This window comes from Perognathus longimembris, chromosome 8 (assembly GCF_023159225.1).
Source record: "Perognathus longimembris pacificus isolate PPM17 chromosome 8, ASM2315922v1, whole genome shotgun sequence".
In the NCBI taxonomy this organism is placed as follows: domain Eukaryota; kingdom Metazoa; phylum Chordata; class Mammalia; order Rodentia; family Heteromyidae; genus Perognathus; species Perognathus longimembris.
Window position 1 is genome coordinate 28,189,778 of NC_063168.1, and position 139,813 is coordinate 28,329,590.

At 42.4% G+C, this 139,813-nt stretch overlaps 3 protein-coding genes across 3 annotated transcripts; 2 read left to right on the plus strand and 1 right to left on the minus strand.

The window, feature by feature from the left end:
* The first annotated feature begins 597 nt into the window (after window positions 1–597).
* On the plus strand, window positions 598–16,313 carry Mthfd2 (methylenetetrahydrofolate dehydrogenase (NADP+ dependent) 2, methenyltetrahydrofolate cyclohydrolase). The gene is made up of 8 exons (XM_048352772.1): window positions 598–737; window positions 9,888–10,072; window positions 11,290–11,412; window positions 11,786–11,938; window positions 12,528–12,635; window positions 13,738–13,830; window positions 14,347–14,472; window positions 15,380–16,313. The coding sequence occupies exons 1-8, from the start codon at window positions 637–639 to the stop codon at window positions 15,541–15,543; spliced, it is 1,053 nt and encodes a 350-aa protein (XP_048208729.1). The 5' UTR covers window positions 598–636; the 3' UTR covers window positions 15,544–16,313.
* A 2,078-nt stretch (window positions 16,314–18,391) lies between these two features.
* On the minus strand, window positions 18,392–99,128 carry Slc4a5 (solute carrier family 4 member 5). Its single transcript, XM_048352771.1, has 26 exons — window positions 99,055–99,128; window positions 87,784–87,975; window positions 76,411–76,540; window positions 59,345–59,505; window positions 58,171–58,326; window positions 56,332–56,427; window positions 55,739–55,794; window positions 54,038–54,195; window positions 53,582–53,669; window positions 52,376–52,530; window positions 51,911–52,099; window positions 49,943–50,117; window positions 47,487–47,620; window positions 46,548–46,819; window positions 43,781–43,839; window positions 40,626–40,826; window positions 35,738–35,851; window positions 34,362–34,523; window positions 33,435–33,613; window positions 32,223–32,295; window positions 28,077–28,145; window positions 27,257–27,430; window positions 24,305–24,457; window positions 22,964–23,048; window positions 21,671–21,738; window positions 18,392–19,570 (listed from the first exon to the last, which is right to left on the minus strand). Exons 2-25 carry the CDS (start codon window positions 87,803–87,805, stop codon window positions 21,704–21,706), a joined length of 3,096 nt encoding a protein of 1,031 aa, XP_048208728.1. The 5' UTR covers window positions 87,806–87,975; window positions 99,055–99,128; the 3' UTR covers window positions 18,392–19,570; window positions 21,671–21,703.
* LOC125356364 (small ubiquitin-related modifier 1-like) lies at window positions 84,481–84,900 on the plus strand. Its single transcript, XM_048352773.1, has one exon. The coding sequence runs from the start codon at window positions 84,568–84,570 to the stop codon at window positions 84,871–84,873; it is 306 nt and encodes a 101-aa protein (XP_048208730.1). The 5' UTR covers window positions 84,481–84,567; the 3' UTR covers window positions 84,874–84,900.
* Window positions 99,129–139,813: the final 40,685 nt, after the last annotated feature.

A 139,813-nucleotide genomic window follows, 5' to 3' on the forward strand; every position in this document is an offset into this window, starting at 1 on the left:
ACTCGGTCTGGGCACTGTCCCTGACCTTTTTCACTCAAGGCTAGTGCTTCTACCACTTTGAACCACAGTTGTCATTTCCAGCTTTCTGGTGGTTAATTAGAAATAGGAGTCTCATTCACTTTATTGCCCAGGCTGGCTTCAAACCGCGATCCTCAGATCTTATGAGGCCTCCTTAGTAGCTAGGATTACAGGAGCTAGCCTGTAACTATTATATTGTATGATCAGATGCACATAGGCATTGTGCCTTCCTGTTCCTCTAGAAGCATTCTCCCTTGGTCTCACAGCGTGTGAATGCCTAGAGTCCTGTATCATAGAATGAACTTGTACTATCTTCCTTCTACCAGGCTTGGATGACAACAGCTGCATCAGACAGGGGCTTGACTTCTTCAGCCAACCAGGACATGCGACAGAGACTTCAGCGCCTTCTACAGCTGGGTGGCCGTCTCCTCGTACTCCAATTGTAAGCAGGGCTCTACTGGATTTAGCTTACGTTTCATGAAGACAGCTGATTGGCTTCCATGGCTCTAGGAGGACCAATGGGAGTCTGCGGGAGGCGGAGCCTAGCCCGGCGGTGGTATAACCGCGCGGGCAGCCCGCGCGCGCGGTTCTCTCCCGGCACGGGTACCGGCGTGTGCCATGGCTACAGCTTCTCTCTTGTCCGCATTGGCTGCCCGGCTGCTCCGACCTGCGCACAACTGCCTCCTCCGCCATCACCCCTTCCATCTTGCCGCAGTTCGGTAAGTGAGTCGGGGAGCGGGTCAGCGCGGAAAGCCGGTGAAGACGGTGAACGAGGGCCACCTGGGCTCTCCGGGGGCGTCGCGGGGCCGCCTTGTTAGCATCCCGCGGGCCGGGGCAGTCGGGGAGAGAGGGGTGTGGCGGAGCGACGTGGCACACAGCGTGGCCGCAGCCGGCAGTGCGGGGCAGAGGCTTGGGGCGGGGGGTGGGTGGGCGGGAGACCTCGGGGCGGGGTACCTGGGAATCTATGAGGAAGGACTACTGCCGGCATCCCCAGACTTACACGGGGAGTTTTCCCGGGAGACCGTCTGCGAGTGCCGGAGGGGTTCTAAAGAGCAGCCCGCGCTCGCGGTACCCTGCCCAGTCCCTAGCGGCGGACTGGGTTGGTGCAGTCTGATGAAATCCCAGAGCCGACTTGCTTGAGGGGTGTCCTCACTTCCCTCCTCCACCACCTCTTCCTCCTCCTCCGGGGATGGGCGTGGTGGTGGGGGACAGACACTTCGAGCTGCCCCTTTGCTGCGGCGGAAGAATGTACTGTGGTCCCCTAGAGTTTGACGCAGCCCGCCCGAAGCTGGTCAGTGCCAGTCTGGGTAACTTGAGGTGAGATCTCCGGAGGTTGCCAGTGGCTGCCAGGGAGAAGGCGGGTAGTGGGGAATGACTGTTTCATGGAGAGTGCAGTTTTACAGCATCAGTTCTGGAAGAGGCTTGTGGGATGATTGTTTTGAATGAAATCAAGACCACTTCAGCCATACACTCAAAAGTGGTCAGGATGGTAAATTTCATGTTATATGTATATTGCCACTCAAAAATAGTTGGTGAGAAAAAGAACACTTGGGAGATGGGCAGGGAAAACTGCTTTGCCTCAAGGAGGTAGGTAATTGGTCTTTTTTTCTGATCATCTCTAGATTTCAAACTTAAAACTCTTACTTAGGTAAGGGGCCTGAGGCTGTGATTTCTGTCTTTGTAACCTCTTTTCTGTTAGTCTTCAGAACGCTTGGATTATTAAAGACTTTTCCAAGGCTCTGCTTGTTGGAGCTCAGGATGCAGAGTACAGAATATGTGTTGATGCCTTTTTTTTGGTAGTACTTCGGAGGGAACATGCAAGACTTTTCCCGGGTCTGACCACGATCAGCCTTTACAGCTCCATCTTATTTTTAGCCGCTGGCTACATGTGCCTGTGGTTGAGAGCTTTCATAGACTTCCGTTTGAAAAGGTATTTAGGAAAATAATCTTATTCATTATCTAAAGGCATAGACCAGTTTGCTTACACTCTAATAACAAAGGCTTTCCTTTTGCTTGTCTTTCTGATAGATGTGTGCTCCACAGCCCTGAATGCAATCCAGGTTATCTGTGCTGCATTGCTGTTTCAGAACATACAGTGCTGCTTCAGGAACATGAACCTCATAGTTAGAAAGTTAGTACCGTAGTCTTGGAGACAGTGGGGCAAATGGACATTGGAAGCAGAAGTTTGTATTTGAATTTTATTTCTAAAGTCCTCTGTTTCGTCTTCTGTCTAGCAAACTGATTATTATAATACTTCCAAGATAACAGAATCTTAAGTTTCATAGATATTAGTTCTGTTTTCCTTTGTGTCTTCTTACTGGTCCTATAAGGGCTAACCTGAGAACCTGAGAGACTAAATATAAGTTTAGTGTTAAAATTATAACAGCTTGTAAATCCTGGTAATGACTCCATGCTACAGGGCTGCACCCCCACCCATGAGACTAGTTTCTTGTAGTTTGATGTTTAAAAATATAGGGAGCCCTTGTTCCCCTCTGTACCTAGGTAGCAATCATGGTAACGGACAGTAAAAAATGATCATGGTCATAGACTATAGAAATAACCATAATAGTAGTAGAAATGCCATGGTAACTGTTGGATTGGTTTACTTATGATTATGATTGAGTACTGGATTGTTTTAGCAAGCCCAAGCTTGCTTAGTGGTAATGGGAAAACATGGTAGCAATTGTTAAAGTAAAGTTGGTACTAGGTCAGCCTTACCGCAGAATTCTGCTTCTGTAAATGGCTTGCTTAACCCATTTGTGACTTGCTCTACGGCTTGCATTAACCCCCTGCATCAGTGCTACATGAGCACCTGCTGTCAGTTCCTGATACCAAGGCCAGTTCCCATTATCAAAGCCAAAATAGGTAACTGAAAGGGTAGATAGCCAATAGAAAGAAGGCAAGACTTGCTTGCTAAATGCCATCCAATTAATTATCTGCCAAGTTGGAAATACCCTGCCCTGTTGTAATCACAATAAAAACTCTGCCTATCTGAGGGTCAGGGCTCTCAATCCAGATCTGCTGCATCGGTGATGGTTGAGAGTCCTGGCTCTAGCTTGCAATAGATTTCTCATGCGTTTGTGTCAGAATCAGCTCCTTGGTGGTCTTTGGGGACCCATCAGCTCCTTGGTGGTCTTTGGGGACCCAAAATCTGGGCATAACAGCTCCATTAATTAATAGAAGCTATATAAATATACATATATATATATATATGATTTTTTGTTTTTGATTTTGTTGCCAGTCTTGGGGCTTGGACTGGGCCTGAGCACTGTCCCTGGCTTCCTTTTTGCTCAAGGCTAGCACTCTACCTCTTGAGCCACAGCACCACTTCCAGCTTTTTCTGTTTATGTGATGCTGTGGAGTTGAACCCAGGGTTTCATGCATGCTAGGCAAGCACTCTACCGATAAGCCACATTCCCAGCCCTATATATGATTTTTCAAACAGAGTTTTGAGAAGCAGAGGAGGCTAAAATGCAGTTATATTTGAAAGTTCTTTGTTACATTGTAGCTTTTTTCTTAGTTGTGTTACCTTTTTTTTTTTTTTTAAGCAAATTGGCATAACATCCAGAACCTGTCTTTGGAAGCAAAGATTGGGACTTGGAACATCCGCTTTTCTCAGAACCCTGTGTCCTGAGCTTTAGCATATTGTTTTTAGTCCAAGTGGGCTGCTACTAGTACTTTCTCTAAGTTTACTGCTGTCAAAAGAACCTTTTTATGAAGTTCCAGCTGTGTTCTTCTCACAAATATGTATGTTATACACATACATGTGTATATGTGTTATATGTGTTATACACACATACATGTATGTAATTTCTTAACGTGTGTGTAAATAAATCCATGACATAAAGGGATACACATACACACACACACACACACACACAGGCACACAGGAGATGATAGTAAGAAATTGTTTTCATTGAACATACATACAAGCCTGACACTTTATATGTTACTTTATTCAGTATGAATGACTATCCTAAACTCTTTTTTAAGTAGCCTTAGGCTGTAGCGTTCCAGAATTGAGAATATATTTCTGGCCAATGGTAGATATTCAACTTACTGATATAGATGAGGGATATTGCCAGGAATATTTGTATCAGCAAAGCTCTAAATCTCTTCATTCTAATTCTGAAATAGGTTTGTAATTATTAACATGTTTTCAGTTTTTTAATATACCATGGCTATAAATTAAGTGTGATCACGTAGTTACATTAATATATTACATAAAATCTGAGTTAAATACTTGTTTGTTAAAAATTATGATAGTAGAGGGGGGTATGAGGGACAAGGTAACAAACAGTACAAGAAATGTATCCAATGCCGAACGTATGAAACTGTAACCTCTCTGTACATCAGTTTGATAATAAAAACTTAAAAAAAAAAAAAAGAAGTAACCTGGCAGACAGAAGTTTCAAAACAAAGAGACAAAATAACTGACAGCATAAGCCTTTGAAGTTAGGCAGTTATTTAAATTCTAACCCAACTGTGTTTTGGACAAGCTAATTTCTGAGTCTTTTTATATCTAAAACAAGATAAAAATATTTATATCCTAGGCTTCTATTCGAGTAAAACAAGATGATATATGTATATTTATGTGCAAATATAATAATTGGCATTTTACCTCATACTCTTATTTAATAAATAAAATATATTCTTTCCAATAAAAAATATGATAGTATTAATGTCTTATAAGACATAGTGCAGGCTAATATAAATTTTAGATATAAACTTGTATTAAAAATTAAAAGTAGGTACTGAGTTTAAAGTATGTATTTGGTCATAAGGCAAATAAGAAGCAGTACTGAAGACTTAAAGGTGTAGAGCTTTAAAATTCTATTTTTAGTAGTGGGGTTGAGAATTAATCTTGACAATATGAGGTATCTAGTGCCTGATGTAACATCTGCTGTAAGGGGGACAGATGTTTCATTGGTCATGAGGTTGGAGCAGTCGTCCTGTGACAGGGCAGGAGCTTAAAGGGGAAGAATTATTTTCATGGGATCTTTTTGCTGAAAGAAGAGATGCTTTTCTTCAACTAATGACAGTTATTAACATTTGGTCTTCATGGAGCCCATGAAGAGCTGCATAACCCACTTTTTGGGAAGAAAGCATTGCAGAGATTCAAGCATGGTCTGAGGAACTGTAGGTTCCTCTAGATATCTGAGCTTTCTCATTGTCCTGCTGCCAGCACCACTCTCTGGTCCCCTTGCCCTAATTGTTCCCCTGATGCAATTGATATTCTCTGATCTCGCCTTCTTTGTCTATCTTTCTTCTGCTCTTATCAGCAGGTTCTCTGTTTGAAGTGCCTCAGGGAGGACCTCTGCCCGGTCTAGCTAATTAGTACTACTCCTGTTGGAAGCTTTTGCACCCACTGAACTGCTGGCTAGCCTGAAAATTATGGCCCTTGGCATCACATGCTCACTGCTGGTCAGCTGTGGATGGGCTACAGGGTTCTGGGGTAGAGCTCACTAGCATCTTAAGGAAGAGCCTCCCACTTTTACCAGTTTTCCCCACAAGGGGCTGGGCGTGGCTCACACCTGTAATCCTAGCTACTCAGGAGGCTGAGATCTGAGGATCTCAGTTCAAAGCCAGCCAGGGCAGAAAAGTCTCCCGTTAACAACAAGAAAACTAGAAGTGGCTCTGTTGCTCAAGTGGTAGGAGCTCTAGCCTTGAGCTGAAGAGCTCAGGAACTGCCCAGGCCCAGAGTTCAAGCCCCACAACTGGAAAAAAAAAAAAAAAAAAAAGTTTTCCCCACTGGGGCTGTGAACTGCCCTAGGAGGCATTTTGAGGTTGTGTAGAGGTTATTGGTCTGACTACATGACAGTTTTTTTTTGTTGTTGTTGTTTTGTTTTTGGCCAGTCCTGGGCCTTGAACTCAGGGCCTGAGCACTGTCCCTGGCTTCCTTTTGCTCAAGGCTAGCACTCTGCCACTTGAGCCACAGCGCCACTTCTGGCCGTTTTCTGTATATGTGGTGCTGGGGAATCGAACCCAGGGCCTCATGTATAGGAGGCAAGCACTCTTGCCACTAGGCCATATCTCCAGCCCAGCGTGACAGTTTTTGTATAGGCAATCTCTGTCTCTGGAGTCAATCAGCTGTGGATGGGAAATATGTATGTGTGTGGGTGGGGGGAATTTCATCCAGCTAAATATGTACAGACTTTCTATTTATAGTCATTAAACATCACAGTAAAATAACTATTGATGTAACTTTGTGTTGCCTTAGATTATTCAAGGTGGGTGCCGGTGGCTCAGGCCTATAATTCTGGCTACTCAGGAGTCAGAGATCTGAGAATCAGCAGCTCAAAGCCAGCCCAGGCAGGAAAGTCCATGAAACTCATCTCTAATTAACCACCTAAAACACACACACACACACACACACACACACACACACACACACACACACACACACACAAAAAAAAAACAGAAGCGGAGCTGCAGCTCAAAATGGTAGACTGCTAGCCTTGAGCAAAAAAGCTTAAGGACAGCCCCATGGGGGGTGGGAGGGACATTTAAAGTATGGGGAGGGGCTGGGAATGTGGCTTAGCGGTAAGAGTGCTTGCCTAACATGCTTGAAACCCTGGGTTCAATTCCTCAGTACTACATACACAGGAAAAGCTGGAAGTGACACTGTGGCTCAAGTGGTAGAGTGCTAGCCTTGAGAAAAAGAAGCTCAGGGCAGTGCCCAGGCCCTGAATTCAAGCCACAGGACTGGCAAAAAAAAAAAAAGTATTGGGAGGATATACATAGGTGATATGCAAATCTTTTTTTTTTTTTTTTCCAGTCCTGGAGCTTGGGTCTCAGGGCCTGAGCACTGTCCCTGGCTTATTTTTGCTCAAGGCTAGCACTCTACCTTTTGAGCTATAGTGCCCCTTCTGGCTTTTTCTATTTATGTGGTGCTGAGGAATCGAACCCAGGGCTTCATGCATGCTAGGCAAGCACTCTACTGCTAAGCCACATTCCCAGCCCTGCAAGTATCATTTTATGTAAGGGGACTTGATCATCTGTGGGTGAGAAAATGAAAACTTCTGACAAAACATGAACTATAAATGCCATCTGTGCATTTAGATGAAACTGTTGAGTCTGTAGGGAAAACCTCATATTGTGAGGTGTAAGAACTAAAAATGTAGGCTGAAAGAAAAATCTGGTAGGTCTTGGTCAGGAGGCGGTAAGGTGGAACATTAGGAGTGTAAACTGATTGCCACTCCACTGGCCAAGTACTGTCTGTTTTTTTTTTTCAGGCAGAAGAGAGAAGTTTATTACCGAATTCCTGGCCTGTGGCATGGCGGGAGAGAAGGGAGACCCCTTCTTGCTTTATCTAGGGCGGGGGTGGGGTGTGTGGCTTAGGTAGATTGGGATGTGACTTCAGGGAAAGGGGAGGTAACTGCTTCCAGGTCTGCTGGTTACCCAGGTAACTGGGTGGAGACTTAATGAGGTGGGGACATCTGCTTGGAGCCCTCCCGGGAGGGACCTTACTTACATGCCAGCGTTTTAATAGTTATGATAAGTGACGTAGATTCTCTCTGGCTGCTTCCTGCTGGCAAGGGGTGACATTAGGGGTAAAAGGCAGAAATGTGGCCCCTCCGGGAGAAGGCAAGCAGCAGAGTCCCTTGATGGTAGATGCCAGTCCTTGAATGAAGCCTGGAAGAGGTCTCATGAGGCAGGGGCTGGACAAAAAAAATATTAAGGCAAAAGGAAGGGTTTAGGGCACAAAATTAAAAATTGGATGATTTGGCTAGTTCTATCAGGTATGGACATTAGATGGACAGGCTACTTACTATCTCTTGATCCCGGCTCTGATTAATTTTGAAAGGGTGAGATAAAGTGACTCCATTTAGGATGTGACACCATTCTCCTCTTACTCCTCTCCATGATCCTTGTTCCCTAACTAGCTGAATCCCAGGGGTCTAGGTACTTGTTGCTGGGATGGCTTGCCCCAGTTGGCATTCACAAGGGTTTGAACTCAGGGCCTGGGCTCTGTCCCTGAGCAATTCTGCTCGAGGCTAGTGCTCTACCCCTTGACCCATAATGCCACTTCCAGCATTTGGCTGGTTATAGATAAGTCTCTTGAACCATGCTTCCAGCCTGACTCTTCACTGGTTAGTTGGGAGATGGAGTTTTAGAGAGATTTTTTTGCCCTGGCTGGCTTCCAACTGCAATACAAGGAGTCTTTGCCACAAAAAGCCCTTTTGTATTCCCAATTAAAGCAACAAGAGACCAAGAGGACTAGAACTTACCTGACCTTGTCAAGAATTGACCAACAAATACTTGCCAGAATTCTGCAATGACAAACCTCAGTAGATGTAATGAGAGTTTTAGCACAGATATATAGCTAGATGGACATATAAAAAATGGCATACTGGTTTTATATTAGTGTTTAAGTCATAGCCAACAATTGTACACCAATTTAACAAGCTTTGTCTTGTATGAATTTAAGACATACCCATACCATCTTCTTCCTACTGTTTCTTCAATTCCCTTTTCTGAGACTTCACTAACAAATGACGTTTACACAGACATACATACACACATGAACACACATACACACTGTGCACATAGGTTTTACAGCGTGCAAAAATGAATTTCAGCTATAGACTCTTGGAATTCCAATAGTAAATGACATTTTTTTGCCCAATATTTTAGAGCCACATGGCCAGTTAGGATAACAATTTTGCTAGCAAACAAAAAATTTCAGATTATAAAATGGAGAAACCATATTTTGATAAAATCCAGTGGGATGCCTTGTTGAGGGGGGAGTGGCAGGAGGACACAAACACACTAACAGAGAACACGTGGCATGGCATAATGGCGCCTGAGCTGGTGCCTGTTAAACCCAATATCCACCACGTGGTCAATGCTAGAGAAAATAACTTTTAGATATCTTTGCTGACAAAGCACATTGGTGGTCAAGCCTCAGTTTCGAAGGCCTGTGAAAAGAGGCAGCTTTGTGAGCAAGGCACATTATCAGGATGGTATGACTTGGAGCTTTATAATGTAAGCAAGCAAGCAGGCAGATGAGAGAGAGAGGAAAAGAGAAAGAGAGAGAGCCTGAATATAAGTGACTTCTGATCATTTACCATTGCAGCAGCAAAAACTATCTGTGCAAGTATTTCGAGCAGGCCTCATTGCACTGTCGAGGCGTGCTAGTAGTTTCCAGACTTGGGTATGACTGTGATGCAAAAACACAAAAAACACGGGAGGGAGGAAGGCGGCCTGGTGAGTGAATGAGACCTTACTGGACAGAAGCACCATACAGAGTGGCTGAGAACCTGAGCAGCAGCAGTTTCACTCACCAGAGTAGAGAAGTGGTGTGGACGTGGATATGGAGGTCAGCAATGGTACTGGTGAAAAGTCCCGTGTGGCATCTCGCAGCAGTTTGGTCGCGGAAAAGGGCTGTCAGGACTGGGGATACTCCCAGAAAAAGGAGAAAAATAAAGGGGAATTCTGCCTGTCCTGACTCTTAAGCCCTATCTGAGTCACAGCACTATATATGTTAGGTTTTTAAAGTAGGTAGCTGGTAAAGAAGAACGCCATGCAGTATTCAGGCAGGAGAGAGAAGTTCATTATGGAACTGCTGGCCTGTGGCCAAGATGATGCATGGCCGGAGAGAAGGGAGAGACCTGTTTGTCTCTTAAACTTCCTGAACTTAGATGAACTAGTTCAGTCATGTTTATCTCCAAGTTTGTAGCTGGACACAAGGGTACCACTATAATTTGTCAGATTTCAGTTGTCTTTTGGATTTGGCATTTAAATCTTCAATCAAAGGTTTTCAGTTTTTGGTGTCAATAACATTATGCAGTTTGAGCTTTACATTTTACAGAAATTTAAACTCTGTTTTTGTTTTGTTTTGTTTAACTCTGTGGCTTCTGTTGCAGAAATGAAGCTGTTGTCATTTCTGGAAGGAAACTGGCCCAGCAGATCAAGCAGGAGGTACAGCAGGAGGTGGAAGAATGGGTGGCATCTGGCAACAAGAGGCCACACCTGAGTGTGATTTTGGTTGGTGAGAATCCTGCCAGTCACTCCTATGTCCTCAATAAAACCAAGGCAGCTGCAGATGTAGGTATGTGTCGGGCCCCCACCCTCTGTTCACTTGAAGTCTATATGAGGCAAAGGCCATTGGAATTTATAGTATCTCTTTCTAATTAGAAAACCTCGGCAGAGGTAGCTAATGGGATTGAAATATATCCAAAACGTTGTCATAAAGAACTTAGACCCTCTATTTGCCTTTTTACTGGGACAGGAGGAACCTGGTCGGCACTCTGTCTTCTGGAATACAGTCTGAACTCTGTTCTTAACCTTACCATTTTCACAGAAGAAAAGATTTACATCTCTTTTCCTTAAACAAAAACGAGAGTCTCTTGACTTGGATATTTGAAATTTAAAGCCATAGGGAATTAGGAAAGATTAAGCAATGGGGAGTTAGGAGATATCAGTGATATGGTTGAAAAGTCACAGATTGAAAGGAAATGACTCAGTTCTGGAAAATACCTTTTAATTTCTTAACTGATTTGTTCCATGATTGTTTCACATGCTGTGAAAGTGGTTCAGACTTGAGTAATGGGAGGTTGCTGTGATATTGTGTGTCTTATGTTACAACAGATTACCATATGTCTGTAGATAAAAGGCTTAAAATTCAGATAGGTCTCTGCTTACTCATCTGTGGATTGTTGGTCTGAATACCATGTACCTACCCTTCCTTCTGGTGAGACTAGACAGTCACTGCTCCATGAACCACAGGTCTATTCTGTTCTTCACAACTGCTCTTTTCAGTTGAAAAGTTCTAGAAAATAGCAAGCGATGACCTTCTAAGATACTGGGAGGGAGCCACGTGCCTATGATTTTAGCTATGCAGGAGCATGAAATCTGAATATCTTGGTTCAAAGCCAGCCCAGGTGCCAGCCTTGAGCAAAAACCAGTGTCCAGGCTCAGAATTCAAGCCCCAATATTAGTGTGGAGGAGAAAGGCAACACTGCGAAGTAGCATGGTACAGATGAAAGAACATTAGAACAAGAAATGTGGCCCATGTGATTAGCTGGCTTTTAATCGGAGACTCAGTTTCTCGTCTGTAAGCCAGTTGATGAGGATTACATAGATCAGTGCATGGAAAGTGCTGAACAGGTATTCTCTTGTGCATGTTTGTAAGGTTAGCTTTTGATATTGCTGTTCAGGTTCAGCTACCAGGGTGGTGCAATGGTAACAGCGGTAGCAAGGCACGGCAGGCAATAATACCATAGTGCTCATTAAGTACTTTCATAACCTTGACATTTCTTGTAATAGGAATCAACAGTGAGACTATTGTGAAACCAGCTTCAATCTCAGAAGAAGAGCTGTTGAATTTAATCAATAAACTAAATAATGATGAAAATGTAGATGGCCTCCTTGTTCAGCTGCCACTCCCAGGTGAGTTTTGGTCTCTACCAGTGGAAAGGTTTGGCCGCTTATACACCCTGCACTTCGTGTAGATTTGAAAAGGGGAAGTGAACTCAGGAGATGGAATATTTCATTATGTTATTATTAGAAATATCAATATTTAGTTATATGTAATTAATTTAATATTAACTAATTTAATAATTTAGTAGTGGAATCTTGATACAAAAGGCAGTGAAGGGAAGCAGTGAGAAAAAGGGTATTTAATGCCTGTCATATTTGGCATTTTACATTTTGTTTCATGTGAGCTCGTTCTGTTCAAGTGACTAGCAAACCAGATTAACTTGAGTCAAACAGTGCTAACTATGAACAGTGATTTAAAGCCACTGCCCAATTTCTTTTTCAGAACATATTGATGAGAGAAGAATCTGCAATGCTGTTTCTCCAGACAAGGATGTTGATGGCTTTCATGTGATCAATGTAGGGAGAATGTGTTTGGACCAGTATTCCATGTTACCAGCTACCCCCTGGGGTGTGTGGGAAATTATTAAGAGAACTGGTAAGGATATCCCAGAATTGTATGTTGGTCCCTAACCCAAAAGTCGGAACTCAAATGCTCTGAAATCCAAAACTTTTTGAGAATTATTGGCTTTTGGATTAAGGATATGAATCTGGTAAAGTATGGGCAGATATTACCAAATCTGGAACATTTGGGGATTTAAAACACTTCCACACAGTTTTTCAACTGAGGAACTTATACTTGTAAATGACGAAAATGTCTACAATGCCAAAGTGTAGACTTCCTTAGCATGCATCCTCTTTCCCCATTTGCAGAGCTAATCTCTTAACAGCTGCCTATAAAATGGTTCTTGTTCTTTAATCCAGAGACTTTGGGGAAGTGACATTTAGGATTTTCTAGTGATTAAAGGGTACATTTATATGACATTTTATGGTTAAGAGTTTTCTCCTGTGTTCTTCTCTTCAACCCTTTCTTTGTGTGACAAGTGATATCTCTTTGGTTGATGAGCTAATAGACTTAGTGATGCCATTATTAATATTAGATCCACATCCTAGACCATCTGACTTCTTTTGGTGTTCATTCTAAGACAGACTGACTATACTTTTAATGCAATTTTTTTCCCCCATAGGTATTCCAACCCTAGGGAAGAATGTAGTTGTGGCTGGAAGGTCAAAAAATGTTGGAATGCCCATTGCAATGTTACTACACACAGATGGGGCGCATGAACGTCCTGGAGGTACAGAATTGCTTTTGTGAGAACCATCACAGGCCATTCTGAGGATATCTGGGAGTGATCATTTTGTTGTATTTTGAATTTGCTGTAATTTTGTTAACTTGGAGGAACCTTTGTGTAGAAGCTGTACTCAGTATTATGGAGCTAGTCTGAAATGTGAGTTTTAAATAAAGTATGGCTCTGGCAATTAGAAATGTTCAGCTACTGGGCTTGGAACATGGCTCAAGTGGCACAGTACCTGCCTAGCAAGCATGAGGCCCTGAGTTCAACCCCCAGCACCACCAAAACAGAGAGAAATGTTCAGTTATATATAGTTTTGACAGTCGGAAGTAAGAAACAGTTCTTATTTGAAGTTAGTATCCATGATCTGTCCTTTGGGGTGGGGCCGGGAGCAGGGTCAGGGAGGAATCCTAGACCATTGCGATGGGCTAAATGGAGGCAAGCACTTTTACCCCACTAGGCCATATTCCCAGCCCAAATTTCCATCATATATATATATATATATATATATATATATATATATATATATATATTTTTTTTTTTTTTTTTTTTTTTTTTGCCAGTTCTGGGCTTGAACTCAAGGCCTGAGCACCATCCCTGGCTTCTTTTTTTTTTTTTTTTGGCCAGTCCTGGGCCTTGGACTCAGGTCCTGAGCACTCTCCCTGGCTTCTTCCTGCTCAAGGCTAGCACTCTGCCACCTGAGCCACAGCGCCCCTTCTGGCCGTTTTCCATATATGTGGTGCTGGGGAATCGAACTGAGAGCTTCATGTGTAGGAGGCAAGAACTCTTGCCACTAGGCCATATTCCCAGCCCCAGCCTGGCTTCTTTTTTGCTCAAGGCTAGCACTCTACCACTTGAGCCACAGTGCCACTTCTGGCTTTTTTCTATATATGTGGTGCTGAGGAATTGAACCCAGAGCTTCATATATGCGAAGCAAGCACTGTACTAGCCCATATTCCCAGTTGATAGGACTGAAGTGTATCATGTCATACTCTATTGTGTATGGAAAAGCCTCATAAATCAGTCATTAAAGGTAACTACTTGACTTGGCTGAGACTTAACCTAATTTGATTTAGACTCAGCAGGTATTTTTTTTTCTTCATAGGTGATGCCACTGTTACAATATCTCATCGACACACTCCCAAAGAACAACTGAAGAAACACACGATTCTTGCAGATATTGTAATATCTGCTGCAGGTAAAATTCAAGAGATGGGACAGAAGGACTTCTTTATGAAGAGTGAGATTCTACATCTTAGAATTTGCCTGCCTAACTGCCTTTCCATTCATTTTTCCCCTTTAACAACAAAGATGTGGGTGGAGCTGTGGGTTAAAGATTGGTTTCCGTTGTAGGCTGGGTAGGTGAAGCTTCCTGATGGCCTCAGCATATTTATTATTTCTTTGTTTTGTTTTTTTGCCAGTCCTGGGGCTTGGACTCAGGACTTGGGCACTGTCCCTGGCTTCTTTTTGCTCAAGGCTAGCACTCTGCCACTTGAGCCACTTCCAGCCTTTTCTGTTTATGTGATGCTGAGGAATTGAACCCAGGGCTTCTTGCATGCTAGGCAAGCACTCTACCACTAAGCCACATTCCCAGCCCCTCTGCCAGGTTTTTATGAAACATGTTATTGAGTTCTCTCAGAGGTCTGGAAAGGGAAAGACAAGAATTCTGGCAGTTGGAATCTTTTTCAGTACTAAGTTCCATCTCCACTGCCAGGAATTCCTAATCTGATCACAGCAGACATGATCAAGGAAGGAGCTGCAGTCATTGATGTGGGGATCAACAGAGTTCAGGACCCCGTAACTGCAAAACCGAAGTTGGTTGGCGATGTGGATTTTGAAGGTAAATGAGATCATTTTTTAAAATCATAAAACCAATAAATGCTTCCTTTAATAGACATTTAGGATTAATCATTTACTTTATATTTAACGTTTAAATTTAAGTTATTCTGGAAATACTCTCTCTATATATTTATTTATTTATTTATTTATTTTTGGTGGTACTGGGTTTGAATGCAAGGTTTCCTGTTTGCTGATAATCTTATTTCTAGCTTTCTGTTTCAGACTCAAGTTTATTGTGGGGCTTGAACTCCAGACCTGGATGCTGTCCCTGAGCTCTTTTGCTCATGGCTAGCACTCTACCACTTTTAGCCACAGCACCACTTCTGGTTTTCTGTTAGTTAATTGGAGAGAAGAGTCTCATGGACTTTCCTGGGAGGGCTTTGAATTGTGATCCTCAAATTTCAGCCTCTTGAGTAGCTAGGATTACAGGTGTGAGTCACCGGCACCTGACTCTTAAGTATTTTCTTATTAAGAAAATTTTGTAGAGGTTCAGAGGTGTGACTGAAATGGTAAAATCCTTGCTTGCCTAGCATGTGAGAAGCCCTGAGTTCAATCCCAACTACTGAAACAAAAAGTTAATTTTTTTTTTTACTTTTTGCTTTTCACTTACTGGAAAATTACTTGTTTGGTTGTTTGGGCAATCTGTACTTAAATTTTTGAGGTAATATATTCCTTTTTAAAATGTATTTGATATAGTGGAAAAGTTAGCTAGTAAGCTATATCACTTATACACACTCATTAACCACTAAGTACACGTTATTTTCAAAACATTACCCTTGATTAATGTAGATGTAATTATTTGCAAGTGCACATTTGTTTACTGTTTTTTCTTTGCATACTTCTTTCATAATATGTTAAAGTATGATATGTTTTGCCTAATGGAAGTTGCTTGTCTTGTATCTATGCAGAAGTCAAGAAGAAAGCCGGTTACATCACCCCAGTCCCTGGGGGTGTTGGTCCCATGACAGTGGCAATGCTCATGAAGAATACCATTATTGCTGCAAAAAAAGTGCTAAGGCCAGAAGAGCTAGAAATGCTAAAGTCTAAGGAGCGTGGAGTCGCTACCAATTAACTTTGTCGCTTATGCTGTGAACAGCACTTCCAAGCCAAGAAATGCAATATTTTTTAATTTATTCTACTGAAATGATGCTTTTTATTTATTGAAAGCTTAAATGGTGTGTGCACGCATGTTTGACTCTGCAGTACGTTACCAGGAGGCCCTCGGGTGTCATACTGGATCACCTGATCTAGCCAAGAGAAGCTGTTTGTCTGAAGATGACATTGGAGATTCACACTGAGAGCGGCTGCCTAACCTCCGTCACATACTTCAGTTAAAAATCTGCCTTTTCCAGGAGTGCATTTCCCAAGTGCTATTCCAATAAGAGTTGATACTCATTTTAGGTTCCAACCCTTTTGAGTTCAGCTGGTCAAACCAAAGGAAAAATGTTGCTAGTGAAAATTAGGGTGAAGGTAAAAAGGATTTAGTGGAGAAAGTGATTTATTGGAGAAAAAAAATGACCTTGATTTCTATATAATACTGAGCATAACCAATGTATCTAAAGGACTGAATTGGCTAAGGAAAACTACATGTGAATTAGTTGGTTTTTTTTTGTGGCTTAGTCATTAGGGAAATGTTGTCCTTGTGCATATGTTACCTTTTAGGGAGCTTTCCCATTTCAGTTTTCCAGGACTGAAAGGCTTATTTGATAATTTATGTGTGTTTACTGTCATATTTGGCTTTTGCCATATCCTTAAATTTTGTTGCTCAAGTTTTGTATTGTTAGGAGGAACCTGTATGGTTTCTCTGTTATATCTTGAAACTTATTATTTTTTTTTTTTGGCCAGTCCTGGGGCTTGGACTCAGGGCCTGAGCACTGTCCCTGGCTTGTTTTTGCTCAAGGCTAGCACTCTGCCACTTGAGCCACAGCGCCACCTCTGGCCGTTTTCTGTATATGTGGTGCTGGGGAATTGAACCCAGGGCCTAAGGTATTCGAGGCAAGCACTCTTGCCACTAGGCCATATCCCCAGCCCCTTGAAACTTATTTTTTAAAACACTTGGACTTGATAATCACTAGGGCAGCTTGTATAAGTGTGCAACTTTCTTTTCACCAAAGATGCAGCGGCAGCTGCCTGCTTTTCTTTACATACCCTGTTGGTTTTCCTGAAAGATATTTAAGATCTTCAGTTAATGTCAAATTTAATCAGACTTTCTGGTTAAAGGGTTGATTTTTTTAATAAAACACATCTGTCTGGTGTGGAATGAGTTTCTGGAATACTTTTTTTCTTACTATCTTAGTTATGATCTAAGCAGAGTAACTTTTATCACTGGATACATCCGTCTGATTATTTCAGTATTTGGTAATACCTAATCTATAACCTTAAACACAGTTGTTGAACTAGGGAGAAACCAGTCTTGTCCTTTCATATACTAATAAGTAATGCAGCAAGTCAGAAACTTAATATCTAAGATTCATTTTAAGAGGTTCTAAGTGCTTTCTAAGTCATGCATTCAATTTATATATTACAACAAAGGATTTTCTTGTTGCTGAGTTCTCAACGTATACACAATGGAAAAAAGATAAGATATATCCTGTGAGCATTATTAGTTTGCTGTGTGAGACTGGAAGATGCTTGCTGGGCAAATTTTGAGATAGGGATAGGTTCTTCTATGCTATCAAAAAGAGTTGTTTGGGGCTGGGAATATGGCCTAGTGGCAAGAGTGCTTGCCTCATATATATGAAGCCCTGTGTTTGATTCCTCAGCACCACAAATATAGAAAACGGCCAGAAGTGGCGCCATGGCTCAAGTGGCAGAGTGCTAGCCTGAGCAAAAGGAAGCCAGGGACAGTGCTCAGGCCCTGAGTTCAAGCTCCAGGACTGGCCTCCCCCCCAAAAAAAGTTTGGAGTTTGTTCATTCAGGAAAAGGAGCTCCTGTCCTAGTCAGCTTGACCTACTCCTTCCTTGTACCTCTGCCAGTGTTAGGAGTTTGCTGGGGAGGTTTCTTTTTTAAGAGTTATGGCCCATCTATGCCATGCCTGTTGATTTACCTAAATTATTAAACATGGAGTAAGATGAGCAGACAGGATTAAGTTTTATTGAAGCATGCTTACATTAAAAGGGGGGGGGGAGAAAGTACTGACAACATGAAGAAGCACAACATGTCAATGTGTTGAAAGCTATTGAAATTAAACTGTTCATAATATGTACAAAATATAAAGTATAAGGTAAAAATTGCATGGATCAATTTACGACAACAAAGTAGCTAACATTGCAGTTTTCCGGCTTGTTTTATTAATCAAGCATATTGACTCCTGAATCCCTAACATTTCTACAGTTTGATGTGGAAAAGTGCTACTGCAGAGCAGCCAGGCTTTCAGGTTGAAATATTAAGGATGCATTGGTACAAAGAATTTAAAATGGAAAAGAACTTAAGTTCAGTATGGTTATGGACTAGTGAATAGCTTATGTTGCTATCAGGAGTGGTAGTGATATAGAGCGTTACCTCTTGGCAGTATCCTTTTGAAGGGAGTTAAGATTATTTTTGGGGGGGCTGGGAATATGGCCTAGCGGCAAGAGTGCTTGCCTCCTACACATGAAGCTCTTGGTTTGATTCCCCAGTGCCACATATGGAAAATGGCCAGAAGGGGCGCTGTGGCTCAGGTGGCAGAGTGCTAGCCTTGAGCAGGAAGAAGCCAGGGAGAGTGCTCAGGACCTGAGTCCAAGGCCCAGGACTGGCCAAAAAAAAGATTATTTTTTTTTAGGGGGGGGGACTGGTCCTGGGGCATGGACTCAGGGCCTGAGCACTGTCCCTGGCTACTTTTTGCTCAAGGCTAGCACTCTACCACTTGAGCCATAGCACCACTTCCAGCTTTTTATGTTTATGTGGTGCTGAGGAATCGAACCCAGGGCTTCATACATGATAGGCAAGCACTTTGCCACTAAGCCACATTCCCAGCCCAAGATTAACATTAATGAACACTTAATAAGAACTTTATATGGGCCAATACAGTATGCTGGGCTCTGAAGTGATAGTGATCTAGTCTCATTTGTCTTTAAAAACAAAATGAATGAATGAAAAAGTACCTGGATTTGTCATCACTTGAACTAACCAAGGTGATTTACTCAATTTAAATCTATAGTTGTTTTTGGTAAAGAAACTGTCAGGTTCTTTGTAGCTGTAGAATTAATATAGACATTGTTGATGTTCATTTAATGTAAAATTGAAAATGTCCAATTTTAATTTTCCTGGGAAAAAGTTTTTTTTTAAATAACTAGTTTAATATAATCTACCCAAATAATTTCCAATCATTACTTTAAACTACTGGTTTGATTAACATTACAAAGTTATAATCTCCCCAAATGTTGTCTAACATAAAATGTTCATGTGAATGGAAGTTTGATTTTGGGAATCAGCCATGGAAAACTGCAGGCAGGACCTACCCAAATCACACTTTGATTCCAAGTGTGAAAACCCAGTGATATAAAGGGTCATTTTGTTGATCTGACATGGTTGAGATTTCACTTTAGTGAGCACTGTTTAGTCAGATGTACTAGTTCTGCATTAATTCATTAACTGACAAAAGTTCTTCCAAACCATCTAGATATAAATATAACCTTTAAAAATGTAATTGGTGTTTTAGATATAAACGAACTATTGCCCATTTATCTTAGTATTTGGGGAGACATTCATTTCAAAAGAAATACAATTTATCTGGACTACATTATAGAGGAATATTCTATATTAGGTATTTAAGTAACTGCAGAAGGAAGGGAAGAGCTAAGCATTTAAGTAGAACTCTTCATTGAAAGATCTCCAGTTTTCTATCAGGCTGGAGGCCCCATAAGGAAACAGGCACCAAGAAGTTTGATCCAGACTCCCACAATGAAGACTAACACCTCTCACCCTATCCCCAGCCGGGAGACGCTGCATTGTCCTATAGGGTGGTTTCACCATTGGCCTCTCTTCCATACTCCTCTATGTCCGAGAAGTCATAATCAGATTCCATTTCTATCTTCACCTGTGGCACCATGAAGACGGGGTTCCGTGGGTAGCTGAAAGCAGGTGAAGCTGGACAAGAGATTTTGAAGTGCAAGGTGATGCTGAGTGAGGAAAAGTAGGAAGAAAGAATGATTATGTAGTTGGGGGTGTTTAAAACACTATCTTCCTATCTTCCAACTCCAAACAACTTTAATGCAAATGGTCCTTTTGCTAATGAACTTTTTTAAAAAAGAAATATCCTACATTAAATATATAAATCCCTGGGGACAAAGTGCTCTATATCCTGAGCTTTCAGCCACAGTCATTAAACTGGTCTCACCCTCAGTCTGTGCTTCATAAATTTGGCTCCCCATTGTTGAAAGAAATCACATGTACAAATTCCATAGCATGGAGGACAGAGGTCTCTGGACCTGAACTCCTGCCTGTGTTCCTACTTTGCTCACACATCCTGTATTTGCTCTTTGCCCTGTGTGTATATTTTCAAATAGTGCTCCAAGCACATTCTCATTGCTTAAAAACACTCCTCTTAGGCTCTGCCCTGATCTGTACATTGGGCAGGGAACTATTGATTGGTCCTAGAGTCTCCTGACAATCTGTCCCTTAGAACCAGCTTTTCTCTCCTGTATACCAGTACTGCACACTGTGATTCATGTCTACCTGTCGCTCGCTCTATATCCTCAGGAATCAAGCATCATCTCTGGCAGATACCAGGCGCTTAACATTTGTGAAACTATATCGTGTTGCTAAGCCTTTGCTTTGGCAAGACATAATCCTGCTATTTGGTGGTTTTTGCTTCCTTCTGTTTTGACTTAGTTTTATTTTGATACTGATGCAGTTGGGAAGCAACATCTGTAGTTACCAAATTTTCTGCACTTCTAGTTCCATGACTGGTTTAACAGGTTTGGGGAATTGCTCTATTGGGGTCTAAATTCTTTTGACTGTATGGAATTGGGACAATTCGAGATAGAATCTAAACAAACTGCTTTTCTTCTAACAGGGATTTGCAAGATCAGTGGCATTCAGAGCAAAGGAGCTTGTATTAGGCATGTGGGACTAAAGAACATGTAATTTGGCATGTGATACTCCTAGGTTAGAATGTCCTTGGGCCTGCAGCCCAAGGTTAAACTGTGGTCACTCCTGATGCTGGCAATATGGTAACAGTTCACCTCATAATTCAGGAGACCCTATGTGCTTCCACCTCTTGGGTGGATGGTAAGTCTGGAGATTTATCTGCCTCTAGATGAGGTATCCTGTGATCTTACATATTACTAATGTTGGATCTAGCACCAAGTAACATCTGTCCATTCTAGGGCACATGGCAGGAGGGGGACTGCTCCCACCAGCTTCTCTAGTAATAAACTGTAGCCCAGATTCTTTTTCATTTCTCAACATCCTGTGTAATGATAAAGTAGTCCCCCTTTTTCATGTTTAATTTTTTTTTTTTTTTGTCGGTCGTGGGGCTCGTGGGGCTTGAGCTCTGGGCCTAGGCGCTCGCGTCCCTGAGCTCTTCAGCTCAAGGCTAGTGTTCTACCACGTTGAGCCACAGCACCACTTCCAGTTTTCTGGTGATTAATTGGAGGTAAGAGTTTTATGGATTTTCCTGCCCAGGCTGGCTTTGAACTGAGAGCCTCCGATCTCAGCCTCCTGAGTAGCTAGGTTTACAGGCATGAGCCACCAGCACCTGGCTCATGTTTAAATTTTGATCATTTATACCAAGTAATCACATTGTTGGTTGGGAGCTTCTAGCATCTGGATCTTAAATCCTTTCTTGACTGTTCCTAGCTCCACTTAATCTTTATTTCTTGTTAGATTTATGTTTCTGATCTTTGATAAGACATTGTTTTTTTATTCCATGCAGTATTCGAGAACCTGGTCTTTTGATCCTTAACATACATTCATTCTGCCTTTCAGTAATAGGTACTTAAACTATGTCCAATTTTACTATGTCTAGTTTTATTTTTTCCAATGTTTACTTTCAATACTCCATGTAATATTTGTAGTAAGTCTCTTTACTAAAGTTGAATGCCTTTGTGTGTTTTAACCACATTGTGGATGTCATAAGAAGACTCATTTGTTTCTTATAAGGTTGATTGATCATCCCCAAAATCCATAGTGTGAAATCCTAGTCCCGCGACCTTCTAGATATTGCTTAGTCTCTTATCTAACACCCAGGAGTCTCTGATCCCATTCTGAGCCTTTACCTTCGATCAAGTTCTGAGCCACTGAAGGAAGAATCAGAGTGAGTAACTCCAACTGGAAGATCTTTTTCCTGGCAGGAAATTTTAGTATCAGATGTGAAATAAGTTTAAGTGAAATAAAAGAGAACATCCTATTTCTCTAACCCCACCTCCACCATTTATTTTTTTAATTCTCTAACCCTAAGTACAACACTATTTAAAAGGAATGCTAAGACTTTTAGAAATGGGTGGCTTCTGGCTCAATCCTTCACCAGGAGGTTCTTAGCTGGTTAGAAGGGAGTGAGGCATGGGGAGGACTAGAGTAGAAAGATGGAAGAAGTAAACAGATGGGAGCTTGGAAGGAGTGTGAGGGCCTTGGAAAGATCTTACAGTTTTATGATGGAGAATGGTACTAGGAAATCCTCAAAGGAACTGAGGGTGGTGGTAGGATCCCAGGTAGTCCAGCCATAACCTCTGTCTTTGAGAGAGCCAAGGAGCTCAGGGTCAAGACAGAGGCTGGAGCTTTCCAAAGGCTCCCAGGACGGGCTGTGTGGTCTTCATGACACAACTGTCCACCAGTTAGGAAGGGTTAGAATGGCAAACTTTCACACAGGCTATAAGCAACCCATCCTTCCCCAGCAGTCACCCCTTCAGCACATGCAGGTACTTGTGACTCATACTGGGACCTTTGGTTCTTTCTGACTTACCATCCAGATATCTACCTGTTTCCCTAAAGGCAGAAAAATGATTTGAGTTCTCAATCATTTCAACACCACCCCCCCCCCGAAAATATGAACAGCTCAGGTCATATTAGGGCTCATGTGTTCTTTTTGTTGTTGTTGTTGCCAGTCCTGGGCCTTGGACTCAGGATCTGAGCACTGTCCCTGGCTTCTTTTTGCTCAAGGCTAGCACTCTGCCACTTGAGCCACAGTGCCACTTCTGGCCATTTTCGATATATGTGATACTGGGGAATCGAACCCAGGGTTTCATGTATACCAGGCAAGCACTCTTGCCACTAGGCCATATTCCCAGCCCCAGGGCTCGTGTGTTCTGAAACAATTCACAGGAGGACAAGTGGGGTCAGTGGTACCAAAGGAAAGGCAAGGATGAGGGTTTGGCTTCAAGTGAAATTGGTTGTAGGAGTGAGTCTTCAGAGTGTGCTTTGAGATTCCATTTGATCCAGGTTTCTGTCTAGAAACAGCCCTCTAGCAGCGAAAATATCGGACTTCCAAGTAGCAGGTTTTAGAAGCTCCTTAGGGGAATAGATGGAGGATTAGTAGTGAATAGGAAAGGAGAAATACCAGGTGTTTTACTTACTGGCAATGCAGTGGATACCATTTTGGGGATCTGATTGGACACTTTCCATAGGAATCTTTATAACTGAGGGAGGAAGGAACTGGGGCTGGAGAAAAACAGTGGGAAAAGCTGATAAACACCACCAACATAACCATTTTGGCTTTCTTGCCATGATGGAACATGCATATATCTACAATGTTTAGACTGCCATCCTCTTCACATCCAGACTAAGTAGTCAGGGTGCTGCTAGCACCTAGAGACCCAAAGGGCAGTGAGCACTGTCAGTCCACTTTCTAGACACCCAGGGAACAAGAAGGAACTTGTCCTGGGATGTCACTCCAAACATGTTTCATCTGTTGTATAGCCAGTCATTGGGAATGAACTTTGCAATGCTCCCAGTGTTGCTATAAAGATGTGTGCAAGATGAACCTAGGTAACTTGAATTCATTCTTTTACCGAATATAGCAGATAATGCAGAGATGCTTTCCCCATGCCTCCAACCCTGGTGTAGTTCCTGTCATGTGAAAGCTATGCAAATATTTATTGGATGAACTAATGAAAGAATTAGTATTTATTTTTAAAGAACTTGACCTCTTTGCTTTCAAAGTCTACCTTTTTCCAAATTATCTCTGTCCTGAAAAAGAATAGTAATTAAGGGCCTGGGGGGTTTTGGCTAGTCACCACCATCAGAGTATGACTAGGCTCCACCAACTAGTCAGGAGGATTTGCCTGTGAGCAGTTTTCATTTGCAAAAGGTGAGATCACTAGAGCAAGGTGGATGAGTTCAGGTCAGATTGAGCCAGGCATGACATTAAGAGATGACATGTGGGCAGAAACCAAGTGTCAAAACCAGGCATGATTTTATTTCCCTCTTAGACAGTCAGCTATTTGCTCATGTGTAAGTTACTTCCCTTTGGGGTACTGTGTCATCATTTGTAATGAAATTTGAACCAGATAATCTTTTTGCCTAATGTTTTGAGATTTACGATAACTTCAGGACTCGCTTCAGAACACTCACAGAGTGTTTTAGGGGTGGGATGTAGGAAAAGCAGGTAGAGAATAGGGGTAGATGGAACAAGCAAGTAGGAAATGTCACTCTCCTTTCAGTGAAGATACATGCTTCTTGCCTCGCTTCATCTTAATACCTGGGGCATATTAGATGCCCTATTTGTTTGAAGAAATTCCTAGGAACAGATGGACTCTCAGCACCCCAGACCAAGGCAGGAAGAAGCCTGAGCTCAGCTTTGATTGAGTCCAAGCATTACTGCAGGCCACCTGAGAAGCTACCCCTTCCTGGTAGAGGTTGAAGTGAAGGGAAGGTCTCTAGACCTCCCCTTTGCCCAAGCATCACATCTTTCCCACCTCGTCATCACTGTCCTCATGGGCTCCTTTCCTTTTCTTCTTCTTGTCTGTCTCCTTTTTCTCCTTCTCGGGGAGGATGTTGTCAATCCAGGCCAGATCATGCTGGGAGAAGATGAAGTCCAGAAGCCTTCGAACAATAATAAGGCCTAGGATCTGTGGTGGGTGCACAGAGAGACTGAAGTTTTGAGGAAGCTCAGAGAAAACCATTGTCTATGCCATGCTTGGCTCCCAGTCTCCCAATGTGACCTGAACTCATCCACCTTGTTCTGGTGATCTCACCTTTTACAAATGAAAGCTACCAGTTAGTAAAGATTAATCCATGGAATAGTGTTTTCTCTTGTCTGGGTACCTTTTCTATAAGCCACCATTCATCCCCACCTAAGTCTCTCTCAATATAGTCTTTCCTCAAGTTACCAGATACTGAGAGGGACAGAACCTGTGACAGTTGAAGTGGGGAGCCAGGATAAAGACCATGGGTTGGAGAACCACAGTTTTTCTTTAAATCCGTAGTTATCAGACATGAGTGTTGCTCCAGAGTCACTTGGATGGCTGGTTAAGACACAGATTGCTGATGCCACTGCGAATCTCTAGTTCAGTAGGACTGGGGTGGGGTTGAGAATGTGAACTCTAATACATTTCCCAGGTGGCTCAGGGATCAAACTCTGAGATCCATTGTCCCTCTGACTCCATTTCTGTGCTACCAATCTCTTAACAAAACTGAATATAGTAGGACTAATTGTTTTTCCGTTTTTGAGATACTGGGGTTTGAACTAAGGGCTTTGCATTTGCCAGGCAGGTATTCTTCTATTTGTCATACCCCAGAAGGATAACTGGAATATTTAAAGGGAAGTTTAGAAATTTCTAGTTAAGACAAACAATTTAAAGAGAGTACTCTGTAGAGAAGATTAAAAACTAGGGGTGTGTGTGTGTGTGTGTGTGTGTGTGTGTGCGCCATTACTAGAGCTTGAACTCAAGCTTCTGTGCTCTCAGCTCACGGCTGGCATGCTACTACTCCAGTGACACTTCCACTTCTAGCTTTTTGCTAGTTATTTGGAGATAAGAGTCTCTCAGATTTGCCTGCCAGATCTCAGCCTCCTGAGTCACTAGGCTATATTTAAGTTAAAAAGTTTTTTTAAAAATCCATAGGAGAGGGGCTGGGGATATAGCCTAGGGGCAAGAGTGCCTGCCTCGGTATACCCGAGGCCCTAGGTTCGATTCCCCAGCACCACATATACAGAAAACGGCCAGAAGCGGCGCTGTGGCTCAAGTGGCAGAGTGCTAGCCTTGAGCAGGAAGAAGCCAGGGACAGTGCTTAGGCCCAGGACTGGCCAAAAAAAAAAAAAAAAAAAAAAAAAAAATCCATAGGAGAGGTGAGGCTCTTGCTCTTCCCTGTCCTGGTTGTGTGGTCTGGGTCACTTCCTCATGCTGAGTCTCAATTATATCATCATCATTAAAGCAGGATTACTGGATGTACTTCATGGGTTGGTTTGTACTACAGGGAACAACACTCTGTAAATGCTTGTCCTTACTGTTATTATCCCACCTTTTCTCATCTCTGAAGCCCATGAGCTGTTGAGGAGGAAGCATTTCCCTTTCCTTGGGGGGTCATTCTCAACCCAGGCTACAACCTGTTGACTTCCTAAAAATACTAAGGCTTGAGCTACCTAGAAGATTCTAGCTGAATTGATCTGTGGTGATCTAACTCAAATTTTCCAGGATCAATAATCACTTAATAAAGTATGTGTACTCCAAGAATCACACATTTAAAGTTCTATTTATTGTATTTTATTTTTCTTCTTCGGTGTTGGAGCTTGAACCCAGGACCTAAGAGTCAATTTCTCTACCACTGGCCTACAGGCCCAGCTCCTTAAAGTTATCCATCTGTCCTTACTTTGGCCTCTGGTCCAGATCTGTATGTGTTCTACCAGTATTAGTCCCCACACTGTGGTCCCCAGATGAGACGGGGCCGCTTCCCACACAAAGAATTATCTGGAGAACCAGATGCAACATAATTCGTTTTCTTTCACTTTCACTTTTCTTTTTTTTTTCTTCCTTCCTTCTTTCGTTTTTTTCCCCTTCGTTCCTTCCTTCCTCCTTCCCTCCCTCCCTTCCTTCCTTCCCTTCTTTCTTTCTTTTTGCTGGTCCTTGGGTTTGAACTCTGAGCCTGGACACTGTCCCTGCACTTCACTCCACCACTTGAGCCACAGAGCCACTTTCATCTTCTTCTGAGTAGTTTATTGGCGGTAAGAGCCTTACGGACTTTCCTGCATGGGCTGGCTTCAAACTGCAATGCTCAGATCTCAGCCTCCTGAGTAGCTAGGATTACAGGAGTGAGCTACTAGTACCCAGGTTCTTTCACTTTGTTTTGGAATTTCAGAATTCTATAACATTTGCAATGGTCAAAGAAGTTCTCTATATCTTTCTCCAGTTCAAACTTCATATTGTCATTGAGTTCTGAAATTCTTGATCCTGTTTTTCCCCCAGGACACCTCACTATTTCTCTTTATTTTTAAGTGCTCTTGAATGGGATGCCATATTTGTCAAATTCAGTTACTTTGCTTGGTAAAAGGATTTTTACTTAGTATGAATCTACTTCTAAGAAGAGCTTGAAGTTTGGTGGTGTGGAACTCTGTTTGCAGGTTAAGTTTGTCCTTCAGCCCCAAGCCAATCCCTATCCCAGCACAGGCATTGAGTGGCTTTTGCTGTGACCTCACACTTGGGTTGTCACCGGAGGGGTGCCTGCCACAGTGACAGTCTTTCCAGAGTTGCATAGTATCTGGCCTGTCCTTAACCTCTAAGCTAGTTCTGCTCTAGTGAGGCAGGCAGGCAGGCCTTCAGTAGGATAAAGGAGAAGGGCAATGGAAAGTGAGGCAGTTTGGTACAGGCTGGACCTCTTAAAGGACACCTGCACAGTCCAACCTGCTGAAGTAGAGGAATCTGAGTCAACTTTACCATAACTGGGAAGATGATGGCAGCCACGGTGGACTTGAGGATCCAGAGCACTGCCAAGCAGAGGATCTGCACAAGGGTGAAGAGGTGGATGCGGCGTAGAGGCACGTGGCGCAGGAAGGCATAGTCTGGCTGGTGCTTAGCAGGCATCAAGAAGAGCTTGCAGCGGTCCCAGAACTGGCAAGGACAGTGCAGGGTTTAGCCAGGCAAGCTAAGCCCTGAGGAGATAGGGTGTGGGGGTACAGGGTGGTGTGTGTGTGTGTGTGTGTGTGTGTGTGTGTGTGTGTGTGTGTGTGTGAGTGAGTGAAGGCCTGCTGAAACCTGAGACTAGGGAAAGAGGTGTCTTGAGAGGGAGGTCAGAGAGGCAACTCCTGATCAGACCTTAAGATGCACTGCAGGAGAGGAGGGGAGGGGCCCTAGAGATAGTCGCACAATGAATATGGTACATATTCAAGGAAAATGCAGCACAAGCTAGTCAAGACATCTGGGATTTAGTGGCAAACAAAACAAAATCTTTTCTTTTTCAGGGTTATCTTCTGGGGGTGGGGCGGGGAGGGTGGGCAAGTGTAGCAAAACGGTCACTGGAGTTAGCTGGGTTTTGAATTCTTAGCTTCAGTTTCCCCATCTGTAAAGTGGGGATCAAATATCTAATTATATGAATTAAATTATATGACACCTGTCTAAACATTTTACCCAGAAACTTATTTTTACCTAGTAAATCATGGCATTATTATTACTATTATTTTTAAATGAGGTCTTCACAATATTGAAGTAGACACGGAGGGTGGATCTATGTCGCATCAGCCCAGGAAGGGAGTCTTACCTGTATGCCATTCAGCGATGCCACACCCATGTAGAGGAAGACTCCATACAGCACTGGCATGGGGATGTACTGAAATGACAGTTTGGGGTTGGCTCTGGGGTGGGTCCTTGGACATGTGCTCTGGACAAAGATGCCTCCAAGCCACTAAGGCTGAGGAGCTGGTCTCTGGGGGCCCTAAGGGTCTGAAAGCAGATCTGGAACCATAATAGAAGTAGCAGTGGGGTGGGAGTGGAGGTGGGGGTTGCTAGGCACCACTGCTTCCTCTCTAGCTAGGAGCTAGCCCTGTGGTCTGGCTGAAGATACTGCTTCTGAAAACTAGGAAAGCCTCTAACACTGCTGCCTGCTCATTCCTGCTAGTCCCTCTCCCTGCCCCTTTCAGTCTCCGAAAGCTGCCCACCTACAGGGGCTAATGACCTTCAGTGAGCCAACCTACATCAGCAGGGCCCAGTACATGTACTAGAATCCACACATCATACACAGATATGAAGCAAAACAGTGAAACAAAACAGAAGCAAGTGACGTAATCACAACTACTCATAACTACCCACTAAAAGTTTGGTGGGTACCCTTTCTTCCAAACACAGGAGACAATGGTGATTTTTTTTTTCTTTCCTTTTTGCTAGTCCTAGGGCTTATACTCAGAGCCTGAGCACTATCCCTGGTTTGTTTTTACTCAAAGCTAGCACTCTACCTCTTGAGCCACAGCGCCACTTCTGGCTTTTTCTGTTTATGTGGTGCTGAGGAATCAAACCCAGGGCTTCATGCATGCTAGGCAAGCACTCTACTGCTAAGCCACATTCCCAGCCCTTGTTTGCTTTTTCAAAAATGCAATTATATAATTCATACTGTCCTATAATCATAATTCAAATCTTCTTCTTTGTCCTCCTTCGTTTTTTGTGTGCCAGTCCTAGAGCTTGAACTCGGGGCGTAGTTGCCATCCCTAAACTTTTGTGCTCAAGGCTAGCACTCTACTACTTGAGCTACAACTTTACTTGGTTTGGTAGTTAATTGGAGATAAGAGTCTCCTAGACTTTCCTGCCCAGGCCGGCTTTGAACCACGACCATCAGATCTCAGTCTCCTGAGTAGAAAGGTTTACAGGCATCCACCACCCGATGATTTTTATACACACTAAAATGTAAAGCATACTCAATAGAACTCTATTGAAAGAACTGGTAAAAGAAAAAAAGAAGAAAGAAGTGCAATTAGGGGCTGGGAATGTGGCTTAGGGGTAGAGTGCTTGCCTAGCATGTACAAAGCCCTGGGTTCGATTTCTCAGCACCACATAAACAGAAAAAAATTGTAAGTGGTGTTGTGGCTCAAGTGGTAGAGTGCTAGCTTGAGCATAAAGAAGCCAGGGACAGTGCTCAGGCCCTGAGTCCCAAGCCCAGGACTGGCAAAAACAGAACAAAACAAAAGAAAACAGAAAATAAGTGCACTAAAAAAAGCTATACAGGTACATAAAACTGGTAAATAGAACCCAATGTACACTCTCTATAATTCACAGTATCAACAAGACAACTCCCCTGTTGGTAACATAAATAAGAATGAAGTATTTCAACTGCAGTGTCATGTTGAGTAAACAGCTCTCCAGTGTTATGTCCCTTCCTTCCTTCTTTCCATCCTTGTTGGGAATAAAACTCAGAGCCTTGTATGTGTTAGGCAAGTGCTCTACCACTGGAGCTGCAGCCACAGCTCCCAGTATCAGTTCTATGGGTCTAACACTCACCTCTCTCTAGCATGACAAACAAACATACAGTTACAAAAGTTAAATAAAGTTTATAAGAGGGTATATTGATTGGAAATAAATGATGATTAAATCTAGGCCCTTGTGTGTTCATTAAGTTATGTTTTGTTGAACTGGCTACATCAGATTTTTTTCCTTAATATGATATTTGGTACTTGTGTCATCTAGTGATAATACTTTAATCACTTAACTTTTTTTCACAGAACAATAAACATTTTTATTATATAAACTAAGATAGGCAGGAGGACTTATTTGCCTCTTCAGGCCTTGGTTTTCCTCAGGGAGAACACCAACTGCTTGCTCTCTATCCACCTATTTTTGGCTACATTGACAAGATCTTGATACAATGAAGACAAGAAGTTTGCCCTCCTCCAACATGCATCTAGATAACTGATGATTTGGACTTATTTTGCTTTTATTTTATTTCTTTTGAGCCTTAAACTAGCATTTGGACCTATGTGAACCCTTGAAAACTTTCATGGAAAAGTCACTTAACATCTTCTCAGATCTGGGCCTTTCTACAGCCTATTTTATAAATACATAAATTAATGTAGTAGAATTTCAGTTCATAATTTGAAAGCATTACAACATTTGGGTCAAAAATTACAGATGAAAGGAAATTTCCATTGTTGGTCAAAATGTGAAACTATTAAATGTCACCCAGGAAAGAATAATGTAACCATACTTTTTTGTGTTTGTGGTTCTGTGGATTGAACCCAGTGCCTTGCACATTCTAAGCAAGCACTCAGCCACTGAGCTGCAACCCCCATCCATCATTTCAATTAGTTTAATTATATTGTTGTATGCAGCTATCCACATTAAGAAGATAGACAATATTAGTATAAAATAAAAAGTTACTGAAATGAAATGTCTGTCAAAAGCTTAGAAAAATGTATACACAGGATATACCAAATGTGTTCACAAAAGAATTGATGATGTTGTAAATGGAACAAAAGAAGGGAAGCTGTAGGGGAATTTTCTGACTGCTTTGTGCTCCATTCAAATCCACACAAAAGCTCATGTAAAATGGCTGAATTGCTGAACACACTAACAGCTGGGGCAGAGCCCTGGGATCTCCTGAGGCCTGAGTCTCTATCAAGGGACTCAGGAGCTTCTGACACGAGTTAATAGAAACTTTGGACTACTAAAGTATCCTATCCTTAGGCAAGGGGGTTGTTGTTTTTATGTGGACAGGAATGCTTGTCAGACAGTAAGTATGAAGACTGATATACACAATGATTCTTTGGAGCCCTTTCCACAAAATTAAATATTCATTTGTCATTTAAAATAACTTAGCCAGCTTCCAGGGGCTCCATCCATAATCCTACCTAATCAAGAGTTTGAGTTCAAGGTTCATGAAGCCAGACAGGGCAGGAAAGTCTGTGAGATACTTAATTTTCAACTAACCAGCAAAAAGCCAGAAGTAGAGCTGTGGCTCAAGTGGTAGAGTGTTAGTCTTGAGTAAAAAAGTTCAAGGATAGTGCCTAGGCCCTGAATTCAAGCCTCAGCACTAGCACACTAAAACAAACAAACAAATAACTTTATAAATAAAATGCCTGCCCATCTGTGAGTGATATGTTTCCTGAACAACAAAAACATCCCTTTAAAGTCAGGCAACCTTATACATTCTGCTCCAGTATGCCAAAATCAATTCTTGAGCCAGAAATATGTTTTGAATCAATTACAATTAGGTTTTTTCAGTCTTTTTCACAAGTTCCCACTCATGAGCTGTTTTGCAATATTCAAAGGAAGAAAATGGTACAACATGTTACCTTAGTACCTTAACTCAAGAAAGAAGTCTAATGTGGTACTGGGTATTGAACATATAGCCTTGCACATGCTCAGCAAGCACTGGGCCACTAACATGGCATTAATGGAGGGGAAGGGCCATTGATTGGTGGTTGCATTCAGTGGAGGACAGAGTGGAGAGTCCTCGTGGGAATGCCCCATTCTTGACCAGAAAGTGATGGTTCGGGGGGACATACACCTCATAGGTATCCTTACTGTACATAGTTTCTTCCAACTGGCCTGGTGGGACATGAGCAAGAGGAATTTCAAACTGTGTGGGAAAAGCTCACTTATGTACTCAAGTCACTTGAGACAGAGGAGCAGATGACAAGCTTAGAGGAACTTGGGAAGTTTTCTGCTGCAAAGTTTAAACTTCAGAAAATGCGGAAACAAGGAAGAGCAGCCACAAACCACAACATAGATACACTCAGCTCAGGAAGTTCTTGATCTAAGTAGGGACAAAACTTGGTAGAACTGCCTGAGAGAACAATGAATGTCTTCCAGGAAGGTAAGCGTGGTTGCTGGGTGGATGAGACTAGGTTGAGGCTGGAGGAGGTTTTGATCTGATATGATTTTCAGGCAATGTGGCCAGGAGTAGGGTGCAAAGCCTTACCTTCAGGATGGGAGCCAGGAAGACAGAGATTCCCGTCAGGATGAAAACAATGATGCCAGTTACTCTCTGCTCCCTAGAGGAGAGCAGCACACTATCAGAGGTGACCCACCAGGTGCTCAGTGACAATTTCTAGCCCCCAGTTTTCCTGTGGGCTCTGAAAATTGTATCCAAAGTCATGGCCTCAAAGAGCTCCATTGGGCTCTCTCTGATAGCCTGAAACTCTTTTGACCCTCAAAGGGGAGACAGGGAGTCCACTGACCAAGGCCAGGGTATTTTGTAGGTACCTTAGGGAGACTGGTCAGAATACTGCTTAATAGCTGGGGTGCCTAAGTTATCAGACTCGGTTTGAAACTTAGTCTGCTACTTACTTATCATGTGGCATCAGGCAAGATGGGCCAAAGAAATGAAAGTAGTAATAGCATGTATGCAAGGAGATTGTTGTGATATTTAGCATTTATTACCCTGCTGTTTGGTGATAAGCGCCTCACTCTTGTGAGCCATGACTGGTAAAGATCTGGGGTAGAGACACATCTGCTGCCAGAGCAGGGCTGGGAGAAGTAGGTTTGCCTGAATGTCCAGACCTTGGCACAACCTAGGTTGGAGCCCTGAACTCCAGGAACAGATTGCTTAGGTCCAGTCATTCAAAGGCACTATTTTATCTAGTCCTAAGACCCCAAATAAGGATAAAAGGCATAATGGAGAAGTTGCCAGGGAAGTCATTTAGGGAAATGCCAGGGTTTGGTGTGGGTAGAAGACATGCTTCATTCCTGAAATAGCTTGGAGACCCGATTTGAGACAAGGGAAGAAACAGATACAAGCCAGGGCCACAGGCCTGGTAATGGGGTAGACCCAAGAAAGCTTTCTAAATAGAGATTGAGCAGAGCAGTAAAGCACCATAGGCCCTTGGGGCCTGGAGAAAGAGATAAAGTGCAGGGCAGGTAAAGGCTCTAGCATAACCTGTTAGGTGAGACTCTCTTGAGGTCAAATGTATTTATGGGCATGTACACTACTGGGAGACTACTGAGCAAAAAGCACCACTCTGAACTGAATTCTTCCTTCTTTCCTTCTCTCCCTTTAGGTCATCACTCCTGTCTCTGCAGTTCCTGAGCTGTCAGAGTGAGGGGCCTTTTGCCCAATATCCTTGATAGTAAGTAACACCACTTTTCCTGCAGCTGGTCTCTCCTGTTCAATTTATGCCTTGCCCCTTCCTACCTGACCCCCAGGAACTGAGGTTGCTCCCCAGGGGCGCTGGTCTCCGTCTCCATCTTGAGGCTGTCAATGTGGGCGATGGAGATGACTGTGGCAGCTACGTACCAAGGGAGCCCCGTGAAGGAGCACAGTGCCATGAGGATGCCCACCCAGAACAGGTCCAGATGGTAGCCAGCAGCTTTCTGTAGGGACAAGAGAAAGGAGAAGCCTCTGGAAACTTACTCTTCTTCAATGTAGCCATGTTACAGAATAGGGTTCAAGGGGTCTCCCTGCCTTCCAGAGTGTACTTTGAGGTGCTCTTGATGGGGACTTCAGAAGAGTTGGGTCTCATCACTCCCAGAGGTGGCTTCAGTTGCCACCTTGCTAAAGGGTGAGCCAGGTTAAGGATTCAGGTAATGGAGGAGGGGATGTTTAGGCTTGGAAAGGCTCCTGTTCTGGCTTTTGGTTTCCTGGGGAAAAGGCCACTGCTTCCACCCAGAAACCACAGTATCTACAGTTTTTGGACAAGGGCCCCCCAATAGGGCAGACCTTATACCAACCTTAGAGTGGGGTAGGACAGGTAGCCTGAGTTTCTCAGACCCATAGTCAAGGAGGGGAGTTTTGGTGGGGGAAGAAGGGCTGACTAGAGAAGTGCTTCCCTCATGATTTAAGACCTATTCCCATCTTAGCATCTTCTTAGATGTCCAAGTTAATTGTCAAGAGATACAGAGGTGGAGGGGCACTTTAGGAGAGGCAAGGGGCCTATGCCCAGTAGTCTAACTTGGGCTAGGTCTGGTGATCAGATGAAATCACCACCATGACTCTGTTTGAGAGGCATGTTCCACCCATTCCATCCACTTAAAGTGGGAACTTTTCTTTGCTCAAATTATGAAAAGAAACATCATTTCCTACTGTCATTCATCCTGGCTTTGCTCCTAACACCAGCCTTACCTTCAGCTTGTTTTCCTTCCGGTTGACAATGACAGCTGTGATCTGCTGGTCCATGAAGATCAAGATGGTCACCAGCAAGGCGGGCAGGATGCTCGCCAGGTACACCCACCACGGATTCTTCCCAAAAGGGGCCACAAACCAGCCTCGGTCAGGCCTTGTGGGCTGGGTGGAGCAAATGGAGAGGGCCCTTTCCTCTCTCCCTTGTCCCAGGCACTTGATTGCCAGCCCACTCTCCCACCTGGGTGTATGTTTCAGGTACAATATTTTCCTTACAAACATTAGGCATGTGCAAGTTTAAAGAGATCATGAAAGCAGGCAGACAGACATGGGAAGGAGCATGAACACAGCCGGGGTCTGCAGAACCAAGGGATACTTAGCTGCATCTGGGGTTGATTGGAAAACAGGCAGGGAAGTTCAGAGGGCAGCCAAGAGAGGAATATGCAGTTACTAATTGCAAAAGAACAAGCAAGAGACCCCAAAAAGCAAGAATAACACATTTATGGGCCCAGTGTCTGACTTTTCACTTGTCTGAGGACCATTGTAGAACTGTCTCTAAAACATCAAACATCAATTCAGACTGCATGTTGAGGATAAGGAGTTATCTGTGAAGAAGCTGACATTTATCTTGTATTTATGAGAGATACAGCATGAAGCCAACATGAGTTCTACAGAATGTGTTCAAGTTACTCCAAGAACATATATAATAAGTATAATATCTTAAAGGTAAAGACTGAAAAGGTAGGGAGAGTAAGTTTGAATTCCCTGCCCTAGTTAAATGGTTGGTACACTTGCAAGGTAACCAACCAGACTTGAGCTTAGCTATAAGCCAACCACAGCACCAGCTCTGGATTAGTAGGTAAACTCTAGGCTAGTGGGAAATTTCTGAAGCTATGGTTCTGAACTTGTGTATGCCCAGAATCACCTGGAGGGTTTATTAAAATGTACATTGCTGAGCTCTGCCCTAGTTTCCTAAAGTCTGATGCAGAACTGAGATTTTTGCATCTCTAACATTTTCCCAAGTGAAAATGCTACTGTTCTAAGGACTCCTCTTTAACAAATCCCAATTGGCCCAGCTAGTGGCCACAAGACAGAGATCCAGAAACCCTCAAATAAAAGTCCAGAGGCTTCAACTGGGATGGAGGGTAGTTTCCAGCATCTTCTCTACTCCAGAGATACATAGTAAGATGTTATAGTGAATTTTTCCCTACCCACCTATCAAGGAACCACCCCCACAGAAGCTGGGCAGGAGAGGAACGCACACAGAACATCATTAGGTTCTCTTGGCTGAGGGAAGAAAGTTTGGTGAGTATAGAGAAGAAAGGTTCTGCAGCTAATGGGCGAACAGAGTGAGTGTCCAGAGTGGTATTGGGGCAAACCTTGATGACATTAGGCACGTGCAGTTTGGGGGTTTCCAGACCAAAGCAGGCATCAATTCCACAGAACATCAGGATGGAGAAAACAATGGAAAAATCAGCCACGAGGGCTCGGACCTGCCAAAAGATGAGGAGCAAGTGAGTGAAAAACCTGCAGTGCTCCATCCAGGCTGGGCTCCCAAGTCAGCAGGCTCAAGCTCAAATCCTGGTTCTGCCCCTTGCTGGCTGTGGCCTTGGGGGAACATGGTATCTTTCTGAGCTTTAGTTTCCTTCTTTGGGAGACAGATAATGACAACAGCTACCTTGAGAGGCACAAGTGAGCTAGGTGTGTACAGAGTGGTTGGGATGTGGTATGTATTGTTAGGATGTATATGGCCCTGATGACATGTACTGGTGTGACAAACTGAACTCAGCAGTAGGTGAGGTGAGGGCAAAGGTTGAATCCAGAGGAAACCCAGCCCCCTTACCCAAATATGACCAACAAATATAACAAAGGCTAAGAAAGAGGGGCTGGGGATGTGGCCTAGTGGCAAGAGTGCTTGCCTCCTATACATGAGGCCCTGGGTTCGATTCCCCAGCACCACATATACAGAAAATGGCCAGAAGTGGCGCTGTGGCTCAAGTGGCAGAGTGCTAGCCTTGAGCAAGAAGAAGCCAGGGACAGTGCTCAGGCCCTGAGTCCAAGCCCCAGGACTGGCCAAAAAAAAAAAAAAAAAAAAAAAAAAAAGAGGTCCCTCAATTCCAAAAGGACCCCCTGGCGATTCTCAGACCTTCTGTCCATCAAGTCGTTAGCCTCTCTCCTGTTTTCAGGAGGCCAGTCCTACTCCAGTCCTAGACCTGGCCTCCTTGCCCTCTCTGAATCACTGTCGGCTGACACCTGTTCCATACCCTCTCTCATCAATTCCACATACAGAAGTCTCAAAGCAAAGGGTCCCCCATTCCTTCCTGCTGTGTGTGTGTGTGTGTGTGTGTGTGTGTGTGTGTACCTGGGGCTTGAACTCAGGGCCTCAGTACTATCCCTGAGCTTTTTAGACAAGGCTCTACCATTTGAACCACAGTTTCACTTCTGATTTTTTCTGGTGGTTAATTAGAAAGAAGAGTCTAATGGACTTTCCGGTCCAGGCTGGCTTTGAACTGCAATCTTCAGATTTCAGCCTCCTGAGTAGCTAGGATTATAGGCATAAGCTACCAGTGCTCAGCTTGCTATCTTTAAAATTTTTATCTTTCCAGAAAAAGCAATTTAAAGGGCAAAAGCAGGTGGGTAGCCCATTGACTTGGTTTCTGACACTCTCTGTTCCCTTTTCAATTTGTTATTATGTAATATGGAACTGATAAAAAACAAAATTCACAGCATAAAAAATGAAAAGGGAAGTCTCTAATTCTACCTTTCCTCACTTGAGTCTTACCTTATAGACACAATTATTTATGTCTGCTTGTTTTTAGTGGTGGGAGGTTTTTTTCCATGTCTATTAAATATGCTTATAGCTTTATCTTTTGGTTTACTAATTAAAGCATTTCCTTTTCTTTTTTTTTTTGCCAGCCCTGGGCCTTGGACTCAGGGTCTGAGCACTGTCCCTGGCTTCTTTTTGCTCAAGGCTAGCACTCTGCCACTTGAGCCACAGCGCCACTTCTGGCCATTTTCTATATATGTGGTGCTGGGGAATCAAACCCTGGGCTTCATGTATACAAGGGGCAAGCACTCTTGCCACTAGGCCATATTCCCAGACTAATTAAAGCATTTCCTATGGATTGGATTTAGATTCCTTTGTATTATTCCTATGCTCCTTCCTCGTTCCTAACCTTTTGTTTGTTTGAAAGTGTTTGCATGGATTTATTTTAGTATTACAGTTAAAATAGGATGAAATAGAAAAATATAGAGAAACATTTCCTACTCCCATGTAAGAAACGGGAGTGAAAGACTCCCTTGTTCCCAGTCTTTGATAGTTGTAAGTTCCTTCTACAGGTTTCCTTCATACTTTTCTGTTATACAACTAAGCCTCTCTTTCTACAACTTTTCCCCAAACCTCTCATTCTACATTGTGAGAGGTAAGAATTGCCAGGTCTGTCCTTGCCACCTGCTCTCTCCTTTCCTGACCCCTTCCACCTGTGACACTTTCACTTTCATCTTTAATTGCCAAAGCAGAGAACACTCGTACTCTGTTCCATAAATGCATCTTGTGTGTTTCTTCTATAAGTGGGTTGTAAAGGATGACATCAATATCTTTATAGTATTAATACTGTATAGTATTGCTTTCACTAGACACAGTATTCTAGGTCACTGTTTTGTATGTCAAAACAAAAATAGGCAATTTCATATGGACACAATACATGTCTATGCATTTCAGTGAGTGTGTGTGTGTATATGTGTGTGTGTGTGTGAGAGAGAGAGACAGAGACCGAGAGAGAGAAAGAGAGAGAGATTGGGGTTTGAACTCTGAATCTATGCTTGTCAGCCGGTTCTCTTACCACTGAGCTACATCTTCAGCTCTGTGTGTGTGTGTGTGTGTGTGTGTGTGTGTGTGTGTGTGTGTGTGTGTGCATGAGTGCACATGCGCACGTGCGCACACGAACATGCTGGTTATTTTCAAGACAGGGTCTTGCTTCCTACCCTGGCATATGCCTGGGCTATAATCTACCTATTTTAGGCTTTTTGTGATCACTAGAGTAACAAGCCTGTGTTAACTAGCTTAGCTTCTGGTTGATAAGGGATCTTACAAACTTTTTCCTACCAGGACTATCCTTGAAGCAAGACTCTTCTAATCTCAGCCTCCTAAACAGTTAGGATTACAGGCATGAGCCACAGGTACCTGGCTATATCCATCTACCTTAAAAAATAAAATTCCAGCCATTCTGTTGACACTTATCTGTCATCTGGTGGCATCCTTGACAGTTTACTATTACCATACATCTTTATACTTTTACTAAATATATGTATATCCCTCAACAAAATATTCTACAAAATACTGCATTGCTACATTTTATATAAGTACCAACATGTCTGTAATCTTCTGTAATTTGCTTTATTTTCTAATTATATTTCTTAGTTTTCCCATTTCTTTCTCTCTCTCTCTCTCTCTCTCTCTCTCTCTCTCTCTCTCTCTCTCTCTCTCTGTGTGTGTGTGTGTGTGTGTGTAGGTGTACATTATAGTTTAATGTTTACAGGATTTTTCTGTTTTTTATTTGCCTGTTAAGGGATGGAGTCTGATGATTTTGTTTTTCCTCTTAGAATCAGTGCTTGTGTTGCTATTCTTGCACATAGGTGAAAGTTTCCCTGTGGTGTACTGGAAGTAGAAATGCTATTCTGAAGAGCATGTTATCCTCAACTCTATTGGAGGAGCTCATTGATCTCTAAACTGAATGTACCAGGACCCCTTTTCATCCTGCAAGTGCTTTTACTAGGTGGAGACTTGGAGAGAAGTAGGGAGTTAGGGAGGAAACTTGAGGGCACATTTGTTTCACATACACACTGTTTTTCTGAATTTGTATATTGTAAAGCTTCCTAGTGTGCCTTTATTTGTTGTTTAAAATATTGGGGAAGTATAGATATTCATATTAGAGGTTTTATTATTACTGGTAGCCATAGTAACACTTACTGAAGATGGCTGTGGGAGAGCACATGCGAGGCAGATGCCATGAGAAAGTCATGAAAACTCCTCCACGTACCCTGTCTCATGGCACACTTCACATGTGCAAATGGCATTTTGATTAATAAGTGTTTTACTTCAGATGCAAACAAAATGCAGAAGATTTAAAGTTGCAATTAACATTTATAATAGCACAAAACAACCAACTATCTAGGAAAACATTTAACAAAAATGTTTTGAACCTCAGAGCCAAAACCTAGAAAACATTATGGAGAAAAGATCAAAATAAATGAAGTGTACCATATTCACAAATCAGCAGTCTCAGTTCTTCCAAAATTGTCAAATAGGATCAACATAGTCCTATCAACATTCTAACAAATATTTAATTTTGGTGACAGTGAAAATGATTCACTTGGAAATGCAAGAGCCAAGATAATATTGTTAAAACACAAAGAGGGAAATTTTAGCCTAGAATTGAAGACTCTGATACTGGTATAATAATGAAAAAAACAACAGTCAAATAGAATTTTAAAAACCCATAGACTGTTATATAGGGACATTTGCTATATGGCAAAGAAAGCCTTGCAAAATGATGGAGAAACAAACAATGGTCTTTATATATTAAAAGTACTGACAAGAACAACTGGCTATTTATATAAAAACACAAAGAAACATCTCAAAGTGTACATCAAAATCAATTTTGATGGATTGTAGATCAAATGTGAAAAGGAAAACAATAAAGCTTTAAGGAGAAAACACAGGAAGATTTCTTTGTCCAATATTTTCCTTGTAGAAAATTTCTCTATATTTGGGTACAGTAAAACTAAGAATTTCAACAGACCTCATTAAGATAGCCAAAAGGCTGGCCACAGAATGAGAAAATGCAATGCATATGATCACAAAAGTGTTTCTACTCATAATATAAAAACTATTGCAAACCAGAACACAAAAAGAATGCAATAGATAATGTACAACAAGTTGAAACAAACACTTTCTAAAGATGAAAATTAATGATATTTTCAATTCATCAATCATCAGGGCAATGATAAAAACTTTAAAATACAATGAGCCTTACTTCACAAAAGGCTAAAGATTAAAGTCTGAAAACAGAAAGGGTCAAGTCAAGCGTTCTTGACAAGGCACTCCTATTCTCTACAAATCCAAAATTTTCATTCTTAACTTGTAAAAACTTCAGTGCCAAGTGGGTGTCCATCCTGTCATGAGACAGAACCTTCTGGAGTGACTCCTCAGGGACCTTCCTAACAGTGTCTGAATGTAGGCCCCTCTTAACTGCAGAGTGTGCTTACCTTGGTAGGAAAATAACGGCTGAATTTGAATTTCTTCAGTGTTAAGGTCATGGAGTATGTCCCGAAGAAAAGGATGAAGGACATTAGTGCCAGATCTGGGATGAACTGGCATGAGTTTCCCAGCAGGCGGCCACCATAGCTCAGACACTCCTTCTTGCTCAGCAGGGACCAGTCCAGAGCTGTGAGGTTAAGGGGGTTGTACTTGGAGACCAAGCACAGGGGAGAAAGGGTCAGCAACTTCCTGGTGGGTTAGATGTGTGTCCTTCCCACCTCCCATTGGCCTAGACAGTTTATATACCTGCCCACCCTCTGAGAGTCCCAAGCCCTCCTGTCTAACAATGGAGCCCTCAGCAACAGAATAGTGTTTGCGGGGACCGACTCACTCAAGGAAGCAAAGGCAGGCAGCTCCCTGGGACTGTTAGGAGCTCATACACATTTCATCAATGTATTCTAGGATTTAAGGTTTTGCTAGCAAGGAGGAAGAAACAATGCCCTTTCCTCAGTTGCCTTCACTTAGATCCTAGTCAGTCTATCATGGGTCCTACTGATACCTCCCTCCTAGAGCCAGGAAGCTTCTGTATGCAGAAACAGCTGGAGTTAAGGCTCAACAGTAGTGTCTGCCTAGCAAGCATGAGCTCCTGAGTTCAAACCTCAGTACTGCCAAAACAAAACCACAGTACCACCAGCTATGGTGGCTTACTCTTGTAATCCTAGCTACTTGGGAAACAGATTGGTGGGTCAAAGTTCAAGGTCAACTCCAGGCAAAAAGTCTGATCCTTATCTCAATCAATAAGCTCAGTGTGGTGGCACACAACTGCTGTTCCAGCTACTAGGTAGGCACAGCTGGGAGGATCTTGATTTGAAGTCAACCCTGATAAAAAGCTTGAGACTCCAAGGTAACAAACAGTACAAGAAATGCATCCAATGCCTAACGTATGAAACTGTAACCTCTCTGTACATCAGTTTGATAATAAAAATTTGAAAAAAAAAAAAGCTTGAGACTCCATCTAAAAATAATATAGCCAAAAGGGACTGGATACATGGCTCAAGGGTATAGTACCTGCCTAGCAAGCATGAAGCCCCCAGTTCAAACCCCAGTACCACTTAAATAAATAATCAAACATAAGTTTTAAAAGTGGTATGTTCCCTGAAGGTATCATTCCTTTACTGTCCTTTAGGTCTGGCTCCATGTCTGTTTCCAACTTGTGTCTTAGGATTTCCTATTCAGTCTCCCAGTGTTATTCCATCTTACCCATACTAATCCACTTATGGTTCTCTGCACAAGATAACCCTCTGTCTATGATATCCATTGGCCTGGAATATGCTTTTCTCTACAGACCAATTTTCTGATCTTCAACATCAGAGTGAACTCCACTTTCTCCATAAGTTTCTTGCTGATCTCTTCCATTGGTCTTCTTTCCTACTTTCAAGATTGGAAGCATGTATATGGCCTGTACTTAAAGTATGACATGTTCTGTGTTTGTGCCATCTCATAACTTTTCAGGTTCATCACCATAAGCACATCAAAAGTAAACTTGAGCACCTGGCACCAGTGGTTCACTTCTGTAATCCTGGCTACTCAGGAGGCTGAGATCTAAGGATCATGGTTCAAAGTCAACCTGGAAAGTATATGCAACTCTTATCTCCAACTAACCACCAGAAAAACTGGAAGTGGAGCTGTAGCTCAAAGTGGTAGTATGCTAGCCTTGAGCAAAAGAGCTCAAGGACAGAGCCCAGGCCCCACGTTCAGGCCCCACGTTCAGGCCCCACGTTCAAGCCCCACGAGCTTGACATCTGAGCTACACCTCAGATGTCTTTTTAGCCTTCAGTACACACAGCATCTTGCATGTAATCGATATTGAGAAATAGGCACTGCCTGATTCTGTTCTTCCTTCCCCAAATCTTTAATTTTGAAAATCTTTGTTAGAATGCCAACTGAGATGTGTGCTAGAAGAGCCATCAGAAACACTAAAAGCTGACGAATTTCCTCTAAGGCCTACTAGTGCTAACCTTCACTTGGATTTCAGCATGTCACCATTAGACCCTTAGGCTGAGACAGACATGTGTCCCTGAAGACCACCATGTATCATTATTGGGAAAGATAAACCCAACCTAGGGTGGCTAGAGACTAAAGGAACACAAAGGACAGGTCTTGTTAATTAGGAGTGGGAGAGGATCATGAATAAACTTTTTGGGGCTAAGGATGGAATTGCTGGATGGAAACTGGGGATCCTAGGCAGCTAGAAAGCTGGAAGTGAAGCTTTGCTTACAGACTGTGTGTATGTGTGTGTGTGTGTGCGCGCACACACGCATGCAGCTCTGTTTACCAATCCTTACCACTACCTCTTCTTCATTTGTAAGTATTATATTTATGTACATGGACTTAATAGAAGGAGGCGTATTTTAAGGTGCTTACAGTTATGCTTAAGATAAAACAAAAATAAGCATTCACAAAGGTGTGCAGGTGCCCCAAGGCTGACCTCTGAGATTCTGGGATGCCATCAGTTTGTTTCATTTTCCCAACTTTTTCACCACTTCCCCTGTTGGGGTTCAGCTTTGGCCTTGAGGGGGAAGGGCAACGGAGAGCGCCCTTCCCCCAGCCCTGGGGGAATGCGGAAGCAGGCCACAATTCTCTGGATCCGGAACCAGAAGAACTGGCTTTGCAAACAGCCCCCCAACTTTCTCGCCAGCCCATGTGCTCTCCGTTTGCGGGCTTTTCACCCCTGGGGTGGCGCTATCCAAGTGACGTTAGCTCATGAGGGGGTCCTATGACAAGCTCGCCAGCCTATCGCCAGCTCTCTGGTCGATGACCCCTTCTCTCATCGCCCTCTACTATATCAGCTGCTAGCCCCTCCCCTATTAAATCAGATTTGCTCTTGAAGCATCTCCGAGATCCACGTACGCCTGGCTTTCTTCACGGGTAAGGAGGGAGGTAAAGCAATCTCGTATGGCCCCGTGCACCTGAGGTCTTTCCTGAGCCCCTCCACTCCACTCTGGCCTTACCTGTGGGTCGGGTGACCAGGGGAGAGGGTGAGAAAGGGAGCGATTAGAGTGAAGTAGAGCCTGAACCCTCACACCAGGGGAGGCGACCCGAGCCTGGCATTCCCCCACAAGAAGAAATGGGTGAACATGAGATATAAGAGCAAACAACTTACCAGAGAAGCATTGGTGTTTGGTGCCAGTGGGGCTGAGGCATTGAACACAGTTGTATTCGCTGTAGGTGAGCACACAAGCATGGGAAAGGGTCAATGATTTCCAAAGACTCCCACTCTTTCCCATCTCCCTCCAGTGCCTTAGTGCCAAGGATTGGCTTCCACTGTGAATACAACTCATCATGCCTTGTCCCTCTTCACCTTCTCCACCTTGCCCCTGTGAGGAGAGGATGGTGGAAGCTGGGACAATCTAGGACAGCCTTGGCCTGATGACAAACAGTTTTTAAAAGTGAGATAAAGAATGTGGAGACAAGTTGGTTAATAATGTGCCCTGTGAATCCCTACTGATCACTAAGCCCATTTCTGTACTGTTACACTTAAACATTCTCAGAGAATAAATGCTATGCCAGCCTATGCATCATGCCAAACACTTATGGGGATGCATTGGCAAAGTTCCAAGATCTCCACAGTACTCCATTTTACAGATGAGGTAATCATGGTCCATCTAGGTCAACTTGCCCATTGTCCAGGGTCCCTCAGCTTATACTTGGAGCTATGATGGCAGCCCAGGCTGGCTAGCCCAGAGCCTATAAAGGTACCAGCTCTACCCAGTAAGCTTTCTTTCTCTGATCCCCATCACCGATGTTTATCTCCCTTCCCCACTTCATATATGCTTGTTTGTGTTTTTTTTAAGGTCAGCTGGGCTTGTGAGAACTTATTTGCTTTGATGTTTCTCTAACTTGGCCCTATATTGTAAGACAAGGAGAAAACTTCCTGGATCTAGGACCTGAAAGAGAATCAGGTTCACTCTTCTCACCTAGCCTCAGTGTTTAACTGTAAAAGGAGCATTTAAGGGTTCCTTCAGCTCTGTGAGAAAAGCTGGATGAACCATAGTCCTCTTATTTCCATGTGGCCTCTTCTATGATTCCTTCTCTATCTAGCCTCCCTTGCTCCTTCTGGTGGGGAGGGTTAAACATCCTGAGGCTGAGCTCCCTAGGGGATGTGGCTTCTCATCACAAAAGTAGGCTTTGGAGGACCAGCGACCCTGGTCCTCCCTGGAGAGAGGGGGAAGCCTAGGGTTACCCACTCAAATGCTTCAGAATGTCCTCATAGTGCTCAAGCCTGGGGACTTCAGACATATCCCCACTACATAATATTTTCAGGCCAGACATCCTCTTGATGACTTCTGGGTTAGGCTGATCAAATTTTTTTTTTAATGAGGGAGGAATGTTGAAGATTGAACCCAGGGCCTTGTAATGCTCTCCACCTCTGTGCTATATCTTTAGTTCTCATTGATTTTTTTTTTTTTTTTTGCCAATCCTGGGGCTTGGACTCCAGGCCTGAGCACTGTCCCTGAGCTTCTTTTGCTCAAGGCTGGTAGTACTCTACTACTTGAGCAACAGTGCTACTTCCAACCTTTTCTGTTTATGTGGTATTAAGGAATTAAACCCAGGGCTTCATGCATGCTAGGCAAATACTCTACCACTAAGCCACATTCCTGGGCCATAATTTTTTTTGTGTCAAGAATTTCGTAGAGTTTATTTGAAAGTCATGAGATGAAAATGGAAGAAATACATCATGGCAGAGTCTATCAAGGTCTCAAGTATGGAATACTGTAAAAGTCTAACATTCACAAAGTGGTACTCACTTGGGGTTGAAAGCAGCCAAATCAGTGTTTGCAGCATTCATAAACAGAATACAAATCAGTTACAATATACACAACATTAGAGATAAAATGAGAGTTCCTCCTTATAAGCTTTTATGAGGAAGAGTGACAAAGAAAGATGGTAGTAGAACTGGGTGGGGCTGGGTTTTGCAGGTAAGAGAAGGAAGCAAGTAGAAAGTAGGTACCTCATAGACTATAAGAAACCACAGTTGCTTCCCCCTTCCACTCTAGTTTCCTAAGTGGCTAGAACTTTTTTCCCCATAGTCTCCTAATCAAAACTAACCAGTCTTAGTTCCAGTTCCTGTATTCTCTGTGAAGACACAGATCTAATCTTACTAGGGTTAATAGCCCATAATGGCTCAATATTACCAATTAAAATTTTAATAGAGCTGAAGGTCTCAAACTTAAGAGTACACTAGAAGCCTCTAGAAGGCTTAATGTATACATGGTTGGACAGTAGCACTCACTTGTGATCCCAGCCACGGGGAGCACAATGATTGGGCACAGTAGTGTATGCCTGTTATCCTCAGAAATATAGGAAAGTACAAGGAGGAAGATTGCAGCCTAGGCAGCCCTGACTAAGTAAGACCCTATTTTGAAAATAATCAACCCATAAGAGAGCTGGAAGCATTACTCATGCGGTAGAGCACCTGCTTAACAAGCTCAAGACCTTGAGTTCAATCTCTTGTATCTTAAAAGGTATGCAACCACATTGGCAGCAATGTGTTGGGGAGAGCTGTCATGCACTGGTGGGCCTGGGAAAGGCTTTAGGTACCAGATTTACCTCTGACTTGGACAGCACTCCTGACAATGTGGCCTTCACGGGTGATTTGCCTTATTCCACACTGAGACAAAACATGCCTTACTCCCCACTGTGGCCTTGTACCCTCTTGACTATAATTACCTCAGTACTGATATTGTGGCTCTTATTAGGGCTACTGACCCCTTGATTTCCTCTCCCAAACTAGGGTCAAGTCCTTGCATTTTCTCCCTTGGAACAGTTAGTCCCTCCTAAGAAGGTTCACTCTCTTGCATTTGATAGAGAGCTGTGGTGCTAGGGGAGAGTGGGTGGGGGCCCAGGGCATGTCTGGGGCTACCACTCACCTGTGTCTGGAGCAACACACTCGCACTTGTAGGTGGTAATGGAGTCAGGCTTGAAGTCCATGTTGATAGGGTAGTACCTAAAGGCACCGATCATCTTCTTGATAGCATCATAGATGAAGATGAAGCTGATGAGGGTGGAGAATCCCTCCTCTGTGAAGCGGGTAATATACTTGATGATAAAGCTGGCATCTGTGGCCACCAGGATAAGGCACTGGATGGCTGAGTGTAGGCCAATCCAGAGTCGGAACTCCATGTAGTCTAAGCCATTGCCTCTGAAAGACAGAGGGAAGTGAGGAGCCTCCAGCCCAGGGTTCTGCCTGTACATGGCTCCCAAAACTTACCCTGGGGAGCTCAATCCTCCCTGCTGGAACAGATGCCTTTCTAGGGGCCATAAAAGCACTGGGGACAAGGGCAATTCCTAAGTGGAGTTGCCTGATCTTTGGGAAATTTGGGAAAGGATCTTACAGAGGTGATAAGAAGGTGTTAAGACACTTACTTCAGTGTTCATGTAGTTGGTGATACCCAGAATGAGTGAAAAACAGGAGATTTCTGATTAACAGAGATGGAGCAGGCCTTAGAAATAGGTCCGCACTCTAATATTGTACAGGAGACAGTTGAGCCTAGGATGACAGGGCCTACTTGGGTCTGGGTTCAGTTTTCTGACATGTTATCTGAGACTTTTCACATACGAACTATACCAACTGTCAAGTCATAATTGCTCATGAGTGGATTTCCTGTTTTTGCCTTGTCTGAATATTTCTTTATGCACTGAGATGACTTAAAGGCAGGCAACTGGCAAGAGTCAGATGGAACATTCCATGATAGTTCTTCCTCTGTTTAAAGATGACTTTGGTACTACCTCACTCCCCTCCATCTTGAACCTATCCTATATCCTGGTCTTGCCTAAATGCAGACAGAGAGCCCTATTGGGGCACCTACTTGCTAAAATCAAAGAGGAGTTTCTCGAAGATGAGGATGGGTCCCGTGCTGCTGAGAATGATGAGAGGCTGTCCTGAGAAGAGGCAGAACAAGGAGCCAGCCATGGCAGTGCCCAGGAAGCTCTCCATCACTCCCTGGGGACACAGGAAGTATGAGGCTTAGTGGAGGCAGGAGAAGGGGGTCTCATTACACAGTTTACAATGCAGCTACCTCTCCATGAGCCCAGATATATTCATTCTTTGTTCTGGGCCCTTTCCTCCCCAGATTTTGCTCCCCATATCCTATCTCCCAACTTTCCGTCCCAATTCAATTTGGATAATGAGCCCCTTTAACTTCCTTTTAACCTGGAAAACACACTTATTCCTGTGTTCATCCTATTCCCAGAGGACAGGCCATTTATCTATAGGATTGTTTATTCATTCAAATATGTGTTTGGTGCTTAGACCTCAAACTGTTCATTCACCCAAGATCCATTAAGTATCTGCTATGTTTCAAGCATTGTGTTGGATATTGGACATTGATCAGTGAACAGTAGGACACTTTTTTTTCTCTAGCAAGATATACAGACTAGTAGTCAATTTCTATCAGCAGACCTTTTAAACCTCAGCATTTTTCCAGGCTAGATTATTCTCTCTGGTAGGGTCTGTCTTGTGAAGTGTAGGATGTTTAGCAGCATCCATGACCTCTACATATCAATAACCATCTCCTTCCCAGTTACAATGAAAAAAGTATCTCTGGATATTGTCAAATGTTGCTCAAGGTCAAAATTGCCCCTGCTTGAAAGCCATTGTCAAGGACTGTTATGAGCTGGGGTGGGCTCTGAGTGGATCAGGAGCATGCAGCAAAAGAGAAGTGATCAGAAAGGTGACTCTAGACATAGATGTATGGAAGCTAAAACACAAGCCAGGATTGGTCAGGAAAACAGAGTCAAAATGAGAAAGGCAGCAAGTCTTTGAAGAACTTAAGATGGTTAGGATGATAGAAAACAAATTTTAGAATGTGTGAACGGAGCAGGAATGCTGAGAAAGAGAACGCTGGATTTATAAACAAACAGGGTCATGCCATTAGGGTCAGTAAAAGCTGGGATTTAGGAGTTAAGGATAAGGCCTAAGGGAAGCGTAGTATCACTCGTTATGCTGGAAAAGGCCCAGGGATAAGTTTAGGAGAAAAGATATGTGCAATGTTGCCTGTTTGAATTGGGAGAAAACAAGAGGCAGCCATGTGAATAGAGTAGGAGGCAGCTGAACACAAACCAGAGCTTGGAAGAGATATGAGCTGGTAATATGCATTCTTCTCAACTTATCTAGGAAAATGGGCCTTCTCTTTGATGCTCTGTGCTTTCTAGTGGTTCTACCCCCAAAGCCTCCATTGGAGAAGACCATCATCTAGAAAATATGTGGGGCTGACATGCAGTGGCTTAGTAATTTTGATATAAATGTCTTAAGTCCTAGCTAAGAAATCAAAGTTATTTTTATTTTTTTAAAGTGTAGGAAAAAGACCACAACTAGCAAGTCAAGTGACTGTGCTAGTTAAGTTCAATCAAGTTTCAGTGGGGAAAGTACCAAATAACAAAGTAAATGATTCTCCTTAAAAGTTTTTTTTTTGCTTATTATCTTGCTTTGTTTTTGCCAGATTTGCAAAAAAGGTACTAATTTACGTCCCCCAAAATGTTAAAGTTACAATAGGTGAATGATTTTGCTATGTGTAAGAAACTGTCTCCTAAAGAAACATTTTCTAATTGCAAAATGGAGTGTTTTAATTTTTCTGATATCAGCCACAATCTCCTCATAGTTTCCATTAACATTGGAACCAATTTTTTTTTTTTTTTTGCCAGTCCTGGGCCTTGGACTCAGGGCCCGAGCATTGTCCCTGGCTTCTTTTTGCTTAAGGCTAGCACTTTGCCACTTGAGCCACAGTGCCACTTCTGGCCATTTTCTATACACGTGGTGCTGGGGAATCAAACCCAGGGCTTCATGTATATGAGGCAAGCACTTTTGCCACTAGGCCATATTCCCAGCCCTGGAACCAATTCTGATCCCTTAAATGCTACAACTCTCAACCTCTTGAGATGTCTAGATGTTAAGTTCTTTTTGAAAATGATACATAATTTAGAATGGGATTTAATTTTCATGCACAAGGCAAAATCATTCATCTTGCTTTTTGTTTGTTTGGTTTTTGTTATTTTGAGACAGAGTCTCATTATCCCAGACTGGCCTGGTATGCCCTTTATTAGTCAAGTTGCCTCTAACTTGCAGTCCTCCAAAGTGCTAGTCAGCATTCCCCTTTGATCGTTTATATCATTCTTAAATTTTGTCCTTCCCTCTTTTTTGGAAGGATTAAAGTGATGGGTTCAACCTGGATATGAGTGGTATTGGGATTATGGGGAAAAGCTCCTTATTGCCACCAGATGGCAGATTTTCTTGATGCTTGCACTCAGATTAGCAGCTCATGCATACCTGATAATTGTCGGTGGCATCCCCCAGAAGCCCACCAAAGGTGATTGCATTGGTGATACAGCCGAGGTAGATGAATAGGATGGCAGAGATGGACTGAAGGTGGAAACCATCATAGAAGTCACTTGGGAACCAAGGAAGCTTTCTCTTGACATCCAGACACAATCCACCGAAGAACCTGCTTGAGACAGGCCCAAGAGCTGCTTTCTGCCCATAAACATTAGGAGGAATCCTTTGGATTCTGGGGTGAAGAAGGGAACTTGACCAGGGAGGGATGTAGATAAAGATCTTTCAACCATAACACTTAGGACCAGAGATAAATCTTTTTATACTATAAATTTATAATCAGTGCCATCAACCCTGGGGATGATGGACATAGCCAGTTTGGCAGAAGGACATTTTAACATCACAGAGTATAACATCACAGGATCCCCAGATGGTGGCCTCTTAATGTCCCTGGCCATCTACGGGGCTCCTGTGTTTAATAAATACAGGTGTGTCCAACTATAGGATAGAGAGACATCCCAGATTACAACACCCATTTATTAAGGTGGGGAGGGCAGATACTAAACCTCATAACCGATTTCTTTGCCTTCCCAACTGTCTTTTGAGTTTTCAGTTTTGGGGAGGAGTAGTCAATGTTTACTAGAGATTCTACTCCTTATAGCTCCTAACCTGGTATTTAATATAGTAGGAATTCTCTGTCTCAGTACTACTGATATTTGGACTGGCTAATCCTGTGTTATCTTGAGCATTGTACATGCTTAGCAGCACCCACTAGATGGCGGCAGCATCTCCACTCCAGTGTAAATAAAAATGTCTGGCCACTGCCAAAAAAATGTCTGGCCACTGCCAAACTGGGAGTCAGGAGGTAGACAGTGAGGGGCAGGGGAACAAAAGAGAAGCAAAAATGTTTTAAATTGAGAGCTACTGATATAGAATTAAGGACATATAAATCGTGACTTTCTTCTCAAAGTCATAATTTGGCACATAGCTGTGTTAAGAGCTGTATTGTTTTCCAATTCTAGATTGACCTGAGTAATATTAACAGCTGTCAAAGAACCTAGGCCAGGGGAATTTTCTTTTGATCTTTTTTGTTTTGTTTTTTTTGCCAGTCCTGGGGCTTGAATTCAGGGCCTGAGCACTGTCCCTGGCTTCTTTTTGCTCAAGGCTAGCACTCTACCATTTGAGCCACAGTGCCACTTCTGGCTTTTTCTATATACATGGTGCTGAGGAATCAAACCCAAGGCTTCATGTATATGAGGTGAGCACTTTTCCACCAGGCCATATTCCCAGCCCTCTTGTTATTTTTTTTAAAAGTTTTTTAATAAGTGATGTTTAAGTTTTAAAAGGCAATGTTATGAACTAAAACTGTGTTCTTCACAAAGATATTCACAAAAGCCCAAACCTCCAGTACCTGTGACTTTACCTAGAAAGAGTTTTTGCAGATTCAATTAAATTTTAATGAAGTTACTATGGTAGGTTGTAATCTAGTTCTGCTGGTGTCTTTTACAAAAAGAGAAGAGTACTATTAGGGCTATGTGATGGCACAGATGGAAACTGCAGTGATACAGCTGTGAACCAGGGATGTGTGGTACCCTAGAAGGTTGGAAGAGGCAAGGGAGGGATCTATCTAGAGTTTCCCTTGCAGACATCTTTATTTGGAGCCTCCAACATCAGAACTTGCTGCTGTTTTGTACCACCTAGGTAGCATACTTTGTTTCCACAGCCCTATGAAACTAACACCGGTATTAAAGGGTATCTAGAAAGTGTGTGTTCCTTCACTCCTGTGTGGAGCCTTCTGATTCTGTCTCCGAGGCGACCCTTTGTAGGATCCCAAAGGGGTTCTGAGTGCAGGGAGGGAAAGACTGCCGTGTCTGGACCCATAGCCCAAGAGCGCGCTACACAAGGTGGCAGGAAGGAAAGAAATCTGAAATAGAGCTGGGTCTCTGTCAAGCACAGGGTGGGCACCTTCCTGTCCAGATGAGCTCCTCCCCGATTTCGTGTGCAGCCGGCATCTCTGCCTCCTCCCTGCTGCCAGCTCCGCCTACACCGCTGCCGCCAGCTGCACTGCCGCCACCTCCACCTCCAGCCCCGGTGCCACCTCCGCCCACAGAGCCATTCATCTGGCCTAGCTCCGCTAGAGAGAAGACCGATTTCCTGGAAGACAAGAAGGATGGGTGGGGGAGAGGGCTCCAAAGCTGGGAAAGGTCCAGCTCCTGCTGGAACACCTCTTACCTCTCCAACCAAAATTATAGAGACATGTAGAAGATGATCCAACAGCCCCCCTCCCACCCCCACAGACCACCCAGATTTTATAAACGTATTCATGTAGACATATTTGCTTCTGATATTTACAGAGAAATAAAATGATGCCAAAGGAGCACCCTTTGTTTCCCCTTCTCTTCACCCCCACCCCTTCACCCTTATACACACCTCTTGTCAGCAGAGGGCACTTTCTTGGGCGGCTCAATTCGGATATTTGGGTCCCATTCTCCAGGGGGAAGGACAATGACCTCATCTAGAAACTCATCGATTCCTGCAATCAGATCTTCCCGATTGCGGGCTTTATAGGCCACACCACTGAAGAGCTGAGGAGAAACGAAGAGGGATGGGAGAGGGCCTGCTTTTTCCCTAACCATCCCCATCTTACTCACCTCCCAGGGGCATGAAACAGTTTCAAAGGAGCCACTTGCAGCTACTGCTTCTGATGCCACCTCACTCTCAGTTTGGGGGATGAGAACTTAGCACTGCAGGGAAAAGGGGGCCCAAGATTGAAGCCCAGGTTGCCATACTCCTTCTGTAGAACTTTGGTTGTGTTACTGAATCTTTCTGGTTGTAGTTTTCCACAGAACAAGCACATTAGAAGAGCCCAATCCAAGATCGTATATTTCAAGTCCATTTATTACTTTTTCTTGGGTCAGTCATGGGCTTGAACTCAGGTCCTCAGTGTTGTTCCTGAGGGTTTTCACTCAAGGCTAACACTCTACCCACTTTGAGCCACAGCACTACTTCCAGTTTTCCAGTGGTTAACTGGAGATAAGGTCTTGTAGATGTTCCTGCCTAGGCTGGCTTCGAACTGTGATCCTCAGATCTCAGCATCCTGAGTAGCTAGAATTACAGGCATGAGCCACCAGTGCCCAGCCCATTTATTACTCATTAGCCCTTTATCCTTGGAGAGTTAGATTGTCTTCAGAGCATGCTTTATGACTTAAAAATATAATCAGGTTATGTCTATTTAAGGTACTTTAGGCTCTGGGAACAGAATGTGAGCTTTAGACTCTGCTTACAGTCTCTGTGTAGTCTCATCTCTCTAGTGGCACTCCCTGTCCTGGAAACTCTCACACTGAGCCTACACTGAACCACTTCCACCTAGCTTCTTTCAGCCTAATCCCTGTTCCCTTTGTCTGGAATGCTTGCCTCATAAGCTCAAGCAAGTCCCCCTTCCTCCTTAGGTTTTCATCTGTGACACTCATGTTGACTCCCTGGGGAGTCAGCACACAGTTAATTTTATTATGGATCTGTCTTTCCCACTAGATTGGTGCTCCTAAAGGACAATGGCTAGTAGGTGCTCAAATGTGCCTGTTAGGTAACTCAGTGATGTGCAGGAGCCGCTAGCACTGAGGAACATGGACTACTCACGTCATCCACCATGAGGGTTGCAATAGCACGACCAATCTCATTGTAGGACTTTGCTCTCCCAGAAGGTCCCAGCAGTATGAACAGAAATCTGCAAAGAAGAGGAGGAAGAGGGAGGAAAGAATGTACAAAGAAAAAAAGTGGAAGGACCCTCAGCTGTTAACTCTTTTACATCACTCCTTTGAAGCTCACATTTGTAGAAACAGTTCCTTTTCTGTTCCTGCTAAACTCCCTCAAGACCTTCCTTGCCTTTGCTTGCTGCCTAAGCCTACCTAGCAGCTTCCCTCCTTGCCACTGCCTTTCTCCTTTATGATTATTTGAAACAATCTTAACTTTTCCCCAGGCAAACCTCTATCTGCAGGGTTACCTCTAACAGCACTGTTGGTTATCTCTAACGACTGACTGCATGGACAGCTGGCTCCCTGAGGACAGGTCTAGTGGCCAGATTCAGTGACTCACCTGGTAGGAACAGGTACCTCAGTCACTCCCCCCAGCATAGCAGAATGGATGAGACGCACAAATGCAATGAATGGTTGGTCCAGGAAGTCCACCTCACCCACAAGCACATTGGAAGCTTCTGAGTCCTTAGGGATCTTCTTCATGAATTTGTTTTTCCGCTGCTCAGAGAGAGGGAAATGAGATACCCAAGAATATTCCACATGCTTTACTTCCTCATCCTACTCCAGACTGCACTTGAGGTCTAACATTTTAAAAAAATGTCTCCCAGAAATCCTCAGGAAACTGAGAAATAACCAAATACTCTCCCCAGTTCTACAGATTAGGATATTTAATGTTGGTTAACCCCAGGATTAATCAAGCCTTTTTAGCTAGGAAGGATATGACCCTAAAACACTTAACTGATCTGAGGAAGAGTCCTGGGTCTTGCTGGATCCAGGCCTGGGCTATAGCTACCTTCACTGCAGCTAACTGGATTCTTAGCACTTATAAGGTCAGCTGCCTAGACCACCCCTGTCTGGTGGCAGTGAACAGGAGGCCTGTTCTGGTGGCCACAGTGGAGGTCTTGTTTTTCATTTGCCACCAGTGAACTCTTTGACTAGTCTTCAAGTACTCACAAGACTTCCATCCCTTCAGGTTACTTCCAGAAAACTCACTAACTTCGGAGACATTCCAACTGAGTATCCCTCTAGTCCCTCTGAATACTTTCTGTCCAAGGCAGGAAGGTTAAACAGACAGATTGCTCTGGAATCAAACTGCCTTGGTCAAATCATGGTTTTCCCATCATTCAGCAGTATGGACTTGGGTATGTTATTTAACTGTTTTCAGCTTCAATATTATCTCCTCAGCAAAATGAGACTCACATCAGTACCTTCTTGATTCAGATAATGCTTGCCACAGTATAGTATATTCAGTATGTGGCATTTAAATGTTGATTCATGTCATTGTCATTATTTTAACCACAAAGGGACCACAGCACACTAATTTGAGGGCCTGAATTTACTTTACTTTCCAGCAAGTTTTGGGGGTACTTTGAAAGTACTTGAGGCCACCCAACTCTTGATTGGTCCTCACCAAGTTTCAGGTGTCCTTTGCCATCTTTCTTCCTAATCCTTGGGAAGGGACACAAGTGAGACTCCTGCCCTGAGCAGTGTAGAGTAAGACTTGCGGGGGCTTCCTTTCATCTTCTTCAGGTGTTATAGTCACAGAGGTCCTTAGGAACTTAGGTACTTAGGAATTGGCCTCAACCAATTATAGGATTCTAATCTTACCAAAGGTGTTTCTGCCAAGCTGGTAGGAGCCCAGGGTATATGTTCTCCTGCCCTAGCTGAAGAAGGAGAAACTCTACAGGGGAGTCCACTAATAAACCATCACCGTCTCTCCATGGAGAGGACCTACTTCTTCCTCTCTACCATTACTAGTCACTTTCTTTAAAGGTCCTTATGGGTCATAGAAGAGATTAAGCTATGTGTGCTGACTTTTTTCTATCTAGCCCCAAACTCAGAGATAGCTGTCACTTCATCCAATCATGCTCTCTGTTACTGAGTAGGGCCTGGCACAGAACCAGCATCTAGGACAGTACTGGGGACATCTCTGGAGACTGCTACCCTTGCCTGCCCATAGGGGCTCTCTACTTCCAAAGGCTTCTAGGAAGAAGTTTTCATTACAGCTCTCTATTACAGCCAGTTACAGGGGCTTTCCTACCTGGTCTATGTTTGGGTTGCGGGAAATGTCATTCATGCTTCTGCTCTGGGCATGACCTAGGAAACAAGAAAAGAAGGTCTATGGGAAGATAGGCTCTTGTAGGTCCTTTTCCCTTGGCCTCTTGCCTTTCCCATGTGCATAACCAAAGGAAGATGCCTTCTCACTCAGTCCTGCATCCCACTTAGGCTAGGAATTTGTTGGTGAGAAACAGTAGCTAGGATTACAGGCATGGGCTACTGGCATCTAGAATCTCACCCATTTTTAATTCAATTTCTGATAAGGCTTTGTACTAGAAAAAAGGGGGGAATGATTGGTTTAGCAAAGGCAAAGGTAAAGACCTAGATCAGTATGCTCAGAACACAGGATCAGTATTGGTTATGCCCGAACTGATTCCAGAGGAATCATTTGGAACATTACAATAGTAAATCAGGCCCTGAGGCCAGCCCAGGATTAGGATGCAGTTAGATTTCACTGGTGATGTCCAGAGAATTTTAGATCATGGGCTCTGTATTCTCCATCTGTGAAAACACAGGCTTTCCACAGTCATGGCAGGCAGCACAAACTTGTCACTGAGCAGCAGAGGATACACTCACACAGATGTCCATAATTTGCACTTTGCCGCATCCTTAGGTCCTCAGTGGACCGGCGTAAACTTGGGCCAGCTGCAGGGCTCCGGGCAGGGCTGCGATCTGGGAGCAGGAACAGAAAGTACTTGGTTTCACAACCTTGCTGCTACGGTACAGCTTCCAGGCTAAGTCCATACCCATGTACAGTTACTTCAAGTAAGCAAAATGAGGCTAAAAGATAGGTCTCTTCCTTTCTGAGGAAGAGCTTTTTGGGGGAAAGCAAGCTAATAGTCTGAGTAAGACTTTTAAAAATAGGGGGTAGGGGGCTGGGAATATGGCCTAGTGGTAGAATGCTTGCCTAGCATACCTGAAGCACTGGTTTCGATTCCTCAGCACCACATATATAGAAAAAAAGCCAGAAGTGGCGCTGTGGCTCAAGTTGGCAGAGTGCTAGCCTTGAGCAAAAAGAAGCCAGGGATAGTGCTCAGGCCCTGACTTCAAGCCCCAGGACTGGCAATAAATAAATAAATAAAAATAAATAAAAGAAAGACAAAGAATAAGATAACTATACAATGGATTAAATTAGTGCACAGCAAAGCAGACTGCCTGAATTGATCATTGATTCTATATCACTGTCTATGTGACTTTAGGCAAGTTATTTAGCCTCTCTGTGCCTCCAGAACCTCATCTAGAGATAAGGAGACTAGCACCTACACCACAGATATATTGAGGGTGAAGTGAGTTCTAGTGGTTAATCAGAGATAAAAGTCTCATGGATGGGCTGGGAATGTGGCTTAGTGGTAGAGTGCTTGCCTAGCATGCACAAAACCCTGGGTTCGATTCCTTAGCACCACATAAACAGAAAAGTCCAGAAGTGGCTCTGTGGTTCAAGAGGTAGAGTGCTAGCCTTGAGCAAAAAGAAGCCAGGGACAGTGTTCTGGACCTGCCTCCAAGCCCCAGGACTGGCAAAAAATAAAATAAAATAAGAGTCTCATGGACTTTCCTGTCTGAACTGGCTAGCTTTGAACCTCAATCCTCAGATCTCAGCCTCCTGAGTAGCTAGGATTACAGGCATGAGCCACAAGCACCCATTACTTTCCTGCTTTTTACATACTTCATTTAAAGACTTTCCTTCAGGGTTTTCATTCTGCAATTTTATCATCTTAGGTCTGATTCCTATAGTTAACTGACAGGTTTACCAGAATGAGTGTCTCCAAGCATTTCAACTTGGATATTGAGAGAGGAGAGCTAGAAGGGGATAATCTACTCTCTCTTAATGGCCCCAGGCTTTGCTGAGAATGACACTAGCTGCCAGATATGCCAGTCCTGGCAGCCTGGAGTTGTATGCAGACCCTCCTACTACCTCTATGTGCTCCATTTTCTGTTAAAATTCCAGGTATCTTTTGGGGGTTCATGGGAAAAACTAAGACCTTTCCTAAGTGAGCACATCTAAAGGTATTAATGTATATGGCATTGGGTGTAATCTCACAGAGTTTTCTAGTTCACCTCTCTCTGCCAGACCAAACCCAAGACCATTGAACCCAGCACTCCAGGGTAGGGATCAGATATGAAGACACCTTCAATTCCCTCAGTGAAGGCAATGTACAGTCCAGGCTGAGCACCCAGGGACACTTCCTAGGAACTGCTCTGCTCTGACTGTGGAGACAGCACTGTAGTATGGCTGGGGTCCCCAGAAGTCTGCCAGAGAGAGATAATCTGAGGGATCACCAGAGCCTCAGTTTCTCCAAGATAGTAAAGATAGTCCCAGCCAGCAAAGTGGGCTTACTTGGGCTCACATGGGACCTGATATTGTTCCACCCCCACTCCCACCCAGCGCAATCCCCACAAGCAGATAAGCCAACTCACTTGTGGTAGAAGAGACTGACTTTCCAATGTCCACTAAGGAGCGGTGGATGGGCTTCTTGGTTTGATGACGATGCTTCCTCAGGAGGACGTAGCTGACCCGTTCCCTGAGCTCTGGCCGCAGAAGCCCATCTTCAATCTGCTTCTCAATGACGTCATCTGAAAGGGAAACAAGCATACCTGGTCCACACAGGACAGAAGGGACCCAAGGTGTGGAGGTCTTGGGTTTCACCTATGATTAGTGGGATGGAAACTGAACTAAAAGTGACATGGGATACAGAATAGCCCTGGCCTTGCTAACTGTGAAAACCTGGACATAACCTCTTCATGTACAAGGGTGTGTGCATGTCTTTATGGTTGTGCAGGCATGTATAGAACTCTCTGCTCTTTCTATAAATGGTGTGAAAGGCAAGTGAAATAGTACCTATGAGGGTGCACTAGGAAGCACAAGAGCACTGTGTCAAGTAATTTTAGCCCTAAAATGAATTATTTTTAGGAAATCATTTTGAGCACAATACTTCTGGTAAAATCAAATGTGCTAGGACAAAACTTATTTAGATTTTTAGGGACGATAAGGCACGCCACTTCCTATGTCTGACATCCCACTAAGTGGGAGCCAATTTCCTAGAGATGATGATCCATTTTTCCCTGAAAAGAAACAGGTTGTCATGGGCTGGGAATATGGATTAGTGGTAGAGTGCTTGTCTAGCTTGCATGAAGCCCTGGGTTCGATTCCTTAGTACCACATAAACAGAAAAAGCCAGAAATGGCGCTGTGGCTCAAGTGGTAGAGTGCTAGCCTTAGGTAAAAAGAAGCCAAGGACAGTGCTCAGGCCCTTAGTTCAAGCCCCAACTGGCAAAAATAATAAAAGAAAGAAAGAAACAGGTTGTCATGACAACAGGTGTTTTTGACCATGCTAGGAGCCCTTCTCCCTTTTTGCTACTTTGCTGGGTGGAATTTCAGAGGATGATCCCTTACTCAATGATAGATCTCTATATGATACTAAAACTTGGGAGTGGTTGAGACCCTGTCTGAGGGGCACTAAAGCTAAAGCTTAGATCTCTGCAGAATCAGGCACAGGCTAGTCATATGGACTTGTAGATGGGCTCAAGGTGGGAGGAGTTGCCCTCGTTTGTGGAGACCACAGGAGAGATGTCTGCAATAGCCCTTGCCTCACCTATGATCTGTGGTAGGGAGCCACTGTCCAGATCCAGCAGTACTGTCCCTGTCTGCAGGCAGGTGCGGAGCTCGAAGAGGCTGTGCAGGGACAGCGTGGACACGTGGGGCTTGCTCCAGCGTTCACCACCTTCCTCTACCTTTTCTTCAAATTTTATCCACCTGGAAGAGGTAAGAATAAGGCTTAGCAAGGGCTTCAGGAGGAGGCCCTACCCAGGTGTCTCCAGCAGATATAGGGCCCGTGTGGTTGAGACGTTGGTCCTAGATGCATAGGCAGAGTCCTAGGCATCTCTCTTGGCTTCTTGATGCTGTCATCTGTCATGCTAAATACAAGGTAGCCTTCAAACAATGGCCAGGAATAGGCATGAGGAATCTTTCTGGGGGTAACAGAAATGTTCTAAAATAGGAAAGTGGTGATAGATGAACAACTCCCATTTATGCAGTTTTAGAAATTCTATAACAATTTTTTAGAAGTCTCAAATGGAACCTGGTTATTTTAGGCTGATGACCTGTGAAGTTTCAGTATGGTTTGCTGGGAGGAGGGGAAATTATCAGACAAAAAGTATTTCCTCCAGTTCTGCTGCAGTAAATGAGATTTCCATGCTCCTTACCCTGTGATTTGACTCTGAAAGTTCAGGTTAAAGTCTAAATGTCATTTGGAGAAGGAAATAATTTAAATGAGGGATGCGTAGAAATTTTTTCTTCCAAGAAGTCCAACAATCACAGACCAGGACGATGATGAGAGGGATAGAGGCAGCATTGGGCTGTGCCTCCCTGTCAGAGGCAAGTGCAGTCAGCCTCCCACAGAGGGCTGCCAGAGAGCCAGGCATCCTCATAGCCCACTTTTGTAAGACATCAACCTCATATTAGGGGGTAGCTTTCATCTCTCCCAATTGAAATTTCAAGGGAATAGTTTTGGACCATGACTATCTAATTGCAAACTTCTCTGAAAAAGCAAATTGCAAAGTGTTGAGGAAAAAATTTAAAGGTAAAACAATGGGGATGAGACATGAATTAGTACATAGACAAACTTGCTTTCAAAAGCTTGAGTAATGTAGTCAGATATAGACAAGGGGACTAATGGAACAGTCCAGAAACAGACCCAAGTACACATGAAAACTTGAGTTTTTATGAAAGATTGAATTGTTTTAACTGCAAACAACCTAAAAACAAAGCTTTGCTAAAAAAACATAATAATAAACCCTTCATGGATTAATTAATTAATTGATAACCTTAAAAAGTCTCACCTGTAACAAAAATAAATCTATAAACAAAAATGTAAGAGTACTAGAAGAGAATGTACAAGAGCATTGATTTCTTGAAGAAAAACGTCCTTCATAAGATATGGAGAAAGACATCCTTATTAAGATATAAAAGTATAAAGTACAAAGAAAAGTATAAAACTATGCATTTGATTACATTAAAAAGTTAAAAGTTCTGTATAAAGAAGACATTAACCAAGTTCAGAAAAAAGTAATGTACCAGGAAAATGTTTCTAACACAGCATCAAAAGATAAATTTTTGTAATATAGTTCCTTTAAATTAATAAGAGAAGCTCACATTTTCCAGTAGAAAGTGAAAATCTCTGAAAAAAAATTAAAATGGGCCAGGCGCTAGTGGCTCATGCCTATAATCCTAGCTACTCAGTGAAGTGCCAGACTTGGAAGTCAGGCCCCATTTTACTACGCGAACCTGAGATAAGCAGGCCCTGCAAGCAAACCCAGGATAAGCCCATTAGGGCCCAGTCGGTCTAGAACTCTAACCGCTGGGAATGCTTAACTCTGACCACCCCTGGGGTGCCTCGAACCCTGAGCCAATCAGATTTGTACCTGTATCCTAATCTTGCTTGCTTGAACACCTGGTTGTTGTAACTTTGTTCTTTGCTTCTTTGCCTTTATAAGCCCTGTGTAATCACAGCTCGAGGCTCCCTCCTAACCTCCGCTGTGTTGGTGGGTAGGACGAGGCCCGAGTTGCAGCTCGCTTAAATAAAGCCTTGCCTTGTTTTTGCATTTCGGAATGTCTGAGTCTCGGTGGTCTTCTTGGTGGTGGTCTCACGACTTGGCACAATACTCAGGAGGCTGAGATCTGAAGATCACAGTACAAAGCCAGCCCAGGCAGGAAAGTCTATGAGAATCTTATCTCCAATTTAACCACCAGAAAACCAGAAGTGGAGCTGTGGCTCAAAGTGGTAGAGCACTAACCTTGAGTGAGTGAAAGAGCTCAGGGACAATGCCCAGGTCCTGAGTTCAAGCCTCATGACCAACAGAAAAAAGAAAAAAAAAAAAAAGAAAATGGCCAACTTCATTAGTAATTAAGAAACGTTCCCTCTCTCTCTCTCTCTCTCTCTCTCTCTCTCTCTCTCTATATATATATATATATATATATATATTTTTTTTTTTTTGGTGGCTAGTCCTGGGCCTTGAACTCAGGGCCTGAGCACTGTCCCTGGCTTCCTTTTTGCTCAAAGCTAGCACTCTGCCACTTGAGCCACAGCGCCACTTCTGGCCGTTTTCTGTATATGTGGTGCTGGGGAATCGAACCCAGGGCTTCATGTATCTGAGGCAAGCGCTCTTGCCACTAGACCATATTCCCAGCCCAACGTTCTATATTTTTAGAGAACTTTTACAATAAAAAGATAGACAACTTCCCATGTAGATGTAAAACTTGAACACATTGCCACACAGGGACTGCAGGTCTAATGGCAAAGCCTTCTTGAGTTTGCATGCCTTTTGACCCAATGGCTCCATTTCTAGTGGGTTAACATAGGAATTCCTTAGCACTGGCTCTGTCAACACCAGCTGAAGAGGTAGAGTAGGATCTCCAGGCCTTATCTTTATGCCTTAGTTTTCCTAATTATGTGACTAGGGTTTATTTACAATCCATATTCTACACCAGTGTAAATCTGTATGTCCCTATATCTGTATATCTACCATCTACTTCAATGTATATGAGTTTCAGCAAAATGTAGATTTTAATCAGCAGGTATAGGATGAGGGTCCAAGATTCTACATTGCCAACAAGCTCCCAGGTGTCTGTTCTCAAAGTCTCATGACACTCAGATGTGAGTATCAAGAAGAACTCACTATTACCTATTTCCCATTTCCCAGCTAGAGGGTCACCTCTTCCACAAGGCCTACATGTATTCTTCTTATTTCTTCTATAACAAACATCTAAGGATGGTGGCCTGAAAATGACATCATCTGAAGAGCTTGCAAAAGGCATAGAGTTTCTGATTTTGTTTCTTGAGGTAGAAGAAGGGTTCTCAAGAGTTTGTTGGCAAGAGTTTGATCCCTAGCACTAAAAGAAAGAATAAATTTGAACATTTCAGTTAGGCATGGTGGCACATGCCTATAATCCCTGCACTTGGGATGATAAAGCATGGATGTGAGGCCAGGGGCCTGATGTTCAGGTTATATCCTAGACAAAATTATATACCAACTTATCTGGAATAGGGCCCACGCTTCTCTGTAGTACTACATAACTGTTCTAGAAAAAGTTTCTGGCTTAGGCTTAGAGCCTAAACTACAATTAATGATAGCCAATCTTACTTTCTAATTAGTATACAACAGATACCAAATAGACATTAGACTGCTTCCTATTTCCTCTCTAGCATCCCTTGCCCAGATCAGCCCTCATTACATGCTTGCTATCTCCTGTTTGAGAGTGAAAACTTACTACTGATCACTCTGAATGAAGTTTGGCTTTGAAAAAAATGACTAAGATAAAAAGAGCTTGAAACCTATGTGGTTTAGTATACTTCAAAAGACTTAGAATGGGCTATACAATGACATCATAGTCCAGCATCATCAACCACATAGGTGCAGAGATCAGTGGGGCATGAGCTGCCCTCTGGTGGATGTGTATACCACCAGCTCTGAAATAGTCTTGTCAGACAGGAAGCAGATAAGCCTAATTATGAGTTTACAGGAAATACAGAGGGCAGAGCAACATGCTAAACACTACCACCTCAGAGATGCAATGAATGAAATTCACAATGCCAAAAGCAGATAGGACAAATGATGCCATTTTCTTCAACATTAACTGGAAGAGAGGTTATAACCTTAAAATTATTTAAGACATTTTCTGATGAAGTGGATGAATAATACTTTAAAAATTATAAAGTGATGTGGGGAAAATGAATACTTCCTGCATAATTTTATGGGATTGAAGAATTCCTGATATTTCTTTTCAGATCTGATATGGTTCTTTTAGTTATGTTGAAAAGAAAGAGCACTTATCTTTTAAAAACAGACAGAAACATTTACAGATGGAATGATTGAGATGGAAGCTGATGATCTAGGGTGTGCATCTGGAACAATGGGTAGGGGCAGAGGAACAAAACTGGTCATGGATTAGTAATAATTGAAGCTGAGTAATAGACATATGAGGGTTCATTTTATTAATACTACTTTTGTGTGGATTTGAATTTTCCATAACAAAACACTTAAACAGCTAAGCACTGGTAGTTTATGCCTTTAATCCTAGCTACTCAGGAGGCTGAGATCTGAGGACTGCAGTTCAAAGCCAGTCCAGGAAGGAAAGTCTATGAGACTCTTATCCCCAATTAACGACCAAAAAACTGGAAGGAGAGCTGTAGCTTAAGTCAGAATGCTAGCTTTGGGCACAAAAGCTCAGGGACAGCACCCAGACTACGAATTCAAGCCCCAGGACTGGCACAAAACAAAACAAAAAAAAATACTTAAACATTTTCTAACTTTAATAAAGGAATGAGTTCTTTAAAAAGTTTCTGATCAGAACCAGGTTTAAGAGCTCATGGGAAACTGACAAAATGATTGATGTAATACCACAGGATACATTATGCAGTGACCTTTATTCTATAGTTGGCTTCAAAAAGTAGAGAATTGGAGTCGGAGAAGCAGGTCAAGTGGAACAAAACCTGAGGCTGGAAAAAGCTGCTAGAGGGATTTGGCCCAGCTTTGGCAGCGGCGCAACACCCTGGCACACAGAAGCGAGCATTGGGTGCCCCTTTTTTTGGCTAGAATGTTGTTGAACAGAACCTGGAAAAGTCACATGTCACAGAAAGCAGTTTTCTGTCACACAGAGGGAAGTCTGGAACTAAGACCTGTTCTGTGCCTAGTAACTCGGTCACAAATGAGCTTAGACATTGCAGCAGTCCCAGTAATAACAACAATAGGAGAACACAAGAGCTTGCTACCAGTTACAGCCAAGGAACAAGGTTTCCAGCACTCACACCATGGGACATGAAGACACTGTCGTTCAAGAAGAAGTTGGGAAGGGCTAAGAGCCAAAAGACCTGAATCCTAGGTCCTTCTTCAAAAGTAGAGTTGGTAGTGGTAACTATCCTGCCCTTCCTCTGGCTAGATTAAAAGTATTAGCAGTCTCAGTCTTGGTTACATTAAAATCTGATTGCTTTGTGCAAATTCCAAATTCCCACACTAATTACATCAGAACCTCAGGGGGCCTGAGAAGCAGACATCAGTATTTCTTAAAAGGAAAACATGGATCTTTGAAAAGGAAAAAATAAGATCTGTCCAATACAGATGAGATGGGATTAGATGAGAGAAAAACCTGAAAATTGTAAACATGTGGTTGAATGGCATGTCCTTTGCTTTATGTGCTTATTTTGCATATTATTGTTATTAAGTTGTGTCCTTGTTTGCTTGCAAATAATTTTCACATTTTGATAATTAGGATAGTTCATCAACATTAATATTAATTAATAACTTAATGAAACCAATGTTGTGTTAAACAATATTTAATATAATATACTGATAAGTTTACAATACTGAAGTCATATTGATAATTTATTAATTAACCTTTGCTTACTAATTATTAATTAGGACAAAGTTTATTCATTTGGATATATTAATAATTTATTAATTGTTATATACATAGTAATAGGATCTATCTTTAATAGCATATATTAGGATAATTTATTACTTAGGATATGTTTTTATTTTTTAACACCCCCATCTTCCCTATTTTAAAAGAACCTTGGGCTGGAAATATGGCCTAGTTGTAGAAGAAGCCCTGGGTTCGATTCCTCAGCACCACATATATAGAAAAAGCCAGAAGTGGCACTGGTTCAAGTGGTAGAGTGCTAGCCTTGAGCAAAAAGAAGCCAGGAACAGTGCTCAGGCCCTGAATTCAAGCCCCAGGACTGGCAAAAAAAGAAAAAAGAATAACCTCCTGTAGAATGAAACCTTTAACATTAATCTATGCTGCAACTATGGTTAGGTCGGATGGGTACCTGCAAGAAGGATTAGGCCAACAAGGGAATGAATGAGGATGACTATGCTCAAAATAAGGATGAATATACTCAAAATAGTTTGTTTTTGTGTACAAATATAGAACAATGAAACCTACTTAAATTGTTTTAAGAGAAAAAATGAGATTAGGAAGAGTGATGGAGGGCAAGGTTGATTATAATACATTTGTAGAGGTGTGGAAGTGTTACAACGAAGCTTTCTTTGTAAAACTAACATTATAATTTCTTTAAAAGACTATGCTGCCTTCAAACATTTACCAATTATATTTATGCAAATTTGTTTCTTACATGAAATTAAGTTTACTCACTTAAAACGTATCAAGTTCACACTTATACTACACTTACTCTAAGTGGCATGTATGACTTCATTCTGAAATGCCTCACCCCATCCCATTATCCATCATCAAAAAGCCTAGTTTCCATGTATGGTTACAAAGACACAATTTTGCTTTCCACCTAAAGCCTGTTGGCAATTAATTGTGAGACTTTAAAAGCAACACAAATGTGAATTTTTCTCCATTAACAAGAAAGACTTAACTTCATACAGGAATCATATCAGGACCCTGAATTTCCCAGCAGAAACTGAAAATCAGTGTTCTTTGTCTTCACAAGCTAATTAAAGTTGTTCTTAGAGATCTCAGAGGAACCATTAAGCATTCTGTTTTTTTTTTGTTGTTTTCTGAGCACCAAGAAACAATTTATGAAAGGAAATAAAAATGGGAACACCAAAGCAAATTCTGTCCAATTCTTATAATTTACCTGGAAAATTCCCACTACATAAAAGCAACTACATGAAAATACATATGTGAAATAATGCAATAATTATTTCTACAAGTGGTATGTGTGTTCACAAACCAAACCTGGCAGAGAATCTGTAGTGTCAACATACACATGGAAAGGTTTAGAAGGTAGCAATAAGGGCTGACAAGCAACGAAAGATGTCTTAAGACTACTGGAGTATCCACTCTAGCAAAGATTCTGCAATTTGTCTTTTTATTGTCCTGAAGATGATGACTGATGGCAATCAGTTCATAAGGGCTGATATATAAACCCGAAAGGCCAATTTATTTAATTATGATGACTTACAATAGTTACAGGAGCTAATTACTTTTATTCTCTAGCCCTTGCATTCTCTCCTTATAGGCAGGTGTATAGCGAAAGTCAAATTATCACCAGAGTATATTGCTGAGTGCCAGTGGCTCACACCTATAATCCCTAGTTACTACTCAGGAGGCTGAGATCAGAGGGTTGAAGTTCAAAGCCAGACTGGGCAAACAAATCTGCAAGACTCTTTTCTTGAATGAATCAGTAAAAAAGCTAGAACTGGAGGTGTGACTTAAATGGCAGGATGCCAGTCATGAGCAAAAAAAACTAAGTGAGATTGCAAAGACCTTGAGTTCAAGCTCCAGTATCAGTACTGAATTTTTTTTGTTTTGCTTTTTTGCCAGTCCTGGAGCTTGAACTCAGGGCCTGAGCACTGTCCCTGGCTTCTTTTTGCTCAAGGCTAGCACTCTACCATTTGAGCTACAGCGCTACTTCTGGCCTTTTCTATGTATGTGGTGCTGAGGAATCGAACCCAGGGCTTCCTGAATACAAAGCGAGCACTTTACAACTAGGCCATATTCCCAGCAGGCCATATTCCCAGCCCAGCTGTTCTTGAGCTCTTCAGCTCAAGGCTAGTGCTCTACCACTTGAGCTACAGCACCACTTCTGGTTTTCTGGTGGTTAATTGGAGATAAGAGTCCCATGGCCAACCTTTCTCCCACACCAGCCCTAGTGGCCACCTGGGCTCCTGAGGAACTTCTGGTAGGCCCAGAGCTATTGCCTACCTGGTAAGGCCCTACAGGAAGCCTCAGCAGTACTGGCAGACTTCCAGGTGGCTCTCCATTCATCCTTGTTCCTTACCAATGCCAGGGAACACTGCTTTCCACATCCCACAGCTGGGTACTGAAAAGTCTACATTTGTCAAGCTGGTATGGAATCGTGACTATTTAGGGCTACTTCCCTGAGAGTCTGGCTCCATAAGTGAGTGGCCCTTCCTCCAACACCCTACCTGTCTCATGTGTGTGTGCGTGTGTGTATGTGTGCACACACGCACACACACATGCACACGCTTCCGTGCTGGTACTGGGCTTAAACTCAGCACCTGATCACTGTCCCTAAGCATTTTTTCTCAAGGCTTGTACTCTACCACTTGAGTCACAGCTCTACTTCTAGCTTTTTGGTAGTTGATTAGAGATAAGAGTCTCATAGACTTTTTTTGTCTGAGCTGGCTTTGAACTATGATCCTCAGATCTCAGCCTCCTAAGTAGATAGGATTAGAGGTATGGGCAACCAACAGGGTTAACTTCTCCTGCCTCTGGATACTTTTCCTATCCTCATGTCACCTCCACTCCCAAGACACCTTCCAGTCCAGCCTATCTGCACCATGCCCTCTCATGGGTGCAGAGCACAGCACCCAAGACACACACTCAGGATACATCCATGTGCAAAACCAGACCTGGAGAGTAGAACTTTCCCTGCATGATGGAGTTACAGGACTTAACCACATCACTAGGATGATTTGTGATTGCTCACCAATAATTTCATAGAAATAACTTATTGACTTGTATAGGACACACTTATCTTAGGCATTTGGCTACATGTCCTATTGCTAGCTCACTCTCTTTTTGTCACATTGGGGGCCAGAGTTATCACATATAAACCTGCAAGTCCAATCAAATGGGCAGTGTCCATGGTGTCACATTCTCCTGTAGTTAGACCCACAGGTTAAAACTGACATTGTTTTAGGGCTTGATAAGGTCTATGGTGACATCAGCTCCATAAATGCCTTCTCAAAAAAAAACTAAAAGGATGAGTTGGCACTGCTCTACCACCTATCCTGTCATGTGTACCTTGGAGCCTTCTGAAAGTCCTGACTGGTAGTAGAGGAATGACTGTGACCAAAGGACTGATTACAGTAAGTACATGTCTCTACCATTACTATGTATTAAAGATCTATATGAGGTGTCCTCTCTGCCTGCTGTCCATGGAGTGCTTTCCCTCTCTGTACCTTCCCTAACTTTCATCTAGGTCACAGTGATGGGACAAAGTTGGGAAGATCTGAGGCTCTCTGAAGGAATTTGAATTGGGAGCCCAGTATTGAGGTAATCCTAGCACTCAGATAGCTGAAGTGGGAGGATTAGGAATTCCAGACCAGCCTGGGCTACATAGTGATGACCGAGAGAAAGACAGGAAAGAAGGAATGAGGGAAGAGGGAGAGAGAAAGGAAAAGAAAAGAAGGAAAGGAAGGGAGGGAGGGAAGGAGGGAGGGAGGAGAGGAAAGGAAAGGAAAGGAGGTAGAGAGGGAGGAAAGGGAAGGGAAGAAAGATGGGGAGGAAGAGAGGAATTTGGATTGGGAAACAGTCACCAACTGTGAGATGCTCCGTGGAATAGAGCCAATGATCCTTAGAGTAGAGGACTGGCCAACAAGGGCAGGAGCAAACAGAGGAAACCAGCTACAGAAGGGCAAAGATGAGACAGAGCAGACACCCAAAGCAGAGTAAGAGGGACAGGCTGGCTTTCAAGGCTGGGTCCTTGGGTAACCAGACTTTCCCTGGGACCATGATGTAACCTAGTTTAAGTTAGCTTGAGTGAGTTTCTGCTACCCACCCAAGGTCAGAGGATATCTTGGCACTTTCATGCCAAGACCCCCCACTTAATTGTCTACATTTTTATCTCTATCCATAGAATAAAAGTTACTTTATACATACATATATACACACATTATATGCATACATACATAGGCATATGTTTTACATACATACACACACACACATACACACACATAATTCCTGATAGTGAGTAGCATTTCTTTCCTCCTTAGATACCAGCAAAATCAAACCAGACAAAAATTCCAAAAAATAACCCCCCAAAATTGTAATGATAGATAAATATTAGTCACTGATGAAGCTGAGTGATAGATATTTTATACTATTCTTTCTACTTTTTGTGTTAAATTTTTCTAACAACGGATAGATAGATGATAGAGATAGACAAAATATAGATATAGATATAGATATAGATATAGATATGTGTGTATGTGTACATATATGTATAAACCTGGAATGTAGATAGAGGTAAAAAATATAAATAGGCAATTAAGTATAATTCTTGGTATAAAAGTGGTCTAAAGATGGGGAGGTCCTTCCGCTCCTGACAATGACAAGGGGGATTTTCAGATGTCTTTTGTTGGGGCAGGTGGTCCCTCCTGATGCCCACCCTTCAGGGTTTCTGAGAAGCTACCATCCAGTGATACTCCATCTGGAAAGAGGTCTGTTGAGTGTGCCAGCCCCTGCAATCTCTCCTCATGCTACTAACCTAACCTTTCTGTCACACTAACTTGCCAACTAATCCAAAGTCTACCACCCTGATGGCCTTGCATCACTACCTGACTGTCCCCTTGAGTATGGGTGGGTGATTCTGTAGCCTGTCAGGCCTTTAAAGACCTTGCAGTGATCACTAAGTCCCTGGGGGAGGAAAAGTTCCTAGAGTAGCCCCTCTTTTGTGTTCTCACAGCTAGCAGGTGATATCTGAAATCAAGGCTTAAAGGCCTCAGGGAACCTTATCTCTGGCACTTTATACAGATTGAGATTTTTTTAAATCTCTTTTTCTTACACCTAACATAGGCCTGGTAAGATTAGACATAAGATGCAAAGGAAGCTTAATAATAGCAAACAAATGATTATTCAGAACAGCAGATGGGCAAAAGATGGAAGTCAGACAACTTTAAAAGACCATCAGGCTACAAATCTCCATGTACAACTTCACTGCAATGAAATTGTACAGTCCTAGTCTTGGGGCCTGGGCCTGCTGTCCTGGCTCAGGATTCCATCAATCCTTAGCTCCTTCCACCTACTCATCTGCCTTTTTCTCTCCTCACACCAGGGATCAGCCTGGAGTTTTCCCTACTAACTGTGGGGAGCTCCTTCATCTACAACCAGGGCCTGGCTTCATCCAGCAGCCTCTCACACATCCTTTGTGCCCCCTTAAACCACTCCTGTCAGCAGTCAATGTGCTCACCTCTCTAATTCTCATAAACAACAGGCAAAGACTTCCCTTGAGCTCCATCCTATGAATGCTCCTCAGTTCTTCCCCTTTTATGGGGTATTCCCTGTAACTTCCCCGGTTTCTAGGATGGAGTTCTCTTCTTGTCCCCTATACCCCTTAACTCTCAGACTTCTCCTTCTAAATTTCCTTTGTGGATTTCTCTTTCTCTGTCCACTTCTGTTTTGGGGTCTTTCCTGAGCTCTCCTCTCATTTCACAGACCTCAGGGGCAACTACACCTTTTTTCTGCAGTTTGTTTTTCATTTACATGCTTATACTTCACAGAACTCTGTCTCTACTTAACTCAATACCTTAATGGCGATGTGATGACCTGCTAGACATCATTGAGAGTTTCCTCAAATATAACCTGCCAGAAATGTGATTCATCATAAACTAGCCAAAATCACCAAATACATCAAAACTTGGTACTCTTTCTGTGTTTCTAAAACAGCTACTATGAGGTACCTACTTGCTCAGGTTAGAAACCTGAGGGTCGTCCCCCTGGCTTCCCCCTGAAGATGCCGCCTGTCATCACGTAGCACCTCACATCCATTCCTCCTTTCCCCGCTCCTGAAATCTTGTCCAGAGATTCATCAACCCTCTGATGACCTAACTGGCCAATTCTTCCTTCTTTTCCTCCTTTCTCCACACTAAAGCCAGATAATCTCTCTCATACACATGTACACTCTACTCCCTTCCTACCCTAAACTCCTTCAGTGGTCTTTAGACAATTCCAGCATTGAGCTCCATCTGCACATCATGGCCTGCATAGGGCTTGCATGATCAGCTCTTATACAGCAGTCTGGCCACAAGTCTGCCTTTTCCTCAAAGTGACTGTTTATCTTCTTTGCCCTGCCTGCTGACTCTGAGCTAACTTTGACTCACCCTTTAGCTCTTCCTCTTGGGCCTTCCTTGACACCTCCCTGACAGGGGTAGATACACCTGTTTTCTGGAGTCACAGCATTGAAGGGCCTACTCCTTTATCTATGTGTTCTATTAAACTATGAGCCCAATTGAGCAAGGATGGCATCTGCCACGGTCCATTTTTTGATCTCTAATACCTGGCACAGGGCTTGTAGATAGTAAAAACTTAGTAACTATTAGCTGAATGAATTCAGTTTGTTGACTTCTGAACTGAAAGCTCCTAGCTTTCTACTTTGCTTTATGGCAGTTCTGCCCTCACCCAAGGTTGATTGTAGATAGGTGTTGAGATCAGAGGGATGGGGATGCATTCTTCCCCATACCAAGCAGAGAAATGACTCTAAAAGGGCATTTTATGAGATTTTAAACAGGAGCAAGTTTAAGATTGAGAAAGTTTAACCTTTCTCTTCCATCCTGTATGGAGTGAAAAAGTGTTCCTGCCTACTTATGGAGCCATTCAGGGCTTTTGGTCTGCTTGACCCAACTAGCTGATCTACTTCTCATGCTCCTCTTTCTGCCCTCATCTTGACATCACAGGAATGTTCTCATATGTGTCTCATAAGAACCTTCTGGCAAGTTTATGCTCTCGGGCTGCTCTGAGTTGAGGCCAGAGAAGCTTGTGTCTGGAATTTGCTTTCAGAGCTTTTGGAAGGCGCTAAGAGCTGTTTATTCCTGAGTAACCACAAAGGGCCCTCCACACTTGGGTAGGTTCCAACCTGGATCATTCTTCTGTACAGTCAGGCAAGCCTGAGAAAGGCCAGAAATCTGGGCACGTTGTTTGCTCACAGTGAGGAGGTTGCACCCTCTACACCTGACCCAGCCTTCTCTTTAGTAAGGTTATTGTCAGCAAACAGCTGGATGCTTTTCTCTCATGGGAATGCTAAAGAGACAGTGTTAGTAAAAGAAAAAAAAAATCTATCCTATTGACAGCTGACCTGCCAGCATTGATCACATTAGAAATGACCCTGCACACACAGTCCTCATTATGTGCACGGGGCAAGGCTCAGCAGAACTCAAAAAGCCACTTAAATCTGCAGGACTGACTCCTCCAAGAGCCTAAAATGAAACATCCCCCCAAATTGTTACTCCCCCCAACCACAACACTGCCAGAGAAAATTCCTTGCGGATTTGAGATTTTCACTTGCTTAATCTCCTAACTCAATAAAGCAAACACTTGCTGCAACAAATTAAATACTTTTATTAAAAGGCTCCCCCTCTTAATAAAAGTATGCTCTTTGATGTGGGTGTTATGAATCCTTAACTTCCCAGGGGCTGTCTCCCACTCCCCATCATTCTCTTCTGTTACCTCAAGGAGAATTTTCTGGAGTGGGTCTTACTGTTTGTTAGCCTATTAACTGAGGCCAGGTTTCACATTATTATTTTGTTTCTTTTGTGGTGTTGGTACTAGGGACTGAAGTCTTGTACTTGCTGGGCCCTACCACTTGAGCCACATCTCTAGCCCTTTTTGCCTTTGCTTTATGCTAAGATTGGCCTGGGCTGCAATCCTGCTTGTGTTCCCAGTGTCTCTGAGGATAACAAGCACACCACTGCAACCAGCCTAGCCATTGAGCTTCCCCTAAATAGCTAGAATAACAGGCTCTCACCACCACACCCAGGCATTTTTGAGATGGAGTTTTACAGACTTCCCCTAGCTCCACTCCTACCTCTGAGCTGGCCTCAAACTGCAATACTCTGATCTTCACCTCCCAAGCAGGTTTGAGCCACAATGCTCTTGGTTTTTCATATTCTTTTGATAGGGTAATAGGTCCAAATAGGTCTGGCTAACCATCTTTACTCTTGCAGTTTATCTACATGTGTGACTTGGGCCAATGGCCAAACTCTTCAAGCAGCTCTCTGGGATTCCTGGTCATTCCTTGAAAGGGTTGCTGAAAACCAGATGAAGTTAGCTGGACAGAAGACTACAGAAAGGTAGAGCAGAATATAGAAAAAGGAGTAGAGGTGGGAAGACCCTTACATATTCTTCCCCACAGCTTTCTGCCCCCTAATTAGCCCTTAGCTACTCCCCTCTAGGATCTGATTGAAATTGAAATTGAGTTCAGCCATTTGGCCTTATGGTCCCCACTATCCTTGTACATGGAGTTGAGCCAGTTACCCTGAGGCCTTTTCAGGGTCTTCTCACATCCTGTCCTCAGAGAGCCTGCCTTAGAGAAAAACCCATGTACTTGAATGTGATAACTACAGTTTACATTCCAATCCCTGGTCTCCAGTGTAGAGGCCCCTGTGGGTCCTCACAGACCAGAACAGAAAAAGGATATGTTCAGTCTGTGATCATTCCTGTGATGACCATCTCCTTCATAGGACTCTGAGAAGGCCCTTTTTAGATTTCCTCCCCTCTATTCAACCACCTCAGGCAGAGCAGACCCTTACCCAGAGTAGAAAGTAGCTTCAGGCCACAGCCCCTGGGAGGTATTAAGCCATAATAGACAGAGATAGAAACTGGTCATTTGAAATGTCCTTCCTCCTATAAACCCTGGGTAGATGTCACCAGTCCTTATTTACCTCAAGTTCAATAGAATTGCCTCCAATATACCCTAGAAGTCCAAACAGTTCCTAGAAGTTGAAGTGGAGTAGAGGAATGGCTGAGAAAATATGACAAAGTGCATCAGCCCTCAAACTGGGAAGTCCGGCAATCCTGAGCTGAAATCCCAACTTAGCTACCTGCATGCTCTGACCCTTGGCAAGCTTTCTACACCACAGAATCTCACCTATATGACAGTTCAAACCCCTCATGGTGAATGAAGCTTGAATGAGATGAGCCCATAAATCATGTTAGGGTCTAGTGAACACGTTGAAGGGAAGAGGCTCCAGAGCTTACATAAAGGGACTGAGCTCATCTGGGGGCCAAGGATTCATGGTTCCCTGAGGGCTGTAGGCCTTTCCTAGTCTGCCCTGTGACCTTTCTCTCAGACACTCCTGCAGGAAAGACAAAGCAAGAAAACTTGGGGGTGTTGAAATGAAACCTGTTCCTTTTTTTCATACCAACTGCTTAGCCCAGGGAGGGAGATGGGTGAGGGAAGAGCCCAAGCCATACCTGGAGGGAGCTATCAGACTCTAGGTATCAGAATGGCAATCAAGCAGAGCCAGTCCTGGGCATACCTGGGAGTTAGTCTATGAATTCTCAATGGGGACATTATTGTCTTCAAGGAAACAGAAACTCCAAGTGGAGCCACAACTTTTTGGTGATTAGCTGGAGGAAAGGGTCTCATGGACTTTCCTGCCTGGGTTAGCTTCATATTTGTGACCCTCAGATCTCAGCCTCCTGAGTAGCTACAATTATAGGCATGAGCCACCAATGCTCAGCTGGTTAAACTCATTTTTTTTCCCAGTCTTGGGGCTTGAACTCAAGGCCGGAGCACTGTCTCTGGCTTCTTTTTGTTCAAGGCTAGCACTCTCCCACTTCAGCCACAGCACTTCTTCTGGCTTTTTCTGTATATGTGGTGCTGAGGAATTGAACTCAGGGCTTCATGAATGCTAGACAAGCACTCTACCACTAGGCCACATTCCCAGCCCCGGCTAAACTTATTTTTAATTTAATAGTTAAATATTTTTTCCTCTTGGAAAGGAGATGTATAATCTAAAACAAAAGAAAGGTTGCAAAACATTAGCACAGACTACCTTCCAAATTCTCTCAGCATCCTCCTGGAGTCCTTCCTGCTGCTCTTACCATCTCCTCCCTTCCCATGGGAAGATGCCTACTTCAGTGCTGTCCTAGGCATTGGGGATATGGGTAGTGTCAATAACTCCTTACCTAGATCCTTTGTTAGTTCCTGTGACTTTGCCATGTGGTTCTCCCTCAAGCTTTCTGGATCTCCTATTCCTTCTTCTGTTCTCTATGCTTTCCTCCACGGCTCCACCTTTGAAGCTCACTCTGTTTATCTATATCAAAAATCTGCCAACTCTCTTTTTTAAAAAATTAGTTTTTATCTATTTTTTGTTTATGTGGTACCAGGGAATCGAACCCAGGGCATCACGCATGCTAGGCAAGCACTCTACCATTAAGCCACATTCCCTACCCCTTTTTTTAAAAAATTAATTTTATTTTTTAAGTCTTTTTTCTTTAGTGGCCCACTAGATCTTTGCATCTGTATTTTCCCTGCCACTCAGACTTGTTGTGCCTGGCACACATTCTCTTGCCACTAGGCCATATCCCCAGCCCCTGGCACACATTCTCTTTCCTCCAGCAAGTCCTCTTCTACAGCATTTAGTTCAAAATATTTTACATTAAATGTTACGTGTGTGTGTATATATGTATGTATCTGCATATATATATGTATTTATGTATTCCTCATTGTTCTAGAGTCCCTGTTCTAGAGTCTTAGGGACTCTAGAACATGGACTCAGCTTCTTACTTGAATTCTCATTTCTTTGAAGATAAAGACAAGGTCAGGGCTGGGAATGTGGCTTAGTGATAGAGTGCTTGTGTGAAGCCCTAAGTTCAATTCCTCAGTACCACATAAACAGAAAAGGCTGGAAGTGGTGCTGTGGCTCAAGTGGTAGAGTGCTAGCCTTGAGCAAAAGAAGCTCAGGGACAGTGCCCACCCTAGGACTGTTTAAGCCCTAGGACTGGAAACAACAACAACAACAACAGGTTCATTTATATCTGTTCCTTTGCATCTAACACAGTTCTAGACACCAAGAAAGGCAGGTAGGAGGGTTTTTGTGGATCACTAGGATTCCTGGAAGAACTCAAGATTCAAGGTGCCACTTCCCACTAGGAGGATCTGAGCCCTGGGCACATGGCAGGGAAAGTCTCACTATCTCCCACCTCCCTCCTGAGATTTTGTCTCACCTGGCTGACTCCTTCCACTCCATCTGGTCTCCATCATGCTGCAGAGTGTCCATCTCTGTGAAGAGGGTGGGGTTGGGAGCCTCATCTTCCTCCCCCAGGATGTCCTGGAGCTGCTCAGCAGCTGGAGACCCTGGAAAGGGAACATTTCAGGGTCCATGGAGTGCTCTGTGGAAGGCAGGAGGGCCACAAAGCCAATAGAAATAGAGCAGGTACCAATGATAAGCGAAAAGTATCCCTCTGTCTGCTCTACCAGTGGCCCACAGAAGTCACTTGGGCCACCAACTTTACTGGTGGAACTAAGTCTAGCTTCTAGAACAAGTTGAACTGATCACTTTGGATTAGATACTGGTGAGATATTCTTTGAGATAAAAGAGACTAGGAACAGAGTAGAAAAGTGCAATGGGAACCACTCTGACCTGACTTTCTCATGACAAACCCCAAGGCGCCCTCTTTCCTCCTGGGCTTCAAACCGGTCAACTCCCAAAGGGACACCTCAAATTTTCAAAAGCATAAACTTGTGCCATATGGGTCCACTTTCTTCATGGTAAGGTAGCTCTGTTTCTTAAGAACTCTTTCTGCTTTCCAGTAGCCCACTAAAAGTCACTTGAATGTCTGTCTCTCAGGCATCTTAAAGAAATGCTTAGCATTATGAGGAAAGGAATGTCATTGCCCAAAAAGAAATGTAGTATAACCCCTCTGTACATTACTTTTATAATATCAATAAAAATTTTAAGGTAATGTTCAGCATTTTATCACTAAAAGTCTTTTCCTCAAATCTGCTTCTCCCTCACTCTCTTTTCTTTCCTGCTTTCCTTTCTTCTTCCCAACAGTTAGTGAATGCCTTCTATGTGTCATACAGACACTGTTCTAGCTATTGGAAATAAAGCTGTGAAGAAGATCCATGTGGGGGCTGGGAATATGGCCTAGTGGTAGAGTGCTTGCGTAACATGCATGAAGCCCTGGGTTCGATTCCTCAGCACCAAGTATATAGAAAAAGCTGGAAGTGGCGCTGTGTCTCAAGTCGTAGAGTGCTAGCCATGAACAAAAAGAAGCCAGGGACAGTGCTCAGGCCCTGAATTCAAGCCCCAGGATTTGCAAAAAAAGAAAAGAAAAAAAGAAAAAAAAAAGGATCCATGTGTTTTCACTCTCCTATGTTACATTCTAGTGTTAGAGACAGATAATAAACAAATAAAAAAAATCCATACATAGCCATTTCAGGTCATGATAAGTGCTCTGAGGAAAGAAAACTCAGAATGTCCAGGAGAGCTACAGGAGATAACATGGTCAAGAAAGGCCTCTCTGAGGAATGGTGTTTGAACTGTGTCTTAAACAATGAGAATGAACCACTTCTGCATATCTGGAAGAATGCTCAAGGGTCCTGACACCCTGAGGTAGGAATGTGCTGGTTAGCGGGGCTGCAACATGGTGAGCTGGGGACAAGGAGACATGTCACAGTGGTTACCAATACTTTGGCTAAAAGCATCCCTGTCACCCACTGCACAGGCCAGACACAACCTCTTCGCCCGCCTCTACCTCATATTAGAGAGGTACTGGGGTTTGAACACAGGGCATCTCACTCACTAGGCAAGCACTCTACTACTGAGTCATGGCTCCTGTTCTTGGGCCAATGGATTCGTATTTAGGCAATGGCTGGCTAGTTTATTGGACAGTTAAAGGGAAGGAGCATAGAGGTGTGATGAAAGGGGGTTGAAATTGACCACTGGGAGCCCACGGAGAGAAACAATTGAGGACAGTGGGCCTGGTAAACTGAGAAGATAAGAAACAGAGAAAGGAAAGACTTGATGAGGACTTGGGAAAAATTGATAGGAGACTGAACTAGGGAAGGATAAGGGGTTGGCAAAGAGGAGATGTATTCTTGGAATCTCTATGCACCTGCTATGTTCTAAAAGAATTTAGGGGGGGGGAGTGGAGATTTATCTCAGTGAAAAAGCACTTGCCTAGCAAATACAAGACCCTGAGTTTGTTCCTCAGCTCTGCCCCCCCCCCCAAAAAACCTAAAAGAGTAGGTATTTTATTCTCATTACCTGATTTGTTTCTCTCAACCACCCTGTTCACTTAAACTAAATTGTCTCATAAATAATTGGCAACTCTACAATTCAAATACATATAGAGATAGATTAGAAGTATGCTGTTCATTCTGCCTCACCTACAACTCTCAGATACAATTCCACAGATGAAGACTGAACCAAATAAATTCACCCTATACCTTTGTAATACAGCAAGTGCATAACTGACAACCCCAGCACCTTGTCTCATGAGCCCTACTACAGAAAACCACTCAACTTTGCAAATGGGGGATTTCTGCCTTTGGCAAGGCTCAGAAACCTACTCACCCTTGTCAGCACCCTTCCCCACGCTGCTCAATGTCCTTATTCCTAACCTTGGCTCTGAGTTTTGTGATCCATCTCTAACCCAACCTCACCAAGAAAATAATAGCCTTAAAAATGAAATCCATTACATTCTTCTCATTTAGTCCTTCTGTGTCCTTATCCTTGTTGTCATCCATCTTCGAACATAAGAAATCCATCCTCCTGTATAACCCCTGGTTTTATCCATTTGTCTACTACCCCCACTGTTTCTGGTTGTCCCCGCCATTCCAATGACCTAGAAAGCAGTTTATTTATTTATTATTTATTTATATTTATATATTTTTAAGACAGGATATCACTTTATAGCTCAAGATGGCCCATAATTCATGATCTTCCTGCTTCTCCTCCTAGAGTGTACCACCATGCCTGGTTTAGTTTGCTTTAAAAAATATTCATGAAGTCTGGGAGTCATAGTACTCTTTGGGAAGTGGCAGAAATTACAGTACATGAGTTAGAAATACTCTTTTTTTCTTATTTATTGTCAAAGTGATGTACAGAAAGGTTACAGTTTAATACCTTAGGCCTTGGGTACATTTCTTGTACTGTTTGTTACCTCCTTCCTCATTCCCCCCTCCCTAGAAATACTCTTATTAGCAAAAACACTATTACTTTCTCTGAATATAGATAAAGGGACCTTATTGAAGCAGATATTATTTCCAAAACTATTTATTTTTATCATTTCCTTCTCATTGGCTTATTGATTACTGACATTTGCTAGCAAATACTGAAGGTTTAAGGAATTTTTTTTTTTTTTTTTTTTGGCTAGTCCTGGGCCTTGGACTCAGGGCCTGAGCACTGTCCCTGGCTTCTTCCCGCTCAAGGCTAGCACTCTGCCACCTGAGCCACAGCGCCCCTTCTGGCCATTTTCCATATATGTGGTGCTGGGGAATCAACTGAGAGCTTCATGTGACTGCTTGCAGTCTTGCCACTAGGCCATATTCCCAGCCCAAGGATTCTTGTTAGAAGGAAATCAACAACTAAGAAAACAGTATTTTCTTCAAATTGGGAGAAATCATAGTCATGATAGCTTGATTCTGACAGGGTTATACCAATTCTCCATGGAATTGTAGTTCAGAAACTACCCTCCTTCCTTCCTTCCTTCCCTTCTCCCTTCCTCCCTCCCTCCCTCCCTTCTTCCCTTTCTTCCTTCTCATCTTTTCTTCATTTCCAGTGCTAGGGATTGAACTTTAGTAAATGCTAGGTAAAGAAAGCACTCTACCAACTCTACCACTGGGCCACACCCCCTCTCCTCCATAACTATATTATTTTTCATGTACTAGAGTTTGAACTCAGGGCCTCTGCTTGCTTAGCTTGATTGCTCAACTAGTACTCTATCACTTAATCCATGCCTTCAACCCAACTTTTTGCTGGCTATTTTGGAGATGGAGTCTCTTGGATTTTTCTGCCTAGGCTGGCTTCAAACCCAGATCCTCTGGATCTCAACCTCCTAAGATCCTCAGCTAAAATTATAGCCATGAGCCTGTGGTACCTGGCTCATAACTACCTTTAAAATGTAAATTTGATCATATTAATGTCCAAGTGAAAAATTGTCCATGGTCTCCATTGCCTAAAGCCTATAGTGGTTAAAATAACTCAAAACATCTCTTATACTCTGGTTTAAATTATCTTTCTAGATTCTGGCATGTCCCTCACACAGCAGCCCTGGAACTTAGAAGTTCTGGACACCAGTAGTCCTTGACTCCAACCCTTCCTGACCACCACCCATTGTGGCCAGTTCCCCGTTCTTGGGCCCTGTGCCTACTATTCCACAAGTCTGGAATGCCCTTCCCCCTAAAGGCCAGAATGAAGGCAAATAAATGGACAGATCACAGAGAGTTGAGACAAGGCAAGAGCATTTGGTTGGAAGCAGTCTGCCTGGTCATTACCTGCTCCCTGGAATAGCCGAGTGCTGGGCTCTCCGGTGGTCAGTGCTGGCCCTGGCCCTGGCCTGCTTGTGCTGCTGCTATCCTGGCTGCTGCCTCCACAGGTCTGTCCTCATACAACAAACTCACTTTTGTTTGCAGTTAAGCAGCCGGGGGGGGGGGGTGGGGGGGGGAGGGTGGAGAGAGGAGGAGGAGAAAGAGAAGGAGGAGAAAAGGAGAGAGAGACTGAGTAGATGGAGGGGGGTGGTATATAAAGAGTAAACAAAAGATTGTGAAACCTGTGACAGAAAAATGATTGAGTGAATTAAAGATCTTGTGAGTGGTGTGTGTGTGTGTGTGTGTGTGTGTGTGTGTGTGTGTGTGTGTGTGTGTGCTGTGTGCTGGGGTTGGGGGAGAAGGTGGGGGAAAAGCAGGGAGTAAAGGCTGAGTCTCCACAACAGCAGGGGTGGAGGGCAGCTGAACCTTCTGAGAGGAGCAGCAGAACTGGCCCTCTACACCCTCCTTCATGTGCCCTTCCTTCCCAGGCTTGAGGGCTCTAGAAGAGCCCAGGCCCTTCTCCTCAGGCTCCTTTATAAAGGCAACAGTAGGATTTAAGGTTTGCTTGTGTTCCTCAGGGCCTCTTTAAGAGTGTTGGCTACAGATGAGCTAGCTGGATGGGGGCTCCGGTTCTCTCAGCTGTACAGCCCCAGCCCCTGGGTTGAGGGTGGGGTTACTAGAGGAAACTGTTTGCAGTGGGGTCTCACATTTCACAGCGGGGGATGTTTCTGGTCAATAGAGTTCCTTTTGGCTGGTTTCTCTCCTTTCCCAACTTTAAACCCAAACTCTGGATCTTCTTTCTAGTCACCCATGTGCAAGATAAAATGCCACCAGTAACTGCTCAGTAGGTGTTTTCCGAGAGCCTATGGATGGTGGAAACTGGTCACTTCAGGAACCCCACTAGGGAATTACTTTGCTCTCCTGAGAAATTCCTAATCTCTTGGTTCAGCAAGTGCTTACTGAGGACTTAGAATATGCCAAGGTTGATTAGAGGTCAGTGAGCAGCTGCTGTTCCAAGGACCTGCAAATCCTCCATACACTAGGTCTTAGAGCTGGAAGGGAGCTTAGTCCAAACCTTCATTTCACAGATGAGAAAACTGAGCCCTACAGCAGGAGAGAAGAACCTGGAAAAAGCCTGCAGCCATTCTTTAGCATCCTCTACTCTACCCTGCCCTGTGGCTGGCTCCATTGACTTCATTTTCATGCCTGAAACTTGAGGTTAGTGCAAGCCCATCTTAAAGATGAGGAAACAAAAACAGAGGATCAAGATCATGTGTTGAATGCTGGGCAAAGCCACCATCCCACAGACTCCTGCAGCAGGCATCATGGGAGTTTCTGCTTTGGTGAACAGTGAAAGGCTAGGGTCCTACTCAGGTCCTGGGGTCCTCATCTTTCACTACCCTGTGGCTGGGCTAGGCTCAGCCCTTTCCAAGTACTGCAAGGAAGCCACTTCAAGTCAGGGGCTAGGGGAACCTCAACACCACAGAAAGATTGCCAAGGATGTCAGAACTCTGTTAATGTACTATATGAACCCAGACCTGGGTTCAACTCCTGATGCTGTCATTACTAGCAGTGGTATCTTGATGAGGTATTAATCTGTGAGCCTTGGTTTCTTCACCTATAAATTGGGAACAATCACCTCACCTGTCTGGATTGTGGAGGGACTAAATGAGACAATACAGATAATGTGCTGGCACAATGCTTGGCATATACCAGTAACATTTCTGTAGGTGTGACCTTTCTCATTTACCTAGTCACTAGCCTGTCCCCTCCCAAACATTGCAAATCACAATCCTTTTCAGTTTCTAAACCTTCATGCTGCTTCCATGTGCTCCCTACCTCTCTGCTCCTGGACATTCCTCGCTAAATGTCCCTCATTTCCTGTCCATCCACTCCTCTCAATGCCTCTCCTCTCCTGCCCTCATGATGGGCTTCTGCATCCCTCCCTCCCTCTCTCCCTCCCCCCTGCCTCTCTCTCTCTCTCTCTCTCTCTCTCTCTCTCTCTCTCTCTCTCTCTCTCTCTGCTTAATTTTATTTTTGGCAGTCATGGGGCTTGAACTCAGGCCCTGGGAGCTGTCCCTGAACTTTTCCACTCAAGTTTAGTGCACTACCACTTGGAGCCACAGCGCCACTTCTGGTTCTGGATTTCTGGTGCTTGATTGGAGATAAGAGTCTCATGGACTTTCTTTCTCAGGCTGGCTTTCAACATGAGGTATGACCAAGCTAATCTACATAATGACATGCCATAGGAAATAACCCTTCTGTTCTATAACTGTGGAAGACACAGCATGAGTGCAACTACAGGAATGGACTCAGCCAGCCATTGCTGAGAGCAAGACAAGCTTAGCAGGGATGAGCTTCAGGAAGCACATGAAAGAAGTACAGAGAATAGTTTTGTTACTGAACAAGAAATCACTGCATGAGCAGAGCACAAGATGATCTAGTGGACTGAAAACCAGTAAGTAGCATAGGCTTTGAGTCTTAGAAAAAGACTCAACAGAGGTTTATGGTCACCAAGAAGCCAGTATATCTCATGGCCCTCAGTTTGGAGTGAGTCCTTTCCGAGATCCCTTCTCTCTTAGGCTCCACGTAGAGTCACTGGACAGTCAGCTTTGTAAGGTCAGGGCCTGACTTGTTCACATCACACTGCTGGCCCTTGGCACTCACACAGCATAGGCACTCAATAAATACTTGCTGGGTGAGTGAATCTGACCGATTAACACTCATAAGCACATCAGCTGGAAATAGCTGCTGCCTGGCAGAGGCCAAGAATAAAGAAGTAGAAGGGGCATGGGAGGAGAGTGGGAGGGGCATGCATGGCTCAAGGCCACAGAATGTTGGGGTGTAGGAGACAGAACCGGAGGGTGTCAAAGTCTTTCTTGCCAATTGTGTGAAGTGGGTTTTCAAGAGAGGACATAGAAGCCTCAAGTCATATTTTCATGGGTAAGGAAGATCTTTTTCTCTGAAGCTGTATATAAACATCAGTGAGAACAGAATCTTCCTTATGCTTACGGGAATCCCTCTGGTTCCAGGTAGCTTTGGAAATCTCTGCCCAGGTCATGTCCCAAACTCCCACAAGGATTACCTCCTGGAGCCTATCTTTGGATAGCACATGACTTATGCCCCTGGCCACAGTTAATTGGATCAGGAGCAGTTAATTGGCCACCTGACCCAAGCCTGGATTTTTTTTTTTTTTTGTAGTACTAGGGTTGAAACTTAGGACCTTGTGCTTACTAGGCAGGCAGGCACTCTACTACTTGAGGCACACCCTTAGCCCTTTTTTATTTTTCAAATAAGGTCTTAAGCCTATGCCCAGGTCTAACCTCAAATCAAGATTCTCCTCCATCTAGTTTTCTGGAGACTGACAAGGCTTTAACACTGAAAATCCTGCCCTCCTGCATTATTGGAGACCCCTCTGTCCTGAGAAAACTGAGACAACTGGGAACCTTATATAATCTTTTACCTGACAGATGAGGATGTTGAGTCTCTAAGGTCTCCCTGATTGGGCTTGGCTGACTTTGTCATGTTGGCTCTTATTGATTCTCACTGTGTCTTCAAGGTTCTATTCCTTATATATACCCTGCTTGAGCCAAGCTTGCTTGACTGCTAAGAAGTGAGTTTCTAAATAATATTCACTCTTGAGATAGAAGATGGTAAGGGAAGGTAAAGGGAGAAGGTGAGGGAGAGAGAATATGTTATTCCCCTCCCTCCCTATCTCATAATACGATTTTGTTACTTAAAAGAATGCAATTCTCGGAAAAAGAGACGGATTTGTAAACCCCGGAGCGAGGTTCTGTCCACCCGAAGCCGCCGCTGTGCAGAGACCTCCGGGTGAAGCCACAGTCACCATGTCTGACCAGGAGGCAAAACCTTCAACCGAGGACTCGGGGGATAAGAAGGAGGGAGAATACATTAAACTCAAAGTCATTGGACAGGATAGCAGTGAGATTCACTTCAAAGTGAAAATGACAACACATCTCAAGAAATTCAAAGAATCATACTGTCAAAGACAGGGAGTTCCAATGAATTCACTCAGGTTTCTCTTTGAAGGTCAGAGAATTGCTGATAATCATACTCCAAAAGAACTGGGAATGGAGGAAGAAGATGTGATTGAAGTTTATCAGGAACAAACGGGGGGTCATTCAACGGTTTAGATATTCTTTTTATTTTCTTTTTCTTTTGCCTCATTCCTTTTTTATTTTTAAAAACAGTTCTTTTAAACATGGACTCTATGGCCTCCCTTATTGGGAATAATTAGTACAGGCTTAGGCAAGCCATAGCAGAGCATCACAAGGCCCAATAGCTATACCCTTATGAACACATAAGATGATGCTAAGTGAAATGAACTCCATGTTATGGAAACAATTGATATATCACAGTTGTAACTACTTTCAACATCTTATGTGTATGTGTAGTTTCTATTATTGATGATGTTCTTGTATCACCTTCAAAAAAAAAAACAGTTCTTTTGTAATGTGGTGTTCAAAATGGAACTGAATACTGGCACTCCATCTCTTTAAAACATCTGTTAATTTGAATTCTAGTGCTCATTATTCATTATCATTTGTTTTCATTGTGCTGAATTTTGGTGATCAAACCTCAGCCCCCTTCACATTGCCCTCTCATAAAAAAAAATGACGTATGTGCACGGAGAGGCCACTTTTCAGGACTGCAATTTTAGGTAAGATCGACCAATGCGAGTGTTCACAAAGACTTTCCAATTGGCCCTGAAGTTCTAGCATGTGATTGCCTCACTCCTGGACTATGACTTTCAGTGGTAGATGGAAGTTTTTCATAGAACTGAACTGTAGGAAAATGACCTTTCCTTAACTTGAAGCTACTTTTTAAAGTCTGAGGGTTTGGACCAAAAGAAGAGGAATATATCAGGATTGGAATCAAGCTGGCAGACATGGTAAGAGTGATGCTTAACTCCAAAGATGGCTTCACTGAAGAGAAAGTGTTTTAAGATTAAAAAAAAAATCTTGTCAGAAGAACCCAGAAAAGTGCTAATTTTCATTAGAAGTTAATAAAGTTGTTGGTGAAGAAGTGTATACAACAGAACACTGCTCCTTTTGATTTTATTTGTACTTTTTGGTCTGGGACATGGGTTTTAAATGGACACTGTCTGTACCAGCCTCGTTAAAATAAACAATATTTGTAAAAAAAAAAAAAAAAAAGAATGCAATTCTCAGCCCGTGTCCAATATGGTAGCTGTAAAACAACTAGTGATATCTTACAAAGGAACATAGTACCATAGAAATATCTTTTTTAACTTCCCTGCTGCAAGATTACCAGCTGCATCATGCTCTAGCTCTTTGATCTTTGCTTTCTAATCTGAAGGTGGGATAACAACGTGCCTATTTTAATGTTGGAATGAACACTAACTGAGAAAATGTATCCCTGATTTCAAACTATATTTTAGAGATATCAGAACGGTATCTAGGCACCAGTTGCTCACACCTGCAATCCTGGCTACTCACGAGGTCCTAAGATGGGCATGGGCACAGGAAAAAAAAAAAGATTGATAATTTTCTTTTCACAATAAGAAGAAAAATACTCGTGTGTGTGTGTCTCTCTGTGTGTGTGTGTGAGAGAGAGAGAGGGGGGGGAGGGAGGGAGAGAGAGTCTCCTAGGGCATGAACTCAGGGCCTAGGCACTATCCTTGAGCTTATTTTCCCTAAGGCGAGTGCTCTACCACTTTAGTCACAGCTCCACTTCTGAGTTTTTGGAGGTTAGAGTTTCACTCACAGATTTTCCTGCCCAGATTAGCTTCAAAAGGTGATCCTCAGATCTCAGACTCCTGAGTAGCTACAATTACCGGCATAAACCACTAGCACCTGGCAAAATACTTTTAATTAGCCCACAACTGATTTCCTCAAGAGCAGAGAAAAGCATGGCAGGTGAGGTGAGGGGGTTGTCCTAGATGAAGGCTTCCCTATAATTTAAATTCTGCCTCATTCCTCTAACTCAAAGGAGGAGACTGAAAGTAGATGTACTAAGTTTGTCAGTCTACTGAGCACACCTCACACCACTCCTATTTGTTCTTAGAGTAATGTTCATGTGGCGCCTATGAATTTAGAATTGAGAGAAATAATTCTGAGAATTAAATCATGAAGCTTACACAGAATGGGTCAGATCAGAGGAGTCCAAGTTAACAGAGAGACAGAAGCTTTGGCTAATTCTCTGTCAATGTACAGGCAGGCTGGTCAGCAGTTGAGCAGAACAGAGGGACCCTGATTTGAAAGACCTAGTGGAAAATTACCCACATCCTGCAGATACTGTGCTGTTTTAATTATGATAGCTCTAAAATATAGTTTGAAATCAAGGATACATTTTCTGAATTAGTGTTCATTCCAACATTAAAAGAGTGATATGGTTATCCCATCTTCAGATTAGAAAGCAAAGATCAAATATATGACTGTTAAGATGGGGTGACGGAGAGACAGTAGAGACCAGGTCTGTGAAACCAAAAACTGCTTGTCAAATGGTATTTCCCACAGGATTGGGTCAGCGACCCAACATTAGGTAACTAAAACCAAACAACTACTCAACATATAAAGGTCAAAAATTACCTCTCAGTGGAATACAATAGCTCAAAAGCTATGTATGTACGTTTATATAAGACTACTGTCGACATATTGTTTAATGTCGACATTACATTTAAAGCCCTAGGTGAATTTTCTTGGGTGTAGGCCACGTGGCTACTGTATATGTTCTTGGTACATTGTGTATTGTATATATGTCTACCTGACCTAGGGAAGGGAAAGAAAAACAGGGTGTAAGATATCACAAGAAATGTGATCACATTTCTTGTGATATCTTACACACTGCCCTACTATGTAACTGTACCCTTTTTGCACAACACCTTGTCAAAAAATTTTTGTTTAATTAATAAATAAATTACAAAAATAAAAAAGGCTACACTGATGTAGCCGCCCCCCCAAAAAAAGCAAAGATCAAAGAGCTAGACCATGGTACAGAATTACCCACGTCCTGCCTTGACTTGCCTGAACCCCTCAACAGAATAGCTTTCCAGAATGCATCCCCTCTCCCTGAGAACTCACGAGTTCTGCTGATAAGATCCATGCTGCTTCTTTGACTGCTGGTCCCTTTTCCTGGGGTGGTCAGTTCCTGCTGTGGCTTATCTGGCTGAAGACTCCAGTGAACTTTTTGCAGGCCTGAAGGATATCCCTTCTGGTCACCTTTTCTTTTTGAGTAACTAGAGATTGGAAGTCCAATATGAATGGAAGGGCGGTCTGTGGACATAGCACATAGAGGGGGAAGACCGAGTTTGTAAACACTGGCATTTCTGTAATATCCACTGGTAACAAAGAGACAGGGCCACAGAAACAAAATGGAAGCCATAGGGTGTCAGCACATAGGCCCTTGGGTATGAAAGAATTCTACTTCTGAACCAATCCAGCAGTTGCTGGAGGAGATTCTCTCAGTACTACAGTTAGAATTCTTCGCAAAAAAGCAGAGCTCCTGTCTCCCCATCTTTGTCCACAGAAGCGATGGCCAGATACTTTTGTCACATGGTGCAGGGATGTGTCCCTCAGCAGGGCACAGATATGGTCCATAGTGCCAAGCCCCTAGTGGCTGTTATGGGAGGGCCATCATTACTAAAAACCAAGGCCCATATATGCTATTTACCAGGACACTACTTAACCAGGAAAATATATTATTAAGGGCTTCTCAATACTGGTTGTGTGAACTAAAATTTTTAAGAACTTGAGTTACCAAGAAATCTAATACAGAATTTCACCAAGAAGCCTGATGCTATGCAACCCTGAATAATATGCCAAATGCCCAGCTGGTCAACATGAGATACAGCTGGGGACTGATAATTTTAGTGCTGTGTTGTGTTAGTCAAGAGTTTTTAAATTTTAAGTAAAATTTTAGTACAGTTCTAACTTACAGCATAATTGAACAAAGACAGAGTTCCACCTTTACCCACCACCACCTCCACCTTCAGTTTTCCCTATTATGAACATCTTGCCTTTAGTATCATACGTTTGTTACAATTAATGGATGCCGATACATAATGAATTATCATCTATATATCCACTAAGGTTCACTCTTCTTGTTGTATAGATAATTCCATGGGTTTTTTGACACATGAGTAATAACATGCAGATACCATTATTGTATCCTATAAAATATTTTCACTACCTTAAAACTTTTGTTTCACCTATATAGCTCTCCTCTCCCTCACCACACTCCTCTGTATTATCTCTATAATTCTGATTTTTCTACAGTGTCATATAGTTGGAGTCATACAATTTGTAGCCTTTCACACTGGGTCTTTCAACTAGAAATATTGAGGACTGGAGGTGTAGCTCGGGTGGAAAAGTGCTGACCATGAACAAGCAAGTGGAATGAGAGCAGAAGTGTTGAGTTCAAGCGCTGGTACACACATACACACACACACACGCACACAATTAATGAGCAATACCCATTTAAGTTTCACACACAAGTGGGGGAGGCATTATTCAAGTGCTGGGGAAAAACACATATGTTTTGATGTGTTTCTAGGTTTGATAGCTCATTTATGTTTATCCCTGAATAATACTCCATTGTATGAATAAGTCACAGTTTTGCTTATTCAATCTTCTATGTTGAAGGATACCAGGATAACTTCTAATGTGGGGTGATAATGGGTAAAGCATTGACAAATATTCATGTGCAGGCTTCTGTGTAGACAGACTTTTTCAAGACAATTGAGTATCTAGGAATATGATTGCTGGTTCACGTGATAATTTAGCTTTGTAAGAAACTCCATACTATCTTCCTGCCTGCAGTGGAAGAACTTACCTGTTGCTCTGTGTCCTGATCAGCATCTGACACTGTCAGGTTTGAGTGTGTGTGTGTGTGTGTGTGTGTGTGTGTGTGTGTGTGTGTGTGTGTGTGTGTGTGTTGATCCTGGGCTTGAATTCAGGGCCTGGGTGCTGTCTCTGAACTTTTGTGCTCAAGGCTAGAACTCTACCATCTGAACCACAACTCCACTTCTGGCTTTTTAGTGGTTAGTTGCAGATATGAGTCTGACAGACTTTTATTTTTTTTGCCAGTCCTGGGTTTTATACTCAGGGCCTGAGCACTGTCCCTGGCTTCTCTTTGCTCAGGCTAGCACTACCACTTGAGCCACAGCGCCACTTCTGGCTGTTTTCTATATATTTGGTGCTGAGGAATCGAACCCAGGGCAAGCACTCTTGCCACTAGGCCATATTCCCAGCCCCCTGGCAGACTTTCTTGCCAGGACTGGATTCAAACTGAGATCCTCAGTTGTGGCTTAGGGAGTTCTTTCATTATTCCTTTTAAACTACTTCTTAATGTGCATTGAATCAGTGATGATAATGTATGTATCCTCTTCTTTTTTCCCTCTCCCCTTAGCTAGTCTGACTAGAGATCCATCCATTTCACTAGCCTTTTCAAAGAATCAACTTCACCTTCATTGATTTTTCTCTATTGTTTGCTAATTCCAAATATATAATTCTAATTCATTTTCCTTCTTGCTTTAAGATAATTTTTGTACTTGTTTCTAAGATGGAAGTTTAGATTGCTAATTTTAGATATTTTTCCTTTTTTATTTGTCAAAGTGATGTACAGAGAGGTTACAGTTTCATACGTTAGGCATTGGATACATTTTTTTGTGCTGTTTGTTACCTCCTTCCCCTTTCTCTCTCCCCCCATGAGTTGTTCAGTTGGTTTAAACCAAGCGGTTTTGCAAGTATTGCTTTTGTAGTTGTTTGTCTTTTTATCCTGTGTCTCTTGATTTTGGTATTCCCTTTCACTTTCCTAGTTCTATACCAGTATATACAGTTTCCAATGTACTCAGATAAGATACAGTGATAGTGCAGGTACAACCACAGGCAGGGGATACAAGAGGATCATCAACAATAGAAGCTACGGTTTCACATGGCATGTTAAAAGTAATTACAACAGTGATATATCACTCATTTCCATAACATGGAGTTCATTTCACTTAGCATTATCTTATGCATTCATAGGGGCATAGTTATTAGGCTCTTGTGATCCTCTGCTGCAACTAGCCTAAACCTGTGCTAATTATTCCCTATGAGGGAGACCATAGAGTCCATGTTTCTTTGGGTCTGGCTCACTTCACTTAGTATAATTTTTTCCAAGTCCTTCCATTTCCTTACAAATGGGGCAATGTCATTCTTTCTGATTGAGGCATAAAATTCCATTGTGTATGTGTACCACATTTTCCTGATCCATTCATCTACTGAGGGGCATCTGGGTTGGTTCCATATTTTAGCTATGACAAATTGTGCTGCGATGAACACTGTTGTGCTGGTGGCTTTATTGTGTTCTTGTTTGTAATCTTTTGGGTTAGATGCCCAAAAGTGGGGCTTCTGGGTTTTAGGGGAGCTCTATGTTTAGCCTTCTGAGGAATCTCCATACTGCTTGCCAGAGTGGCTGAGCCAGTTTACATTCCCAGCAACAATGAAGTAGGGTTCCCTTTTGGCCACATCCCCGCCAACATTTATTATTGTTAGTTTTCTTGATATAGGACATTCTTACTGGGGTAAGATGGAATCTCAATGTTGTTTTGATTTGCATTTCTTTTATGGCCAGTGATATAGAGCACTTTTTCATATGTCTCTTGGCCATTCTCATTTCCTCATCAGAGAAGTGTCTTTTTAAGTCTTTAGCCCACTTGTTGAGGGGGCTGTTGGTTCTTTGCGGTTTTGTTTTGGAGGAATTTAATTTTTTTAGTTCTGCATATATTTTAGATATGAGGCCTTTGTCCGTTGTATGGCCAGTAAAGATCTTTTCCCAATCTGTGGGCTTTCTGCTTATCTTGCGAGCTTTTTCCTTTGCCCTGCAGAAGCTCTGCAGTTTGATGCAGTCCCATTTGTCCATCCTTTCTTTGATTTGTAGCATTTCTGGGTCTTTGTTAAGGAAGTTCCGTCCTGTGCCAAGGAGCCCAAGTGTTTCTCCTACTCCTTCTTTCAGTGTTTTCAGGGTATCTGTTTTAATTTCGAGGTCTTTGATCCATTTGGAATTGATTTTGGTGCAGGGTGATATATAAGGATCTAATTTTAGTTTGTTGCAGGTGTTGAACCAGTTTTGCCAGCACCATTTGTTAAAGAGGTATCTTTCTTCCATCCTATTTTTTTAGCTCCTTTATCAAAGATTAAGTAGGCATAGTTCTGTGGGTTCATTTCTGGGTCTTCAATTCTGTTCCATTGGTCTTCAGGCCTGTTCCGGTGCCAATACCAAGCTATTTTTATTACTATAGCTTTGTAATACAGCTTGAAGTTTGGTATTGTAATTCCTCCAGCACTGTTCTTTCTGCTTAGGATTGTTTTTGCTATTCTGGGTCTTTTATTGTTCCGTATTCTGAATTGCTTCCTCTATTTCATTAAAAAATGGTGTTGGGATATTAATGGCTATTGCATTGAATTTGTAGATAGCCTTTGGCAATATTGCCATTTTGACTATATTAATCTTCCCAATCCAGGACATGGGAGGTTTTTCCATTTCCTTACTTCTGCCTTAATTTCACTTTTCATGTTTTTAAAGTTCTCATCATAGAAGTCTTTCACTTCTTTGGTTAAGATTATTCCTAAGTATTTTATGTTTTTTGAGGCTATTGCAAAAGGAGTTGCTTTCCTGATTTCAGCCTCGGTCTTTGGGTCATTAGCATATAGAAAGGCCATTGATTTTTTTTTTTGCCAGTCCTGGGCACTGAACTCAGGGCCTGAGCACTGTCCCTGCCTTCCTTTTGCTCAAGGCTAGCACTCTACCACTGGAGCCACAGCACCACTTCTGGCCATTTTCTATATATGTAGTGCTGGGGAATCAAACCCAGGGCTTCATGTATGTGAGGCAAGTTCTCTTGCCACTAGGCCATATTCCCAGCCCTAAGGCCATTGATTTTTGAGGGTTTATTTTATATCCTGCTACTTTGCCAAAGTTTTGGATCAGCTCTAGTAGCTTGGGAGTAGAGTCTATGGGGTTTTGTTTTGTTTTGTTTTGTTTTTTTGGCCAGTCCTGGGTCTTGGACTCAGGGCCTGAGCACCGTCCCTGGCTTCTTCCGGCTCAAGGCTAGCACTCTGCCACCTGAGCCACAGCGCCCCTTCTGGCCATTTTCCATATATGTGGTGCTGGGGAATCAAACCCAGAGCTTCATGTGTAGGAGGCAAGGACTCTTGCCACTAGACCATATTCCCAGCCCTATGGGGTTCTTTAGGTATAGGATCATGTCATCTGCGAAGAGAGAAAGTTTAACTTCATCTTTTCCTATCTGGATCCCTTTTATGTTATCTTCTTGCCTAATTGCTCTGGCTACGAATTCTAGTACTACGTTGAAGAGGAGGGGAGAGAGTGGACATCCCTGTCTTGCTGATTTTAAAGGGAATGGCTTTAGTTTTTCACTGTTTAGAATTATGCTTGCTGTTGGTTTGTCATAAACTGCTTTTATTATATTCAGGAGTGTTCCCTGGAATCCCAATTTTTCCAGGGCTTTTATCATAAATGGGTGCTGGATTTTATCGAATGCCTTTTCCGCATCCAGAGATATTACCATGTGGTTCTTTACCTTGCTCCGCTTGATGTGGTGGATTACATTAATTAACTTGTATATATTGAACCAACTTTGCATTCCTGGGATGAATCCAGTTTGATCATGGTGTATGATTTTTTTTGATGACCTGTTGAAGTCGATTGTCCAGAATTTTGTTGAGAATATTTTTCCTTTTCTAATACACACATTCAATGCTATAAATTTCTCTCTAAGCAAGAATAAGATTGTGTCATTTGCAGGGAACTGTATGGATCTAGAACAACTCATGCTAAGTGAGGTAAGCCAAGCTCTGAAAGACAAATACAGGTTATTTTCTCTCCCATGGGGAAGCTGGATCTAAACTATAACTGGACATGATAATCTATACAAGACTCTAGACATTCACACACACAGTCGTTCTTAGTGGGAAGGTGTAACTTCTGTAAACATTTAAAATACTAATTATCAAAATAAATTTCAGGAAATGGAAAGCTAGGTGTTTTGTTTGTGGTGGTGGTGGTAGTAGTGGTGTTTGTTTTTGCTTTTGGGTATTTTAGGGTGGCAAAGGGGGGTGCAGATAGGGAGGGAGGGTGAACAAATGTCATTCAGTATACACTATGTGCAAATGAACTATGTAACCTACAGGCAGGGATGAGAAGGGGAAACTGGGGGAAGCAAAGGAAGGAGTGACATTGTCTAATAAAGGAAATGTACTCATTATCTAACTGTGAAATGCTAACACTTCTGTACAACAACCTTAACAATAACAATGAAATACATTTTGAAAATTTCTCTCTAGGCGCAGACACAGGTGGCTCATGCCTATAATCCTCGCTACTCAGGAGACTGAGATCTGAGGGTTGCAGGAAAGTACATGAGATTCTTGTCTCCAATTAACTACTAAAAAAAAAAAAAAGATGGAAGTGGACCTGTGGTTCAAGTGGTAGGGCAGAGTGCTAGCCATGAGCATAAAAGCTCAGGGAGAGTGCTCAGGCCCTGAGTTCAAGCCCCAAGACCAGCATCAAAAAAAAAAAATCTTGGGGCTGGGGATATGGCCTAGTGGCAAGAGAGCTTGCCTCATATACATGAGGCCCTGGGTTCAATTCCCCAGCACCACATATACAGAAAACGGCCAGAAGTGGCTCTGTGGCTCAAGTGGCAGAGTGCTAGCCTTGAGCAAAAGGAAGCCAGGGACAGTGCTCAGGCCCTGAGTCCAAGGCCCAGGACTGGCCAAAAAAAAAAAAAAAATCTCTCTAAGCACTGCTTTCACTGAGTCCCACAAATACTTTTCTCTATCTTTCTTTCTTTCTTTCTTTCCTTCTTTCTTTCTTTCTTTCTTCCTTTCTCTTTCTTTCTCTCTTTATTTCTTTGCCAGGGTTTTAATTTTTATCAAAGTTTGAAACTCAGAGCCTCACTCTTGCTCAGTTTGCTTGTTTGGTTGATAATCTACCTCTTGAACCATCCCTCTAGCCCAGCTTTTTGCTGATAATTTTGGAGATGGAGGTTCTGGGACTTTTCTGCCCAGGTTGGCTTCAAATAACAATCCATCAGCTTTCAGCCTCCTGAATAGGTAGATTATAAGTGTGAGCCACCAACTCCTCCTCTGGCTTTAACTAAGCATTGTACATGATTCCATTTTCTTCTCCTGTAAGCATGTTTGTAAAAATTCTACACGTTGCTCTAAAACCTTCAATGTACCTGGGTAACTAAACTAAATCACTTTCAAATAACTGTAGTATTTCTTGGGCAGTATTGGCATCATATAGCAGAGTATTTTCAATTTCTCTCATCCCTATAATTTTGCTTCCTTTAATCTCTCCATATCTTATAATCACCCACTACATCATTTACTATCATTACCTTAAACAATATAGTTACCTACTAAAGTAGATAGGTATAATAAGAATAATATTTTATCTTTGTTTATTTCATCTCTGATGCTATCCCTTGCTTTATGTACATCTCGTATATGATCTATATGTCTTTCTGAAGAACATCTCTTAACAATCAGCAACAGTAACAACAAAACATCCATGTTTCCATATTCTGGAATTCATTTTGTAAATAATATTTTAATGTTCAAAGAAGTTACACCTTTAGGTTCCCCCACCTAAGGGTATTTTAGTCTGATTGTTTGTGTGTGAATGCTTGGAGTCCTGTATAAGTTATCATGTCCAGTTGTATTTTAGATCTATTTTCCACACATGAGAGCAAACATGTGTTGTCTCTCTGAGCTTGGCTTACCTCACTTAACATGGTTTATTCTAGGTCCATGAGATCATCAAAGGCATTATTCATTGCTGTAATAGTGTCTTTTATACCTAGACTTTATTTTTCTTGGAGTTTTGTCTTTGCTCTATTACACTTCTGAGTCCACATGATGCCCACTTTTTCCATTATCTTTCTAAGGATACAATAGTTACTTTAAATAGTTACTTTAAATTCCTGATCTGATAATTCAAAAAAGAAAATAAGGGGCTGCGAATATGGCCTAGTGGCAAGAGTGCTTGCCTTGTATACATGAAGCCCTGAGTTCAATTCCCCAGCACCACATATATAGAAAACGACCAGAAGTGGTGCTGTGGTTCAAGTGGCAGAGTGCTAGCCTTGAGCAAGAAAAGAAGCCAGGGACAGTGCTCAGGCCCTGAGTCCAAGGCCCAGTACTGGCAAAAAGAAAAGAAAAGTATAAAAGTTCAAAAGAGGAAAATGGCTTTAGTAGTAATAAGCATGCAGATGATTCAAGTTAGAGCCTCAATATCTGGAAATTATAAACTAAAGATATTTTTAGTACAATGCTGGTCTTTAATATTAGGTTTAATGTTTTTGTGGCTAGTAGTTAGGTTGTGTTTGCTATAGCAGTAAATATAAGAGGCTTCAATTTCCTCTAGTATCCTTTTTTTGTATCCTCTGTTGTTTTCAGGTTTCCCTAGAAACTCCTTAAGTAGTCTGAGGTTTGCAGTTCTTTTGCTTATAATCCATTGTTATTATACAGAATCTCTCATGAAGTGGTAACAAGGTGTTGGGGGAAGGAAAGCCATTCTATAATCCTATAATTAGGTCTCAATCTTTTAGCAGGCTGTGATTTTCAAAAGTGCTTCTTCCCTCCCCACCCACATTTTAGGTGAGATAGGAAGTCTAGAGAAAGGTAGAGCTGTGTAATTACCCTTCCACCAAGTTTGGAATAGGGTCTAGCAATTTTTGCTGTTTTTCTTTGCTGGCTAGATCACTGTGAATGCTCCTAGGTTTATTTCAACAATGTTACATTTTCCCTTCTCCTGGGGAAATAGTATTTTTCTCTGACCCTCAATGAGCAAGCAAGGGTAAAACTAAGGAAAGTGTGAGGGTTTCTTAGACTGGCTCCATTTAGAGTTTTTAACTCTAAATTTTTTTTTTTTTTTTTTTTTTTTTTTTTTTTTTTTTTTGGCCAGTCCTGGGCCTTGGACTCAGGGCCTGAGCACTGTCCCTGGCTTCTTTTTGCTCAAGGCTAGCACTCTGCCACTTGAGCCACAGCGCCACTTCTGGCCGTTTTCTGTATATGTGGTGCTGGGGAATCGAACCCAGGGCCTCATGTATACGAGGCAAGCACTCTTGCCACTAGGCCATATCCCCAGCCCTTAACTCTAAATTTTTTGATGCATCTAGAAAAAGGGGGGTTTCAACTTTTTGATATGAATGTGGAAATTACAATTTTGAAGCTCTTTACATGTCAAAGTAAAGTCTTGGCAGCTATTTTAATAGTTACTACTTGATTGTTTTATACATTTCTGGTAGGACCAGAAGTGCATTTCTGGATGGGCCTCTTGTTGCTCATAGATTGGTTGGTTAGATCTACAATAATAACTTAATGACTGGCCCCACTTCCTTCCTTTCTCTCAACTATAGTGTGACTTCCCTTCCCACATTTTGATTGTGGTTCTTATTGTTCTTGTTGTTGCATTAGAAGTTGAACCCAGAGCCTTGCTCATGCTAATCAAGTATTTTACTAATGAATTATACCCCAAGGTCTTATACCACATTTCTTAAGCAGTATATAATTCTAGGTAAGACTTGTGTAGAAGCACTTAGAAGTGAGTAGTTCCACTCTAAGGGCTTAGCATACTTGGATCTTCTAATGTCCAATTTCCTACCCTATTTTCTCCCCTCGAGACAAAATCTGAATAAGAAGCATCAGGTACATCAGAAAGGCCTCTACTCCAAGACACAGCCACCTTGGGTGCTCTCTCCCTTGCTCTGTACTTACTCTGTGGTCACAGGCATCCTGTTTCTCAGTGTTCTTATCTGTAATATGAAAATGATTGGCAAGGTTTTTGAGAAGATAGAATTGAATCATGAGAAGCAGGATGCCAGTGGCCCATGCCTGCAAACCTAGCTACTCAACAAGTGGCTGAGATCTGAGGATCACAATTCAAAGCCAGCCCTGGAAGGAAAGTCCATGAGATTCTTATCTCCAATTAATCACCAAAAAGCCAGAAGTGGAGCAGTGGTTCAAGTGGTAGAGCACTAGCCTTCAGCAAAAAGAAATCTCAAGGACAGGACCCAGGCTCTGAGTTCAAACCTCAAGACTGGCACCAAAAAAAAAAAAAAGGATTGTGTTTGGACCATAATTTTGAAAATTGTAATCATGGGATGATGCATATGAAAATATTGTTATTAAAGAACACAAGAGATAGCTCTCAAGGAAACCTTTCACTTTCTGTCCCAAATATAACTTACTCTATCCATTTCTGGCTCCTATCATAGTACATGATTATTTAGCTGGTGAGCTGCAGAGAAAGGCTTGCTCTCCCCCAAGTCCAACTCTCCTTCAGCTCTGCAGATCCACTCCTCTGTCTGGCAGCATCAGGCAGAGTGTGGCTCAGGACACATGCCAAGCTCTTCCAGGAACCCCTCACTTCATTCCTCTTGATCCATCAACAGCCCCAAAGTAACTTACATATTCCTCCATTCAACAAGCATCTGCTGGGCAACAAGATCAGTGCTTCTTTCAAGTGTGACTGTGGTAATGGGGGGGTCAGCAGGCCATCAGATTTCCTCCTTTTTAGGAGAGCAGCCCTGTGACTGCTTTTCTGTAGTGTACAGATACTTCTCAATTTACAATGGGTTATATCCAGGTTAATTAATCACAAATTGAAAAGCATCCTAGGTTTGAAGATGCACTTAAAGCACCTAAGTTTGAAGTATCTTAGCCTAGCTACTCAGCACCTTGGAGCACCTCAGGGGTTTCCTCTTGTGGCAGACCCTTGTAGCAAGCTGTGGTGAGCTCCCACAGCCTCGTATCATGACAGAGTATTGTCTGGCATATTGCTAGCCCAAGAAAAGATCAAAAGGTGTTTTTTTTATCAGTACTACCTACCTCTGCTTTCAAATCATCATAAAATTGAAAAAAAATCAAATCAAACCATTGTTAAATCAGGGGTCCATCTGGACAGGAGAGCTCAGTCAGTACTTCTGTACCAAGAGAAATACTCCTTCTAGCCACTCTTGAACTTGTTTTAATTGTGCTGGCATTTTCAAAATCTACTCAATGTTGCTATTTGGCATTAATCATGATTTGTAAATTGGTAAAATTATGTGAGTTTGTGTTAGGAAAGCTATAATCTTGGCAAAGTGCCAGTTACATGTTTCCTACCCAGTGACATGGTCCCTTTAAAACATGGAGAAAGGCAGTTTCTATCAGTTTGAAGAAGTCAATGTCAAGGAAAAAGACCAGCTCTCTAGGAGCTCCAGTTATAAGTGCTGTTATAAAAACACCAAGGAATTCTCAAACGTTCCTGGGATTTGCATCAAGTTTTCAAGGTGTCTTTACCTTGACCTGGATGTCTTCTTTTGTAGCCTGTGGGGTCCAGCTTTCCTACCCCAGCCTTCTCTTCTTCCACCTTCATGACTCTGAAGTAAGAGAAACAGTCTCAAAATGTATGTAATAAAAAGGGCAGGATTTCAAGAAGGAATGGTTAAAAAAATATGTACTCATAGTAGGAGACCATGACATACACACACACACACACACACACACACACACACACACACACACACGAAGAATCTCAAGCCGGGCATGGTGGCATGGTGGCATGGTGGCTCACACCTATAATCCTACATACTAAGGAGGTACAGCTCAGAGGAATTGTGGTTCAAGACCTGACTGGACATAACCATAACCCATCTCAACCAATAAAATATCTGAGTGTGGTGATACATCCAGTTATCTCAGTTACTCAGAAAGCTGGAGGACCCTAGGCTAGCCAGGACATAAAGTAAGACCCAATTCCAAAAACAATCAAAAGCAAAAAGAGGTGTGGGGAAGCATGACTCAAGTAGTACAGTGCCTGCCTAGGAACTGCAAGGCCCTGAATTTAAACCCCAAATTCAAACTCACAAAGAAGATGGGGGAGGAGGAGGCGGCAGCAAGAAAGTCAGTCAGTCCAGGAGGCATAAACATCTCAGTAAAGAAATTCCCAAAAGGATAAAGGAAGAGATCATAAAAAAGAAAGGATAGGAAATTATCAAGGGATACATCAGAATATTTCCCTCAACTGCAGGATTTGAATTTTCTTACAGAAAAAGCCTGTTGAAGGGCTCTATGCATTTATACACAAGCAGATTAAAATAGGATATACTTAGGGGAGGAATTCAAAGACATAACTCCTTTGAACATCTATTTTGATGGTGTGTGTGTGTGCGTGTGTGTGTGTGTGTGTGTGTGTGTGTTGCATGCATGGCAGTCCTGAGGCCTGAACTCATGCTGTGCTTGAGTTTCTTTTGGCTCAAGGATAGCACCCCATCACTTGAGCCACAGTACCACTCCCAGCTTTTTCTGAGTAATTTGAAGCCCAGGCTGGCTTCAAACCACGATCCTCAGATCTCAGCCTCCTGTGTAGCTAGGATTACAGGTGTGAACCACCAGTGGGACTGAACATCTAAAATACTAATTAAAACAAATTCCAGGCAACAGAAACATGGTTTGTTGCTGCTTGTTATTTGTTTGCTGTTGTTGTTATTTTGTCCTGGGGGGAGGGGAGCACAGAAATGGAGAGAGGAAGGGTGGATAAATGCAGTCATGGTATTCAATGTATACCCTGTAAAGAATGAACTCTAACTTACAGGCAGAGACAGGTGGGGGAAAGTGGGAGAAAGCAAAGGAAAGGGTGACATTGTCCAAGAAGCCTTATACTCATTACCTGACTTGTGGAACTATAACCCCTTTGAACAACTCCTTAATAATAACATTTTTAAAAGCCTGTTGACATCCCAGAAAAAAATGAATTAAAAAAGTACGAAGAAGCTGGTACTATTGGCTCATATCAATAATCCTAGCTACTCAAAGGCAGAAATCTGAGGATGTTGGTTCAAAGCTAGCCTGGGCAGGAAAGTCTGTGAGATTTGTATCTCCAATTAACCACCAAAAAGTAACAAGTGGAGCTGTGGTTCAAGAGGCAGAACACCAGGAGGAAGATGGCGCCGCCACAGTAGGGAGGTACCCCAACTCGCTCCAACTGAATAGTGAGCTGGGAACTTCAGCACCCAACACACCATCAAGAATCCAGCAAAACCAGCAGCCAGAAGCAGTGGAAAAATGCAGGAAAACAAAAAGGAGTAAAAAAGAAGAGCCGAAAACCTACACGGAGCCGGAGAATCTATGGGGCACCCTCCCCCCACCAGCTGACCCTGGCCTGAACAGGGCCAGGCTGGGAAAGGGGACCCGGCGATTGGCAGACCTACTGCTGGCAGCGCAGAGTCCAGACAGCAGGACTCCACAGACACTAGGGAGAGTGCGGACCAAGACATACGGCCACGGCGGCGACGGGAAGTTTGGGCCCACACCGGGAACGTACGTACATAAGCGGCTGGGGAACCCAGCGGTGCAAAAGGAGAGAGCCTGGGACGCCAACATGACCTTTCGCCACACCCGAAGGACCAACGGCGGCATGGGACACACACACAATCCAGGACGAGTGAGTCCCCCATTACCCCCTCCCCCAACGGGAGATCAGCTATCAGAGACCCAAACCCTACAAAGAAGCTAGATCTCGCTCCCTCCCCCTCCCAACCCCAAGGGAACAAAGAACCCCCAAATCAGGCAGGAAGCTCCCATCAGGCGCTGGGAAGTCACAGAAGTTTAGCAGGGGAAGGGCGGAGCAGCCCCAAGGCCGCCCAAGATCCTGAACTGGTCGAATCGGCCCTGCCCCCTTCCCAACAGGGGCCGGGGGACGGCCAGCAGTGCAAGCCCCACCCGAGGTGCCTGGACCTTGCAGACTGTTACACCTAAAATCACAGGCGCTGGTGGGCAATACCAGCACAGCAGGGACACCTGGGCCTGACCACGCACCCCCCTCACAGCGGAGGCGCAGTCTGAGGGCACTAACCCGCGCATGGACAACTGATCCCACTGGGCCCCACACATACCGCCCCCACAGCGGACTCGCGGGAGGGCGCAAGCACAAGCCAACAACCTGGGGCTCTCTCTGGTAGGCGTACCCCGCTCAGGTGGACAGGGCCACAGCGGCAGCACACAGGTGGGCGGGGCCCCCAGCGACAGCACCCACTCTGGTAGGCACGCCTACTCAGGAGGGCAGAGCTATCCATCGGCCTGTGCCCACTCGGTTTGGCACATTCCGCACAAGTGGGTGGGCCGCCCCTCAACAACACCCACCCCAGAGCAGTCCACACAGGAAGGTGAACTGCCTGAGAGGTGCACTCCTCTGACCAAGATACAGAGTGGAAAAAAGAACCAAAGAAGAGATAAGCCTCCACACCACGCTGAATCAACGACCAGCAAACCCCCAACAGGGGCACGCTAGGGTCAGCACAGCACAGCGCCAGGACACTGACCTGCAGAGAAAGATACAGAACCCACCGGCCCCCAAGAGCAGGGAGAGTGACCACCTCAGCAATAACCGAGAAGGTCACGCTCACCCATTGGGAAGCAAGGTTCAAAGCCAAACCCAAACCCAGAGCCAGGACACCAGGACACAAGGCTCCCACCAGCGGAACGGCAGGAAACAACACAAAACCAAACCAGAGAAGCCACCCACAGATCCCCAGATGCGCAAATCAGAAAGAAATATAACACAGTTCATCAAAGAGCAAGCCAACTCGCCAGCTCCAAAAAGCAGCACGACTGAAGAGGAGATGGAAACTAAAAAAGCAAATGAAGCCATGTTAACAAAATAAGGGAAATCATCAGAATTGAAATCAGAAAACAATTCCAGGAGTTTAGAGGGGAAGTCTTGAAGGATATCCAGGAAGCCAAGAAAGAAATGGAAGCAAAAATGGATACAATGCAAGCCTTCTTTAAAGAAGACCTTAACATCCTGAGAAGTGAAATGCATGAAAAAATAGATTTAAAATGCAACTCTTTAAAGGAAGAAATTTCCACGATCAGAGCTGATCTGACAACCATAAATAGCTCTCTGACATCCATAAACTCTGCAATTGAATCCACAGCACAAAGAATCGACCATATGGAATCCAGAATCTCTCGCTTGGACAATGAAACAGCCGACAACAACCAGACAATTACCACACTCCAAGAAACGGTGAAGCTTCAGGGAAGACTAATCCAGGAACTAATGGACAAAGACAAGAGATATAATCTGCGCATAATTGGAATAGAAGAAGGAGCCAAATACCAGAGCAGAGGGCTTCATCATATTTTCAATAAAGTTATTGCAGAAAACTTCCCCAATCTCACAAGGGACCCCATCCAGGTAACCGAAGCCTATAGGACACCTGGCAAGCCAGACCCCAGAAAAGCCACCCCAAGGCACATAATATTCAAGGCTTCAGATCTCAAGAATAAAGAGCAAATTCTGAATGCAGCCAAAGCGAAGAAAGAAATTTTCTACAATGGGAAGAGGATTTGAATAACAGCAAACTTCTCCACACAAACCTACCAAGCGTGAAGTGAGTGGAAGAACACCATCCAAGTACTACAGGCTAACAATATGCAACCCTGGATCAAATATCCAGCGAAATTGGAGTTCACTTCGAAGGGAAAACCAGATTTTTCCATACCAAAGAGGATCTAAAGGAGTATGTGAATAAAAAAACAGCCCTACAGCGAATTCTAAGAGGGGAAACCCACCTAACAGAGATCGTACAAGAGACACAGACAGAAACAGAAAGAAACTACAATAGCCAAAGCCCAACAGGAAGAACAGCTCACTAAAGACAAGGAAAAAAAAAAAAAGAGGAAAAAACAGCCCAACAAGAAAATGGAAGGAGAAAAAATACTCTTATTTTTTATCTCTTTGAATATAAATGGTTTAAACTCTCCGATAAAGAGGAGCAGACTGGAAGAATGGATCCACAAACAAAAAGTTGACATCTGTTATCAACAAGAGACACACCTTACAGCAAGGGACAAAAACAGGCTCCGAATGAAAGGATGGAGCAAGATCTTCCAAGCAAACGCACCTACCAAAACGGCAGGTGTAGCCAGCCTGATCTCAGACAAGCTGGACTTTTCATTAAAATCAACTCAAAAAGACAAAGAAGGACACTACATTTTTGGGGGGGGGGGGACAGTCCTGGGCCTTGGACTCAGGGCCTGAGCACTGTCCCTGGCTTCTTTTTGCTCAAGGCTAGCACTCTGCCACCTGAGCCACAGCGCCGCTTCTGGCCGTTTTCTGTATATGTGCTGCTGGGGAATCGAACCTAGGGCCTCGTGTATCCGAGGCAGGCACTCTTGCCACTAGGCTATATCCCCAGCCCCACTACATTTTAATACAAGGAAAAATCAAGAATCAAGACATCATGGTGATAAATGTATACTCACCGAACAAAAGAGGTCCTACATATGTCAAGCAAATTCTCACAGAATTACAGAACAAGATAAATGCAAACACAATCATAGTGGGTTACTTTAATACCCCACTCTCTCCAAGAGACAGTTCCAACACCCAGAGGATGAGCAAGGGAGCTGAGGACCTAAGTAACACCATATCCCAAATGGATCTGACAGACCTATACAGAATCTTCCACCCTACAGAGACCCATTACACCTTCTTCTCAGCAGCCCATGGATCATACTCCAAAATAGACCATGTCATAGCCCACACAAAGAAACTCAGCAAATACAAAAGTATTGACGTCATCCCATGTATTATATCTGATCACAGTGGATTAAAGGTAACCCTCAATAACAACGGTTACCACAGAGGCTATACACATTCTTGGAGGCTAAACCCCACACTGTTATCCAACACTTGGGCCACAGACCAAATTAAAGATGAAATCAACGAATTCATAAGCCACAATGACAATGAAAATACATCACAAAGAAACCTATGGAACACAGCTAAGGCAGTACTGAGGGGCAAGATCATTGCCCTCAGCACTCACATTAAAAGAATGGAAGCAGAGCAGGTGAATAACCTCATGATGAAACTAAAACAACTGGAGAAACAAGAAATGACCGAATCTAAATTGACTAGGAGGAGAGAGATCACAGAGATTAAAGAAGAGATAAATCTGATTGAAAATAGAAAGACCATTCAACAAATAAATAAGACTAAAAGCTGGTTCTTTGAGAAAATAAATAAAATTGACAGACCCCTCACAAGACTTACAAAAAAAAGAAGAGACTCATATACATAAAACCAGGGACTCCACCGGAAAAATTACAAGTACACATGATATTCAAACAATCATAAGGAGCTATTTCCAGAACCTCTACTCAGTAAAAACCAATAATTTTACAGAAATGGATCAATTCTTAGAGAAGTATAAACTGTCCAAACTGAACCAAGAAGAAATAAATCAACTAAATAAACCAATAACTTACAGTGAGATACGGGAGGTAATCAAGAACCTCCCAACTGGGGGCTGGGGATATGGCCTAGTGGCAAGAGAGCTTGCTTCGTATACATGAGGCCCTGGGTTCGATTCCCCAGCACCACATATACAGAAAACGGCCAGAAGTGGCGCTGTGGCTCAAGTGGCAGAGTGCTAGCCTTGAGCAAAAGGAAGCCAGGGACAGTGCTCAGGCCCTGAGTCCAAGGCCCAGGACTGGCCAAAAAAAAAAAAAAAAAAAAGAACCTCCCAACAAAGAAAAGCCCAGGCCCAGATGGATTCACCAACAAATTCTACAAACCTTTAGTGAGGAACTAATACCAATACTCCTTAAACTCTTCAGCGAAATAGAAACAGAGGGAGAAATCCCAAACTCATTCTATGAAGCTAATATCATACTCATTCCCAAACCAGGCAAAGACCCAACAAAAATAGAGAACTACAGACCAATATCACTAATGAACACAGACGCAAAGCTCCTCAATAAAATATTAGCTATCAGGATCCAGAAACTGATCAAGAAAATTATACATCATGACCAAGTAGGCTTCATCCCACAGTCACAAGGATGGTTCAATATCCATAAATCAATCAATGTAATTCACCACATAAACAGAACTAAAATCAAGAATCACATTGTTATCTCAGTCAATGCCCAAAAAGCCTTTGACAAAATACAACATCCATACTTATTAAAAGCTTTGGAGAGAACAGGAATAGATGGAACATTCCTCAAAACAATAAAAGCCATATACAACAGACCAACTGCTAATATCATATTAAATGGAGAGAAACTTAAATCATCCCCCGAAATTCAGGAACAAGACAAGGATGCCCACTCTCCCCATTTCTTTTCAACATAGTGCTGGAATCCCTAGCCATAGCAATAAGGCAAGAGGAGGACATCAAAGGGATCCACATCGGCAAGGAAGAAATCAAGTTATCCCTATTCGCAGACGACATGATCTTATATCTGAAGGACCCAAAAAACTCAGTCCCCAAACTCCTACACCTACTAAACCATTTTGGCAAAGTAGCAGGATACGAAATCAATGCACAAAAGTCAGCAGCTTTTCTGTACACCAGCAATAGACAAACAGAAAAGGAAATTATGGAAACAATTCCATTTACATTAGCCAAAAAAAGAATAAAGTACCTAGGGATCAACCTAACCAAGGACGTGACGGACCTATTTAATGAGAACTAATAAGGGAAATCTAATAAGGGAAATCAAAGAAGACACAAGGAGATGGAAAGACCTCCCATGCTCACGGGTAGGCAGAATCAATATAGTGAAAATGGCCATATTGCCCAAATTGTTATACAAATTCAATGCAATCCCTATCAAAATCCCAGTTACATTCTTCACTGAAATAGAGAAACCAATCCATAAATTCATATGGAACAGCAAAAAACCTAGAATAGCCAAAGCAATTCTAGGCAAAAAAAGGAGTGCAGAAGGTATCACAATACCAGACTTCAAGCTCTACTACAGGGCCATCATAACAAAAACAGCCTGGTATTGGTATAAAAACAGATTGGAAGACCAATGGATTAGAATTGAAGATCCAGAAATAAAACCGCACTCTTACAGTCAGCTGATATTGGACAAAGGAGCTAAAGACATACAATGGAATAAACATAGCCTCTTCAACTACTGGTGCTGGGAGAACTGGGCAGCCATATGCAGAAAACTCAAAAGTAGACCCAAGCCTATCACCATGCACCAAGATCAACTCAAAATGGATCAAGGACCTAAATATCAGACCTGAATCCTTGAAACTACTGAAGGACAGAGTAGGAAAGACGCTAGAACTTATAGGCACAGGAAGGAACGTCCTGAGTAGAGTCCCAGGGGCACAATAAATAGGGGAAAGACTCGACAAATGGGACTACTACAAAATAAAAAGTTTCTGCACAGCTAAGGACATAGCCACCAAAACAGAAAGACAGCCAACGATATGGGAAAGAATCTTTACCAGCACAGCAACAGACAAAGGCTTAATATCTGTCATCTACAGAGAACTCAAAAAACTAAGCCCCTCCAAGCCCAATAAACCAATTAGGAAATGGGCAAAGGAGCTAAAGAGAGACTTCACAAGAGAAGAGATAAAAATGGCAAAGAAACATATGAGGAAATGTTCAACATCCCTGGTAGTAAAGGAAATGCAAATAAAAACAACCCTGAGATACCACCTCACCCCAGTTAGAATGGCCTATACTCTGAACTCAGGCAACAACGAATACTGGAGGCGGTGTGGGGAAAGAGGAACCCTTCTCCATTGTTGGTGGGAGTGCAAATTAGTACAACCACTTTGGAGAACAATATGGAAGTTTCTTAAAAAGCTCAATATAGACCTACCCTATGACCCAGCCATACCACTCCTAGGCATCTATCCTAAACAGCAAACCCCAAGATATCAAAAAGACATTTGTACTTCCATGTTTATCGCGGCACAATTCACAATAGCCAAAATATGGAAACAACCCAGATGCCCCTCCACAGATGAATGGATCCAAAAAATATGGTACCTATACACAGTGGAATACTACATAGCGATTAGGAATGGTGAAATATTGTTATTCACAGGGAAATGGTCAGAACTAGAACAAATAATGTTGAGCAAGACAAGCCTAGAACATAGAAAACAAAGGGGCATGATCTCCCTGATGTATGACTGTTAAGAAAGGGAGACGAGAGACAGTAGAGACCAAGTCTGGGAAACCAAAATCTGCTTGGCAAATAGTATTCCCCACAGGATTGGGTCAGTGACCCAACAGTATGTAACTAAAACCAAACAATTACTCAACACATAAAGGTCAAAAATTGACCTCTCAGTGGAATACAATAGCTCAAAAGCTATGTATGTAGGTTCATATAAGACTACTATCGACATATTGTCTAATATCGACATTGCATTTAAAGCCCTAGGCGAATTTTCTTGGGTGCGGCCACATGGCTACTGTATATGTTCTTGGTACATTGTATATTGTATATATGTCTACCTGACCTAGAGAAGGGAAAGAAAAACAGGGTGTAAGAAGGCACAAGAAATGTACACTCCCCTACTATGTAACTGTACCCTTTTTGCACAACCCCCTGTCCAAAAAATTTGTGTTCAATTAATAAATAAATAAAAAATTTTTTTAAAAAGAGGCAGAACACCAGCCATAAGCAGCCAGCACCCAAGCTCTGAATTCAAGCTCTAGGGCCAATCTAAGAAAAGAAAAGAAAAAAAAAGAAGCATTGAGGAGAAAAAGAAGAGAAGAGAAGACTTCCTTGTCACATTATTATGAAGTGTTAAAACCTCATGGATATAGAAAAATCATGGGGGGGGTGCAGAGAAGTAGGGGAGTACAAATTTTTAAACTCAGAGGAAACACTGACACTTTTATATTTTTTTGTTTCTGAGATAGGTTCTCCCTAACTTTTACCCAGGTTGGCTTTGAACTTTCAGTCTGTCACCACTGCCAAATATCTGGAATTATAGGTGTCCACCACCACCTATGACCCTCATTTTGTTTGTGTCATTCCTGGGGCTTGAACTAAGGATCTGGACACTGTCCCTGATCATTTGTGCTCAAGACTAGTGCACTACCACTTGAGCCATACCTCTACTTCTGGATTTTTGATAGTTAATTGAAGAGAAGAGTCTCAGGAACTTTGCTGCCTGGGCTGGCTTCAAACTTCAATCCTCATGTCTCAGCCTCCTTTGTAGCAAGGATTACAGGTGTGACACATCAGCGTCTGAATCCCACCACCCACTACCCTTTTATGAGAAAGGATCTCACTAAAATAGCCCAAGTTGGACTTGAACTCTCAATCCTCCTGCATCATACTCCCAAGTGCTGAGAATACAGAAATATACTATTAGGCCCAGCTAATAAAGAGATCTCAAATTTTTCAGAAGTTTCCTACAAAGAATAAGACATAAAAACTGGCATCACCTTAGTAGCTACAGTTGATATTACAAAACAACAGAATCACACCTCCAAAGGTAAAGGAAAAGGAGAGGGGGTGCCGCAAGCAGATGTGGTAGCTCAAAAGGTAGAGATCTAGAAGATCACAATGTGAGGCCAGCACAGGAAAGACCTCAATGTTAGCAAGACCCCATTTCAGCAGGTGTGGTAGTTGTCCTGAATGTCTGTAATCCAAACTATGTAAGAGGCATAGGTATAAGAATTGTGGTTTGAGGTAGGCCCCATACAAAACAAGAGACCTAATCTGAAAAATAACTACAGAAAAAGAAAAAGGGAGGGAGGTGGTGCTGTGGCTCACGTAAACGCTTGCCTAGCAAGGGTGAGACCCTGAAGTCAAACCCCAATATTAACAAAAGAAAAATAGTAAAAGAAATTATGTCCTATTTTGAATTCCGGTCCCAACCAAGCTACCAACCAAATGTGAAGATAGGAGTATTTTTAGATGTAATATGTCTCTAAACTTTACTTCCTTAGATAATCGAGGGAAGAACTCCAGCGAGATCAAAGAGCACTACAAACTTGGAAAATGAGATTCATCATGAAAGACTGGAAAGGGAAGTCACAGAAGAAAGAGTTCTACAGCTGTGCTGAGAGCAACTTAGAGCAGGCTACAGACACCAGTTTGCCAAACACACACACACACACACACACACACACACACACACACACACACACATCTGAACCTAAAAATTGTCCCGATGTTTTTGAAAGGTCATCAAATAACTATCAAGAATAAAGAGCCATAAAAGAAGTAAACTAGGATCTTGTACTCAATTGTGAGTAATATTTCTATAGTCACAATAAATTTTAAAAGAAACTAAATGACATATTGGGTGGGGTTAGTATCAATAAATCTAGTATGGCTGGTGTTCATGGCAGGTGTGTGTATTCTTAAATGTTGTTTGTCCACTCTGGCAGTGTCAATGCCATATTGGTTGCTACAGATTTTCAGTGTCACCACTGGAAAATGGGGAAATGGGAAAGCTAGCTGTCTAATATTGATCCCCTTTCCGCTCTGATTTGATTCAGGAAAGCACTTATGGCCAACTAAAAGCAATCACTTCTTAGGTGCCCTTATGCTGTTTCTGGCTAAAGAGATAGAACCTGGGGAACGAGCCCATCCCTGGAGAAAGCCTCCACAGAAGAAAACCCCTTTGCTTTTCCTCCTTCTTCCTTCCTATGTATGATTTACAGATATAACACATAAGAAGATATCTTGCTATATACTATGTGGGAAATGAACTATGCAACTTGTGGGCAGGTACAAGATGGGGAAACTGAGGGAAAGCAAAAGAATGGGTGACATTATCCAAAAAGAATTGTACTCATTATCTGACTTATAAAATAGTAACCCCCTTGTACAATACCTTAATAACAATAAATTTATATGTTTTAAAAGAAAACATGCCCAGTTGAATCTGAATTTGAGATAAACATAATTTTTGTTCTAAGTTACTATGAGTTACTACAAGTTATAGCCTATGTAATTTTGTGGATATATTTACACTAGAAAACTATATTTATTGATTCCTAAACTCAAATTTTAACTATGTAAAGTATACTTTATCTGTTAACTGTCATTGGAGTATAGATGTGATGTCTGAAAGTATAGCAGCTCTCTTGTCACAGTCTGGTTGGAAAGTTTAATTACAAATGTTCTCTTTCAGAAATGTTGTGATCTCACTCTTTACATTTCTCCATTGCTTCTGGCTAACTATCATTCTCCAATCAAGGACTCTGAGAAACCCTGAAATCTTCTAGGGAATGAGAAGTCATTCAGTCTTTGAGTACTTCCTAGAAGACCTGTAACTTTTAGACCATTACAGGAAGTGTAAGAAAAAACGTTAAGACATAAAACAAAGATTTTCTAAATATTCCTACATCTCAGGAAACAACAGTAAAAACTGGCATCCAATTTACAAAGCTACACAGCAAAGAAAACAATTATGGAATAAAGAGACAATCTACAGAATGGTAGAAAATCCTTTACAATTATTCATGAACATTTCAAAGAATTAAACACCAAGAGAAAAATAATCCAGTTAATAGACAAATGAAAGCTTTCAAAAATAGAAATACAAATGTCCAATAAACACATGAAGTAGTTCAATGCCCTTCATCACAAAAGAAATACAAAGAACTGGTGCTGTGGCTCAAAGTGGTAGAGCACTAGCCTTAAGCTAAAGAGCTCAGGGACAGCGCCCAGGTCCAGAGTTCAAGCCCCACAACCAACAACAAAAATAGTTTGCATCTACTTTGGGGCTGGGAATTTGGCCTCATGGCAAGAGTGCGTGCCTCGTACACATGAAGCTCTGGGTTCGATTCCTCAGCACCACATATATAGAAAACAGCCAGAAGTGGCGCTGTGGCTCAAGTGGCAGAGTGCTAGCCTTGAGCAAAAAGAAGCCAGGGACAGTGCTCAGACCCTGAGTTCAAGGCTCTGGACTGGCCAAAAAACAAAAAGCAAAACAAATTGTCTATGTGTGCTGGGGAAATTAAAAGAAAATTTAAAAAATTATTTAAAAAAAAAAGAAATACAAGTGAAAACAACACTCAGATTCTATCTCATCCCTGTCAGAATGGCAGCCATCACAATGAATGCTGTTGAGGATAAAGAAGAGGGGAAAGGAACCCTTTGATACTGTTGGTGGAAATGTAAATTATTCCAATCACTACAGAAATCAGTATAGAGGTTCATCAAAAAACTAAAAATAGAAACCACATGATTCTTCTTGAGTACTCCTGGGCATATATCTGAAAGAATGTAAGCCAGCATACAATAGAGTTTGAGATTCAGTAGAGCTAGGGTAGAGCCTGGGAATTTGCATTCCCAACAAGTTCCTAGCTAATGCTGTGACTAGGCATCACACTTCAAAATCCAATGTCATGCAGAAATAACCCCTAACTTAGATTTTCTATTAAATGTGTTAGTTGATAGTTTTTAAAAAGTTCATCTCGGAAGTAGCGCTGTGGCTCAAGTGGTAGAGCGCTAGCCTTGAGCTGAAGTGCTCAGGGACAGTGCCCAGGCCCAGAGTTCAAGTCCCATGACTGACAAAAAAAGAAAAAAAGAGTAAACTTAAACAAAAAAGTCATCTCTTCTTCCTCTACATAGTATGGTAGGTATGAAGGGCAGAGCACCTAAGTAACAGATACTCATTCCCATTCAGAAGTGCCTCCAAATGGCTTTAGAGAGGCTAACTCCTCTTTTCCCCAATCTCAGACAGGAAAAACCACATGATCTAGCCTAGCCTATGAAACACTCCCTATTCCCAGCCACAGATTGGTTCTAGAACTATCCCATTTACAGAGCTAGACAGATCAGAATTCCTTCCAGGACATTTTTGCTTGATCCCAAAACATTGCTCACTGATAAGTTTTGGTGCCCTTATTTTGCCTGTGTCATGGAAGAAAGCATTCAAGAAAAAAAGGAGAAACAGTGTGATCATGAAACAGTGAATTCTTGAGCCAATTAAGCTCTGAATCAGCCTACTTGATTGGGCTGTTAATTTAGTTTTCCTCATATTTGAGTTAGGTTTCTGACATTTACATTCAAACGCCCTGACTAACAATAAGTGAAAGAGTTTTTCAGCATGTTTTTAAATGTTATCTTTCATAAATGTTAGCCCTTGAGGTCCAGAGCACATTCACAGGGTGGTCCTGGGAGTAGCTTGGAGTCAGGAGCCCTGTGTTATCAGGTTGTTGGTCCTGCTTTTAGCAGCGTGGTGGCCTCTCATCTGGATCCCTCCAGGGCAAGTTTCCTATTGGCATTTCTTCTGCTCTTAAACATTGATGACTACTGACTGACTCAATTATTTTTCTAAGGATGGAAAAATGCTCGGTTCTAATGCCATCAATTCTCTGCTTTAAAAAAATTTTTTTTGCAGTACTAGGGCTTGAACTCAGTGCCTCAAGCTCTTGTTCAACTTTTTTGCTCACCGCTAATGCTATACCACTTCAGCTATGCCTCTAGCCCAGTAAAATTTTGCTGGTTAATTGGAGATGTATTCTTTGAGATTTTTCTGCCTAGGCTGAACCTAGGTTTCAGTCTTGTAAGTAGCTAGGATTACAGGTATGAGCCACTCGCACCTGGCCTCCTATTTTTTATTAACAGGAAGTCTCTATATTTTCCTCACCAATGGGATATTTGGTTATCTTGAAATTCAATTCAAAGAGGCAAGGCATAAAGGAATATTGCCTATTTTGTCCACTGATATATCCCAAGTGCTGGAAGATTGTCTAGAATGTATATGTTCTGCAATAAATATTTTTGCAGTAAATATTTTCGAATTGAATTAAAATCCATACTTTGGAATACAACATTAGTTTTATTTTATTTGCTGGCCCTAGGGCTTTAACTCAGGGCCTGGACTCTGTGAGCCTCTCTGTGCTCAAGGCTAGCACTCTATCCTTTGAGCCACAGTGCCACTTCAGGCTTTTTCTGAGTAGTCTATTGGAGATAAGAGTCTCACAGACTTTCCTGACCAGGCTGGCTTTGAACCGCAATCCTTAGATCTCAGCCTCCTGAGTAGCTAGGATTACAGGTGTGAGCCATCAGCACCCAGCTTATGTATTTTGAAAAAGATAAAGTAAATTTATATCTCACTGTGCTGACATAGCATGCTACTCATAAATATCATTGAGTGAGAAAAACTGGTTACACAGAATAGTAAATAGGATGTCAATTACAAAATTGCATATTTTAAATGTATTGAAAATGGGATGGGTTGGGTGCTGGTAATTAACACCTGTAATCCTAGCTACTCAGGAGGCTGAGATCTGAGAACCACAGTTCAAAGCCAGCCCCAAGCAGGAAAGTCCATGAGACTCTTAACTCCAGTTAACCACCATAAAACCAGAAGTAGCACTGTGGCTCCAAGTGGTAGAGCATTATCCTTGAGCAAAAAAGCTCAGGAACAGTGCCCAGGCCCTAAGTTCAAGACCCACAACCAACAAAGAAAAATCATATATATGAGATGAATGATAAACAATAAAATGTTAATTGTACAACTCAAGAAAATCTTGTTTTTCATATTTGATTCATATGGATTCTCAGGTGAGAAAACAAAAAATGAATACAAAATTATGATATTGATACAAAGATGAGAATTCTACAAAACTGCTGAAGTATGAAGATATAATAAAACTAATAGTCAGACGGAGCATATCTCCCAGCTCTGAGAACATCACCCCAGCTCCTCCTCTTCCTGGATTCCACCTTCTCAGATTGGAAGAGGCTTTTTCCAAGAGTGTACAGACAAAGAAGAACCCAGCCTACTCCAGGTTACCTTTAAAGGAGGTCAGCCATGAGTGTTGGCCATATGGAGAAACGCTCACATCAGCTACTGTTCTGATTGGGAGCTGCACTGCTCACTACAAAAATCCCTGACCTAACATCAGAAATAGAATTTATTTTCCCAGCATTTCAAATAATGAATATTGTCAGAGATTTTATTTTCATGATCTCATTTAGTCCTCAATAGAATTCAGTGAGGCTCAACATTTTCACCTCCATTTATAGATGTAGAAATAAAAACAAAAAGAATTAAGTAATTTGTCCCGGGTCATAGAGCCAGCAATGGGGGAGCCAAGATTCAAACTGGATCCTTGAATCTCAAACTACAGGAAGAAAGGAAGGGAAAGGAAGGGAAGGGAAGAGAAGGGAAGAGAAGGGGAAGAAAAGGAGGAGGAGGGGAATGGGAGAGGAGGGAAAAAGAGAGAAGAGAAACTACTGTAAAGATGTGAAGGTAGTGGATGTGTGGTATCAATTTCTGACAGCCTTCTATTTCTGAGGTCTGGCTCAATTTCTATATACAAGACCCTGCAATGATCTCATAATGAATCCCTCTTTTCTTTTCAACTAACTTCAGTTGACTTGAGTTACTTGCCTCTAAAGAGTACTAACCAATCTACTTTAATATGTTGCCAAAGGAACTTGACAATGGCGCCTGGAATATAACAAAGGGAAGAGCTTATAAAGCACGGCTTTTCCTACCACCAGGGCCTTCACTGCCCCCACTACCTCATCATTATCCTCCCATCCATCTTAGGTCACAGATCCAAATGATCAGACCAATAAATCCTCTCTGTCCTGAGTCATTGAAAGATCTCTTTCCACTTTATTGACCTTACCACCAGTCTGGAAACACATTTGAGAGCCCCAAAAATCTAAAATTCTACTGACAGAATCAATATCCTAAGTCTTGAAGGATAAGATGCAAATAAGGCAAATAGACACTCAGCGGCCTTCTATGTTCAGTGCAGCAAGGAGGTAGTAATGATTCAGCCAGCCTTACAATGTGTGACACATTATTCAGCAGTGATACTGCACTCTGTTGAAAACGAACTATGCAACTTGTGGAGGAGGATATCAGAAGGGAAAAAACTGAGAGAAAATGAGGAAAAGGTAACACTGTTCAAGAAGAAATGTACTCATTACTAGGTACTCATGCCTATGTAACTGTAACCCCGCTGTACATCACCTTTACAATAAAAATTAGAATTAAGGGCTGGGGATATGGCCTAGTGGCAAGAGAGCTTGCCTTGTATACATGAGGCCCTGGGTTCGATTCCCCAGCACCACATATACAGAAAACGGCCAGAAGAGGCGCTGTGACTTAAGTGGCAGAGTGCTAGCCTTGAGCAAAAGGAAGCCAGGGACAGTGCTCAGGCCCTGAGTCCAAGGCCCACTGGCCAAAAAAAATTAGAATTAAAAAAAGATACTTGGCACATTTTAGCCATCAAAACCCTGGTGACACCTAGTTAGATTGGCCAACATTGTATTTGAATAGCAACAAATCTTGGCAGGGATGTAGGGGAAAAGGAACCCTATTGCACTATTGGTGGGAATGTAAACTAGTACAACCACTCTGGACAGCAGTCTGATGGTTCCTCAAAAAATTAAACACAGATCTTCCCTACAACCCAGCCATACTACTCCTGGGCATCTATCTACTTAGGATACCATAAAGACACTTACACATCTATGTTCATTATTGGACTGTTCATAAAAGCCAAATTGAGGGCTGGGAATATGGCCTAGTGGCAAGTGCTTGCCTTGTATATATGAAGCCCTGGGTTTGATTCCCCAGCACCACATATATAGAAAATGGCCAGAAGTGGTGCTGTGGCTCAAATGGCAGAGTGCTAGCCTTTAGCAAAAAGAGGCCAGGGACAGTGCTCAGGCCCTGAGTTCAAGCCCAGGACCGGCATAAATAAATAAATAAATAGATAGATAGATAGATAGATAAATAAATAAATGGCTGACAAATTGTGGAAATGGCCCAGATTCCCTCCAATAGATGAGTGAATCCAAAATATGTGGTACCTATACACAATAGGATTTTACATAGCCATTAGAAAGAATAATATTATGTCATTTAAAGGGAAATGGATGAACCTAGAACAAATCATGTCAAGTGAGGTAAGCCAAGATCAGAGAGACAAATAGTGCATGTTTTCTCTCATATACAGAAGCCAAATCTAACATACACTGCAACACAATGTACAGGACTCCAGACATTCACTCACAATGAGACCAAAGGAGGATACTCTTAGGAGAGGAACACAAAGATACAGTGCCTATGTGCATCTGATCTTATAAAATATTTATTGAGGGGCTGGGGATATGGCCTAGTGGCAAGAGTGGCAAGAGTGAGGTCCTGGGTTCAATTCCTCAGCACCACATATATACAGAAAACGGCCAGAAATGGCGCTGTGGCTCAAGTGGCAGAGTGCTAGCCTTGAGCAAAAAGAAGCCAGGGACAGTGCTCAGGCCCTGAGTCCAAGCCCCAGGACTGGCCAAAAATAAATAAATAAAATAAAATATTTATTGAAATGAACTCCAGGAAATGGAAACAAGAGATTTTTTCTTTGTTGCTATTTTTTTTCTTTTTGTCTTGTTTGTTCATTTACCTGTCTTTAGGAGAGTAAGTGGGGCACAAAAAATGGATGAACAAAGGGTGAACAAATGCAGCAATGATACTCACTAGACAGTTATTTGAAAATTAACTATACAACTTGTCAGTGGGGATGGGGAGAAAAAACTGGGAGAGAGCAAGGGAAGGGGTGACATTGTCCAAAAAAATGTACTTATTCCCTGACTTATATAACTATAACCCCTCTGTATATCACCTTTATAATAAAATTTAAAAATCATGAAAAAAGTGACAGACTCATCTGCTAATTAGACACCTACTCCTTCCCCACTCAGGATGGCATATCAATTGAGTCTACCAAATCTTTAATGAACACCCATTTTGTCCCAAATACTTGCACTAAATGATAAATAACAAGACAGTTAATTATTAGGGAAAAGGCAAAGTATGCTAATTAATTTTCAATACTAGACATACATGTATTAAAAGTAAGCAACTAGACAAGAAGTTTGTATTATATTCACTGGTCACTTTTCCCTCTTCCCTGTCTATTAAGCCATTCCCTTTACACCTAAGAACTCTAGACTAGCCAATATGGTATCTGGTGAGTCCTTCAAGAAGAAAAAAGGAAGAAGAGAGGAAAGAGGAGGAGGGAAAGGAAAAAGATGAGGAGGTGGTGGTTGTGGAAGAAGCCAACAAAGTATTCAAGAAAGGACTTCCTTGGGCTTACCTGAGATTTGTTTGTGAACTAAGAATGATATAAAATCATACTGGGCTTAGGAAGCTAAGATAGAAACCAGGGAAAGGCCACCTTCCAAGTGATGCCTTGTCCATTGCCTCAGGGCCTGCAGAATAAACATACCATGCATGCCCCAGGAAAGAAGGATAAAACCAGCAAACAAAATGTCCTCGAACTAGTCATAATAATGCCATGTCCATATTCAAAACCTAGAAACAAACCTGTAAGGAAAGGATGTTAGTCACTATTGTTTCTATCTCAAGGTGTGAGTTGACAAGTGGAATCTATCTTCACACCGTTCTCTTGAGAATCCTCAGGCATTTGTGTACATCATAAATATTTCAGTCAGTCTCTCAAATTTGGCAAAGACAACAGAAATTTACATGCTTACAAGAGAAAGATTCCATCAGATGAGAACAAGCTAAATGTAATTCACCAGGATGTCAGAGAGTACAAGAGATTCCTGTCATTTCTATTCATTTGGAGTAAGGGATTTGTGCCCAAATCCAGTGAACTCCAGGAACTAGAGTCACAAATACAGTATGAATTTTAAAGGAAAGGCAAGCATGCAATATTCATTTAAAGACCTTATTCCATCTTTCTGGTATTCTACTTCTCACTGTATATGAAGTTCATTCTTAAATCTTCTATACTCCATACAAACAGACTCTCTCTCTCTCCCTCCCTCCCTCTCTCTCTCCCTCCCTCCCTCTTCTCCTCTCTTTCTCTCTTTGCCACTCACTCCTGCTTCAAGCTGCAAACTTACCTTTGTGTTCTTGGCACTAAACCCTAAGACCTAAATCCCAGGAAAGGCCAAAGCCACTTTTCTCTGTTCCTGTTGGGTGGCAGGAAGGGAGCTCTGTGATTTCCAGGCTGAACAGTATTTGGGGCATTGGAGATTGACTTCTGGGGCTCAGTGGCAGTCAGACATGTGACCCGAGTGGGGGAAGGGGCACTCCTGCAGGGTCAGGAGGGATGCCTGGTTAGCTGACAGACTAGAGTATAGCTGGATCTGAATAGAGCCGGCTGCCTCATAGGTAGATGACTTTGTTACTGATCTCTTCTTGGATTTAACTGGTGATTTTTATGACAGCAGTATAGTCCAGTCTTGATGTAGAAAGATTGGTTTTGTTCCCTGAATATTTATTTTTAATCTTAAAAATTTTTTTGGATTCTATATTGGATGGATGTTAGAATTGGAAGGCACTGGAAATTATTTCTCCTTTCCTTAAGATTGACCATTAAATATTGGGAAAACTGAGGCCTAGAGAGAGGTAGTAGCATTTCCAGGAGCCCAGAGGTCTAGGCCTGTTAGTATATACTAGGATGGCCCCAGTGCCTCAGCATTACAGCTCATTTGAATGCCTTCAACTTTTGGGTGGTTACATGTTGGCATGGATCCTATGGCATTGCAGGTGTCAGATTTTGGTATGACCAAGAATTGTAGCACTCAGTAGTGTAGCCAACAAGTATGTATTAATATGTGTTCTTACGTTTAGGCAACACCCTCTCAATCTTTACAAAATGCTTCAAGATGATCTTTGTAGAGGGATCAAGTGGCATCAAAACCTGGAGAGACTGATCTCAAGACCTTGGAGACTTCTCTGTGTGTGGTGGTGAAGCCTTCTGGTTCTCACTTGCCTCTCTACATAAAGGATGACTGCTGGCTGGCTGCTGACAAAGGAAAGTAAGAATAGTTATGAAGGAAAAAAAAGAGAGGGGTGGGGCTGGGATGGAGCTCAGTGGCAAAGCGCTTGCCTAGCAAGTGCAACATCCTGGGTTCAATCCCCAGTACCAAAAAAGAGAGAGAGGGGTGCTATTAGTTGTAGAAGTAACAGGATGATAGAGGAATGGAAGGATGAGATGTACACAGGGGAGAGGTATACATGGAGGTATAGAGTATGGATGGAGTTTTTGAGGTGCAAGGGGAGAGGGAGGTATAGATGAGGATGAAAGGTATAGAAGAGACTGAAGTCTACATGGAAATGTAAAGTGCAGATGGACGTGTGAAGTGGAGATTTGTAGATGTTACAGCAATAGTGGTAATGGAGGATCTTACCCATCCTCCTGAGCAACAGGGAACTCTGGTTAGTATTAGGGTAGGTGAACTCGGCCTGTTCTAATGACCTGTGTGAAATCATAAAACCTTGTCATCAGCTGTCTGGAGAATTTTATTCTGTCCCCAGAGCAGTGTGACCTTTTGTGAAATCACCTCACCTCTCTGGACCTCAGTGTCTTTAGTTTCCACTTACTTATTGGTAGTCAACAGGGGGCAGCCTAACAACTCTCTCTCTCTCTCTCTCTCCCTCTCTCCCTCTCTCTCTCTCTCTCTCTCTCTCTCTCTCTCTCTCTCTCTCTCTCTCTCTCTCTAAGTACTTTCCCTTTGCTCTGTAGAGGTCTGAGGTCTTGTGAAAATTAAGACTCACTTCTTAAAGACAGGCACCTGTAATCCTAGCTACTCAGGAGGTTGAGATCTGAGGATCACAGTTCAAAGCCAGCCTGGGCAGGAAAGTCCATGAGACTTATCCCCAATGAACTGTTAAAACATCCAGAAGTGAAGCTGTGACTCAAGTGATAGAGTGCTAGTCTTGAGCAAAAGAAGTTTAGAGACAGAGCGCAGGCCCCAAGTTCAAGCCCCAGGACTGGCATGCACACACACACACACACACACACACTCATTTCTCTACCCTCATACTCATCCTCCCTAGGATGAGTAGCCTGTGTGCTTAGAGAACTTGTGCGATACAATGTACCTATGAACTGGACTTTTCTGGTTTTCTCCTTCTGGGAATACATGCTTCCTTGATTCTTCTTTTCCCTCTAAGCTTCTCATGGTAAGTGTTTACCTTGCAGGATTAAAGGAGGGTTCAACTTCTAGATACATAAATTTGACTATAGGAGAAAGAATTACTAGGCCTGTTTGTGTGTTCTATACAACATTCTCCTCTCGTTCTATCTATCATAAATGCATTTTAAGTTTTAGCAGCTTGGCTTCTACATCTTATTTTTCATTTGACTCTAAGCACAAAGAGGACAGAGGGAAATTCAGTACTGACGAACTAATGCAAGAGCCTGCATGGAGTGGACTAGATAAATGGTCGATCTCTAAGTTTCCTTCAAGCTCTAATATCCTATGATTCTATAAGTCTCCATGAACTTCTCTCTAGAGCAAAACAAACATGTCCATGGAGCTGCATCAGATATTAGGACTCCTAGTGAACAACTTCCTTCTTTCCTGCTTTTCAACCCAATGAGGTCTTCTAATCTTTTTTGCAGTGCTAAGATTTGAACTCATGGCCTCATATTTATTATGCATGTGCTCTACCACTTCAGCCCCCAACTCATAATCTCTAATTTTCAAACATCTTTCTCTTCTTCCTGTATTGCAGCTGCTTCAAGTTTCATTTACTTCCCCTTCTGGTCTGAACTAAATGACAGATCACTTTGTCTCTACCAATCTGTAGTCTAATTCAGTCCATCCATTAACCTTCTCCTCCTTCATTGAGCTCTTTATTTCTGAAGAAAGCCAGCCTTTGTGGAAGAGAATCCAGTGAAACACCCAATACATTATGTGTATGTGTATATGAGAGATAGATGTCGGGGGGGGGGGGGGGACCCAGTCATAGGATGCCTATGATCAATTCCATCCCTATCTTTTTCCATGATTTAATTTAGTGAGCCAAAAGATACTAAGGAGCTCTGCACCCCATCCCTCACCCTTTTATCTTCTTGTTTGCCCTCTGGTCTCCTTCAATATCATCCTCAAGGAAGCTGGTTTACCAGCTGGCTCTGACAGCAAGTACTTGGAAGTGTTTTTGATCCTTCCTCACCAGCAGAGTGGTAACAGTTGAGGCTCAGGCACTGGCTTGGGGAAAAGGAAAGGACTGGCTGCAGTGGTCCTAAGCCAGAGGACATTTGATGATACCTGGAGATGACTTTGGCCATAGTGGGGAGAGCAAGTAGAGTCCAAGGATGTTGCTAAGATCCTACAATGTCCAGAAAAGCCCCAGACAGATAATTACCCTCACCCTACTATCAATGGTGCCATAATCAAGAAATTTTGGATGAAACCACTAAGGCTCCTCTACACATAGGTTCTAACCTAGGCAAAGGAGCATTCCACATGGGCCCACTTCAACCACCAGGCTCTACCAGGAGAGGGAGCCAAAGATTAGCAGTAATTTGTAGCATATGGCCTCTGTGCCTCCTGTGTATTTCCTTGGTAAAAGGCCATTTGATCTCTACCTGGTTTAACATACTGCTGAGTTTAGGCAGATTTGATAAGGACTTTGGCATGGGGGTGAAATTTTCCCAATGTCAGAAGCAACTTTACCCTGGAGAGGCATGCAGGCCTATGCCCTTTTAAGTGTGAGCAAGGAGGCACTAGGGGGCCTGGCAGGCTTTTCTACAACTTTTACCGGTGAAGTTTTCCCCAAGCTAAGCCAGCCTCACTCCAATATGTGCAATACTTGGTTCCCAGATTGTTTGTGCCAAGCTTTGGCATGTGATAAAATAACTGGCTGCCCTAGATTCTTGTCAGCTTTAGGTGTTTGCATTGTATCCAGCATTGAGCAGAGAACATACTGTAATGTTGTTAGAAATCCACAGGTAGGCAGAAAGATAAGAGATATCTCAAGAGGAAAGCTTTGAATGGATATTCTTCCTTCCTCTTCTATCTCTACTCCCTGATTGCTGCTGCTGTGGCTTATGTGTTGGGCTCACTCTGCAGGTATCTTGTTGTTCTTCTAATATCCTAAACTCATTCCCACCTCAGGACCTTTGCATCTACTGTTTCCCTTACCATACTTGATTCTTCATGTATTCAACTCCCTGACCAAACACCATCTGCCCAAGAATACTTTGTATGACCAGCCCATAACTTCTCCTTCTCTCCCTCTCTCTCCTTCTTTCTTGCTCTCTCTCTACATAACATATTCAAAAGCCATATTATGTATGTGTTTATTTGTATATTGTCTGTCACTCAAACATAGCAGAGGATTTTGTTTTGTTCACGGATACCTAGGATAGAGCCTGGTTGGTAAATGGTTGGATTCAAATTCTAGTCTAAGCCCTAAGTCCACGGGAAAGTTATTTGTTGTTGTTGTTTGTTGCCAGTCCTGGGGCTTGGACTTAGGGCTTGAGCACTGTCCCTGGCTTCTTTTTTGCTCAAGGCTAGCATTCTACCACTTGAGCCACAGCACCATTTCTGGCTTTTTCTGTTTTCTGTGGTGCTGAGGAATCGAATCCAGGGCTTCATAATGTAAGGTAAGCACTCTACCACTAGGCCACATTCCCAGCCTGAAAGTTACTTTTTGTTTTCCAGGTTTTTGCTTCAACTTCCTCAACTTGAATGTGAGAATAATTACCAATTCAGTCTGAGTGGTTCAATGAATGAGAAACTGCAGTCAGTGTTTGGACCACATTCATTAGTATTAACTAGTAATATTTTTGTAACAAGTATATGGCTAGGAGCTGGCAACAAATGTATTGTCAGGAGACGGAGGGGGAGTAAGTAATATTACAGCAGCATGCAGTAGAGTATTTTTGTTGCTTCTCTGGAACCAATATCCCCTGCAACCTGGAACCAAGGTCCCTTCCTCCCATCTTGCCTGCTTGCTGCTGCCCTCTGAAGTCTTAAATGGAGGCAGGCTCACTTGCTAGACCACTTGAGCCACATCCTTGGCTACTTTTTGCTTTAGTTATTGTTCAAATAGAATCTCACATTTCTTCCTGGGCCATCCTGGACTGTAACCCTCCTACTTATGCCTGCCATGTAGTGTGCACAACACCACAACCAGCTTTTATGTTGAGATGGGAGTCTTGTGAACCTTTTGTTTTAGTTGTTTTCCTTGAACTTTTATCTTCTGGATTTCTACTCCTGGAGCTATAGGATTAAATTTTATAAAAGGTAGTGTTGGGGAATGTCAGACTCTATCTAAAAAAAATAACCTGAAACAAAGGAAGTGTGGCTACAGCCACACTCTACCATACAGTGGTAGAGTGCTAGCTTCTCAAGTACAAAGCTCTGTTCAAACACCAGTACCACTTAAAAAAAAGAAAGGAAAGGAAAAAAGAGAGAGGAAAAACAAATTCGAGCCAGTGAATGTCATTGTTTGCCTTTCACAATGGCAAATCAAGAAGTTTTACAACAGACTGGCAGGCAATGGAATCTCATACATATACTTGCCAGTGAGGCTGCAGGTGGATGCAGCCTCAGTGGGGCCACTTGTTCAATTATTTGTATGACTTCAAAACACACATACCTTTCAGTAGAAATTCTCTCACTAGAAAATTGTTTCACAGCCATGTTCTCACCTGTGGATAAAGACAGAAGCATGGTTTGGGGCAGTTGCTCACCTTCCTGTATTTGTGTCGAGAGTTGCTGTAGGAATTCAATGATCGGACACATGGAAAAGATTTGAAATGGACCACAGTGAACACTCGGGAAATTCTGGTTGTTTGAGGCAGTAAAATATTGGATACAAACTGAAATGTTCATCAATAGAGAGTTCATTTTTTTCCATTTATTCATTTTAAATAGAGATATGAAATTATCTGTTAGAGATACTGCTAAAAGCAAAACAAGTCAACAACACAACTTGTTACCACTTGTGTGGGCGTGGCTTTTGAACACATGGTCTCTACAAGAAGAAGACACAGAAATTGGATCCAACAATGCTTTCTAGCAGGGGAAGAGGAGGCAGTGGCTCAGGATCCACTGTGTAATCTTATGTACCTTTTATATTGTCTTTTTATATTGGATGTAGTCACTATTCAAAAACAACTATCAGCTAGGCACAGGTGGCCTACACCTGTAATCCTTAGCTAGATCTAAGGATTGGGGTTTAAAGTCAGCTCTAGCAGGAAACTCTGTAAGACTCTTATTTCAAATTAACCACTCTCCCTCCCCCCAGAAAAAAGTCAGTGGTAACACTGTGGCTCAAGTTAATAGAGCACCAGCTTTGAGAAAAACAAAAGTAAGGAGTCTACTTCTGATGCAAAAGAACCAAAATCCAGAACTCAGATACTCATATAGTAATGTTCATTGCAACATTCTTCACAATAGCTAAAAGGGGGAAAAACCCAAACCCTGTTCATCGAGAAATGAAAGGATAAATGAAATGTGGCACATATGCACAAAGGAATACTATTTGACTTTAAGAAGGAATAAAATTCTAACATATGCTACAACATGGATGAACCTTGAGGACATTTTAGAATAAGCCAGTCACAAGAGGAGAAATCTTGTATGATTCTACTTAGATGACAGAATATGCCCAGAGACAGAAAGTAGATGGACTGTGTGGTTAGAGCTTGATGGTGGAGTACTTGTCTAGCATATGTTAGTGCTAGGATCAAGCCCCAGTTTGGGGAGTAGGGAGTAAAAAGAGAATAGCAGGGACTAGCGGAATGCAAGAGGAAAGTTATTGTTTAATGGGTATAGAATTTTAGCTCGAGATGAAGAAAAAGTTCTGGATACATACATTGGTGATGGTTGCTTTGAATGAATGTATTGTATGACATTAAATTGTACACTTAAAATGGTTAAACTGTATGTTTTATTCTATGTTCATTTTTGTATAAAATGTAATAATTGTGTGTATATATGCACACATATGCACATGCATGCCAGTATTGGGACTCAGGGCCTCATACTTTCACTCATGTCTGGCATTCTACCACCTAAGCCATACCTCCAGTCTGGCATTTTGCTAGTTAATTGGAGAAGGAATCCTACAAACTTTCATGCCTGGGCTTCTGCTTTGAACCCTGATCTTCTAGGTCTAGATCTTCAATCTGAGCTTTTTTGCTCAAGGCTAGTGCTCTACCACTTAAGCCACAGCTCCACTTCCAGCTTTTTTGGTAGTTAATTGGAGATGAAAGTCTCACAGGCTTTCTTTCCCAGGCTAGCTTCAAACCATGAGCCTTAAATCGCAGCCTTCTGAGTATTTAGGATTACAGGCATGACCCACCAGCTAGACAGTTATATAATTTTAATAATAAGAGTATTCCTTTATTACTTTGGGGTTGTGTTAAATGCTCGATTAATCACAAGGAACTGTGTAGTGTAAATCACAACAAAGAATAGTCCTGTCCAAAAAAGGACTCTGTCTCAATTTCTATGCCACACAGATAAGCTTAGCTCTACTGGCTGGCTTTTTGGGGGATTTCTGATATAAAAACCAAGTTTCATTCACACCAGGGGAAAGAGAAAAAGGAAGAGGTGACAATCAGGGGCAAAATTAAAATTCCCAACCTGGCTACATAAACTTTCTTTTGGGGCAAGGAGCAGTTTTGATGGAGAAGGAAAGGCTTTTGAGGGGAATCACAGAAGGGTCAGATAGGGGACCTGTGTGGGAAAAACCCCATCACATTTCACTGAGGACCCTAACAGGGCTGATTAGCAGGTAGAGAAAATGTTCCTGTTTCTTCTGTAAAGGGGTAGAAGACCACTGCTAGCTAAATTAGGGAAGAGTAGAAACCAGGGACTCCTCACCCAGTCCACCATTTACCACATTCTTCCCTCTGCAGCACCAGACTGAGGATGGGAATAACCTTCATCACAAAACTAGGATTGGCACTGAGATGATTAAATGGGAGTAGACAGTGGAATCCTTTCAATAAGACTGAAGCCATGTTACTACCTAAACTTCATTCAGGAACAGAGCAAAGTAAGGTCCTCAGGATAAATTTGAAAAAGCAGAGAGAATAAAAAAAACCAAGGTACTTTCTAATTTTATCCTAGGAGTCATATGTGTTCCATGGGACAGTTATATAATATTATCTTTAATTATTAGTTAATATGCATATATATCATGCCACTCCCATACAGAGAGGTTCTCTGAAGATAGGGTCCTCATATTATTACCAAAACCTAGCAAAATGCCTTCCTTGTGCACAGCAAGCATCAGTATGGCTGCCCACTGCTTTGCTCATCAAGAGGGATTAGCCCAAGGTCAGCATCACCATGCCATCTCTGTGCTTATATCATGACTGCCACAGAACAGGTAAGTGCTGCTTCAACCGAACTTACTCTTCCTAAAGATAATAGTCTGTTCCAGGGTGTCTGATAACAGTATCACATGTTACCCAGACTTAGAGACATGTGGGGAGAAATGAAGATGGTTGCACCTGACTCAACTTACATCCTGTGACAACAGAAGTCAGTGCTACAATGACCTACTTAAACTAAGCTGAATCCGTGGGGCGGGGGGTGGGGAGCTTGAATTCAGGGTGTCATGTTCTTTCTTAGCTTTTTCACTCAAGAGTGACATTCTACCACTTGAGCCAGACCTCTACTTACAACATTTTACTGGTTAATTGTGTATAATAATCTCAGATTTTTCTGCCTAGGTTTGTTCTAGAACTTGACCCTCAGATCTCAGCCTCCCGAGTAGCCAGGATAACAGGCATGAGCTACCCACACCTATCCAGAATCTATTCTTTTTTTGCCAGTCCTGGGGCTTGAACTCAGGGCCTGAGCACTGTCGCTGGCTTCCTTTTGCTTAAGGCTAGCACTCTACCACTTGAGCCATAAAGCCACTTCCAGCTTTTTCTGTATATGTGATGCTGAGAATTGAACCTAGGGCTTTATGCATGCCAGGCAAGCACTCTACAACTAAGCCACATTCCCAGCCCCCAGGATCCATTTTTGGAAAGGGTTCTGTCTTCAAAATTAAAACATAAAGCTATCCAAATTATATATCTGAGATAATTAGCAAAAGCAGCACAGAGCCCAACTCTCAGAATAAGGGAATACATCTTAAGGTAGCTTGAGAAACAAATGAAGGAAAAGTACATTCAAGACCAGTCAATTGTGGTTTGAGGAGTGGTAACTCTAGCCTTGAATGAAGAAGAAGAAGAAGAAGAAGAAGAAGAAGAAGAAGAAGAAGAAGAAGAAGAAGAAGAAGAAGGGCTGGGAATGTGGCCTAGTGGCAAGAGCGCTTACCTCGTAAATATGAAGCCCTGGGTTCAATTCCTCAGTACCACATAAACAGAAAAAGCCGGAAGTGGCGCTGTGGCTCAAGTGGTAGAGTGCTAGCCTTGAGCAAAGAAGCTCAGGGACAGTGCCTAGGCCTCGAGTTCAATTTCCAGGACTGGCAAAAAATAAAATAAAATAAAAAGTGGCTTAAGTGGTAGAGCCTTGAGCAAAAAGCAGCTCAGGGACAGTGCCCAGGCCCTGAGTTCAAGCACCTGTACTAGCAAAAGAAAAAAGGAAGAAAGAAAGAAAGGGATCATTGATAAAAAGGTATTTCTCTTCCAGGCGAACAAGCTTAGTTCTTTTAAATACAAGACTCATCTTTTCAGTATTCCTAGGAGATTTGGAGAGGGTGTTATAAATAGACCTTATCGAAATGAAAAAAGACCAGTCTCTGTGAGCTCCAAGTCTCAACATCTAATTTGAAAGGGACCATTAAATCTTTAGGCGGAAAATAAAAATGAGACAAAGGGCCCAGTCTCTTCACTGTAGAAGTCTGACATTGCAAAGATGGACATGCACATCCCTGGTTCTCTTCGCCAAAGGAGAGCAAAGCAGAGAGTGGACAAGGGAGGGCAACACTGTTACCAGACAACCTCATTGTTCTGTTGTCACCATTTCCTACACTGAAATAGCTGTAGATTAATTTAAACAAACAGATTGCCCCATACCTTTGCTCTCCAAGGCTTGCACAGACCTTTAGTAGAAAACAATAAAATTCTCACCTGACCTTCTGTGACCTTAGAATTCCTCCTGATATTGTTGTTTGCCTTCACTCATATCCCAAGCCAGAAGCTACACCAGGCTGGAACTCCATATACTTAAAACTCACTCTACTCACCAGAGTACAGTGGCCTATGGCTCCTAGGCCTTGAGTCCAATCCTTTTGGGTTGGGCTTTGCTGTTGGAACTCACTTATGTCCCCCTTTCTCTACTTCTGCTATTAACATAGCCCCTCCTCTGTTATCTCACCAACCAACCATTTTTGAATCAAAAAGTCTTTGTCTAAAAGTAACGTTAATTTTATGTTTTTTAATCTACTATTTGTATGTTCAATAGTTCTCATTGGCTTATCTTATCAGCATGTCCTAGGGAGGGCTATGACTTGACTGTTGAGCTTGTCTAAGCAACACAACAGAGGCATTTACCAGAGGAGAATAAACAACTTTAAAGCACAAAATTCTCAGAAAAGATGTCAGACTTTTTGTGTCTTGACTCCATGGGCCTGAGATTAAGAACATTCTGCCTACCATTACTACCTCAGCTCTGCAAACCCAAAATCCTGCCTCTTCAGAGAAGGATTTGAACAAGGGAAACAAAGAAGGAAATTGAAGAGGCTTAGCTGTAGCACAGGGGCAGAGCAATAGCACGAGGCCCTGGGTTTGATCCTAGCACTGGGACTCAACTCCTTTAAGAAAACCTTTGTGTACTTGAATTTTCTACATTTCATATCAACTTTGGCCTAGTTGTTTTGAAATTAATTCCTTTTCTGTTAGGGGGAAATGTTTGTGAGACAAAAAGCAGAAAGCAAGTCTAGAGGGAAGTGAGAAGAAATAAGAGTCAGTGAGTTGGATGTGAGGAATAAAGAAGTTCAAGCAAAGAGGACAGGGGGCCACACTAGGGAACAAGAAGAAGCATGCCAGGAAATCCCAGCATCTTCAGGCCCTGGAACGGTGCTTGAATGCACATCCTTTCTCACAGGATGTTCCCACAGTCCTGTGGGAGGGTCTTCTCCCTAACCTTGTGGATTTGGAACTGAAACTTGGAGAATAATACTTGCCCACAGACTCATAGACAGAAGAAAATGTGGCCAGATGCTGGTGGCTCACATTTGTAATCCTAGCTACTCAGGAGGCTAACATCTGAGGAATGAGGTAAGCCAACCAGGGACAGGAAAATTCATGAGACTCTTATCTTCAATTAATTACCCAAAAAAGAATCAGAAGTGGAACTGTGGCTCAAGTGGTAGAGCATTATCCTTGAGCAAAAAATGCTCAGGGATAGCACTCAGGCACTGTGTTCAAGCCCCAGGACCAGCACAAAAAAAAAAAAAAAAAAAAAAAAAGGAAACAGAGAGAAGGAGAAGGAGGAGAAGGGGAAAGGAAGAAGACGAGAAGGAAGAAGAGGAAGGGTAGGGAGGAGGAGGAGGAGGAGGAGGAGGAGGAGGAGGAGGAGGAGGAGGAGGAGGAGGAGGAGGAGGAGGAGGAGGAGGAGGAGGAGGAGGAAGCAACAGCAAGGGACCAGCAGCAGTAGCACCAGCAAGAGTTTGAAAGACACTGACATACACACAGAGAACTCTTTCAGGCATGGTGGTACATGCCTGAAATCACTTAGGAGGCTGAGGCAGGAAGATCACAAGTTCAAGGTAAGACTGATTTACATGGTGAAATTCTCTTTTGAGACCTCTGCCCCTCTTCTTCCATATCCTGTTGTGACCTCTCTCAGTATCTTCAGCTTCCACAAGCACAGTCTGTCTTTACTTCCAGATATAAAGTTCATCTCTGGTTTAAAGTTCTTACTTTAGTTCTAGATCATGTGGTGTTTTCTCTCAATGGAAAGGTCATACCTCTAGACCACGAGCTACCTGCGACAGACAGGTAGGACTCATTTCAGAGGCTATGGCTGAAACCACACATAAACCCTAGATCCATTTCTCTTAATAATCCATGATGCCCAAGATGAGGAAGACTAATACACTGAGGCTTGTGTGAGACTTAAGCACTGATTTAAGCACTGAACGTTTGTGAGCCAGGAAACACTTTAGTCTTAGGCAGATGAGATCAGAATAGTCAAGAACAGAAGCACAGTTTCAAGGTTTAGGGAGTTTCTAGGTAGCTGGGGATTAGCAGAAGAGTGTGAGACACCGAGGAAAGTATGCAGTAAAAGAAAAAAACACGTGTTTGGGGGGTTAATTCAGTCTACAAGTATTCACTAGTAATCTTCTAAGGACCTGGTCCTTGCTTAAGCCTTCTGTGTTGAAGAAAAGCTTCATGGAAAAAAAAATGGCCTTGGAGATGCACAGTGCAGGAGTAGTAGGCTGAAGTAGGATTTTTAACAGCAGAGCTACCATGGGGTATTTGAAGCAGATGAAAGAAATCATACAAATAAAGACCTGAGGGTAGGAATGTGGCTTAGTGGTAGAGTGCTTGCCTAGAATGCATGAAGTCCTGGGTTCAATTCCTCAGTACCCCATAAGCAGAAAAAGCCAGATGTGGCCCTGTGGCTCAAGTTGTAGAGCAATAGCCTTGAGCAAAAGCAGCTCAGGGACAGTGCCCAGGCCCTGAGTTCAAGCCTCATTACTGGCAATAAACAAACAAATAAATAAATAAAGGTCTGAAAGGCAGAATACTATCTAAATACCCTTAGAATTAAAGAACTATTTCTCTAGGCACAGGGCAGGTTTGGAGATGCCAAGTGGACTTGTAAAGATAGGCTGAGTCACTTGGTATTGGCACAAAAACAAATAATGAAGATCAATGGAACAGACTAGAAGACCCAGAAATAAACCCATATACCTACAGTTATCTCATAGTTGATAAGGGAACCAAAGACATATGGTGGGGGAAAAAGCCTCTTCAGTAATTGGTATTGGGAAAACTGGGCATCCATATGCAGAAAACTAAAGGTGGATCCCTGTTTGTCACTGTGCACTAATATCAATTCAAAGTGGATCAAAAACCTCAATGTCAGACCTGAAACTTTGAAATTACTGCAAGAGGGAGTAGGAGAAACACTGAAACTCAATAGTTAGAGGAAGAAACTTTTTTAAAAGAGTGCCAGGGGCACAGCAGATAGGAAAGAGATTTGACAAATAGGATTACATCAACATTAAAAGTTCCTGAAGGGGCTGGGGATATAGCCTAGTGGCAAGAGTGCCTGCCTCGGATACACGAGGCCCTAGGTTCGATTCCCCAGCACCACATATACAGAAAACGGCCAGAAGCGGCGCTGTGGCTCAAGTGGCAGAGTGCTAGCCTTGAGCGGGAAGAAGCCAGGGACAGTGATCAGGCCCTGAGTCCAAGGCCCAGGACTGGCCAAAAAAAAAAAAAAAAAAAAAAGTTCCTGAAGAGCAAAGGACATAGTTACTAAACTAGAAAGACAGCCAACAGACTGGAGGTAACAGTCTTCCTTTACAAGGACCTCAAGAAATTAACCCTTCCCAAAGCTAGTAAACCAATCACTAAATGGGCAAAGGAGCTAAGGAGAGATTTCTCAGAAAAAGATGTAGGAATGCTAAAGACCATCCCTGGTGATAAAGGAAATGCAAAGCAAAACCACTCTAAGATTCCATCTCACCCCAATTAGATTGGCCAGCACCGTGAACTTGAACACCAAATGTTGGAGGGGATGTGGGGGAGAAAAAAAACAACCCTATTGCACTGTTTACATTCCCTATTGCTGAAATATAAACTAGTACAACTACTCTAGACAGCAGTCTGGAGGTTCCTCAAAAAATTAAACATAGATTTTCCCTACAACCCAGCCATACCACTCCTGGGCATCTGCCCAGAACATCACTGGATAGGATAACATAAAGATACTCACACATCCACATTCATCATTGCATTATTCACAAGAGCCAAATTGTACAAACAGCCCAGAGTCCTTACAACAGATGAACAGATCGAAAAATCATGGTACCTATCTATACACAATGGGATTTTACACAGCCATTAGAAAGAATGATATTATGTCATTGAGCAGGGAAATGGATGAACCTAGAAAGACAAATGGTGTATGTGTTCTCTCATATGGCGAAGCTAGATCTAATATACACTGGAACATGGTAAACTATACAGGATTCTATACATTCACACACAGTGAGACCAAAGGAGGATACTCTTAAGGGAAGAAGACAAAGGCACAATGCCTATGTGACTCTGGTCATTTAAAATATTTATCAAAATGAACTTCAGGAAATAGAAATGAGAGGTTTTTATATTTGTTGTTTTGTTTTCACTTTGTTTTGTTTACCTGTCTTTGAGAGGGTAAGGGGGGAGTACAGAAATGGAGGGACAAAGTGAACAAATGCAGCAGTGGTATTCACTAGACACTATATTGAAAATGAACTATACAACTTGTGGGTGGGGATGGAAGAGATAAACTGGGAGAGGGAGGGAAGGAGTGACATTGTCCAAAAAGAAAAGTACTCATTACCTTACTTATGAAACAGTTTTATATCAGTTTTATAATAACTTTTTTTAATAAAAAAAAAAGATAGGCTGAGGGCCAGGAGTTTGGCCTAGTGGTAGAGTGGCTTGCTTAGCATGCACAAAGCCTGGGTTCAACTCCTTGGTAGCACATACACAGAAAAAGCTGGAAGTGGCACTGTGGCGCAAGTGGTAGAGTGCTAGCTTTGAGCAAATAAAGCTCAAGGACAGTGCTCAGGCCCTGAGTTCAAGCCCCAGGACTGGCGGGGGAAAAAAAGGCTGAGTCATTCTATAGAGAGAAGCAGACATCTACAGGTAAATCGGAATTCACAAGAATATGGACTCTGTACAAGAACAGAAAAATTGTCTGAACAGTGGATTTGTAGCACAGGTAGCAAGACCAGCTACTACTACTGCCATACATTCAAGAGAAATAAACGCTTTGGTTTCTACTTAGTCTGGGTTTATTCAATCATTTGGACATTCATTTCAGATACTTTCACTTTTTTTCTTTTCTTTTTTCTTCTTTTTCAAAGCATACAGGAATTTGAAGGTAAGCTTCACTTGGGTTGGTCTGAGGGATCAGACCAATGGGGTGAAGACCTTTCCTTCCTGGATGCACAAAACCAATAGATCTGAAAGCTAAATATCCTGTCTGAGAGAGGAAACAGGGAGGGAACTGCCTTGGTAGCATTGTGTTTTCTTTCTAGTGCCCAGTGTCCGTGGGGTGGTAGCTGACACGCTCTCTGTTTACCTGCCAAGCCCTAATGCCACGTTAGCATGCTCTAGAATTACTTTGAGAACCTTCGTGTCTTGCTACAAGAGGATGAGTACTTAACTTCTGTGTAAGCAAAAAGCAAGGTAGAATGAAGCTCCTCAATTACTACCAACGGCCACTGCTACTGCTCCTTGGTTCTGCTGTCTCTGAGCCTTGGTTTCCTCATTCCCCCAGCCCTGCTCTAGCCAACACTTGGATGACTACCTCTTTCCTGTGACAGAACACAGGTCTCTCAACAAATGTGGAACCTAATTCATACCTAGGACTAGCAGTAAGAGGTTCTGAGAAATAAGATTTTTGGCTCTGTAATCATTCCAGTTAGAAGAATAAACAGAAAGACAGTCACTTGAGGAATCTTCTATGGGCTTTCTAACTCTGAATTTAACAAAGCTGCATTAGGCTTTCTTGTTGATTATCATGAGTTTATTTCATGAAATAACCCAAAGAGAGATCATTAAGAGACAGCCCTTAGTCTTAACTGTGCCCATGCTGGGATCATTTAGTCATGGCTTAGCTGCTGGCTATATGCTAGAACATGGCAGTCCCACATGGACCACATGACTAAAGTAGGGATAGAAAGCTTTTCTGTAGAAAGGAGATAAATTCACAGTAAAACTTTGCTGCTTTTCAGCACTGCTTTAGGATTTCTGCCCCTGATTTTGTATTTTAAAAAAGTCTACTTGGATTCAGGGTGGAAAGCCTAGCTCATCAACTTGAACAAGAGTTTTTTTGTTTCTATTAAGGGTTTTTTTTTTGGGGGGGGGAGTTCCCACAAAAACTGTAAGAAAACCAGCTGAATGAATGTTTGATCTCATGACTGATGTTCTGTGGTTTATGTTAAATGTATATTCTTTTAATCAATGAGTAAAGCATTAAAAAAGAACCAAAAATTGAAATAATGAAAAGTTTTTTCCCCCCTCATTTGGTGCTGAACAATTTTATTTTTTAAGAACTATCTATTCATGGGCTGGGAATATGGCCTAGTGGTAGAATGCTTGCCTCACATACATGTAGCCCTGGGTTTGATTCCTCAGCACCACATATATAGAAAAAGCCAAAAGTGGTGCTGTGGCTCAAGTGGTAGAGTGCTAAGCTTGAACATAAAGAAGCCAGAAACAGTACTCAGACCCTGAGTTCAAGCCCCAGGACTACCAAAAGAAAAGAAAAAAAGGACACATCTGTGTTTATATTGGTATGCTTCTCTTTTTCCAACCAGCCCAGGCAGAAAAGTGCATGAGACTCTTATCTCCAATTAACCAGCAAAAAGCTAGAAGTAAAGGAATGGCTTAAGAGGTAGAGCACAGTGCTGGGGGAAAAATAAAAAGACTCAGAAGCCAGGCATTGGTGACTCCGACCTGTAATCCTAGTTACTTAGTAGGCTGAGATCTAGGGATCACGGTTTGAAGCCAACCCAGACAGGAAAGTCCATGAGACTCTTATCTCCAATAAATTACTCCAAAGATGCCAGAAGTGGCACTGTGGCTCAAGTGGCAGAGTACTAGCCTTGAGCACAAAGAAGCTCAAGGATAATGCACAGGCCTGAGTTCAAGTTCCTGAGATCAAGCCCCAGGATCAGCAAAAAAAAAAAAAAGAAGAAGAAGACAAGAAAGCTCAAGAAGCACATGAGGCATGGAGTTCAAACCCCTAGTCCTGGCACACACAAAAAAGAAAAAGAAAAGAAAAAAAAATTATTTAAACTATACAGCTGCCCCTTGCTATCTATAGGGGATTAGTTCCCAACCTCTTCCCAGTAATGTAGTATTTGCATTACACTACCCTGTATACTTTAAATAAATAATTTCTATATTACTTATACCTAATACAATGCTATGTAAATAGTTGTTATACTAGGAGTGGTGAACCTTTTTTCTACCAAAAGCCATTGGCTATTTATAATGTCATTGTGGGCCATACAAAAAATTATTAGCACAGACAACCATGAGCAGTATAAAGAAGCATTTAAGAAGCATGTGTCTGTCCATCATGGACCAACTGGATTTTTCAGGATTTCCCACCCCTGGTAGGAAATAACAATATGAAAAACATTTTTTGTATATTCAACACAGGTGCAATTTTTCTCTGAATACTTTTTTAGAATGGTTAAACCCATAGATTCAATTCATAGACATAGAGAACACATTGTACTGTAAATATTTTTCTGTTTTTCCTTCTTTTCTTTACAGGTTTGTGTGTGGGAGTAGAGGTGGTGCTTATCTATTTTTGTTGGTGGTGGTTGTAGGGCTTGAACTCTGAGCCTGGGCTCTGTCCCTGAGCTCTCCACAGTAGCACTTCAGTTTTCTGGTGGTTAACTGGAGATAAAGAGTCTTATAGACTTTGCTGTCTGGGTAGGCTTTGAGCCACAATCCTCAGATCTCAGCCTTCTGAGTAGCTAGGATTACAGGCATGAGCCGCGGGCACCCAGCATTATTGTTTTTAGAGACAGAGTTTTATTACCTTGCCTAGATTGGCCTTGAACTCCTGAGTTCAAGTGATCCATTTTAGCCTTTCGAGTGGGATTTCAGGTATGTTACACCGTGCCCAGCTCTGTGTGTGAATTTTAATGGAGTAAAATTTATCCACATTTTCCTCTAAGGTTTCCAGTTTTATTATTAGTTTTAGAAAAACTTTAGCTAATCTCAAGTTTATATACCTCTATTTTCTTTTAGGTTTTTTTTTTTCTGTTGTGAATCTTTTGTCAATCCAGCTGGACTCTTAATTTGGTATATGGTGTTGGGTAAGGATTGTATTGTTTTCCCACACATTATCACCATCTGTCATATTATGTATCCTCTACCCACTGGTTTGAAATCACATACTTGATAATGTACTAAATGTGATCAGATACTCAACATTTGTGTATACTTGAATCTATTCTCAGCCAACTGACTTGAGGTTCTACACTCAAGTTTCCTTTTCCCACCAAACACTCCCTATTGGATTACAAATATTTTTATGGCAAAGCACATTATCAGACTCCTGGTTTCATGGCTGGGTACATGGATCAAGTGGTAGAGTGTCTGCCTAGCAAGTACAGAGTCCTGAGTTCAAACGCCCAGTATCAACAACAAGATTCCTTTCTAATTGCCAAAGTCAACAAATATTTTTCAGGTCTTTTCTTGATAGACTTCTCTATCACATCTGATATCATTGCCAATTCTTTTTTTAAGGAATATTTTTTAACCTTTGATTTGCTTATATTTTGGAACATCTAGGCTGTTGGATATATTCCTTTTCACCTTTTCTAAATAATGATAACCATTTTCCAAGGTGATTATAGTTTATGCCCCTGCCAACAGTATATAAGAATCTAACTGGATTATATAAAGAAACAAGTCAGTAGATATTCAATGTTCCCACTCTCTGTCCCTGGACACTTTCAGTATTCCTTTTGTGCCTTCTCCACAAATCTCTTCTGTGAGCTTAAGTCCTGCTGCTGGCCTAAGCCAATACTACCACCATCACCACTGTGTCCCCAACATAAACCAAACAGAGCTTTAAAGACTCACCTTCCTAAAACTTCGATTTTGCATTTTATTCCCTGTTCCAAAATTGCCAGTAGCTTCCCAGTGCAGTTAGATAAAGTTGGATCTCCTGAGATTAGTACTGAAGGCTTTCTCCTGACTGGTTTCCTTATTTCTTCCCAGCCTTATCTTTCTACCTCCTCAACCCTCTCCCCAGAGGAGCAGACTTGAGTCCTGCCAAGGGGTTCTGTTCTGCTTATGAGGGTATAAACCGGTATGGCCACTCTGCAAAAACAATATGGCAGTATTTAATAAAAATGAAAACATACAAACCAAATGACCAAATAATTTCACTCTGTAGAGATACTTTTGTTGCCTATGTATACTAAAGCAAATGAATAAGAAAGGATGTTTATATAGCAAGTTTTATAAGTACTCAAACTTGGAAGCAACCCAAATGTCCATTAAAAGTAGGACAAATAAGTTTCAGTCTTTTCACCACCACCCCCTTCATTCTGCCTTCCCACTGAACTTGGTGTTACTTTTTCAGACAAACTGTACTCACTTAAAGCAGGAATCAAACTACCTACTTTCCAGAATAGTTGGGGTTTTTTTTTCACTAAAAAATGAATTCTCAACATCACTATTTACATACATATACTTCATTAGTTTATACATACTTTATATAAACTTCAACAATGTATAATTATATTTTATCACTTGTTAACCTATAAGTTCTTTTTTCATTTTTAAACTTAATTTATGAAAACTAATATTCAGGCTGAACACTGGTGGCTCACGCCTGTAATCATAGCTACTCAGGAGCCTGAGATCTGAGGACTTGCAGCTCTAAGCCAGATAAGACAGGAATGTCCACGAGAGTCTTATCTCCAATTAACCACCAAAACCTGGAAGTAGAGCTATGGCTCAAGCCGTAATGCATTAGCCTTGAGCAAAAAAGCTAAGGCACAGAGCCCAGGCCCTGAGCTCAAGACCCATTGCTGGCACAAAAAATAAACAAATACGTAATACATATAATACGTTATATATACATTATACATATTCAAGCAAAATCCACTCTTCGTTTTCAGTTCCATGAATATTAACAAATGCACACAGCCTTTCATTTGCTTTTTGCTTTTCACAAAGGAATAAATATCAAGATGGATCAAAAGTGATTTACCTTAGATTTGTTCTCTGAGTCTTTGGGAAACAAAGTTTGATTTCACAATGTAGCAAGCAAGTTGTATTTACTCCAAGAGTTCATAAAATTTCAATTCCACCAATTGGTCCCAGAAGCTGAACTACTTGAATAGGTCCTGATTACCTAGCAGACTGGTTAGTCCTGCACTGATCCTCTCTACTAAGATCAGAACAGTCTCTTGAAAAGAAAAAAAAAAAAAAAAAAAGCCTCAGTTGTACTTTCCAAAGTACCTAAATAAGCCAGTGCTACAGCTAAAGGACCAAGTCAAGGATCTTTCTAAACCAGTCTTTGATTGTGGAGTATGTAAGGGACCTAAAATTGCCATCTCTGAGGAAAGCCGGCCATATCTTAGCTATGTATCCTCCACAAAGTGTCAAAATTTGATTAAGCATTGGAAAGAAGTAAACATCCTCTCTCTTTGTGAAAAACAGGGACCACTGAATCATGAGTAATATAGTTTTTGGGGTTTGTTTTTTGTTTTTTGCCAGTCCTGGGCCTTGGACTCAGGGCCTGAGCACTGTCCTTGGCTTCTTTTTGCTCAAGGCTAGCACTCTGACACTTGAGCCACAGCGCCACTTCTGGCCATTTTCTATATATATGGTGCTGGGGAATTGAACCCAGGGCTTCATGTATATAAGGCAAGCACTTTTTACCACTAGGCCATATCCCCAGCCCGGAGTAATATAGTTTTAAGACAATTTTGTCAGCAGTGCTTAATCATAAGTTCACAATTCCATTTCTTCTGACATTTTACATACACACACACACACAACTCAAAACTTTCATTAATAAAAAAGTAAAACCTAACTTAAGAGTTTGAAAGCAGAGACAAGAATCAAGAGTTTGAGGTCACCCTGGGCATTGGTGGATTACACCTGTAATCCTAGCTACTCAAGAGGCTGAGATCTGGAGTTTGCAGTTTGAAGCCAACCTAGGCAGAAAAGTCTGAGACTCCATAACCAATTAGTCCCAGCCATGAGCAAGAAAGCAAGAGGCCAAGCTCTGGTTCCAGAAGAAGGAAGGAAGGAAGGGAGGGAGGGAGGAAAAAAAGGGAAGGAAAGAGGGAGGGAAAAAGGAAGGGAGGAAGGGAAAGGACAGGACAAGGGAGGAGAGAGGAGGGAAGGAGTGGGCAAGCGAAACCTAGAAATTATAAGCATGTCATCTTACCAAGAGAATAATTACTATGACCTCACCTATTTCATTCTTCTTCATCCCAATTGTTTTGATCTTTGTTTCAATGAGTAACTTCACAAAAATTCAATGCTGAGCCTCATTGAGATGGTAATGGTTAATGGTAAGGCCTCAACTAATAGGAATGAGCATTTCTTAAAGTTCCCAGAAGCTATTGGTCAGGGAACATATTTTGAGAATCACTCCAATTCCAACTAACATAACAATTTAACAATTAAACACAGAAGATATGGGAACATGTTAATACCATGAAGGTGAATTTATTTATTTATTTTATATTTTGGCCAGTTCTGTGGCTTGAACTCAAGGCCTGAGCACTGTCCCTGGCTTCTTTTTGCCCAATGCTAGCACTCTTCTGCTTGAGCCACAGCACCACTTCTGGCTTTTTCAATATATGTGGTGCTGAGAAACTGAACTC

Bases quoted from the DNA above. Each gene is read 5' to 3' on its own strand.
- Mthfd2 (XM_048352772.1), top strand. From the start codon at position 637: ATGGCTACAGCTTCTCTCTTGTCCGCATTGGCTGCCCGGCTGCTCCGA. The intron at 10,073-11,289 runs GTATGTGTCGGG...TTCTTGTAATAG, and splicing joins CAAGGCAGCTGCAGATGTAG to GAATCAACAGTGAGACTATT. The intron at 12,636-13,737 runs GTACAGAATTGC...TTTTCTTCATAG, and splicing joins GGCGCATGAACGTCCTGGAG to GTGATGCCACTGTTACAATA.
- LOC125356364 (XM_048352773.1), top strand. From the start codon at position 84,568: ATGTCTGACCAGGAGGCAAAACCTTCAACCGAGGACTCGGGGGATAAG.
- Slc4a5 (XM_048352771.1), bottom strand. From the start codon at position 87,805: ATGGATCTTATCAGCAGAACTC. The intron at 56,428-58,170 runs GTGAGTTGGCTT...TCCTGCTCCCAG, and splicing joins GTCAGTCTCTTCTACCACAA to ATCGCAGCCCTGCCCGGAGC. The intron at 33,614-34,361 runs GTAAGGCTGGTG...TTGTCCCTACAG, and splicing joins GGAAGGAAAACAAGCTGAAG to AAAGCTGCTGGCTACCATCT.